At 50.1% G+C, this 138175-nt stretch overlaps 7 protein-coding genes across 16 annotated transcripts in view; 2 read left to right on the plus strand and 5 right to left on the minus strand.

The window, feature by feature from the left end:
- Window positions 1-3137: 3137 nt before the first annotated feature.
- Window positions 3138-5409, minus strand: LOC104366589 (P2Y purinoceptor 1). The gene has a single exon (XM_009973539.3). It carries the CDS (start codon window positions 5055-5057, stop codon window positions 4020-4022), a length of 1038 nt encoding a protein of 345 aa, XP_009971841.2. The 5' UTR covers window positions 5058-5409; the 3' UTR covers window positions 3138-4019.
- A 3665-nt stretch (window positions 5410-9074) lies between these two features.
- CCN5 (cellular communication network factor 5) lies at window positions 9075-14880 on the minus strand. 2 transcript variants are annotated; one of them, XM_033003615.2, is made up of 5 exons: window positions 14767-14880; window positions 12153-12369; window positions 11277-11528; window positions 10880-11073; window positions 9075-10361 (listed from the first exon to the last, which is right to left on the minus strand). In XM_033003615.2, exons 1-5 carry the CDS (start codon window positions 14824-14826, stop codon window positions 10338-10340), a joined length of 747 nt encoding a protein of 248 aa, XP_032859506.1. In that variant the 5' UTR covers window positions 14827-14880; the 3' UTR covers window positions 9075-10337. The 2 variants fall into 2 exon arrangements, with proteins under 2 accessions (XP_032859506.1, XP_042657005.1); XM_042801071.1 differs by lacking the exon at window positions 9075-10361 and having other exon boundaries at window positions 10518-11073.
- Window positions 14881-36227: 21347 nt separating this feature from the next.
- ADA (adenosine deaminase) lies at window positions 36228-59935 on the plus strand. 2 transcript variants are annotated; one of them, XM_033003672.2, is made up of 11 exons: window positions 36228-36247; window positions 45565-45626; window positions 48847-48969; window positions 49119-49262; window positions 50091-50206; window positions 52592-52716; window positions 55078-55149; window positions 55403-55504; window positions 56249-56316; window positions 56779-56908; window positions 58151-59935. In XM_033003672.2, the coding sequence occupies exons 3-11, from the start codon at window positions 48956-48958 to the stop codon at window positions 58250-58252; spliced, it is 873 nt and encodes a 290-aa protein (XP_032859563.1). In that variant the 5' UTR covers window positions 36228-36247; window positions 45565-45626; window positions 48847-48955; the 3' UTR covers window positions 58253-59935. The 2 variants fall into 2 exon arrangements, with proteins under 2 accessions (XP_032859563.1, XP_042657210.1); XM_042801276.1 differs by lacking the exon at window positions 36228-36247 and adding an exon at window positions 37650-37723.
- A 1740-nt stretch (window positions 59936-61675) lies between these two features.
- On the minus strand, window positions 61676-79507 carry PKIG (cAMP-dependent protein kinase inhibitor gamma). 3 transcript variants are annotated; one of them, XM_033003662.2, is made up of 5 exons: window positions 79378-79507; window positions 73670-73737; window positions 71779-71901; window positions 63806-63981; window positions 61676-62610 (listed from the first exon to the last, which is right to left on the minus strand). In XM_033003662.2, exons 3-5 carry the CDS (start codon window positions 71784-71786, stop codon window positions 62531-62533), a joined length of 264 nt encoding a protein of 87 aa, XP_032859553.1. In that variant the 5' UTR covers window positions 71787-71901; window positions 73670-73737; window positions 79378-79507; the 3' UTR covers window positions 61676-62530. The 3 variants fall into 3 exon arrangements, with proteins under 3 accessions (XP_032859553.1, XP_032859555.1, XP_032859554.1); XM_033003664.2 differs by lacking the exon at window positions 71779-71901 and having other exon boundaries at window positions 79378-79504; XM_033003663.2 differs by lacking the exons at window positions 71779-71901; window positions 79378-79507 and adding an exon at window positions 79080-79348.
- Window positions 79508-84235: 4728 nt separating this feature from the next.
- SERINC3 (serine incorporator 3) lies at window positions 84236-103602 on the plus strand. 2 transcript variants are annotated; one of them, XM_033003557.2, is made up of 11 exons: window positions 84236-84331; window positions 91691-91804; window positions 95517-95678; window positions 96145-96338; window positions 97875-97954; window positions 98658-98795; window positions 99633-99799; window positions 100573-100663; window positions 101073-101250; window positions 101679-101906; window positions 102662-103602. In XM_033003557.2, the coding sequence occupies exons 2-11, from the start codon at window positions 91796-91798 to the stop codon at window positions 102798-102800; spliced, it is 1386 nt and encodes a 461-aa protein (XP_032859448.1). In that variant the 5' UTR covers window positions 84236-84331; window positions 91691-91795; the 3' UTR covers window positions 102801-103602. The 2 variants fall into 2 exon arrangements, with proteins under 2 accessions (XP_032859448.1, XP_032859449.2); XM_033003558.2 differs by lacking the exons at window positions 84236-84331; window positions 91691-91804 and adding an exon at window positions 94935-95051.
- On the minus strand, window positions 103403-113998 carry TTPAL (alpha tocopherol transfer protein like). 4 transcript variants are annotated; one of them, XM_042800841.1, is made up of 6 exons: window positions 113282-113998; window positions 111459-111911; window positions 110514-110707; window positions 108519-108629; window positions 107577-107774; window positions 103403-103834 (listed from the first exon to the last, which is right to left on the minus strand). In XM_042800841.1, the coding sequence occupies exons 1-6, from the start codon at window positions 113349-113351 to the stop codon at window positions 103691-103693; spliced, it is 1170 nt and encodes a 389-aa protein (XP_042656775.1). In that variant the 5' UTR covers window positions 113352-113998; the 3' UTR covers window positions 103403-103690. The 4 variants fall into 4 exon arrangements, 3 of the variants coding, with proteins under 3 accessions (XP_042656775.1, XP_042656777.1, XP_042656776.1); XR_006166066.1 differs by lacking the exon at window positions 103403-103834 and adding an exon at window positions 103989-104449 and having other exon boundaries at window positions 105363-107774; XM_042800843.1 differs by lacking the exon at window positions 103403-103834 and adding an exon at window positions 103989-105531.
- A 7328-nt stretch (window positions 113999-121326) lies between these two features.
- Window positions 121327-138175, minus strand: part of HNF4A (hepatocyte nuclear factor 4 alpha) — a 19530-nt gene continuing 2681 nt past the window's right edge. The window contains exons 2-10 of one of the 2 annotated variants that reach the window (XM_033003673.2): window positions 136841-137018; window positions 134872-134966; window positions 132266-132372; window positions 129585-129740; window positions 126190-126277; window positions 125540-125695; window positions 125020-125256; window positions 124220-124342; window positions 121327-123533 (exon numbers count right to left, since the gene is read on the minus strand). In XM_033003673.2, the coding sequence (XP_032859564.1) occupies window positions 123391-123533; window positions 124220-124342; window positions 125020-125256; window positions 125540-125695; window positions 126190-126277; window positions 129585-129740; window positions 132266-132372; window positions 134872-134966; window positions 136841-137018 (1283 nt within the window). In that variant the 3' untranslated portion in view covers window positions 121327-123390. The remainder of the gene's footprint in view (window positions 123534-124219; window positions 124343-125019; window positions 125257-125539; window positions 125696-126189; window positions 126278-129584; window positions 129741-132265; window positions 132373-134871; window positions 134967-136840; window positions 137019-138175) is intronic. The other variant, XM_042801017.1, reaches the window with a different exon arrangement.

Genomic DNA, 138175 nt, shown 5'->3' on the forward strand with positions numbered 1-138175 from the left:
ATGCCCTGTTTGCACGGCGGGGCCCCGTGCACCATCTCAGTCCCGCAGCGATGTCCCTGACACCCCCAGCCCTTGTCCGAGCAGCAGCTCCCGCTCCCCCGGGCTGTGGAAATCTCTGACACGCATGTGTAAGCCCGTGCTTTCAGCACAGGGCGGCCAACCCATGCTTGTTTAGCAAACAGGGTTTTACTGTCCATACCAACCCCCCTGAAGTGAGGTGGGCAGCTCAGGCAGAGCCAGATTTTGGCCAGGCACCGCGTATCACACACCGTGAACTCTGTATTCACCGGTGGGGGCAAAGCCGGTGGGCTAAAGCCTTGTACCTCTGCAGCCAGCAGCTGTTAAACAAGCCTGGCAATCATTTTGCTGAATTCAAGGAGTCTCTGCGGCTCTTGTGGCACTCGCTGCTCACTCCTGCTCCCCACTGCTTGCCCACGGGAGCCTCTCACCCCCTCACTTCGCTGGGAGCCTTCGGAAACACAAAGACCCTGGAAACGTGACTTTTTTTTAGAAACCTGTGCAAGGTGAAATAAACAGATTGAGTCCTATGCATTTAGCTGCTGCTGATAGCAATATTTTCTTCTTGTAGGGTGTTTTGCATGCCAAGAAAAACAGTTTTGCATTTTAGAGAAAGAAAATGTTGTACATCTGTGCATCTGTATGTGTGCCTGTTAATTCTGACTGAATGGCTTCCCTGGGCTGTCAGCTCAGAAGTTCTCTTTAACGTAACAAATCTGAATGTGTTTGCAACAAATCCTCAACCAAGAGGGGTTCATTTGATGAAGCAAGAAATGCTGTCAAATTTCCAGGCTTGATCCCAATCCCATTAATGTCAGCAGGAGAGTTCCCACCATGTTGGGTTTGTTGGTTGGGTGTAATCTCTGTAAGGGAGTTAAAAATCTGCATTTGGGTTGGATTTGCAAAGTTCATTGCTCCCCACTGCGCTGTGCCAGAGAGTCTGTGGGAAAAGCAGATGGTACAAGTGGGATCCCTCTCCTTTGATTTTAGGCAAGTCCAGCAACAGCTAGCCAAGGGAGGGAAAGAGGAACATTCAGAACATCGTAAACCAGGAGCCTAAAAGAAGTGAAATTAATTTATTTCTTCCTGCAGAACCACCTCACCCTGTGGTGTGAGGTGAGGAACCTGCTGGAAGGTCTCTGCAGCAGCGGGGAAAGGACCTCGCTCAGATCCAGCCCCGGAGCAGGTGGGTGCCGACCCAGGCACCGCCACAGCCCACTCAGGTCCTCTCCCTGCGCTCGTGGCAGCCAGGAGCCGAGGCTGATGCCTGGTTCAGGATGCAACCACGGCACAGCAACTCCGGTGGGCACCAATCCCCTCCTGTCAGCAGCAAATGCTTGTGCATGGCCCTGACAAGGGCTGGCAGAGCTGCTGGGGGAAGGGGAAGGAGGGATATGGCAGCTCCCCACATTCCCTGTCCCCTCACCCATCCCAAACATGCACTATGCCCTCCCCTCCCTGGGCCACAAGTGGGCACCAGCAAGAGCTGCCCATGCTGGCAGCTCCAGGGACAATCCCAATCCCAGATAAAGAGCCCTGGAGAGGTTTTGAGGGCTCCGCAGTGCCCACACATTTTGGGCAGGTCCCCAGCGATGAGCATGCACCTGCAGTGCCCCGCAGAGAGCAGCGGCTGCTCTTTGGGAGAGAAGGAGCCTCCCTGGACAGCAAGGGCTGGGGGGAGGAGGCTGCTTTGCCGCTCCATCACCAGCTGCAAAAGCCAGCCATGCAGGCACATGTGCCAGCAGTTGGCCCTTAATTACACATACAGCTAACAAAGGGAAGGAGCCCATCCATTCAATTTACAGGATGAAGCAGCATTGTCTGAGAATCAAGGGGGCTGCAAGCTAAGAGATAAACACACCCCCCACCCCAGTATCTCAGGGGCATCAGCCCAACGCACAGATCCTTAATGGCTTTTTCTGATTTGATGGATGCAGGGCACAGAAAAATGAGCAGATTTATGGCTGCAACTGTCCCTGGGACTCAGAGAAGCTTCTCAGGATATGGATCTTTAAATCATCATTAACAATGACATGAGGTGGTGCTGGAGAAGACAGAGTTGGACACAGCGATGCAGGGGGTGAGCGCAGAGCTTGCTTCCTATGCAGCGCTCCTTCCCCAGGGGTGCAGTGATGCTTTATTTCAAACCATCACACACAAAGCGGGGGCAGTGATGGGGTGCTGCAGCTCCTATGGGCTGTGGGGAGCTGTAGAATCTTGGATGGGATCCATGTGTGGAGACACCTGGACAGCTTTTGGAGGCATGGGTATTTTTTCAGGAAAGAAGAGTTCAGAGCACTGGAGAAGCCCAGATCTGGGGAGTGCGTGCAGAGACCAGACCTGCTTCTAATATCCCAAAGATCTTCCCTACTGCTGAGACAGAACATCACAATGGGGAAATTAAACTTGGTCTCTGGGTTTCCTTTGGATGAGGTGGGAACTGAAAGTTTCAGGGCTTTGCCAGGAACTGAGCAGACTCTGGGGACCCCCCTTAGTGCACGGCCAGCCCCCCGCACTGTCTCTGCGCAGGCAGGCAGCGCTCTGGGCAGCTCCCCCTCCGCAGAGCCCTGAGAAACTCATCACCGCTCCCTGCAGCAGGCAGGCCCCTGCTCCAGCCCACAGGCCACCTGGCTCCTGTGCTCCTATAAAGCTTTAAAAGAAGCCAGACGACTAATGAGTGAAAGCATTAGGTGTTTATTTGCACTTTAGATATATTAACTACATCTGAAAGCCAGCCGCAGCTCCCTCCCTGCAGCTGCAAAGCTGGGTCCGTGCGAGGAGCAGGTGACTGTGATAAATATCGGGCTTTGGTCCAAAGAGCGCAGCGTTCGTGGGTCAGCACTTTCCCAGAACGGGCTGATTTTAACTCACAAACCACTTCCTTCAGCCAAGCTGCATGCTCTGCCGTTGCAAATCACATTGTTCCTCTCACAGGACTAAAACGTTCAAGCTGTTCATGGTGGGGAACAGCAAGAGCAAAAACCAAAATGCTGCTTGGCAGCCTCTGCTCCCTCTGAAGCAGAGATCCCCAAGACCTCCTTGGCAACAACAGGACTGCCCTTGCCATTGAACATTGCCTTCACAAGCCTTTAAAACAGCATTGCTTCTATTTTTTTTTGCATGTCTAATCTTTAATAGACATATCTAATCCTCTCACAAGGTTGAATGAAAGAGTTAGATGAAGACACCCACCTGAAGATTTCAGAACTCTCCTGGGATTTGCCTGCTGAAAGCAGCGGTTCAGGCTACTGCAGTCATTCGCCTTGCAAAAAAAAACTTCCAATCAACAGCCTCCAGAAACTTTAAAATGCCAATTTGTTGTCTGCTATACGCTCTTCCAGAAGTGAGTAATGCTAAAATTCTTTTTTCTTCTGAGAAGGAGGTGGGCAGTAGAGGATAACACAGAGCCTGAAGCAGCTCAGTCACCCAAGAACAACTAACTCAGGAACTGGCACAGCTTAGTCATATATTTAAAAGCTGATATTTTTATGAATATTTCCATTCCCAAAGCACTTCCCCCCCCTGCAAAAATTTACCCTCTCAGCTGTCCTGAGATGTAGGTAGTTAATTACCAGAGCCCTCTCCCTAGGCGAGGAAGGATTCCTGTCTCAACCCCATGTCCTGTGGGGAAGAAGAGATGCAGTGGGGGGGGACAAGGCATCGTTCACCCCTATCCCTCATTCATTGAGGAGCTTGATGAGCAGCCGGGGAACCAGGGGAATGTTAACCCGCTTGGACCGCTGCACTGGAGGACTGAGAAATACTTCAGGACTGGAGTAAACACAATATTAAATTCTTTCCATCTCCAGGCATACAGTAGGCAAAATGGTTGGGTTGAGTAGCTTTTCTCTAAAACATGGTCCGAGTTTGCTCACAGATGTGGCCAGTGATGCTGCAGTCACCGCCTCTACAAAACGGGCATCAAGGTAGAGGGGCTGCTCCCAAGAAGGGGCTAAGTGCAAACTGAAGTGGTGCATCCTTTGGAGGGGGTGTTGGGTAGCTCAGAGCTCATCAGAAGCCTCCTCCTCACAAAGAATGATGCCCATCTTCTTATCCACCTGGGAAGAGGTGGACCCCAGGGACTGCCTGACTCTTTGGTGGATGGTCCTCATACGTGACAAGCAGTCTTCACTGGTCATCACATAAAGCAGGGGATTGAGGGCACTGTTGAAGCAGGCAAGACCCCGGGTCACCTGGTAGGAAACGTAGATGTTCTTTAAAGCCTGTGTGCAGGACCCTTGCAGCTGCCAGCGTCGAGATAACAAGTTGAGGTTTCTGAAGATGTGGTAGGGGAGGAAGCAAATGGAGAAGAGGACCATCACGAGAATCACCAGACTGATGCTTCTTCTCCGGAGGCTGAGGTCCACAGTGCTGTTCCTGCAGAGCACCACCACCACGTGGCAGTAGCATCCGATGATGATGAGGAATGGGATGACAAACCCAGTCACAGTGATGGCCGTGGTGTACAGCAAGTAAACGCCCAGGTTCTCGTGCCCCGTCGTGTCGTGGCACCGCATCCCCGTGCTGTCCATCTTACTGAAGGCGAAATCGGGAACCACCTGCGCGACGACCCACACCCAGACCACGGCGCTGAGCCACACGGAAGAGGTTGCCCCCTGGTACCTGCCCCGTGCCTTCAGCGGGTGCACGATGCCCAGGTAGCGGTGGACGCTGATGCAGGTGAGGAAGCCGATGCTGGCGTAGAGGTTGAGGTGGAAGAGGCCCCTGGTGATCCGGCACCAGCCGTGCCCGAAGAGCCACACTCTGCCCCGCAGGTAGTAGCTGACGAGGAAGGGCAGCGTGCTGACGTACAGCAGGTCGGCCAGGCCCAGGTTGCCCACCAGCAGGCCAAGGGGATGGCGGGTGCCTCGCCGGGGTCTGGTGCAGAGGTGCCACAGCCCCAGCCCGTTGCCCGCCAGCCCCAGGGGGATCACCACCAGGTAGACGGCAGGCAAGAAGCGCTGGGTGAAGGCGGTGTCCACGGGGCACGGGGCCCCGCTGCCGTTGCCGGGCCACGGGGTGAGAGCCTCCGCGGCCATCGGTGCTGCCGCAGCCCTGCTCGGGGGTGCCGGTGCCTGGCGAAGCGGCGGCCGGTGCCCGCGGCAGGGGTGGGGCGGCACCGGCAGCGCCGTGCCCAGCGCCAGCGGCTGCCACGTCCCCCCGGCACGGGCTGCGGCTGCCCTCGCCAACCCGCTCTGGCCGGGCCCCGGTCGGAGGGTTTGGGGTGCGGGGCTCTCCCCTCCCCGAGCGGGAGGAGGATGTGGTGGTGAGGGCGGCCTCAGCAGAGAGTCTCAGTGTGCGGCGGCTTCCGCCGCTCCCTCGGCGCCTGCCGCCAGCCCGCTTGAGATATTTTGAGCAGGGAGCCAGGGACGCGCAGGCCCCCAGCTATTTCGGACGCTGTGCGCCTGGAGGGAGCGGGAGGAAGGGAGCACGGAGGCGGGAGAGGGGCTCTGCCTCAGAGCGGGTGGGAGATGTCTTCTGCCAGGGACCAAAGCTTTCAGCCTGCTGTTCTGTCCCACTCGGGGCGAGGAGAAACCCCCCATCCCTCCAGAGCAGGGGCTGGCAGCCCCCCGAGCTGCCCCTCGCTTCCACTCCTGACAGCCTTTCTCCTGGCCCCGCCGCTCAGACTGTCCTGTCCACCCAGAAGCGCGGGGAGTGGGCAGAAGGCAGAGAGAAAAAGTGGGGGCAGCAAGCCCCGCTCCCCGCCGAACCCTACAGCACACAGCAACAGCCCGCTCTTGCTGCCTGTGTCCCTCCCCAAACACAAAAATCCTCCTTTCTCCCCCCTCCTTTTGAGTGGTTTTCACCCGTGCGGGGGGGAAATGTGAGACAGGCTGTGACCCCCCTCTCCTGCCTTCTCTGTCCCAGGGGATGTCGTGCAAAAGACACCCAGATACTGTGAGGTTGGGGCAAGAGCTAAAACCAGCAACCCCACAGAGGACCCCCAAGGAAAGTGAGCTCTCGTTTGCATTGCTGGGCACCTGCTGCTGCATCAATGAGGCCAGAAATAACTTTATCTCCAGGTGCAGGAGTAAACAGGCCAGCAATCAGAAGGGAGAAGGTTTACCCTGGCAAGCCATAGGGAAATGGCCTTGGCAAAACAACTTCAGGTAAAAGGGTGGGCCCAGGAATGGCCACGGCCAACTGCTTTCCTGGAATTTGATCTAGGGCGAGGAGTGGGAAGAGGCTGGTACCTCCTCTGCCAGTGGGGAAGGAGGGGTTGAGTCCTGCTGAGCCACCCTGATTGCCCTTCCCTCCTTGGGAGCAACCAGACTTCTCTGCTGGACTATGCTCGGACACGGCAGGTTGGGCACACAGGATGGTGGTAGCTGCTTGTTGTGGGTATCAGTGTGTTGACTCCAAAAAGCGCTTGCTGGAGCAGTTAAATGACGAGAAAGTCTGTGTTATTTCCTGCCTACACCAGAAAATCTAGCTGCTATGGGTGTGTCCCGAGAAGTGAAGCTTAAAAGCCGTTTCTGTGGGGTGAGGATGTGGCTTTTCTGAGGTTTGCAGAGAGAGGCATTGGTGGGTCTGTCCTTCTGGAGGAGCAACAACAGCAGCAGAGGAGGGGGTCCATGGGGGTCCACCCCTCAAGAAAGCCATCCTCCATCCTGCCTTGCTCTTTGCCCCCTTCACCTCCATGTGTTTCAGCTGCTCCTGCAGCCTGGGGTCGGAGTGGCACTTCCAAAGCAACTTTCTGGAGGGGCGAGTGTGCAGCGAGATGAGCGGAACAAACTGGGAGCAGTTCCCTTTGTCCCAAAGCATCATCCATTGGGGAAACTGAGGCAGAGCCTGGCTGGGAGGACTACTGTAATCGTGGGAAGGGTCACAAGCTGCTCTCAGCAGCGTGGGCGAAACTTTCTCTGTCCCCAGAATGAAGGCTTGTGGCTGGGTGCCTCCTGCCATGGGAAGAGAGGAGCAGGGCAGGGCGCGGGCAGCACAGCCTGTGCCTGCCTGCAGCCCCGAGCCCTCCGTACCTCCGGCTCCCTGGGCCTGCTGGAGGCACACAGGCAGCACCATGGCTCCTCTCCCGTGCCTGCCTCGTGTGTGGTTGAGGTGTCCACTCGACCCATGATTTCACCCACAGCAGAGGTGCTACCGCCCAGCTCTGCCCGAGCACCCCGTCTCGGGATGCTCCCTCCGGCGCCCGGCTCCCGCAGCGATGCTGCTGCCAGGGAGCTTTCAGGGAACCAAGTCAAAGCTCTTCACCAACAGCAAAAAAAGGGCCTTGATCTATGTTTTTATGGAGCACCGTGCTTCTGTGCTTGGAGAGGCATCTGAAAACGTGTAGCTTTAATGAGGGGCTCATCCAGCCCTTTCCCAGCCAACTCCATGCGTTTAAAAGTCATCAGCCATGAGAATGGCTTGGAAAAAAATTATAATATATGTTGTTTACTCATGGAGTAGTGCACACTTTCAGCTTCTGTGTGTGGTTGTGCTGAAGCGGGCTGTGATCTGTTGCTCACCACTGGTTCAGGAATATGGTTGTCAAATCACATGCCATTTATGTGTGCAGATGTGGCAGTATGCCTTGAGAACAGGGGTGAGATGTTTTCTGGTTTGTTGTTTTGTTTGTTTGTTTGTTTGTTTTGGTTTTTTTACCTTTACAGGTGACCATGCTCATCTGTGGGTGGCACACACACTACTGCCCCACAAGAGGAGGCAAAGCCCAGGACCTGCTTCATCAGAGGCTGCAATAAATGTGATCCTCAAATAACTACATGTTTCCAGGGTAGCAGGGCTCTAGAGAGAACAGCAAATAGCGTGAGACTGGCAATCAAATTGCGAGAGTTGCTTTCCCTGTATTCTTAGGGAAAAATAACTCTGATTTATTTAGATTCATTAATTCATTATTTAGATGTTTTCTGCTTAGTGAATCAGGGAGAAATGACATTTTGCAGAAAAAAAATAAATAGCAGAGGTGCGTTGAGTCATTTCTGTGTGAGATGAGAATTGCAGGTTGCTGCTTAAAAGGTGACCTTTTGATTTTTACCATCACCCAGAGGTGGCTGGGCAGGATCTGGGAGGGGATGAGAGTCCTGGCAGCACTCCCTGCCAGCAGCTCACCCAGCCTTGGTGGCCATGTCCCAGCATGCTCAAACAAGAATTGGCTTAAAAAGCAGGATTTTCAATACACAGAATATGTCTTATCCATGTCAATCGAGGAATATGGTGGTTTTAAAGCCTACATGAGCCTCGTGTCACCGCTTGTTTGGCACGGCTATTGCAGCAGTGAAAAAAGTCAACAAAAGTTGCAGCCCGGGCCATGTTCGTTCTGCAATTTGCTGTCTGCCAGAGGTTCACCACAGCCCCCATATCAAACTGAATTAATGATTTGTATTTGGTCAGAGCACCAGATGACCACAGTAAATAATTCTCTTTGTAAGTAATGTTTTACTGCATGAACAGTGAGATTTGTTGGTTTACTTTTTCCCTCCCCAAGAGATGACTGAAAAGCATCCTTGACTTTCTTTTTATTGTCAGGACTTGCAGGGGCTGGGGGAGCAGGCGAGTGGCTGCCTTGGCCCTCCTGCCTTTTCTGCTGCTTGTGGGGAGGCTTTTCCCCAGGCAGGAGAGGGGAGCTCCCTCTGCCATTCAGCATTTTACCCCTGCACCCCCGAATCTGCCCCGGTATCACGGTGGCCTGGGTCGGGAGGACAGTCAGCTGGTGACGATGGTGGCATGATGCCGGGGGCAATCCTGCTCCAGGGTGAGCGGAGGAGGTGTGGGGCTGGCAGGGGGAGGGATGGGTTACAGGGGGAGAGTTCGGGCTTTGGTTTTGGGGAGGCTGAGGAGCGGCGTGGGCTGGTCTGTGCCTGGGGCTGCGGACCAGCAGTAACGCAGCCAGCGCCACGCTGTGCTCTCCCGCACATCCCAGCAGCGAGTGGAGACCCAGGCACCACCGCTCCCATCAGCAGAGCTGATGGAGCTTCCTGCTGGCTGAAAGCAAAGGCGCAGAATTTAATCCAGGATACAGTATCCTGTAATAATATTTTCAGTGCTTTGATTCACATTTTTTTTTTTCTTTTTTATTTTCTTATTCTAAGCAGCCTGAATTGAGGTGCCTCCAAGCTGTCCCGTCCTGGGTCAGGCCTTTCCTGCAGCCTGTGAGCAGCAGGGCTCCCGAGGGCTCGCCGGAGCCGGGCTCACCCCGCACTGACAGGCCCAGACAAGCTCCACACCTAGATGAGCACATCTTTATTTTCAGTTCCACGAATACACATCTACGCTGTCCGTACCTTGCCTGCACACGTCACCTAAACTGCTGCTCCTTTCCAGTTGCCCTTCTCACCCCGCTGTGGGACTTACGTTCCCTCTGCACACTTGTGCGAGGCCGTTAGAGGGCATTTGGGTTTCATTTTTCAATCACCCAGCAGGATTATCACTGTGAGAAAGTAAAGGCAGAGCTGCCGAGCAGCTCTCCTGCACCGACTCTTGCACAGCTGGAGCAGCTCCAGCCCGTCGGGAGAGGGCCCCGACTCATCTTTGCGATTTGTTTTCTCTTTTTCCTGCTTTTCTTTTGGCCGTGGCTCGTGGGGTATGTGCTTGGATGGCAGGCGGTATGTCTGGTGCTGCAGAGCGGTGTCTCCTGCGACTGAGCTCCTCGCTCGCCGAAGCCCTGCCAAACCACCAGCGCTTTGGAGAGGAGGAGGCCAGGCGGAGCAGGAAGGTTCGTGTTTATTCTGGAGAGATGCAGGGAAGGTGAATTAGAGCTGCCATCAGGAGGACGTCTCTGCCCCTGCCCAGGAAGGCGGCTGCTGGGTTGCGGGGTGGGTATCGTGGGATGGCTGAGCTCGTGCACGGTGGAGCTGCTCAGCCTGGCACGGCGGTCAGTTGTGGTGTGCAGCCCGATGTACCTGCTCCTTCCCCGGGGGACCAGGGCATGAGGGTTCCCCCCGGGGAGCTGGGCTTCCAGGTGCTGGAGATGGCCTCTCTCGCAGCCCCTGCGGAGCAGAGCTGTGTGCATGATGTGGTGGAGGAGCAGCATCACCTCTCCAAAAGCCCCACTGATCCAGGAAAGGACCAATTCCTGGTTTCTTGTGTGGGTTCACGCTTGGGACAGGGTTTTCCCGTTTCCCATTTCATTCAGCCTAAGGAACATGGGGATACTGCCCAGTAACCCTGGGGCAAGTGCTGGGTGACACGGGCATCTTGTTCTCTATTTCCACCTTCCTTTGCAGCCAAAGTCCATCAATTCTTCCCCAGTTTCCCAGGGGACACATCCTCCATCTCCACTGAAACCACGGTGCTGTGGGCTTGTGCCAGACTCTTTGCCGGGACGAGGCGTTGGCTCTGGGATGCGACCGGGGTGGGCACAGCTACAAATGACCTCCTTGTCCCCTCTAGAAAGACAGAGCAGAGAGTGATGGGGAGATGGAGCAGGGTGGTGGCGTGTCCCTCACATCTAGGGAACAAGGGCATGTGGCAGTGCAGGTGCCTGGCCCCAGAAAGCGCTGGCTGCATGCAAGCAAGGCAGTTTTGCACTGTGTCTGCACTGGGGCTGTGCCAGGCTAATGAAAGGAGTGGCAGAGCCAGACAGGAGCTGCAAATGCATCTCTGGCCATAGGGGCACGTTGAGCTCACCTGTGTGGCTCAGGGTTATGTGGGATCCACAGTGCTCTTGGATTCAGACAGCCAGAGACCCCAAAATTCAGGTCTGCACCTGCCATCAGCTGTTTTCCAAGTGAAGTTTCAGGAGATGGTTTACCTGTCCCTGAGAGACGGTCAGCTCATGGCTGAGGAGGGGTGAGAAGGTGCTGAGAGGTAATCGGGGGTCCCATGGCTCATGTTGGCTGGCATTTCCCTTTCTTGGTCAAACGTGTTGCCCCAAAGCACCAGCTTTACCGAGGCCCTCACTTACCGCCGGGGCTGCTGCGGGCAGAGCCGGGCAGGGTCTGGCCATGCAGAGCCGCCTCTGAGTCTCCAGCCGGCAGTAGCGGTTCTGGTTGGAGACGCGGATGGAAAAGCCCACGCCGCAGGTGGCCGAGCAGGCGCTCCACTCCGTGCCCCACTCCTGGCAGGGGTACGGCAGCGCTGGGGACGCTGCCCTGGGCGCTGGGTGAAAAGAGATGAGGGGGAAAAAAGGTGGTTGGAGGCAGGCGCTGTACAGCGTGCCCTGCGGGTGCTGCGGGCATCGCCCTGCACGGCTGAGCAATGTGCAGTGAGGTGTCTCCTGTTGATGTTCCCGGTTTGGGGTGAAGGGGACATCCCCAGAGACCCGTGCGGGCATCCCCTCGCTGGCACATCCTGCATCTTACCTGCCCGAGCATCCTGGAGGAGGTGCTGGTCCCGGGCTTCGCAGATCCACTCAGGGCAGCACTTCCCCGGGATCTCCACGCGCCGTGGGTAGGGACAGTCTGGGGTGGGCAACCGCACATCCTCCTGGCAGAGTGGGACGCAGGTGAAGCCCCCATCCAGGCAGCGGCACTGAAGTTTGCAACTGGGCTGGAAAACCTCCCCATCACGATAGACCCGTCCATTCACCTCACAGCCCTCCTCGCTGTCTTCAACTGCAAGTGATGGGGAGCCCGTTAGGGACAAAGTGACAGAAAGCTGGGGATGGCAGAAGGTGACTGCTGGGGGGAACTGTGGGGTTGGCACGAAGGGACTGAACAGGGGGCAGCAGAAGTTCCTGAGAGGTGTGTGGGGCACACATAGGTTTGTAGCAGCGCACGCATCACCCAACCTCCTGCCCTTCCCTGCCTCATCTCATCTCTGTTTTTTCAAAGCAACAGCTCACCAGTTGGTGAGGAACCCACTGCCCTTCAGTTCTGACCACGCCTTTCGGGGTTTTCAGGCTAGAAAAAGTTCCTCTGAGATTTCTCTACAGGACCCCCAGGCTGCAGCCCCAGCAAGGTGACTGCAGCATCCCCAGGGCCCCCCTGTCCATCCCGACTCAAACCACCCTGAATCCCCGGTTGGTAAATGGCATGGGAGCTGCCTGGAGCTGCAGCACAGCCCTGCGGCCAAGCTGTGTGCATCAGCCTGAATAAAGCTGCTTTCAGAGCCTTAACTGCTTTCCTGAAATGCGGGATGTCTGGTGCTGGCCGGGGGCCCTGGCCGGAGCTGGGGTGTGTGCTGGGTGCTGGGCTGCGGGGCATCCCCAGGGGGGGAGCGGGCACCCCTGTGCTCACAGTTGCAGGTGGCTCCTGTCCCCGTGGGTGCCATGCTGTAGTCGCAGACGAGGCCCTGGCTCTGGTCGCAGACGTGGAGGAAGTCACAGGGCTCTCCCAGGCGCCGGGCACAGACCTTACAGCAGCCGCAGCCGTCCAGGACAAGGGGGGACCCGCGGGGGCAGCGGGGTGGCACCCAGGGGCAGTAGCATGGTCTCCGGCACAGCTGGGCACACACCTGTGGAGGCAAAGCCATCACTGATTCCATCCACGTTGTTTCTTGGCTAATGGCCGCTATTGCACTGGGACAGCTGCATAACCTCCTCTCAATCGTGGGGACAGATTTTTGGTGGAGGGAGTCTCTGCGAATCCATGGGAATACGGTGAAGCAGCCTGGAAAGCTGCTGTCCCCTTAGGACACAGTGTGGTGGGCACCTATGGAAAATCAGGGAGAATCAGGGGTGCTCAGCACTCTGCAGGATGGGGACTGAAATGCACCACTGCTGTGACCGCACAGGAGGAGGAGGATGGAGCTACGAGGCGAACAGCCCAGGCAGTGGTGGTGATTTGATGGGGCTGGCAGCCCCGGAGGGAGCCGCACGCTGCCCCAAGCAGCCCAGCGGGAAGGAGGGAGGGCAAGCAGCCCGGCCCCGTGCTCGCCACCCAGCAGCGGGTTGTGCCCAGCTGGAGATGTGGCTTTGCAGGGGCTGAATGCACACGGTGGGGGCACAGCACCTCACCCCAAACCGTCTTAACAGCTCTCACGCGCGCCAAGAAACAAGGTGTCACATCGGCAGCGGGGGAACTGAAGCCAAGCAAGGGTCACTGCCTTCCTTCCTGGTCCAGCTGCCTCCTCTGCCTGTCCCTGGCTGCAGCATCCTGGGCCTGGCCTGGCCCACTGGGCAGGGAGCCCTGAGATAGGCACGTTTTTGAGGACTGGGAGCTACATTTCCCCTCCTAGCTAGACTGAGTAATCGCTTTGGCAGGGCCGTGCACCACAATTGTGTGCCTGCTCGGCCGACTGTTTGCCAGGGATGTGCCTGCAGTTCACCCAGGCAGGTAGGTGTTGATATCCACGGCTCATTCTGCTTGCACAGTTACCCTGGCACAAACAGCTACTGCAGGCAGCACTTGTGCCCCCGTCGTGTCGTACCTGACAGGGCTGTTGCCTATAGAGTCTGAAGCCAAGTGAGCTGGCTCTGCAGTTTGGAAGTGAATCCTTTGCCGGTGCTGGCCTGACAGCACGCGTGAGCCCCGCGCAGCACAGCCCTGCTGCTCAGCACCCCGCGTGCTCTACTCGCTGCACGGCCAACACGAGCAGCGCGGGCAGCAGTTCAGCAAACATGCAACCAAAAAAATTCATCCCTGTGCTGGTCCTGATACTGGTCTCTGCTGAGACTGCCAAGAGATCAATGGGTTCAGCTGGACCACGTGGATTTTAGATACCATTTTTCTTTCTATTTTAGTTTCTCCCAGTAGCATCAGGTCTGACATGACCAGTTAGAGAAGGTGGGTACTGGCATGCTCTCAGTTTCGCATTTGCAGCAGTTCAGATGTTTTTTATGGGCCTGTAGAAATGTCAGTGCCAGGAGATAAAATGTATCCGAAGTGGGCTGGGCAGTCTGGGTCTTGTTCTAGTTTTCTCAATGAGCAGCATTATTAGTGTGGCAGAAACCAGAGAGACACAGGTGGCAGGGACTGGAGGGCGGGCTGCGGTGGCCCACTTTGGGCTGGGCACAGGAAGGCTCCTGGTGATTCTCCAAGCACTCATGAGAGCCTGGGGCAGGAGTTATTTCTCTGTCACTGCTTATCCAAGCAGCCAAGGGTATTTTTCACGTTTCAGGAGGTTGGTATTACAAATCAATGTTTTAGAAAGATTAGCCAAGCCAACTCCATTAATCCATTTGCCCCTGCTCCTTGTAATTAACTTGTCTTTAGATGACAATGTGTCTCCTATCAGAGATCTTAACTGCCTGGGAAGGGAGTCAAATAGGCACCAGGCTGCCCTGATGTCCCAGCTTGCAGAAGGTCTGCCTCGGGATTCAAGCAGCAAGTAGAAGAACTTGGAGCTGAGACACCCCAAACTTTTAAACTTTCCTGTTCTTTGCACTGGCAACTATTTTCACACAAGAGTCCAAGAGGAAAAAAAAAAAAAAAAAAAAAAAATCCCTACAACAACCCAAATCCTGTCAGAGCTATTGGCTTTGCATGAGCATCCCGGGGAGGGGGGAGAGCTGAGTAATGCTGGGGCTGGTGCTTGCTGCTTGGCCCTCTGCCTCGGGAGCCTGGGCAGGGACCAAGGAGTCTGCAGGAGCCGCTACCGCCAGGCTGCCGGCCGCTCGCTCGCAGGGACACAAACCACAGCCCCGGGAGCGCTGCGGGGACGGGGCAAGCAAACGGCACACATTGCTGCTGCTCCTCTGCGCTCCCTGGCCTTGCACAACAGACGTCTTTGGCCCATGAACGTTAAGACCCTGCTGCTTAATTGCAGATGTCTCTCCCAAGCATAGCTCTGCCCCCAACGTTAGCCACCGGGCTCGCTGTAGCACCCCAGTCCTCCCTGTATCTCACTTTGCAAGAACCGGGCTCTTCCCCGAGTAAGACTAAAGCTGCCCCAGGGCCCCGTCTCCCTTACCTTGGAGAGGATGCAGAGGAGGGAGAGGAAGAGGAGCTGCTTCTCCAGCTGGAGCCTCATGCTGCTCTCCCCTCCGCCACTTCAGCACATCACCCCCCAGGCAGTTTGGAGGCAGCGACGTATTCGCAGGTTTTAAAGCCCCGAGTAGGTCCTGCTGGTGTTTATACTCTCCCTGCTCTGATGTCACTCACAGGCTCCAATATAAACATGAGTAGGTTTGGACAAGCCTCAAGATTTTCTTTTTTTTTTTTTTTTTCTTTCTTTTTTTTTTTTTTTTTTTTTTTTTCCAGCCCACATTCCAGCTGCCATTTCCACTCCCCTCAAGGTGAGAATGTGCTGTCCACCGAGACAGCAGGAGAAAGGGAAGGGATGGGAGAGGGGCTGGGGAGCCAGGCTGGTGGGGTGAACTGGCTCCTTGCTGCTAGCCATGGCCAGGAGGGATGATCCATGCCTCTTCCTACTGATGAAGGTCAGCGCAGACAGAGCCAGGGTCTTCCTCCTGGGTTTTGAAGGGTTTGGCAGGGTTGTCCCTGATACCATCTGCCCTGGGCCATTGCCATGACTGAGCAGGAGCGGGGGACCCACCCCTATATTTTAAGCTGAGCGCAGTGCCTGGCAGTGCTGTGGGAGAGGGGTGAGTTGCCCACGCTGTACAGAGCCCTGAAGTCAAGGGCAGGATCTGGTCCCTCTATCGCCCGGACAGTGTGTGACTTGCTTTTGATTGCCTGCAATCGAGGTTGCAGCAGTTTGCCAGGCGAGCTCTCCAAGCAATAGAGGGGCACTTCCCTCTCTGTTTCTCTTGGCACAACAAGAGCAGGAAAGGCATTTGCTGTGGTGGTGCTGCTGCCACAGCATCCCCTGACCTGCGTGGAGCTGTGGCTGCCCAGGGAGGCTGCTGGGGCAGGGGGGTTGGATGCACATCGTTGTCCCGGGCAGGTGATGCAGAGAGGGCTGCAGTCTGGCCCTTGCAGCAGCACTGCTGATTTCAAGTCTTGTAAACCCCAGTTCAGCTCCTGAAAAATTATGACCTTCTTAAGCAATCATGAGAATTTAAAATCCAATTTCAGGAAAGAGGAGCGGACGCTCAGGATTTGCCTCCCAATGCTTTACTGCTTTTCAGTCTGCCCTTGCCAGCTTTCCTTGCAGCCACTGTGTCTGGGCAGTCAAGCCTGGCTCTTTGGAAAGAAAAAAATAAACATCGCAAGACCTTCAGGAAACTGAGCCCCTTCTCCACATTCCCATCCCCCAGATCTTATCATAAGATGTAAGAGGAATTTGTGAGTCTAGAGCTCAAAGGAAAGGCCTGAGCTCACATAAGGATGCAGGATGCCCTGCAGCTCTCCCCGGCCCCTCTCGGCACCCCCCTTGCCTGCAGGACATGGGCTGGGAGCACTGCTCCTGCCCTGGCCCAAGGGATGGATCCTGGTGGATGCACAGACTCTTCGTACCTTGCAGGCGTGATGAGAACTGTTGCTATATATCATATATTATGATATATGTTGGCAAACATGCAGCAGGGACTGGATGCCGCATAAGCAGAGGACTGAAATCATGCAACTCAGAGTGATGCCCCAACCCTCCCTCTGCCCTTTTTTCCCTTTTGCTTTTGCAAAACAGGTCCTCAGTCACTTGAGCAGCAATCCCGACCTCAGCTCCACGTTTGCCATAGCCTGAAAGCCAGAGCACGGAGCAGGGAGGGCAGAGCCTGGCAGGGAGGAGCATGCAGTCAGAGCTCTCCCGTTACCACCCCAATTCTCTGCTTTGGTTTTGCTTCATTAGCTGCAATCGGTCTGTTAACGAGGTCACGGCAGCTTGTGGAAATACCAGGCCACCTTCCAAAGGCTGCTGTCACTTATCCCAGCGCTGGAGTCTCCGCTCCTCGTGGAGGAGCCCCAGCTCCCCGCATCACCCAAGCCCTGCCGTCCCAGGGGAGGGATGAGGACCACCCATTGCTCCGTCCCCACCAGCCGCGGGGTTCAAGCCCTCCTGACGGGTGCTCACAAGCCAGGAGGTTTGACACCGGCGGCTGGAGCCACATCTCGTGCTGCCGCTTTCTCCTCCGCTCCCCGCAGCCGGTGCCCTCCCGCCCGCCGCCACGTTTCGGATGCCGCAGCTCAGCTAGACGTCCTGGAGGCGGCCGCGGTGACTCTATCAGCAACAGCTCGAGAGCAGCCAAAGCTCCGAGCCAGCCTTGCCGCAGGGGGACAGCGAGATCAATTAATTATTCCCAGCTTGTGTTTGTTAGGGACCCCTGATTAATGGGCATGACTTCATTTCCCAGTTAGAAGTCAGCTGACAGTGCTGGTAAGGGAAATAAAAACCTCTAGTTGCCCTCTGGGAGCAGCCTATAGCTCTGTGCGTGGGGCCTTGGGGGGCAGTGGGGCACCCCCCGGGGAGGGGCTGGGGTTCAGGGCTGCCCACTGGCGACTAATCCCCACCTCTGCTCTCTTGGGTACAGATTTGGCTCTTTGGGATGGAGATCCCTTCTTTACCCTCTCCCTCAGCTTGGGAAAAGAGGGGACATTGCTCCTCCCTCCTTCCACCTGATGTCATGGTGATGTCACTGCGGTAAGGTGATATCACTGTGATGGTATGACATCACCGGGAAGCCAGCAGAGCTCAGGCAGTGATAGAGAGCCGCAGCACCGAGTCAAGCAGCTGGACAGGGGCCAAACCCACCATCCTGTGCCTGGCTGGCTGCCCGTACTTCAGATGGTGTTGGCAGTCCCCAGTGGTACCTCGCTGGGTTTTGGGGGTGCCCAGAGGAGCTGGCTGGAGGGCTACCCACAAAGTCCATCATGACTCTGCTTTCCCGAGGAGGCTTTTCCGTGGCTGACCTGGGCTTGAGCTTCCTTCTCCCGGCTCTCTGGGTCCCATGTGCCTGCCCAAGTTGCCGTGCCGTGGGCCAGGGGCTGCAGGCAGAGCCCAGCAAAGTGATACAGCCCTTGTGCAGGTTTTGATTTGCAGAGCCCCACAAGAGCAGCATATTAGCAGTTCCTTTTATAAAAACTCAGTTATAACCCTTCCCCTCTGGAGCATGTACCCCATATGTGTTCTGTACCATACGTGTGATTTCATAGCTAGTAATTAAGTCCATATGTTGTGCTCCGCAGTTTCCATGGTATTATTGTCAGGATTTTTTGGGGTTGTAATTTTTTTTTTTTGTGGTCTGTTGTGCAAGAAAATAGTTGATACAAGGATCTGAATATGTCTCCTTTGAGTTAGCCGCTGGCAAGCTCTGCTGTTTCTATAGAAATGAAGGAATTGACCCAGTGAATTTACATTTTAGATAGCTGTTTTTTCATATCTGTGCCATTTAATGTGCCATCATGAATAACACTGCAAAGCTCTCGTTTACACACCCTGCTCAGCTGAAATTGCATCCATCTGTGATAGATACAGACCATACATCTCCCTCCATCCCTTTTTTCTTTCCTTTGCTCAAGACTCTCCTCTTCTTTACTCTGTGCCATGTGTTGAACACCCTTCCTAGAGCTGGCTGAAGTCAGACCAGGTCTGGACAGGCATCTCTGCCAGGGAGCACCTAGAGTGTCCTGAGTCCTTCCTAGGTCTGTTCCTCTTCATATCAACAGTCAAATCATGGGTCTAGGGTGAGCCCAGCTCCGTACCTTGATGGGAGGGTGTTCCCTTTTGCTTTTGGGCACTCCTGGCTCAAATCCCCACTGCAGAGGAGCAGGGCTGTCCATGGAAGGTGGACAGCACTGGTGGGAAAGCTGGACAGCCAGCCAGCTCCAAAAAAACAAGAGCCCTGAGCTGAAAAGGAGACGTCTCAGGTCTTCCTCAGCTGTTGGACACTTGGGGTGGCTGCTGGCTGTTTTTCATGAGACTTCTGGAAACACCCCGGCTTTGGGAAACTTAGAAATACCTTTGTTTTTGGCAGGGTGGGAAAGTTGTTTCCTACCCAGAATGAATCCAGCTCCAGTTTCAAACAGCAAGAGCAGAGAGAGGTGGTGATGGCCATTTCCATCAATGTCTGGCCATTTTTATTCCCTCTGGTTCTCACACCTTAAGTGGAGAGTGGAGCCAGGCTGGGAGGACTAGCCACCCCGAGGGACGAGGGATGGGCCAGGCAATCTTTTACCTTGAGGTCACTGCTTCCACTCCAGATCCAGGCTAGGAGAGACTGAAAGTATTTACCATCTGGTGCCTGTCCAAGTGACTTGCAAGAAAAGAATTCAGGGCTGTCGTCCAGTTTCTGATGGTCAGGCAACTACATCAGAAAACCTCGGCTTCATCTGGGACCAGCTGACCCCTCCAAGCTTCCAGCCACCGCGGCGAGGCCAGCGAGGGAGCGAGCAGCAGCCAGGCATCGCCCTCTCCAAAGGAGAAAGGGTCTTTCAGATGGGGAGTGATGTGTGGTGGTAGGGACACTTGATCCTTCACCATTTTCCACGGATATTTAAGTAGGCTTCATTAGAAAGAATCACTGATAAATGGGACTCGGTGCTGGTTCTAGTCTGAAAGTTTGACATTGCCAAGAGGAAGGAGCTGAGCAATTACATAGGGAGCAAATGGACTACCACAGCCGAGAAAGTGCTTGCTTAGCCAAAACTATAGCAAGATCTCATCATTCAGACTGAGGGGCGTCTCATTAGTACAGCCCAGCTTCATATCAGCTGTTGCGACAGGTCAACGATTTTTCTTAATAGACGTATCAAATCCTGGGCAGTAATTCTATGTGATTTTTTTTTCCCCTGCAGTCCAGACAAGAGCAATTCATAATTGTCCCCCTAAGTTAAACATTCAGATAACCAAAAGAATAAGACTTTTGTAAAACAAAGCCTGGAAACTTCAGCCAGATGAGTCTTTCCATCATTATTTGGAAAACAGTGTCAGAAATCATCACGTATCAAACATTATGATCCTCTGAGAGTTTATTTCTGGTATTAAACACCAACAAACACAAACTTCTTTTAAAAAATCTCACTAGAAGTTTTGTCTTTCAGACAAGATACAAACCCCAGATCCTGACCTTGTGTGGTTACCGACGGGCCCTTGGTATTTTCCATGGAGCTGCATGGCTAACTCATGTTTCCTGATCAAATTGCTCATTCTTTTTGACTATCTTTGTTTTTCTTGTGGTTTCAGGCTAAAACAGACAATGTTTTTCCTTCAGTTCTTGTCTTGCTCAAGTATGCTATGTGTTCTCAAGCAGCTGCCATGTCCCTTGCAGCATCAAATAGGCTGCAAACTGAGGCATGCACTAAGGTACAGCCAGTGATGCTTTCAGGTCTCGCCCAACTCACCCTGGATTTGCAGCTGGCAGGGAGCACTTAGGTGACGTCTGTGCTTCCTTCCAGCCCTATTTTCTGTGACTCCAGGAAGACCTTTGAGGATGCAAGTGCTGCACCTGCACAGCAGCTAGCGCTGTGCCTGGGGAGCGGGTGGTGCTGGAAGAGGTTTGGGTGACACGGGTTGTGTCTGTTCCCAAATGTCACAGCCCTTCACGTCCCTAGGGCTGGCCTTGGCTCACCATCAGCAGGAGCACTGCGAGACGGAGTGGCTCAGGGCGCTGGTGGATCCAGGATGCTGGGACTGTGTGCAGGGAAGGGAGGGTGATGGTGCTGGGACAGGACCACGCTGGGGAGGGGACAGTGTCCTGGGGCAAAGATACCCCTCCCCAGCTGGCATATCTCCAGCAGATGCTCTGCACAGCTTCCTTGTAAACTCCTGGTTGTTTCTGGGATGTTCCCAAAGCCCTTGTGCAGCAGGCACTTCTTAGCATCCTTGTTGGTTGGAGAGAAGGGGCTTTCATCTTAGACACTGGGAAATTAGCAGGGCTTAGCATGGTCAGCTGGTCTGGGGACGACTGTAGAGCTGCCAGTTCACCTGTCTTGCACTAGCCCTTCGTTCACACCCAGCACTTCAAAACGCCAAATGACTGGTCACCACCCAAAACCAGTTGGCAAGGAAACCTGCTGCTACTCCACAGGGCTTGTGCTGAAGACTTTGGGGGTGAATCCCACTTCCTACCTCCACCCCAGGGAGAAAAGCAAGGGCTGGGCTTGTTCTCCATCTCCTGAGCAAGACTAGAAAGACTGAGGCCAGTGATGCCTCCCTGTGCAGAGGGGTCTCAGGCCCCCAGCCCTCCCCTATGCCCCCTCTCGATGCCAGAGACACCTGGAGACATCTCCCAAATATGCACTTCACGTAAACCACCTCCCCTTGTCCACATCCCCAGCCAAGTCAATAAAGACATGACTGAAACCTTTAGTGTGTGTGTGGGATCCAGTTGAGGAAAACAAACCTCTTGGTCTCACTATGGTTATGAAAGCAACGATGTCGCCTGGAAAGTATGTACCAGCAAGCAAAGAGAGCTGCCTGTGTCAAGGGGCGAGTGGAGGAGGTGGGCACCAGCTCAAATATGACTCAAAATCAGGGGAAATTATTTCTGATGAACGTAATTACTTCGGCTCCAGCCCTGATCAATATGAGCAGCTAAAATGCTCATAAACCGGCCGAGAATGCAAACTATGCAGAATGATTTGTAAAAGGTGTTTGGCTGGGCGCGCTCTCGCCCAGCTGTCAGGCTGCCCACGGGGCAGGGTGACCTGCTGGCGTGGGAGGTGGGAGAGTGGCGACTTGCTAATTGCAAACCGGTGGCCCCTAATGAGAATCCCCCACGAAGGAACAGAGAGGCAGCTGCCTCATGCAGGCCCGAGTCTAATTAAAAGCAACCAGCCTGCTTGGCTGGGCTTTTGTGCTCTGACCACAAAGCAAGAGCTAAGACTGGCCCTTTGCAGTCAGGCTGGCTGATGCTGGTTGTGGGGGGACGTTTTGGTGGGCTGGCACCCAGTGCAACCCTGGGCTGGGGCTTTGTGGGGGGCACTGGGCAGGCCTGGAGACCTGCAGGACCAGGGGGACAGAGCTAGAGGGGACGGTGTCCTCACACCCCATGCTGGCTGAGCCCAAGCTGTGCCAAGCATGGTGCCAGTCTGCACAGGAGAGGGGCTTCCTCCTCAAGGGCATGGCTGTGTCTTGGGGAACTGCACCCACAAAAGCAGATCAGGAGGAGGAGGAGGAAGCGTAGCCTGGGAGATCTCCTGCAGCAAATCCCCATGTAGCTGGTGCCTGCAGCCAGCTGGAAGAGTCAGGAATTTCCTCCTGAGAAAGCAAGCAGAGGCTGGGTGGCAGTGTCCTGGGGCATGGGGGTCTCCCGTGAACTACTGGTTTCCCCAGTACGGTAAGGAAAGAGAAGAAGAGCTGTGACTGTCTTGTTTTTGTCCTGCTGTTCACCAGGGAGACTGGAAAACCTCACCATGAAAGTCTCCCACCACCCAGGCTTCTCAGGAGAGCATCCCCAGAAACCACACTGGCGGAGAGGCAGAAACAGGAAAATAAGATGAACGGAACCCCTGAAGTGGGAGCTGCCTGTGCCCGGGCACCGTGGGGCAGGAGGAGATGGAGTGGTGAGGGCTTCACCTTCCCGCTTGAGCTGCTCTGCAGGCTCAGAGCTGCCGCTGCCATCAAACAAGATGATGTCTCCATCTTCTGTGGTGACAGCTCCATCATTACCCAGCAGAGTGAGGCTGCAAGTCACAGCCCCCACCTGATGCTGCTGCGCTGCAGCCACCGCACCTCGCTTGATTAGCAGTTGCAGGAAACTCTCCAATTCTTTTTTAATGGGACTCTGTTGGCTTTCAGCTGTGCAAGCCCTACCTGTGTGGGGTCCCTGAACTCACAGCCCTCTTGGCCATGGGAAGAGAGACTATTCTAGAAGTTTTTCCTTTTCTGATTAAAGTTTATTGAGGATTTTCTTAAAAAAGGGGGGAAAAAAAGAAAAAAAAAAAGCCTGTCCATGACTCACTGGGATGTGTCAGGTTCTGGATTAGCATCTGCTCGTTCTGGGCTGGTCCCCTGCACTGCGAGTTGCCTTTTCTGCTTGCATAACTGGTCCAGTTCTGTTTCTGGCATGGAGACTGGCACCTCCCTGGCTCTGACTGCACCACTGGGAATGGCTCCTCCAAGGAGCCTGCTGGTGAGCTCCTTCTGAGAGCTCCGACAATCTGGGGCAAGAGGAGCCCACAGAGCATCACTGCCCCGCTGAGCTGGCCACAGACCTCTAGGACCACTTGCATAGACATCTCAGTGAGGTGGGCAGGGCAGTGTTGTGAAAACCATAGTATGCCTTGACAGCAGCCCAGATCCCTGCAGCCCCAGGTGAAAAAGAGCAGGAGCTCCTGCTGGGGGTCACCAGAGCAAGGCTCCTGCCCGTGGCCATCGCCTCCACCCTGGAAAAAAAGCCCAGCAGCTCGTGGTGGAGCTGCAGCAGGACTGCCTTCTGCCCTCAGCCGTGCTGGGAGCTGGGTTGAGTTGTCCTGTACTGGGAATTTCAGGGCATCCTTCAATGTGATCCTCAAATCAAGGCCCTTTGGGGTTGGGTTTCCACCTGCTGCAGGGCTTTGGGGAGGGAAATACAGAAAGGGTGTTTGACTGGTGAGACTGTCTGCACTGGGTTGCCCAGGGCTGGTGACAGCAGCCTGACTGCAGCTTGGCTTGTCCCAGGAGCTGCTCCCAGCCAGACGTCCCTCTCTGGTTTAGAGTCAGCCAGAGCCCCAGAGGAGCATCTCACAAGGCAGCTCCTCTCACACACCAAATTCCAGAAAGAGGAATTCAGCCCAGGAGCCCTCGTGCTGTGGGCTAGGACAGATATGTGCTCTCCCTGCTCTGGCTGAGCCCAGTAAAGGACAACATCTCTTACAGGTGCTGCCAAGGCAGCGACTTTGAGCCTGGAGAGCAGTGTGTGTGGAGAGCAGCCAAGCTGCTCTTCAGCCCTTGCTAATGGTGCAGGCTGGAGGGGATGTTTTGAGGTGCTTTTGGCTGCCGTGCATGCTATCTGTGCCGCATTTCCGATGTTCCTGGGGCAGGGAGCTCCCTGGGCCACATGGAGAAATCCTGGTCTCCCCATGCTGTGATTTTTCTGGAAACCACATCTAGCACAGCGTGGTTGGGGTTAGGAGAGCCATTTCCCCGGCGGTTGACTGCACTCTCCACCGCCAGAAGCTGACCGCATTCAAACCCCGGTTCTCTTTACATCCTCCGGTCCTGCTGAGATGTGGTCTGCTGCCTGCACAGGCAAAGCCACTCCGCTGGCCTGCCATGCAGAAAACATGCTCTGGATTGCCTGTATGAGAATTAAACACAAACACTTTGCAAACCGCAAGCCCTTGAGTGCGAGGCAATGAGCCGAGAGCTGTCAAAGCAAAGGGGAAGATCCTCTGAGCTGTGCAAAGCCGAGCAGAGAGGTGACAAGTGCAGAGGCTCTGGCTCCAGGGGACATCAGCCACCCTCTACGTGCAACCCTGGCTTTGAGACCTCACTTTGCTGCTGCTGCTGTTCACCAGTCCTGCGTGTGATCCTCATCACAGAGGTGGTGCTGGGTGTGAGAGGAGACTGGTGGTGCAGCCTCTGCTGCAGACCAGCATCCCTGCCCAGCAGCTCGGCCCAGGGCTGCTCTCCCCAGCCCAGGGTCCCTGCAGCAGGGCAGAGCTGTGGCTCCAGCAGCGGCTGCCGCAGCCTCTCTCCCTAAACCTGTGCCCTAACAGTGCTGCTGTGCCTTCCCCCCGCGTAGCACGCACCCTTGTGCCACCTTTGATGTCACCAGAAGTGCTACAACTCACAGGGAGGCAGCTTGAAGGTTCTGTGGTAGCACACAACTTCTGCTTGGACCTGCCCACATCCTCCACAGCCTGGTGGTCCTCCCTGTCCCCACACAAAGCCACAGTCACCTGCTTCAAGCTGGCTTTCTTCTCCCAGGAACTTCCCCTCCCTGGGCTGGTCTGTGGGGTGAGAGTCCAGCTTCTCTCCTCCTGCTTCTGAGCCCAGGCCCCTGGAAACATCTGCAAGGAAATAGCTGAAGGTATTGAAAGGGGAGGCAGGAAACGCTTTGGATTATTTTTTTTCTAAATATAATGACACTAATGTTGTTTGCAGTGTTAAAAATAGAAATCAAGGGAACCTGCCTTTTTCCTGTTTGCTTTCAGCTCTCACTTTCCCTCCTGTCTCTGCGTTCTGGGGATCTGTGTGAAAATAAACCCAAGGAAAAAGATCTCAGCAGCGTGCAAAGCAAAGCCAGATGGGTTTGGCTTTGACTCCAGCTTCCCCAAGCAAGGCCATGCTCCCCTGTGCAGCACGGGGAGCTTGAGGCTGTAAGCTCCCCATCCCAGGCAGCCATCCCCGCAGGCTCCGGGCTGTGGTGGGACCAAGCGCTGACACAGCTGCTGGGGACCTGGCCACTCTTGCTGGGTGTCTCTGGAAGCGTGGCTGCCCTCCCGCACCCCACATCCTGGTTCCATCACTTTCCTGCCTTTCCCAAGCGTCTCAGTGCAGTGAGGCGGCTCTGAGCAGCGCTGCTGCTTGTTGCAGAACTCTTCTCTCCGGATGCTGACAGAGCTGTGCTCATGCCCAGGGCTGGATCTGCTGGCATGCTACCGCAGGAGCCCCCAGCAAAATCCCCCCCACGCCCACCTCTCCCACTGGAGATGTTTCTCCAGGTGTCTGTGGCTGGGCAGGAGCACAACCCTCCACCATGTGCCTGTTCCCAAGGCTGTCTGCAGCCTCCATCAGTGCACTGGGAGGATTTTGCTGCTGGTCTCTCACCAGCTTGTCAGAGAGCAATGGCAATGCTCAGCACCGGCATCACTGAACTCAGAGGCTGATGGAATCAAGCTCACTTGGACAGCACCAAGCTAGACCAAAGCACCCAGACCTTGAGGAATCCCTACCCTACACGGGGAAAAGAAAAATGCTGGAGTGCAGCAAACCGGCCAGGGAGACAGTGTCTGAACAGCAACGTGCCTTTCATTCAGGAGGCGATGCCGCACCCTGGGTCAGCGCAGCTGCCTGCCTACTGCAGGTGTTCAGATTAAAAGCTAGGCACTCATTTTTCATCAGAGCAAACCGGGGTGTGCGTGTCTTGGATGGAGGCTGCTGCCTGATTTATTACAGACTCAGCTCTAGGTGCCTCGGGAGAGTCAGTCCTGGCAGAGGATGAGAGGCAGGCGTGTGTACGGATGGATTGCAGTGCACAAAATGCTGCATTGTAGTAAGACTGCCCGGAATGCGCCGAAGCCCGGCGTGGGGAGGATGAATGAGTCCTCCGGCCTGGTTTGCATTCCTCTGCCCTCCCCGTTCCTTTCGAACGGGGCGGGCGGGCAGCCCTGGGCTCTCGGTCTGTCTTGGAAAGCCACGAGGCAGACACGAGGGAGAGGTGCTGGCGCTGGCCTGGCAGAGCCCACGGAGCGCGCTGGCAGCGCCGGGGGACCCGCTCGGCTGTGCAGCATCCCCCCAGAAGGCTGATTTTTGCAAAGAGTGGTTTTCCACAGGCTGACAACTTACCAGGCTGACCTCAGGTGGTTCTTTCAAAAGTCTTCAGTTAGCTGGAAATTAGGTGTTTAAAATGTCACTGGACTATCATGAATCCGGGACACTTTTGTCTCACAGAGACAGTTCTCCTGCGTGTCACTGGAAAGTCCATGCTTGAACATGGCACGATGGGATTTTAAAAACACCTTCACAGGAAGCTTCCCTGAGTTTCCTTCCCCCTCTAGCTGCTCTCCTGGCCCTGGCATAGCCCAGGTCCCTGGTAGCCAGCAAACCTCTTCTGCAGCTTTCCAACTGCCCCTTCCCTGCCGGGCATGTTTGGTCCCATTAGCTCCTGGTCTCTTTGCTGTCAGCAAATGTTCAGGTTTTTCAGCAGCGGTGTGTCAGCAGTGTCCAGAGGGGCCGCTCTGTAAGGCACAGTGGGGTGACTGCCCCTGATTTACTGGTGGGAGCTGAACCACAGGGACTTCCCAGGCTTTCCCCTCAGCCCAGTTCTGCTGCTGACCTGCAAGAGATGTCATCCACAACTGATGCCTCCAGTGTGAGCCGGGAATGGGACACAGCCTTGGCGTGTGGGCTCACACCGGAGGACAAAATAGCTCTTTGAAAGGACTTTAGCCACAACTTGTGTATTCCAATGCTCACCCTCTTTCCCCAGCCAGGCGTAGCAGATGAACTGAAAGTCCTGGGGGCAGCGATCTCGCTCGGGGACCACCAGAGGTGGCTGGCCTTCCTGCCGTGCATGTGCTCCTCTGCTGCATTGGAGCCCATCACCCCACATTGCCCCAGCTCCGGGGGGCTGGAGCAGCGGTCTGGGGTGGGGTGGGGGGGCAGTGGCAGTGCCCCTGGCCCCGCAGCCCCTGGCCCTGCAGCCCGGGGCTCTGTAGCGCCTGGTCCCGCAGCCCCAGCTCTGCAACCCTGGCCCCACAGCCACCCCCAGCCCCACAACCCGCAGTTCCAACTCTGCAGCCCCCAACCCCGCAGCCCCTAGCCCTGCAGCCCCGGAACCCACAGTCCCAACCCCGCAGCCCCCAGCCCCAACCCCGCACCCCAGCCCCACAGCTTCCCCCAAACCCGCAGCCCCCGACTCCGCAGCCCCCAGCCCCACAACCCTGGAACCTGCAGTCCCAACCCCACAGGCCCCCGGCCCCACAGCCGTCCCCAGCCCCGCAACCCCGGAACCCGCAGCCCCGGCCCCACAGCCGCCCGCCGTCCCGGCCCCGCAGCCCCGGCCCCACGCGGGCTCTGCCTCCCTCTCGTGGCCGCTCTGCTCGGGCTCCGTCGGGCTCAGGCGGGGGGGGCTCCACGCCTGGCCCCGCACCCCGCCCCCAGCACCCCTGCCCCGGCCGCCCCCGGCCCCCCCTCGCTCCCCGGATTGCCCCCCGTGCCTCTTCGCTGGGTGCCCACACGCGTTTATTGCAGTACTGTGCCCGTGGGTGTGGGAGGTGTGAGCAAGCCCAGCAGGCAGATCCTGTTCTCTCTTCGCTCAGCGCCGTTCCTGGATACTCACCTTTTGCTTTTAAGCAAAGCTTTTCTGCTGCCACTGGGGAAAAACTTTTTATAGCCAGACTTGCATCACGCCTGGGGAATGATTGGAAATTAAGCCAACTTCACTAGAGACAGCTGTCTAAAAATTGAAGCTGTTTTCTTCCCAATAATGTGTTTTCAATTTCTTTTGGAGCCCCTGAAGCCAAGAACTGAACAAAACAAGAGCTCCAGGAGATCCTATAGAATATTAATTGGGTCAGAGCCCTGGATTAGATACATTAAAGCGTCTCCAGAAATTTCCAGCTCCACAGAGTGAGGATTGGTTTCTCTTCAAACATTTTTTGCTCAAGCAGGATGCCTTGCCCAGTCTACCCTGGGGCTTGCAGCTGCCGGACTGCCCCCCTGCACACCCCAGCAGCACTGGGAGCCAGCACTGGGGAGATGGGTGGGAGCACCTGGCTGTTCCCCTTCTCCCTCTGCTTCTTCTCCCCTTCACCTGCCTTTTTCTCTCTTCCTGCTATTTCTCTTTTTAATTGGATATCACTAAATTACTAAAGTTAGATATTTTAATCACTGGCAGAGGGTGCCCAGAGCAGCTGTGGCTGCCCCCTCCCTGGAAGGGTTCAAGGCCAGGTTGGACGGGGCTGGGAGTCCCCTGGGCTGGGGGAAGGGGGCCCTGCCCGGGGCAGGGGGGTTGGAACTAGACAAGCTTTGAAGTACCTTCCAACCCAAACCATTCTGTGATTCTGTAATTAATAGCACCCGATGCAACAGCCCCTAGCTTTGATATTTCTGCTGGTGGTCTACAAGCCCGGTTTGAGGAGTGAACATCTCCTGGGACCCGGACCCTATGTGTGAATGCTGTGACCCTCAGTTTGGGATCAGCCAGACCCTAGGTGGCACTGCAAGATGACCAATCTGGGCGATCTGGGATGGCAACCTTGAGCTGGCACCATGGAGGACAATTTAAAGTACTGCTCTGCTCCCCAGATCCTAAACCTGGGCATGAAAATAGCTCCTGTATCACTCAAAACCCACCTCCAGGCAGGGTGGAGCAGTCACAGGGATGGACCAGTGCCTGGACCAAACCCTGCTGCCTGCCAGGCTTAATGGCTCCCCAGGATCTAGCTGTGACCTGGGTCAGGGTGACAGAGGAGTGGAAGCAATCCCCCAGCTTTGCTTTGTGGGATGAGACAATGCAAGTGTCAGAGCCTTGAGAACACTAATAGACCTTAATGACCCTGACCAGCCTCACCTGGCCCCACACCCAAGGGCCCAGGAGCTCTATTTAAACTCAGCCCAACACACCAGGTTTTTCTGGAGCTGTGTTGGAGGGCTGTTGGGTTCCCGTACAGCCACAGTGATGCCTGGTCATGAGGCCCTTGGTCCTGACCTCTTGCTGGCTTGGTGTCAGCCCTGCCCCATCACTATTGACCTTTCTGGTGCTCCTGGACCTGATCCTAGCCCTGATGGGCAGACTGGCTTCCTGGGTTGACCTAGGACCTGCCTCATCACTGTGGTATCTCCTTATGATCTGTGCTCTTGATTGGACCTGACCCACCTCTGGGTCTGTGCTGCTCCCCTTGCTGGCCCAACACCCGGCTTTGGGCACAGATCCAGCTGTCTGGCCTGGACTGGGGTGGAGATGAAGGTATGGGATAATGATAGACTCTTTAGTCCTGGTCTACCAGTGCTGCTGGGAAAACCAGGGACCCTCTTCAGCACTGGCATGGCTGTGCTACAGCCTGAGCAGGGTGACTTGGTCAGAGCCTGTACAAATGGAATAACCCAGCATTAAATCCCTCATGTGGTGGGGTTTTGGATGGATGGGCTGCCCTCTCCCTCCTGGTGCCGAGGGACCCCACAGGCAGCACTTCCCCCCCACACAACCTGCCCCATGCAGTGGCTCCTGTACCCCTTCAGCAGCTGACCAGCCCTGTTCCCATCCCTTTTCCCCCACTCCCACCCAAAATGACTCTGTGATGAAGGGCTGAGAGCACAGTTAAAACCCCTGAACTTCTGTAGATCCCTTGCGGGGTGGAAATGCCAACAAACCAGGCTCCAGAAGGTATTGCCTGGGCACCCTGTGGAGAGATGAGATGTGGCAATGGGCTCAGCAAGAGCTGGAAGCTCCCAAATCCCTCTGGGCTCTGCCTGCCCTGGGTGGGGGGAGCTGTGCTGTGGACTGGAGAGGTTGGGGTTTTCCCCCTGTGACAGCATTCTGCTTGTGAGCTGAGGTTGTGATATTAGAAACAGTCTGAGGGGGGCAATATTATGCTGCTGCTTTCTGCTGCTCAGTCCCAAGCAAAGTACCTCTAAGAAGGTCGAGTTTGGCAAAAGCATTCTCCCTTTCTCTTTCTTTTTCTCACTGCAGTGAAGATGGGGTGCATGGTGCTGACCTGCAGCATCACAACCCTTCTGAGAAATGCTGTTCTCTGCTTCTCTCTGTCCTTTAGTGGCCTGGGTGGCAGTGTCTGGCCGAGCACTTGTAATCTAATTACCTGCTTACGCTGGGGGCTGGAGGGCAGCTCAGCCCCCCCGACCAGTGCAACACGTGCAGCTAAAGCCCGGGCACGCAGAGTCTCCTCTGGGGCTGGAGACGCTTGTTCCTGCTGGGCACAGCTGCCGGGTGTGAGTACAACACCCTGACCAGAGGTTTCATTTGGGATCCTTGTTACTCTGCCCCAATGCAGTGACTCTACAACTTTTAGACAGTACTTGGTCACAGAGCAGGATGCGAAGCTAGAGTGGCCTGTGAGGATGGAAATCGCTCCCAACACAGCCCCGGATAATGGGAGGAAGAGGTGGGGAAGTACTGTGGGTTTGGGGCTGCCTAGCTTTGCGCATGTGTAAAACTGCACAAGCCTTGGCTCCCTGGGCCCTGCCCTGCAGAGATAAAATCAGAGGTGTTAGCCCATGTGTCTCCTGGTCTTTATTCAAAAAGTGGATTTGAAGAGAGACGTGTTAACGGACCACAGCTTGCTTACACTTAGCCTTGGGAGCTGTATCTGCATTGCTCTGCTCAGTGACCCCTTTGCTAGAGCAGGGCAGCCTGTTCTGGGTGGAATTTCCTTGAGAGAAGTGCTGTGGGAAGGGGGGTGGGGGGCAGTAGTTCTGGATGGGGCTTGGCGTGCTTCCCTCCACTCCTCCCCAGCATGTCTCAGTGCAACGGGACTGCACTGTGGGCTCAGGGTGCTCTGAGCCAGGCCCAGAAGGGCTAGTCCAGCTCTGTAGGAGAGGTCAGATAGGGCTGAATGGGGCATCAGGATCATGTTCCAGCCCCAGCCTGGCCACCATGCTGCTGCTCCTACAGATGTTTTGAGCTGTAGCTGAGCTATGCCTAAAAACCCTCAGGAGAAGCATTTTGTGCCAGGCTGGGCTGAATCTGGATACAAATCTTGGTGCATGGTGTCTACAAGGAGGACAGTGATCTCAGCAGACCAAGAAGGGCCTAATCCCCTCTGTCCTCACAGGATGGTTCTTCCTGCTGCAAAATGGTGAGGATGGCTTTGCCATTCCTTTTCCCTTGGCTCCTCTGAGAGCTCCTGGGAGGCTTTGCTCAGGGCAGGAGAGCTGCGTTGCTGAGCTATACCCAGTGCCCTAAACAGGGGATATGTTTAGGAACAATTTACCAGAGGAGTGTGTCCACACCTCCTTATTGCTGGAAATTGGACTGAGCTGTGCTGGGACCTGCTGGAGCATGGCCAGCTCACATCCTGCTCTTGTCTCTGGGTTTCCCTTTGTGAAAAAAATGGGGGTCAGGGCAGGGAGGGACTGGTGTGTGCCTGGGCTGGGCTTCCCTGGGGCACAGGCACTGGTAGGATCTCCTGTCCCACATGGTGGAGGTCTCTGGGCACTGACCCAGGCAGCTGGGCAGGGGGGGCACCTCATCATCCCAACCATCTACTTGTGGGAAGGTGGCTCCAGTCTTGCAAGTAGCATCAGGTTCAGTAATTCCCTGGCAAAAGCAATGCCTTCCTCCAGTGTCTGAGGCATCATCTGTTGAGGTGAAGGTGGGTTTCTTCTAGCAGACTTGGCCAGGGAAGCTTTGTAACCACCCACCCCCTTATCTCCTGGCCTCCTCCTCAGGGTGATCTTGGCTGATAATGATGTTGGCCTTAACCTGGGAAGAGGTCACATCCCAGTGAGGTTTCCGTCTTAGCTGCTGAAGCTGGTTCAGGTTTCTCTTCTCTCCTCTTGGCAGCGCTGGCACAAGTGGGACAGGGCCACATCTTTCCACAGGATGGAGTCATCTTCTCTTTACCCACAGGAGAAATCAAAGGGCAACCAGAGCCCAAGGGCCCTGGGGGAGATGAGCTGTCTGCACTTCACCTCCATGGCATGGCAAGGTGAACCCTGCTTCCATCTCTGGTGATACTATCCTTGGTCTTGAACTTGCATACCTGATTTTAATACTGTGAAACAGGCTGACAAAGGGGGTAGGGTGGTGCTCCCGCCAAGGTGAAGCTGCCCCACGCTGCAGGGGCTGTGTGTTCCCATCGCCCACGGGTGCTGGGTCCATCAGCACCCTGTCATCTGAAGAGCTGGGTGAGAGCGGGGCTGCCTTTATCCTTAGATAACGCACAGCTTCCAGAGTGAGCCTTGGAGGCATTTCCAGGTCTGAAACACTGCCAGACCCAGACCACTGACCTTTTCCACAGCCCAAAGCACTGTGTTTCTCTGCCTTTTCTCTGCTGTATCACTTTTAAAGCTGTGCTATACCAATATCCTGTGGGCTCTGGAACACCCCAATTACCCCATAGCTCCATTCAAGCAAACTTTCTGGTCCAGGAGATGTTCAGGATAGGCTGAAATATAATAGTGGGCCTGATGCTCGATGCAAATGGGCTCTCTGTGTTACAGTCTTAGGGGATCAGCGCAGCAGGCTTGAAGCTGCACACATGGCTTGGCCAGCAGCTGCATCCCGGGGTGTGCCTGGGCCTCTGTGCTGGGCATGTTGACATTAGCTGGGTGTGCAGTTCTGTATTGCTCAAAAATGCCCTGAAATGGGAAACCCCAGGGAGATCTGCCCAGTGGCAGCTCTTGAGTGCACCCAGGTAGCTATCAGTCCTCTGAGGAGTTGCTCGGTGGCACCCTGTGGTTGCCCTAAAGTTCCTGGGGCTGCAGTTGCATGAATATCCATAGGAAAAGCCTGTCATCCACGCCCTGCTGATGGAGAGCTGGGGGGAAAGCCTGCCTGGGACCATCATGTGATGCAGGACCTGCTTCTGCTTTTGGAGGCCAGTGTCAGGCCTGCTTCCAGCTTCTTTGAGAGCAGAGAGGAACTGAAACCCCTTTGGGGAGCAGGTTGCTCCTCATCTCGGTTTTCACCTTTCCTATTGACCGCAGGGTCCCATGATCCCCAGCAGGAACCAAGCGGGTCACAGCTGACTTCCCACCAGTGACTCCAGCACGGGAACTGGTGATGGCTCGCCCTGGGGCAAAGGTTTTCCCTGCCCTGCGGGGAAGCCACAGAAGTTAAATGGGAAATGCTGAGATAAGTTAGGGCTTTGTCTCAAAAACAAAAATTTTGCAGAAGCAATGGATGTTTGGGCTGAGAGTGTCTACTCTTGCAAAACCAACCAGTATAGCTGTATGTCATGTTTATACATGACAGCAGCATTTATAATATCTTGCTGGTAGAATTAATTTATCTAAATATTTTTTCCTCCCTCAGCCACTCAGAATGAGCTGTAGGGTGACACTCTTTGGTATTTGGTGAAAAAACAATCAAAAAAACCCTGAACCAAAACAGAAAAGTGGGTTTTGTTGTAGTTGCAGGTTTTTAAAAATCTACGTCCAGCATAAGCACACCTGTTTTTTTGGAAAGCTGTTTGCAGGTGTCAGCAACCCTGACACACAGCTAGTATTAACATGTGGGGGCAAGAGAAAGGAGCAGGTTTAAATATAGATCCTGGGAAATAAGCATTGGAATAGCTTCCAAGATCAGTTTTACCCTTACTTTGCTGCCTGGGATTTTCCTAAAGATATGAAAGATAAACAATCAACAGCAGAGACCAGAGCCATGGGCAAGCTGTGCAGATGAGCAGTCACTTCCCCCAGGGATGGCCCCAGAGCATCCTCATGTGGTGCCTTGTACTTGGCCAGACCAACCCAAGCATGAGATGTGTCCCTGTCCTCCTTACTGTCCATCCCTGACAGCCTGTAGTGGCTTCCACACATGGTAACGCAGCCTGGGGTGTCTCTTGCATCCCCCAGCCCTGCTGGTGTGTGCACTGATCCCTCACCCTCCCTCCAGCAGCCCTGGGGAAGCAGCAGAGTCGGTGCTCCTGCAGCTGCCCAGATGTGCAGCCTCCTGCCTGCATGCCTGGGATTGTGTCTCCTCCTGCTCGCAAGGCTCAGGAGGGGCTCCCAACTCAGGGCAGCGATGCAAACCGAGTGAGCAAAATCACACTGGGGCCCTTCAAAACTGTGTTTTCCTCCAGAGTTGTTGTTTGCTTCTTATTCCTAATAGCGAGGTTCTGGGGCGCATCTGTCATGCTGAAGGAGCAGAGGGGTTTGGTCTCCACTTCAGAAGCACCATTCCTCAAAGCTGAAGTCAGCACAGGGCTGTCTGTCCCAAGTGACCCAAAGGTATGACCGAAATGGAAGGGAAAACAAATGAGATCTGAAGCATTGGACTGACACAAATATCCAAGCAAGGGTTTAGGTGGAACAGGGGTCCCTGCCTGCATCCCTCTGGCTTCCCAGGTAGGAAGTCACCATCAGCCATTCAGTAACAGACTTGTTCTTCTTGAGCCTTCTACAGGGAAATGTGGTGTTCTCTGAAGGAAAACATCCATTTAATATCAACAGCACAGCAGCTATCACAACCACCCGATTAAGTCAGTGGTAAAGATGGATAAAGTGGATCAGGGTCAGGTCACTTAAAATCAGCCCAAGCCTTATTTCTAAGGCTCTGCAACACAGTTGCGTGCAATGAATGTGCTATGCTATCCTGGTGTTGACACTCCTGGAAAGAGCGGAGTCTGCAGCATGTATGTATTTGCTAAGCAGAAAAAAAAACATCAAAAACCCCTTACTGCACCATTCCCAGTCAATGGGGCCAGTTCAGCTCCATTTGCTTCTTTCTGACCTTTGCTAACAACACTTCTCCTGGAAGAAAATTACCCACATGCTATTTTTTACCTTGTAATTTCCTTTATTCTCAAATAAAGGATCTAAGTGACTTCTGCCCTCCCAGTGTAGATGACACATCATGCAAGGCTGTGCCTACAAAAAAACATTAGAAAGCACCATGCATTCACACTGGGACCATTTATGTTACAGACGCTTTGAACCCGAAGTCAGACCTCAAATATGTGATGCTATGGGACATTTCCAGACAAAATAGATATTTTTCAAGTGGCTGCTAAAAAAGCCTGTGATGTGGAGGTAAAATGGTACATGTGAGTTAGAGCTCACCTTTCTCAGGGACAGTTTCACACCCAGTTGCTAATTTGCACACTCAAGCATTTTATTTCTGCTCAGACCCTCTGTGCACACCCAGGGGAGTCTTACCCAAATTCAGCACTTGCAAAGCTTTGGGAGCTTGGAACGATGTCACCTTTTGGTGACTTCAGAAATCACAAGTTTTTCTGCAGAAAATACCAGCTGCTTATTCGCGCTGGTTTCCCATAAGCCTGGTGTAGTGCTGCTCCATCCCACAGGCTCCTGAAAGCGCTGAGAAGGAGCTGGCACTGTGCTTGGCAGCTAACGAGTTACTTTCCCCTGCCAGTCACTATTTTGTACAGAATATTTTTGCCAATTAACTGTGGCTAATGTGCTTTCATCTCTACAGTAAGGATGCAGTCAGGGCATCTCTGAAAGGTAGTACTTAATAAAAGAGAACATGTTGATGAACTTTTCTCCCCAGCCAAGCCCTGCGTTTTTCCCACGAGCTCTGCTGCAGTGCACATACCCAAATGACCTTGGGATCTGAGCTGAAAAACTGCTGTTTTCTCAATGCCCACTTGGCTTTGGGGCAGAAATTCCATCACTGCTCTCATGGCAAAGCTGGGAAGGAGTGACAAGGGACACTGGTGACATTTCCCTGTGGAGGGATAAATCTGTAGCGTGTCCTGCATTCACTAAGCAGTGCCCAGCACCACTTTGCAGACCCTACTTTCAGGGCTGCTCGCTCCCCTGGGCTGTTTCGTGTCACCTTGCTGGGGTGGCAGCGTGGTTGGGACAGCGCAGGGCTGGAGGAGCGCCCAGTCCTCCCTGTCCCCGCAGGCAGGGTTCCGGCAGAACTAATCCCCTGCTGCCAGCTTCCACAAACAGCGTCCCTCTGGTGTAAACACAGCTGGGGAGGGAGAAGAGGAAACTGTTTTCCAACCATTTGTAGTAGCGTTCACACCTACAGCTGTTTTGCCAATTGACGGGGTTAACACAAAGGGCACAGACACCAAGCTAAAGAAATAGGCTTATTTTACTTTAGTTTAAAGCAGCAGAAAGAATAAGCAAGGTAAAGCACCCAGTCATTACTACATAAAGCTGGCTATAGTGATTAAGAAAGATCCGTCACCAGTTGCCCTCCTACTTTACCATCCCCCCGACCCGTGCACCAGCTGGGGAGCCCCGTCCCAGCGAAGGGTCGCAGAGCCTTTCCCGGCAGCTGGGAAGTCCCACGCAGGGCGTCCGCTCGTGGGTGAGGTCTGTGTCTGTGCTGTGAGAGGGCCCGGCTTTTATACAGTTTAACAAACAAGTCTATACAAAACGCAGGGGAGGTATCTGGTAGATTGACATGCCTCACTCAGGCGTGTCCGGATCTGGCCAGGACCCGGGCACGTCTGAGGAGTTTCTGTTTTTCTTTACATTTGGGGTTTATAGTTACTTCCTGTTGTTTACTTATAGTTTCCAGGGGTTGTTCTCAGGGCTGCATTTCACACTGGTAAGATGCTGGTTGCTTCATGCTGCTGATAAGATGCTGGTTGCTTCATGCTGCTGATAAGATGCTGGTTGCTGGTCGGGGAATTCACTCAGAAGTCAACCTTGGTTTGAGGACTATTGTTTGGACCCCTTTTTTTTTTTTTTTTTTTTTTTTGTTTCAACAGCCCCGAGTACTTTCTCTGCTTACACACCAGCACAAGCAATGACAGTATGTTATGTTGATACAGTGATTTTCATCTCCAAGGCTCTCTGCAGAAAGGGCCCGCAGTCTGGGGACAGCCTCACGTGGGCAGGTGAACTCCAGACATGAAGAATGAAGCTGTGGCCCCCATCTCTGTAGTGATTTTGGAAACATCACCTGCTTGCTCACAGCCCTCCAGGTAGCTCAGATCTCATCTTGCCCAGGGCTGTGCCAGGACCCAAGGGATGCTCCTCGAAGCTCACTAAGGGGAGTGGTTTCACCTTGCAGATTTGCCTTCAGCAAAATGGGTGCGACTTTGTGGGTGCTTCAAGATTGGAGTGGCTGAAAGCTCTGCTTTCTCCAGTATCAGAGAAGCCATGCTTGGTGGGGAGGAGCAGGACTTTCTGCCCCACCATCCCTCAATGACATGGACTGCCATGTGCATTGCTTATGGGAGAGGAAGGCAGGAGGCAGAGGAGCAGCATAGAACGTGGCCAGGTCACTAAAAATAAGAAATGAAACGCTGAGCATGGGTTTGCAGGGCTGAAAGCAGGTGTGTGACGGACCAGACAAGTCCAAAAAGCCATCGGAGAAAAAAAGTGAGTCACCAAGCAGCAGCTTTGCGAGCAGGAAAGGGGGTGAGGGATGATCATTCCTAAGCCGAACAATTACGTCCTTTTTAGGTTAAAAAAAATAAATTGTTGCATTGGCTTAAGATTGCAGTCCAAGGCGGAGGTCACGTTCCCGTTGTACGAGCTGAGCCGTTGTTTTATCGGGTTGTATTTATTTCCCTTGGGTGTTCTCGGAGGAGGCGCGACACCGCCCCGGGGGGAAAGGGAAGGGGGGGGGGGCTCATTACCGGGCGGGATTCCGGGACCCCGGGGCAGCTCCGCCGCCGGGATGCCGCGGGGACCGGCGGGGCGGGCGGTGGGTGGGGCCCAACAGGGGGCGGGGCCTGCAGGGGGCGGGCCCTGCAGGGGGCGGGGCCGGGCGGCGGGCGCGGAGCGGAGCGGAGGCATGGAGCGGGGGCTGTGCGTCTTTGGGGACCCCAAGGTGAGGCGCCGGGTCGGGGAGCGGGGGGCACGGCGGGGCTGGGGCGCTGTGCCCCGGCGGGGGGAGTGGGGGGGACCCGGGCCGTGCCCCGGGGCCGGGGCGGGTGCAGCGGGGAGCGGGGGGAAGCCGGGGTACGGACACCCCAGCACCCAGGCAGGGTCACCCTGCGCCTCCGGGCTGGAGATGCGCTGGCAGCCCGGCCGGGGCACGGCGGGGAAAGAGGCACAAGCCCTGAAGGGTCCGGCACTCCAGCCGTTGCCTTGGTCTACTAAGCTGAACGTTTTCTCTTGTTTTTTTCGTTTGGTTTTGTTGTTTTGTGCGTGTATTTTTGGTTTGGGGTGGGTTTTTTGTTGCGGGTTTGTTGTGGTTTTGTTTTTTGTTTTTTTTTTTTCTCTTAAACATTTAGTTCAGTTACTCCTCATATACCCAAGACTTGGTGACTGCTCTCAGAGGGTGCTCCAGTCTTTTGCTCTTACCATGTGCTGTATAAATACATCTCAACTAGGATCATACAGTAACATGTTTATTATTCAGATTATTAAAAGGTTGAGCAGGAAGATGATGACACGTGGTTATCTATAACCCTTTATCTGATGGCAGAGTGCTTTCTGTGCTGCAGGACTCAGCTCTAAGGCTGTGGTCTGGGTAAGCTGGCATATGGGGAGCAGGTTTTCTCTGCCTGGCTGCCTTCGGGCCCTGGCACCGACTGCCAAGGAGAGGTTGGGCTCTTGGTGGGCAGCAAGGGGCCGGGGCGGAGGAGACCAAAAAAAGTGATGCGAAGGTCATGGTGGTCCCTCTCCGGGAGACCCTGAGTGGTAGCAACTGCATACAGCTTTCCTGGGGAAGAAAGTTGCCTTTGAAAACCCAAAAGGTGGGGGTTTTTTGGCCGCTGTTTGTGTTTCCTATCACTCCCAAACCATTTATCTCTCAATTTGAGCTCACACCAGGAAAGTCTAGTGTACTTAGAAAAGTGTGTGTGCACGGGTCTGATCTGCTTTCTTCCATCACTGCATGAGGTTTCCCTCTTGGGGAAGGTGACCCATGCAATATCAGGCAAATATTGATACCAAAATCCAAGGAGCGTTGACATCTGCTAAGGGTTAAAGCCTTTCTAAGGCTACTTCAGTTTTGGGAGATGTTGGTGTTTCATCAGCTCCACTAAGAACAAAAGCTGTTGGTTCACCCCAGTGATTTTAAACTTTTGGCTGAGAGAAGCAAGTTAAGTTCTTCTTTCACTTGTGCTTCTTCCTACTTTTCCAGTGCATGGGAGAGTGGGATGCCAGAGACACCTAGGAAAAACCATGCAGGGTTTAACCACTAAGATCAGGCTTCTGTTGTCTGGTTGCTGGCAATTACGAGACTGGTTTTCCTGAGTCAGGCAGTCCCTTTCAGTCCTGTGAACCTGCTAAGTCAGGCTTGGGAAAAAAAAATGGGTCTGAAGTCAGTTAATGAGCCCTATTCATTGCCCTGGACCCCCTGCCATTGGGAACGATCAGTTTTGTGTTTTAGAGATGTTTCTGGTAACTGGAGCAGATTCGAGCCCCAGCTGAACGTGGGGCCAGGGCTGCCTCCGCGTTTTTTGGGATCTCGCTGACTCCCAGCGACTGCAGCAGATGAACAGGGAGCTGCTGGAGGGTGACTTTGAACCCTGCTTATCATAGGCCATAAAAGACCAGAGAAGTCTGCCATTCCTTGGACACCGACCATCAGCCTCTTCCCGCTCTGCTCCACAACCAGAGCAGAGACCGTGTCCTCGCTCACTGCTGGGTCCTCTCCTGGCCGGCCCCAGCTCGGGGGCTTTGGGACACGTGGCTCTCTTCTCCTGCGGTTCCCGTGTGCCTTGAGCCACGTTGTGGGGAGCAGGGTGGGAACGGGGGCTTCTGGGGTCGGGCCTGCACCCTCCCAGCAGCCGGTGTAGCTGCCGCTGGATGTGTTTCCAAAATAAGCACCAGGTCACGTTGGGCAGGTGTTCCCGCACGTCCTCCTGGGACACGCTGTGTTTGTCACCACATTTCGGGGCCTGTCCCTACCCAAAGGGAGGCAGTTATCGCTGGCGTGCCCTTCATACCTGGGAATGGGGAGAGATGGGCCAGGACTGGCTGTAGCTGCGTGTGCCCCGTCAGTGGCGAGGAGAGCGCCTGGTGCCCAAACCCGGCTGGCAGCGACAGCGCCCGCTCTGCTGCGGGGCGCTGGCCGTACCCCGGGGCGTCTGGGTGGGCGCCCTGTCCTGCTCCCTGTAGCACCACAGCCTCCCCCAGCTCGAGACAGACCTGCCCATCAGCGCCGAGCCAATAGTGCAGGTATTTGCCTTGGGTGCCAAACTGAAAAACAAACAAACAAACCATTTAAAGAATAGGTGATCCTTATTGTGGGTGTGCAAGATCATAAGGGCGTGCCGAGGATGATATTTTCTTTGGCTCATCCACTTCTTGTGCACAACCCGACCCTTGACCAGCTTGGCATGGGTCAAATCCTGGTGCTGCCGAGGCTGCATCGGCCTCAGCCGTACCTTGCGCAGCGATGTGCACACTCCTTCCCCCAATAACGCTCTGCGGGCACGTTCTCGGACAACCTTCCCGGATCCACTTCTCAAAAGCAGTAAGGGACTGGCTTGGTGCTGCACGAAGTGCGAGGACTCTGTTTATTGCTCCGAAGCGTTGCCCTGCCCTTGTCTGTGACGGCTCGGGGGGGACGTGGCCCTGCCACCCCGTGGGAGCCGTCCCCGTGGGAGGGTGGCACACAGCCACCAGCAACTTAACGGCACCGGGACCTCGTACCGAGGCTGGTGGAGGTTGAGTAGTTGGTGCCGGGAGCAATGGTACTAAAAGGTGCTCAGCACAGGAGCATCCTCCTCCCCCTCAGTCGCCAAACCCATGTATTGTGTGAATGCTTCTCTAGAAAGCACAAATATTTCTTGCAGTGGAGCAGTGTGTCATGTGGGTCTTGGAGTCTCCCACGTTTCTCTTTTAAAGGCTCAAGCCTGAAAGCTTACGGCAGGTTTGTCTCCAAAACGCATTTTTGGGTGTTGTCAGGTTTGAGGATAATACTGTGCCTCTTGCGCTTCACATCCCTCTTGATCCACTCTCACCTCTCGCTTCTAAGTGAGTGTTTGTTGTGAGTTTATGATGAGGATGACTTTGCCCCTGACGATCCGCTTTCATAAAACTCATATTTGGGGAACACAGTTCATTCTCTTTGCAGTGATCGGGATTCCTCATATCTCTTGTTGAATTTTGCTCTCTATTAATGTTTTCCTGCTATGGGTATCTAAGAATTGACAAATGACAGTTGTAATTATTCTGTTTTTCAGTTATTGAGATCAATAGAATAAACTTTAAATTATCACCTTTTAATGTGCTAATAAATAATCCTGGGCAAAGTCAGTGCTAAGGGTTTTAAAATGATGCAACTTTAGTGACTGCCTGGATTATCTATTAACATCTGCTGGAAGCCATCAAAATAAAAGGTGAGGTTGGTGTTACTTTTACCATGGTGTTAGGTCTGACTTTGTTCATTGTATATATTTTTAAAAAGACACTAAAACCACCTAATACAGAAATTCTCTCAAATGCCCTAGCTTGTATGGTACTTTTTATGCCACGTAATTGGTGAACTGAGCGGTTAACTGCTCTGCCATGGTCTGCTGAGCAAACTGGGGAGTAACAGAGAAATTCTGTTGGGTTGACTGTAACTCAGAATACTCGGAATGTTTGGTTAACTTTTTCCTCTTAATTTCACTAAATTGAGAATAATCAGACTTGATCTTTGAATGGAACATACATGTTTGCAGTACCTCATTTTATGTTTGAATTTATTTTTGAGGCTTATTAAGCTTCACAGGAAACATTGCTATATTTTCAGAAAAGTCAAACCAGAGCCCTTAAGACTACTTCTTTTTTTAAATCTGAACCAACTTGCTGATATCTGCACTAACAAGTCACGTGCCATGGTTGAGCTAAAACTTATTTTGCATAAAAATGGAAAACGCTCGGTTTGCTCTGACAGCCTTGCTGGGTATTGCTTGCTGGGTGTTGTATGTGCTGAGGACGCACAGTTTATGGCCAGTTACGTCTTTTGAACTCATCCGTCTGGCTTTTGACAGCTCTTCAGTCAAACTCGGGGATTTTATTGAATTGCACTGTGAGTTTTTGGTGCACTGGCCGGCGGCGGGTGAACTCGCTCTCAGCTGCTCTCAGGGCTGTGGAGGGGCAGAGGAAGGGCTGAGGGGTGGATGCACAAGGGGGGTCCTGAGGGTCCTCACTGCATCGGAGGGAAGAGCAGAGCTCCTGCCCCGAGAAAGCATTTGAGAGCTCTGCTGCTTTCTCGTTCTTCATCAGAACCGTCGTTACCACACCCCGGTTTGCAGCGGGAAGGGAAGGCACTGCTGGTCCTGGCATGGCTGAAGTCTCCTCTCCGGTGCTGGTGCAGCTTGTGGTGCCGTTGGGGTCCTGGATCAAATATCAAGATCCCTATTTAATCTGTGCGCACGGGCTTCCTCGCCAAATAAACTGGGAGACCACACGTGTGCGAGCCTCTGTGTGCCGAGGAGCAGGGCCCTGGAAGCGGCGCTGGGCTCCCGCGTTCACCTTGTTTCTGCTTGCTCGGGCATTGTCTCCTGGAACCGCAGAGCGGAGAAAACTCTTTCATCTTTATCTGGGTACTTTCCTTGACTTAAAGCAAGGTCGTGTCACCCACTTGTATCTAGAAAAGTCTTGTACTTTGCCCAAAACAAACACTCAGGAAGAGAGCTGCAGTGTAATCTGCAGTGAGCAGCCTCCCACGGGTTTGGAAACGTGCAGGGTTTGCAAGGAAGGTTCCTGGAGGAGCTGAGCTTCTCGGTTGTGCCTCTGCTGATTACAGCCTTATTTAGGGCTGGCTTTTGGTGGAGACCCTTGTAGATATACCCTTACTTCTTTACCTGAATGTCCCTTGGTAATCTAAATAGCCAGGATTAGTTCCCAGCTGCAGAAAACAACCTCCCAAACACTGACCTTGAGGAAGCCCACAAAGTTTTGGGTTGAGTAGCATTGCACAAGAGTTTCTTAATGCTTAGTGAAGGTCCCTCCAGACCCAAAGAAATGCATGGCAGTGGAGAAAGAGTCTATTACTGGTGTTGGAGAGGAGTCTTGATGCTTTACAGGCATCTCACCTGCAGCTGCAGCAGGAGGTGGCTTGCATGGGTAAAGGACACCACTGAATTTGCTTTCTCATTGATGGAAGTGTCACGTTGAGATGTTCTTTCAGGAAATGCTTGAGAAATGCTTGCAGTGAGAAGACTCCATTAGGTTTGGTTTGCTTGGTTTTTATATCCAGCATGAGTGAGTTTCAAGCCTGTAACTCCATCAGAAGGTCACAAGGGCTGTTGAAAACCTCAAGGAATGAAGCTTGCATGGTTTTGGAATAGGAATCAGAGCTCAAGAGTGGAAAATGTGCCAGGAGTCCACATCTGGCGATGCAGATCGTGTCCAAAGTCTGTTATTTTATCTGCTGCTTCTCAGGACATTTAGTCCTCCTAAGTCGGATTGTGTAACTCGAGGTGGGAGGAAAGATCAGATTTTGCCCTTTTAAAATCTTCATCCCTGTAGATTCAGATCGTGTCTTGAGGGTAGGAGAAGTCACGGGGATATCTTTTTACAACCTGCTAGCAGGGGTGTCAGTGGGGATATTCATGACCCCTGGGCCAGCTGATTGCAACGCTGCAGGATCAGTAGCTCGAGCTGCCCTGAGCCTGGCACCTGTGCTTTGCACCCCACCAGTGCACATTTCAGCAGTGGTTCCATGTTCACCCTGCACAGGGGGCCTGAACCCGAGCACTGTCCCATCCCAGCAGTGATGGCCTTTCGCAGCAGAAGTGGTCAGTGAAAGCCCTGGCCGTGAGTTGGGTGATGGGTGTCTCTGCACGGTGGGCTGCGGGAGGAAGCGGGCATGGGGGCGAGTGTGGGGGCACCAGTGCTCATCCCAGAGATGAGATGGGCACCAGTGCTCATCCCAGAGATGAGATGGGCACCAGAGCTCATCCCAGAGATGAGATGGGCACCAAAGCTCGTCCCAGAGATGAGATGGGCACCAGTGCTCGTCCCAGAGATGAGATGGGCACCAGTGCTTGTCCCAGAGATGAGATGGGCACCAGTGCTCTTCCCAGAGATGAGATGGGCACCAGTGCTCGTCCCAGAGATGAGATGGGCACCAGAGCTCATCCCAGAGATGAGATGGGCACCAGAGCTCATCCCAGAGATGAGATGGGCACCAGAGCTCGTCCCAGAGATGAGATGGGCACCAGTGCTCGTCCCAGAGATGAGATGGGCACCAGAGCTCGTCCCAGAGATGAGATGGGCACCAGAGCTCATCCCAGAGATGAGATGGGCACCAAAGCTCGTCCCAGAGATGAGATGGGCACCAGTGCTCGTCCCAGAGATGAGATGGGCACCAGAGCTCGTCCCAGAGATGAGATGGGCACCAGAGCTCGTCCCAGAGATGAGATGGGCACCAGTGCTCGTCCCAGAGATGAGATGGGCACCAGAGCTCGTCCCAGAGATGAGATGGGCACCAGTGCTCGTCCCAGAGATGGGCACTGCCAGCGCCGTGCTGGCAGCCAGGCCAGCAGCATTGAGCTCACACCAGCTGCTCCCGGATGCTTCGGAGGAGAGAGAAAGTATTTTGAGGTGGACAATTATGCATTGCCCTGCTTGTAGAGACTGCTGGCTCATTTTTCTTCCAGCTCCTTGTAGTTATTGTTTGATACATACCCTGACGCCAGAGGGTTTGTGGGTTTTAATTAGTAACCCTGGGTGGTTTAGTTATCCATGCAAATATCCAGTCCTCTTCTGAGTCCTACTCAGTTCTTACTCTCAGCATCCTGCAGCAATCATCTACACAGGAAAATTTGAACAATGCTATAACTAACAAGCACTTTGTGTATTAAGTTGCTGCTCTACAGTTTAATTAAAAAAATAAAATAAATATGTATTTTGTAGGCTATTTCGTTGCTTAAAAGAAAACAGTTCTGGAAATACAAAGATCTAGCTGAAAAATTTTACAGCTAATATTTTCGTTCCCTGTTCAACTTTCAAATTACATTTGTCATGTTTTTCCAAAAGCCCCAACTGTCTAATATAAAAAAGCTTGCTTTTGCTTTTCTGAGGCTCTTTCTCCAAAATCCATTGTTTCATCAATAATTGGGAAACAGGGTTTCAGAGTGAAGAGATCTGAGTTACTGTCCCATTTTTAATGAGTCAAAATTTAAGTGTTTTCTTCTGAAACCAGCTTGTCAGCTCTATGGGGCAGCTCTTGTTCTTTTTGCTTTTTATAGCACCTTGTGCTGTGGGACTGGATCCATGAGTAGGATTAGAAAGCCTCTAAGCTCTGATAATACCAGGTAGTTGCCAATATATCAGGGGCTGATTCTTGTAAGTGAAGTCAAAGTTTTTCTATAATGACTCTCAGCAAATTAACTGATGGTTGGGTGTCTGTGAATTCAAGAAGCCGCAAGCTAGAAAGTGAAGGTGTTTGGGGTTTGCTTTCTTCACTCTTCCCAAGCTCTAAACCATGCAAGCTAAATAAGGATAGGGGAGTTCCTGAGAATTACTAGAAACAGAGTATGTTTCTAAAGATCCATTAAATGTGTGAGCTGTAGCAGCAATAAGAAAATATTTAGACAATAGTTAGATATTGAAAAATAAACTTTATAATGATGGTATTTTAAAAATGTTTTTGTTCTTTATTGTAATGATTTTGTCCCCATACTGGCTGCATTTATACCTGTGTTAGCACCAGCTGCTCATCTCCAAACTTTTGCTGCAGCTCTAAGAATACCTCACCAGTTTCTCTCTATCCTGTTGCAGGTCGAGCTTCACGTCCACCTGGATGGAGCCATTAGACCCGAAACAATCTTGCATTTTGGCAGGTGAGTTGCCGGGGGGAAGAAAGCTCTGGGAGCTGCAGTTTAAAAGCATCATCTCTTCTGCTTGGCCAGTTCTCCGACAGAAGAGCTTGTGCCGGCAGGCTGGGAAGGCTCTCTCCTTTGCTGTGCAGGCAGCAAACCTGGCCGGTGCTGGTCTCACCTCTGCACAGACGGGTCCCCTGGCTGCACGCCCCAGCGCGCAGTGCTGCAGCGGGGCCGCGCCGGTAGCAGGAGGGGAGCGAGGTTGTCCTCGGTCCTGTAAGCCCGGCAAGCGAAGAGGAGCCACCGTGAGAAAAGTACAGGAGATCTCATAAACACAGCCGTCTGCCTTTGAAGTGTACCTGGGAAGTGGCAGAGTCAGTGTATTCTCATGTCTTTTTCCATACTCCTACTCGCAAAAGCAAGTAAAATGAAAGCAGGCTGGGAGTGTCATCTTGGTGGTGGGGCCATACCACAGTCTCGAGAAGAAAAACCAGCTTGGGTGCTCCTCCCTGCCCTGCTGCTGTGTGCCTTTGAACCCTGAGCTGGCTGCCTGATGCCAGCAGTCCAGGAGTTGTACTCGTGTGAGGGTGACCCCGGAAAGCACTTGGCAGTGACTTAGGGAGGTTGTTTCCTTGACAGAGCCCATGTGCATCTTCTTGCTTCAGTGTAGCTTGTGTGGGAAGCACCAGGGTGAATGATTAACTGCTGTGAGGACCCAGACCCATGGTTGTAAGCAAAATAAACTTAAGACTTCTTCCAGCTGTCACTATTCAAAAAGCTAGTGGAGACTAGCAGATACACTCAGCTGGAGAAAGTGGCAAGCTTAAAGATTTCAGGAAACAGCTCCTAGGTACAGTTCTGGTACTTTGGGGAGGAAATCAGTTCGGAGGAGGTTGGGAAGTGGTTCTGACATCCTGTGAGCCCAGCAGACTCCAAGTCAGTGCAATCCGAAGGGGAAATTCCCTAAAGCAGCTTTTTATGCAGCGAGCAGCCACACGTTTTGCAGTGCAGTCAGAGGAAGGAAGGTGGATCTGTTGTGCGTCTCGTTCGTTGCAGGATGCTGGCACGGTGAGCTGAGTCAGGGTTCCTGCTGGCTCTGCCCATGCTGCTGATGGGCTGCAGGGCTGGAACAAGTCCACACGGACAGAAGAGTCGGTGCTGACTCACTGGGACTCTGCCAGCAAGGACAAATCCCGGCGTAGTCACCCAGGAGGGTTGTAGGAGCCCTGAGGCCCAGGAGGCACCAGCCATCTGAGGAACATGTCCCTCTCTCTTGCTTAGGATAGAGACCTTCCTTGCAAAAGTGTGTGCCCGGTTCCTTCTTATTTTTAAACAGCCCTGGCATCCCCTGGGGCTGGCAGCCCTCGGGTGCCGCGCTTGGCTGGGGTGGAGCAAGGCTGTGCTATTCATGGGCTCTAAAACTAGCACTCACACAAATGTAGAAGCAATGGGAGACCGTAGGGGACTGCCTTAATAACCTCACCCTGGACACAGAAAGCTGCTTGTGGTCTATTTTTAAAGGTAAAGAGCTGGAAATAAATTTGCTAACCACACACAAATAACCTGAAGCTGTTGGAATGCACAAGCCCCCTTGGGTAGTGGCTGAACTTGGCCATTTTTAGAAACTTTGGCTCCAGTTCTGTCAGGTCTGGGTCAGGCTTTGCATCCCCCCTGCCAGACCAAAGGATTTAGAGCCGTGACAGACCCCTCGTGGGACTGGGTGTCCCCAGGGGAGGTGCCGTCTCCACGGTGGGACGGTGTGCGTGGCGCTGCCCGTGGCTGGAGGTAGCTGTGGGCACAAGCACATTCCTGTGGGGCAGCTTTGCTGCGGGAAGGCTCCCAGCTACCAGCCAGGTGGGATGGGGCAACAGCAGCTCCCAAAGCCGCAGACTTTGGGACCCCCTCAGCCACAGACCCAGCTCCGGTGTCTCTGCTCTGCGGATCATCCCAAAGCACTGTCGCTGCTGGCTGCGTGGAGGCAATCCTTTGGAAAGCACATGAAAGAGGTCAGGGAAATGGCTTTGCTGTAGGAAACTTTCCCTGGGCAGGTGGAGGAAGATGCAGGACAGTTCCTGGAGCAGAGACCGACGTGTCAGTGCCATGGAAAGGGCAAGGCTGTGGGGAAAACTGATGCCTTGACAGTGATGAACATTCCCTGCTGAATGCCAGCAGCTTAATCTGTGCAGACTGCGTGTGAAGGCTGAGCATGGGGCTGGTTTCCTTCCTGCCCGAGCAGGGAATGAGCAACGTTTGCTGAGCCCAGGAGCGGGGTCTTTGGGCTGCTTCCCTGTGGACTGTTCATCGGGATAGTTGCTGGCATCAGGACACTAAAGCTGTCTGTGGTGTTTTGTCTCTATTGGCAGAGAGATCCATCAGTTGGCTGTAATTCATCATGGCAGGAAAGAGGATTATAAACAAATGTCTAGTTATTATTCCTAATTTAGGTTGGCGTGTGCAGGGTAACAGGGGGTGGGGTGGGGGTGGCAAAGCCTGCCTGGGAACCGCGCAGCATCCTTGGCTGGAAATCCCCTCGAGCCTGTCTGTCACCCCACTGGGGACACTTCCAACCACCCAGGATTCCAGGTGCTCCAGGGAAAAATGGTCTCTTCCCTTTTGGAAGCATTAACGTGCTCTTTACCATCTCCATTCCTTTGGTGAGAGCAGTTGTTGGGACTGCCATTTGCTCCCGACTGGGAAGTCTCCCCATCAGAGAAGATGCCGCCACAACGTTGGGCTTGGGGACTGGCTCGCTCGCAGTTGCTGCTGGCATTTAAACCCATGAGCCACAACACTTCTGTGTTTCTGATCCTGGGCCTGGGAGCATCTCCATGGATTTTTAAGCCTTTGAGCCTGCATAAGTGGAAATTAACTTTTCTAAAGAATTTTGACAGTTCTGCTGCTGGGATTAGGAGATATTCAGAGCCACTTTAGGGGAACTCCTTCTTAAACCGTGCTCTGGCTCTGTTCCTGTCACGTCAGTCTTCTGATTTGTTTATGCTTGGCTTTGTTGTGCTTGTATTTTGTTTTGTTTGTACTTTGCTTGTATTTTGGACTGCCTTGCTCCGAGCTGAGATTCAGGGATGAATCTGTGAGGAGATTTTGGAAGGACATTGTGTGCTGTATCATTCTTTGAAGAAATGGAGGTTAATGGCTGCCAGTTTGTAATGTGATTACTTTATGAAATGGAGTGATTAATAATGCAATAGCCTTTGCCATCAGTAACACATGGCTTCCTTTCCAGGAAAAGAGGAGTTCCTCTCCCTGGCAGCACTGTTGATGATCTCCTGAAGCATGTCAGCTACAAATCACCACTGACACTTACCCAGTTTCTAGAGAAGTTTAACCACTACATGCCTGCCATTGCGTGAGTGCCACACTTTTTGCTTCTTCCCCCTCAGCGTTTGGCAGGACCCCTTGGCTAATGTTGCTCAGCCTTGGAGGTCACCTTACCCATCTCCAGTGTACCCTGGGAGTGACGAGTCCCAGTGATGGGTCCCACTGCCGTCCCTGCAGGGGTGACCGTGAGGCGGTGAGGAGGATTGCCTACGAGCTCGTGGAAACAAAAGCAAAAGAAGGCGTCATCTACGTGGAGGTCCGGTACAGCCCTCACCTCCTGGCCAACTGCCGCGTGGATCCCATCCCCTGGGGCCAAACCGAGTGAGTGATCCTGCCGTGCTGGGGAGCTGGTGGGTGGCTGCTTGGGCATGGAGAAGGCACCGACGTCTGGTGTAACCAAACCTTCTCTCTCTTCCAACTCAGCAAGCGCTGGCATGCTTCCACTTCTCTTCCCCATCAATAGGATTTCTTATCTTATAATATCTCTGTGTGCTGCCGTGTTTTAACATTCCTCGCTTTGGGCACCTAAGTCTGCATGTGCAGAGCAGCTGTGCTCAAACTTCTGGCTGAAGGTGTTCTCCGCACACAGGAAAGCAGCATTCAGATGTGGATTCCCTGCCCGCAAAATGTGAATTTGAGCTGGCGGGTGGTCAGCAGTGTTGGAGGGGGCTGGTGATCTGATACCTTCTTTACATGTCAGCCCCTCTGTGATGTGTGCCTGTGATTAAATCAGTGCTGGGCTCTGTGGCCCTTTGCGAAATGTGCTATGGTGGGCATTGAGCCCCCGTGCTTGTCCCTGCTCGGCTGCAGGCAGTTGTGTGCTCTAATGAGATGCTCTGGCAAAGAGCGGGTTCCTCTGCTCGGGCACGATTGGCATCCAGTTCCCCGAGGCTTTTCTAAATCTTACTGTCATCTTTGCATGCTTTTGTGCCTGACACCTGGTAAATCTGAGCATGGTATGGGTGTAAAAGGTGCTCTTCAGCTCTGGGCGATCTCGTTGGACTCCTCTGGATGTTAAGGCGAGCAGGACCCCAGGCAGCCTGGGTTTTATATGGGGTGTCCTGTGGGGATGCTGGGCTGGACCTGCAGCTCCTGCCTGCCTCCCTGGTGGGTGTCCGGCCTCTTGCTGATGGCTTTTCTTCCCTGCAGGGGAGACCTCACTCCAGATGAAGTCGTTAACCTCGTAAATCAGGGACTACAGGATGGAGAAAGGGATTTCCGCATCAAAGCCAGGTCTATTCTATGCTGCATGCGCCATATGCCAAGTAATGTATTGCAGCTCCCCTGCTGCTCTGCTCCCCTTCCCTGACGCGTGGCGGGGGGTGACGTCCTCTGGGTTCAGGTCCCTGCAGAAATTCGGGGAAAGCCCTGGTCCCATGGCCCTAGGTAGGATGTGGGACCAGACAGTGCTGAGAAGGAGTAGGGTTTTTTTCTTGATGGGAGTCCTCTCTTCCCTTCACTATGGGGAAAGGGTCTGCTGGATGCGAGATGGGGGGTCTGTGGGTACATCCAGTGTCTGAAAGGTCTTGCTAAAGAGACAAAGCGAGCTCTTCTGTCCTCCCTGAGGGAGGTGTGATTTCTGCTCATGCCTCATCTTCTGTCCTCCCTGAGTCAGGTGTGATTTCTGCTCATGCCTCACTCCCTGCCCAAAGGCCAGAGCTCTCCTTGGGCCAGTTGAAGCTGTTGCATTTGCTACGACCGTCTGGTGGGTCCCAGTGTGAATGGTCATGGGAGGAGGACCAGCCATGAAATCTCGCACTTTCCCCGCTCATGGTCATGCTGCTACAGCAGCGTACTCCTTCGTTAGCCTGGAGCATGGGTCAGCCACAGAACCCACTGGCTGCAGTCTCTGCTGGTTTAAGGTGGAAACACAAGTAAAATATACTTAGGTCACACATTTAAAATGTTTTTTATAAAATCATCAGCTCTGAACTTTACTGGTAACTGGTGCTGTGACCCAGAATAGGAATAAAACCCAATTCCCAGTGTTTTATTGGACTGCTGAGTTCTGTGAGCATCTTCCTCTAGGGAAAGATGCAGTCAGAGTGAGGTTCTGACTCGTATGATTCAAATGACAGTAGTTGTTCTATGTGAAGACTTTGTTATGAATATCTTCATATTTCTCCACAATTTTATGTAAGCTTCGTAGGGTAGATGGTGGAAAGATTTTTGCTAATCAGTCACAATTAATTTGTGTCTAGAAATGTGAAAAATTATATTCTTGGAAACTGTGAGATTTGAGAGTGTTTGTTTTTTTTTTTTTCCCTGCCTGCACAGTCAATCCCAAATAATACTTGGAAAACATGACCCTTAAATTTCTGGTTTCTAGGAATAAAACTTTTTCTTTGTAGAAACTGGAAAGCTGTAAGGCAGTGTCACACTTGTCTCCAATTACAGTCCCTGCCAACACACAAGTGGTAAAGGCAGGTGGTGACAGGAGCATCTGAGGGCATGTGCAACATGGGCTTGCACAGCAGGAGGGATTGCTCCTGCAAACAACCGCGTTGGCATTCTCATGCCTGTGTCCCAGGGCACCAGCTCTTACCCAGAGCCTGTGATGTGTCTAGCACTGTATTTGGGATGTGCTGCACAGTGAGAAGCCACCCTGTAATTTATGAACCGTTGAGAGAAAGGCAGAGGTGTCAGCCAGAACTAGCTCATATTAAACTTGTTAGTAAAATAATGGTTCTAACCCAGTGATTTGTAAACTGATAAAAAAAGATGAAATTGCGCATGTTTTCTTATGTATTTATATGATTTTGTGATTGTATGTACACAGCAGGTGCCTGTTAATTATTAACACTACCATTTATCTCTGTTTCTTGGCCTTTTTGCTAAGGGTAAGTGCTACATGAGCTGGTAGATGCCTGGCCTTTCTCAGAAGTTATCCTCTATCTTGATCAGAGATAGCTCAAGTAGTTGTTAGCCATTTGCTACTCTCTTTCTCACTGATGCCGCAAAGATAAAACTTTGTGAGTGTTGAAGTTCAGCCTTCCAGGAGGCTGAGCAGCTCCTTCCCACCAGGAGTAGCATCTGTCATCATGTCTGGGGGAGCTGAGGATGCTCTGCAGCAGGGCAGTGCTGACTGTTGTACAGGGGCCCCCCAGAGACCCCTCCAGCCCAAACCCCTCCATGACACAACACATCCAACGGGCTGGTGCTTCCCTTTCCCCCTTGCCCAGCCTGGGACAGGGTGGAAGCTCAGGAGTGGGTTGGGGGATTTCTCCCCCTCACCATGTTACAGCACCTGTGCTGTCCAGTTCAGCTTACCTCGGGCCAACTGCAGCAGTCACCACCGTGTTTGGTTTGTTTGTTTGGGTTTTTCTCCTGTTTTTTTGTTTTTTGTTTTTTTTTTTTTCCCCTGCTAAAAGTGAGCAGAAAAACATGATGAGAGCAGCTTTATAGCTTGCAGATGGATTTGGTTTCCATTTGATTGATGATGGACTAATCAGTTGGCAGCTTTTATTTGTGTGAAGATGGCAGACCTTTCTAGGAGTTTGTTAGCTTTCTTTTTGAGCGTCAAATTTTATGAAAGACTGAAGAAAATAGTTCTAGCCTTCTAGTTACATGACCAGGATTTGTTTAGAAAAATGCTGAAGGTGCAACTCTTGCCAGTGCTTTCTCCTGAACCCTAGTGCTGTCTCTTCCAGGCTGGTCTCCAGAGGTGGTAGAGCTCTGCAAGAAGTATCAAAACAACTCTGTGGTGGCCATCGACCTGGCTGGGGATGAGTCCCTGAAAGTGGAGAATTCCTCTGAGCATAAGAAGGCTTACGAGGTTTGTTTAATAAGCTTCTTAAAAGAAATTATGAGAAAAACCTGTATTGAGGGGACATGCAGTATGTTACTCAGGCTGCAAACAGCTGGAAGAGTTTAAAAATTCATTGCAGCTATCAAAAACATTGTTAAATAGCAAAAGTATTTGTTTATTTTTCCTACATTAGTAATGGCAGTCATCATTGCTTAAACACAGCCTTAGAGCTGGAGTTCAGCGCACTACCCATAGCACTGAGTGCAACACAAGTGATGTGGAGCCCGGGTCCCCCCCAGCAGCACTCCACTGCTGTCGGCTGGGGTCTGCTCCTGGGGCTCCACGAAACCACAGCCAGGGGTGGAAGAGACTGGCCTTTCCAGTCTGGCAGAAATCACTGGAGGAGCAGAGAAGCAGCTGCACACCTGAAGTGCTTTTATCTGATCATCTCAAATGCAAATGCTGGAATGGCTTTGGGAGCTTGGTCCGAGACTTGTGCTAGATATCAGAACCTTGTGGTGGCTCAGAAGGAAGACTTCACGCCTCACTCCTCTCTGCTGGTGGGAGTTTGAGTTTGTTGGTCCCCAGCATCAGTGTAAAAGGAGGCTGTGCACCACCACTGCTGGAGAGGATGGTGCTTTGCAGGCAGCACTCAGGGATGGAACATTACAGGGCTTTCTCAGGGTCTTTGCCCCCATCAGTGGGAGCCAACGCAAGGTCTGCCTGTGCTGGGTGAATTGAGTGGTTAGAGACAGATGCAGGCACAGGGTTTTATTAACCAACAGGCAGGCGTCTCTCATCCTGCCCTGGTGTGCCAGCAGTGCCCAGGTCCAGACTCCCCCGTCCGAAGGATGCATCTTGTCTCTGTTCCAGGGACTCGCTCAGGCTCTGAGATGCTGAAGCAAACCCCGCTCCTGGCCATTGGCCTCTCTTGGCCTGCATGTCAGGGAAGTGTGTTCCCATAAATACTGCTGCTGTGCTCTGTGGGGTATGTAATGCATCCAGGGAAATCGGAGAGACTTGTGGTGTTGCTCAGGCAGGCACATTCTGCCCAACAGCTCTCAGGGAAGGAGCAGATAATGGCAAAAGCTCGACTGTGGCTGCTGGCTGCAGAGGAGCACCAGGGAAGAAATGCACAGCCAAGGATCCCAGGACCATCGTGTCCAAGGAGGCAGCAATTCTTGGAGGAGTAGCCAAGGGAAGCATCACGTGTCCTTGGACAAGTGGGTTGAAAAAAAGAGATTAAGCCACTCCAGGGAAGATATGCCCGTGGCTGGATGTTAGACACAAACTCTCTCCTGGCTGCAGTGGATGGGGGGTCAGGCTTCAGTGGCCAGGAGGGTTAGTGTGGAAGTCCTGGTGCATGTGGTGTTCCTGACCCCTCTGCTTGTATCCCAGTTCCTGTTGGGTTAGTTAGGGATGCCTGTCTTGGGAGTGGGGGAACAAGAGTTTCTGGTTTGTTTTCATCCCTTGTAGAAACAAGTGGAAAATCTCAGTGCTGGTGTGAGTCTGTCTTTCTTCTTGGTCTGGGACTTTGGCCAGAGGGATTTTGTTATATAAAAAAAGTGTTAAAAAGTTAGCTGTTTGGGAAAAAACAACACTCACTTAAATGTAGGGAGCACAGAGTGCCTTTCAGGTTGATGCACACAGGGCAGTTCCACAGATGTTCCAGGCAGGGCCTGGGTGTGCAGCACATGAGGAGGTGAAAATTAAGTAACTGAAAAAAAATCATGAGTGAAAATCCCTGAAGGAGTGCCTGGTAAGAGTGTCTGCTGCGAGATGGGGCTTGCAGCCTGCCTGCTGCCACCAGCTGTGTGGCTCTTCTCCAGCAAGGCAGAGAATCTCAAAATGCTCCCAAAGCCAAACCTGCAGGGTCCTCCCAGCTGGGCTGCCTCCAACCCAGCCCCTTACAGGAGGGAGGCACTCGGTGTCTGAGCATCACTTCATCTCTGCCCTGAAGACTTTTAAATTCTCCCACTTGGCTGCAGCCAGCCATAAAGGTAGAAGTTTCAAAGACAGGAGCTGCTGCAAGGTTCATGCATAAGGGCAAGTAGGTGGAGAAAGGAGAGCTTCGAGCTTGCTGCTGTCTAGAGAGGAGACAGCGGTGAGCTCACCCAGTATTAAAAAACCCTGAGGAGTCTGGCTGGGCTCCAAGGGAAGGTAACCAGGCTTTCTAAGCTCCTCTACATCTGGTATTACTGAGCTCTTCTCTTGCAACCTGTGCTACAGCAGAGAGCATGCGCCTCTCGGGGTGCAGGGCTCATGATCTGGAGGCTCTTTGCGTGGACCCCTGTTTGCTGCTGTGCCCCCGACAGCAGTGCCAGCCCAGGGGTTTGCTGACCTTGCTGTGGGTGATGGGACAGGAGCGTGTCCTCCCTTGCCTTGCAGGAAGCTGAAAGATGTGGGATTCATCGTACTGTCCATGCTGGGGAGGCTGGCCCGCCTGCCATGATCAAGGAGGTATGAGGAGCTCCCGGCTTGGGGCAGAGAGAGGGGCAGGGGTGGGAAGTGCCCCTGCACTGGGGAGAGAGGAGCCCGAGTCCTCTCTGTATTCATAGCAGAGCAGACATCGGGGACCCAGGCAGAGGTCTGGCCCCGACAGCTCGGAGAAGGACCTCCCCGGAGCTGCACCCACGGTGGGGCAGGGATCTCTGGGCAGGCAGGAGCTGAGCTGGTGCTCAGAGGCTGTACGTAGTTTTCCTGTGCTCTGTAGGCAGTTTATATCCTGAAGGCCGAGCGCATTGGCCATGGCTACCATGTCCTGGAGGACCCTGAGCTCTACAAGGAGCTGTTGAGAGCAAAGATGCATTTTGAGGTAAGGATGTATGATGGGAGGGTGACTGCCAGGTAGCTGCTGCCCAAGTGGAAAATCAGCCTTCACTTGGGCTGTGCTACAGCCAGGGACACGACCTGACACCTGAGTGCTGACCACATGTTTGGGAATGTTGCCACTGAACTTGGATGCCCAGATCTTCATAGCAAAATTGGTGGGGAGACTTGGCTGTTTGCTGGGATCTTTGCTGTGAGGTGCACTGAGGTGCACAACAGCTTGCAGGAGGTGTGTAGCAGAGAGAAATGGATTCTGGTCTGGCTGAGGATAAATTTTGGACGGCTTATTCACTAATTTATATACCTCAAGCCTGCAGGTGTCTCCTCCCACAAAGTGGGCTGCGGTACTGGAGCCTGTCTGGGTGGAAGTGCCTGATAGTTATTATGCATGGGCAAATTTCCTTGGCTTTTCCCCAGAATGGGTGTATCCAACTAATATGGAATATGTATGTATATACTTAATGCCAGTGGTTTCTTAGCTGTAGTTGACACATGGTGGGTGGCTGACTGGCCATGGGAAATATCCCGCTGGCTCCTGCTGCTGCCACGCAGGCTGCGAGCTCTTCACGTCCACGTGCACCGGTCTGTCGGAGTAGTGCTGAGGGGTAGCTGTGAACAGAGCTCTAGACCTGTATCTGGCTTTGCCAGCGTGCTTAGCTATCTGCATACACAGCTGGGGTTCAGAGCAGCATGGCTGATTCCGTTTTTCATGTTTAACTCCCCCAAACAGGTCTGCCCTTGGTCCAGTTATCTCACTGGAGCATGTCTTCCAGACTTCAGGAAACACCCAGTAGCACAGTAAGACTTCTCAATTACGTGCAATCTTAAATAACCAAGATTTGGGTTGAATATAGCTGCTTCATTGCTTTATAGCATATCTCACTGCTTGAGAAAATGTGGTACATCCTTGCCCTTTGGCTCCGAGGGGCCTGGTGCGGTTGGGGGGGATGTGGGGGTCCCTCGGAGAGGCTGTCCTGTCCTGTCCCTCCTGCCCCAGCTCTGAGCTGTGGGGTGTGAGGTGCTGCACACTGGTTTGTGGCTGGGAGCTGAGGTTGCTGAGCCTCTAAGAGATGCCCTGCTCCTCCCTCCGCCGGAGAAGCAGATCAGTGGTGAGAGGAACCGAGCCCTGTGCATGTCCAGCAACGCAAGCTGCGGGGACAGCTGTGAGGTCTTTGCTTTTGCTGCATTCTACCCTGAGAAGAGCATGACCCGTGCTGCATCCAATGTTTTACCCACTGGTTCAACCCACTTTCCTTACAGATTTAGGAAGGATCGAGCTAACTATTCTATTAACACGGATGACCCCCTCATCTTTAACTCCAATATTGACAAGGATTACAGCATAGTGAAGGACTACATGGGCTTCACTGAAGAGGAGTTCAAGAGAGTGGTAAGTCGGCCTTGGCTGGGTGTTCTGCTGATGTCCTGGGTGCAGCCCAGAACAACCTGCTGGTTTTTTTTATAGGCTGAAGATTTTTCAATAGCAATCAGAAAATTCTGGCCTTGTAAGCACGAGGCTGAAGGTGGCTGCTGAGCTGGCTGGAGGGGGATGTGGGGAGCAGGGGGGTGAGAGCGCAGGGTGAGCTCGGCAGGGGCTGCTTCGCTTGGGCTGACTGCCTGGGCTTTATGGGGAACAGGTCAGAGTGGCAATTGTCCGCTGATGTCCCCACAGCAGGTCTTAGCAGGAAGGAAGGAAGGAAGGTGCCTTTTGCTTTTTTTTTTCTGGATTTGGAATTGCAGGTAGGTTATTTCAAGGCCTGGCCCAGAAATTAGCAACATTCAGCAGGTACAGAAGTGCTTGCAGTTTTTGCATGTATAACACGAGTATGCAACAACTGAGCTGAAAGCAAAGTGACTGCTGGCTTTGGTTTGGGTACACACAGTCATTTATGTGTCTTGATTACATCCTTGATTTTCTAATTATTCACTCAGGATAGACAGGATAACTCCTGGGAGTTTGATTTACCTGGTTACCAAGTGAACCTTTCCTGGTTTGCATTTAGAGTCACGCTCAGCACTTTCACCTACGTGTCCCCCAGGATACTGGCTTGAATTGGGAAGTGTGGGATGCACTTTACAAGAGAGTGTCAGTCCTGCTCTCAGCTCTGGCTGGAGGAACAAGTCCCTCTCTCCTACAGACATCACTCTCTGGGTCTGGAAGGGGCAACAAGGACAGCTCTGAGCTCTGGGATCCTGGATCCACAGCTGTCCTCTCCTGTTCTTGCGAAAGCCAGGTTATTTCTGTGTAATAAAAGAAAGGTCTCTGCACAAGACAGCCAGGCTGTGTCCCATCAGCGGCGCATCAGGCTGCCACCGCCACTGTGCCAGGAGAGACCCTTGTCCAAAGGGGAGCCGGGAGCATAGGGACAGGACTAAAGTACATATCCTAAAAAGTCCAAAGTGTTTAAAGACTTCTGCTTTGTGCCTGCCTCATTCCTCTTGAGACTGTTGCTAGTGGTGGCCAGAGCAGTTGCCCTGTAAAATGAGGTAGTGGAAATGGATCTCGCAGTGGAAACTTTGCGCTCTCCCTCGCCTGTTGTTGCTCAGAGCCAGATGCTGGGATGTGCACAACCACATGTTCATGTCTGATATGTCTTAATGTCTCCCTTATGTTCCCCCTCTGTCTCCCCAGAACATCAATGCAGCTCAGTCCAGCTTCTTACCTGAGAAGGAAAAGCAGGAGCTGCTCAACACGCTGTATGAAGCCTATGGGATGGTCCCCAACGCATCGTGATCCATCCCTGTGAGCAGCGTGGAGCGGTGGCCCTTCTTCATGCGTGCTTGGCTCTGTGCTAGTGGGAGCACTGGGAGAAGGTGCCCGGAGTCGGTCTCTATTACTGGCAGCCCTGTGTTAACCCTCACAGTGCTAAGCAGAATCAGGCTATCACATACACCTACCCATCACCCCCACAAGCTCTCTCCCAAATGGATATCCAGCTTCCTATCGTGCTATTGTGCAAACAGACTGAAGCTGCCTCCCAGCCTGACTTCCGTTTCCATCTACCAGTCTTTCTGTACTGCAAATGCGAACAGAAGAACCTCTCCTGCGTTTTTTTTGGTTTTTGCCCCTTTTCCTCTGCTTAGGTGTCCTGCCTCCCTGACCTGCCTAGCCCTTGGCTGCAGTGCAGAAGCAACCACCTTTAACTGTGACTGTGGCTTCGGTTAATCTTCACCTTTCTAGGAAGAAGGTATGTTAGTGCTGACAGGGACTGAGCAAGACTTCCGAAACAGGCTTTATTCCCATCCATGTGGGTAGGAGGGTTTAGCCACAGCTATATTTACCCGGGGTTAGTCTTGGACTAACAAGACCAGAACAAGAACAAGCTGGAAGCTGGTGCTCTTGCCCATGAAGGGCATTTAAAAACAACAACAACAACAAAAAAATTTTTTTGGCATCCTTTCTTGGACAAGGACTCCCATGTATCAGACTCCCAATGTCACTGCCACAGAAGCGCAGACCTTGGGCACAGGCTCCAGCTGTGCTCACAGCTGGCCACGACCATGCTCACACATGCATAGGAAGTTGGAACATATTTTTACCATTTTGGGCCAAAATTTGCCGTCTGGGACTTTTCCTAGTTTTGTATTCATCTTGGAGAATTCCTGTGAACTGCAGTTTGCTCTTCCTTTATCTTTGTTTAGGATTTGGAAAAACCATGATTGATTGCCTGTTTTAACCATTCTGCCCTCTTCCTGACTTGATGTAATCTTTAGGCACCATTAAAACTAAGGAAATTAATAAGCTAGGGCCCAAGGTCACATGTTGACTCAGGTCCCACGTGAATTGCTTCTCTCACTCAACCACAACGCTGGCTAGAAGTCAGATCTTCAGTTTGGTGGAGAATTTATACAGAAGTATTCACCAAAATTCCTAAGCAATTTTGGTGTGTTATAGTATTTTTACTTAATATGCAATAGAGCTGTGCATCCAGAGAAGAGACCATCATTTTCTTATGTGACTGTGTGGTGTGCTTTAGCATCCCGGGTATCTGCCAAGATGCTTACTCCAAAGATACTGTACCAAAAAGTTGCCTTTGACAAGGGGCTGTGGTTACCATTACCACGGACAGTGTGTGAGACTGGTCCAGTCTCAGGCAGCAGCAACCATGTGCTGGGAGTATTTCCATCCTTTCTGGGCTTCCATATTTGTCTTCCGAGTAAAATACTCACCTCTGAAGTATATGGTGCATATATATACACATATATATGTGTGTATAGCTAGATACATGGATATGAGAGAGTTAATTTCTTACTTTTATAAAGCAAATGATAAAGCATCACTTTTAAGAACACGATTGCAGTAAGAACCAGGCATTTTGGGGTAATTTTTCAGCAAAAATTGTTTTTGAAGAAGAGTTGCTTGTTTGGATTCTGGACAGTTAATCCTGTTTAATAAAATAACAAATTTATATTAAAAGATAAATCCTCTTGCCTTTCTGTTCAAGGGTGACTGTTAGGAACTATGATCCACAATGAGAGCCATGGTACCCCTGCTAGAGCATGAAGGTTAATTGGTAAGTGTGATGGGGGCTTTGGCAGCCTGATTCCTGCCTTCTCTTGCCAGGTCGGAGCACTCTGACAGCCAGAGGGGAGGTAGCCCTGCTCCCTTGCTAAACGGGGCAAGTTGGATTTATGGATGCAGGTTGTTCCAACCTCATGTGTTCTTTTCCTTGCGGTAATCAAAGGGACACGTATCACTGCTAGAAGCAGCAGTGCCATCACTGTACTCTCACTTTTTCTGCTGTGTATGAAAAATAATTTACAATTATTTTTTGCCCCGTCTCCTGAGTTTTGCACGGTTGGTTGATGCTGGGAGCCAGAAGTGCTGCAGCCTGGGCTGCCTGGCTGTTGCACAGCACTGTCAGCTGGGGCAGGGGAGTGTTTGCTGAAAGACTTTCCAACCATTTAGTGCTCGATTAGAGTTTTTGGAGGTCTGACATGCCCCTGTCTTCAACTAAAATGAAGGACTTGGAGCATCCACATGCTCAGACACTCTGCAAGTCAGGATGTGGCTGGATTAAGCCAATGCCCTTGGTCTTTCAGCACAATCGGTGACGGCAGCTGAGCTGGCTCCTTCTCTTGCAGGGGGAACATGATGCCTCTTGCCTGTCTTCTGAGGGTAGCTGGCCAACAGGTCCCTAATCATCTGCCTAAATATAATTCTGGAACAGATATTTTCTGACCAAAGAGACCTAAGATTAGCCTGCATTTGACTGCCGGAGGTCTTGCATGATGCACAGTCCCTCTGTACTGCCTTTCGGCTTTCTCTGTGTGTGTCAGCGTGAGCCAAAAATACTGCTCAGTGGCAGTGAGGAGAGCTGGAAATGGGGCTTAAAGACCCAACTGTGCAGTCAGCCAAGCCCAGGAGCTACCTGCTGTTTTGCCCTGGAGCAGGGGGAAACGGGAGCAGGCTCTTGGCCGCCGTCCGGGCAGCTGCAGGAGCCGAGCTGGCCGGCAGCTGCCAAAGCAGCAGATGCAGCAGCTACCTGGCTGCCAAACCCTCGTTTCCTGTGGGGGCTGGAGCCACGGACATCTCTGTGCTGGCCCCGTGGCCATCACTTCTTAGAGGCCCACAGACAATTCTCCCTCTGTCTGGCAGCCTCTTCTCTGCTTATTTATTGCCTTGTTTTCTTTGATAAATCTCAAACTTGTAACATTCAGTTCTTCCCTAGGCTGTCAGGGTGGTGCTTGTCCTTGTCTCACCAGTGGAGAGTATTTCTCGGGCCGGCTCTGCCTGGGCTGGGTGAAACGCCAGCGATGCCCTCGTAGCTCTGTGCTGCAGGGGGAAGACGTCTCTTCCCACCGGCACCTCTTCTGCTGATGTCTCGGCCGCTCCGCCAACACCCGAGCCACTCTCGTGCTTGACTTCTGGGGTAGTAACGTGGAGGGGAGTGGTGCTCCCACAGACGGATGAAACACCCGTGGGAAAAGTGCTGCCTGGCAGCGAACCTGGGAAAGTGGGGGCAGACTTCTAGCATTTTCTGTGCCCATCTACATCTGCTTCCAGCTGGGCACTGCAAACCCGTGGGGTTTCACAGACCCAAACAGAAGGGACTCCCCTATCAGGGGAAGCTGTTGTAACCACCCTGCAGAAAAACCAGCTACAAGGCAAAACCAAGGAAGAAGAAAAATCGAGGCAAGAAAAAAACACCTTCAGTACTTGAAGGCTGTGTTATTTATTCCAACAATTTATATAGTTTTATCAAACCATCTTTAACACAAAACATATCTCCTAAAAGAGAGAATGGTGTGAGATCCTACCAGAGATCATCTCAGCTAACAGCTTGCAAAGTTAAGCCTGAATTTCAACAGTCAAACCAGCAAAATGTTTCTCCCTCCCCTTAACAATACCTTAAAATGCTAAAATCCAAAATAAAAGATGCCTGTGGCTGGTACTGCTGGGTCTGTAGGTGGAGCTCATCCACACAGAGCTGTGCTTTGGTCCTTTCCTGATGCTAAGTGGCAGCAGCACAGGTGAGTGGTGCTTGACATAAAGGCAGCGGGACTGGCAGGGTCCCCTCCCCACTGCCCACCCCAACGAGGGGCCGCGTGGACAGTCCAGAGGCCACGTCAGGTCTACGATGCAGATGAGGGTGAGGCTTAGAAAAAACAATAATCTAAATTTCTAATCTATGGAAACAGAATAAATAATAGTCTAAATTTGCAGAGGAGGAAGGTACCGTGGACAGGAAAGTCAGATGTGTCTATTATTACTGAAATAGTTTGTTCCCCTAGGGGAAAATTGCAGCTAAGGCATCTTGAGAATGGCTCATATCACTACAACCACGGCAGTGTTGCTCTAAATCATTAGGGATGGGATCAGAAGTCTTTTGGAGGTGCCAGTCCTTGCACACCATCTTGTGGCTCTCTAAACAAAAATGGTTGCAGCAGAGGCATTTGACAGACAACTTGCTGTTCCAGGTTGTTTTTTGTCTGCAGATTCAATAGCAAATTCTTGTTTAATGTTCAGAGCAAGGCCCACCTCCTGCCCCATCCCGCCCCCTGTGTACTGTCATGGGGAGGGGCTGTTTTCTTGCCCCTTTGGTCTTGCTCCAGGCTCGTTCTCAGAAGAAGTGGCATCTCTTTGGCTTTCTGTGGAAGGGAGAATCGGGAAGAAAGCATGGTTACACTCTGCTGAGGACACAAGCAATCAGTAATTGCTATAGCTAATTTTATTCAGATTGCCACCTGAGGACCTATCGCTACCCTCCCAAGGCCAGATATTTAGCTTAAAAGTACTGGGTTCTCCCTTCACATTCCTGGAGCACAAACGCTTCTCAACACATCTGGTGATGCGGGGAGGGAGCCTCCGGGCAGGGATGTGCTCGCCTTGTCTAACCTGTAACGGCAACTTCCAAGTGCTCCAAGAATGTCTGCTCGACAGCCTGGCAGCTACCTGAGTTGCTCTCTGTCAGAAGAGCTCTAACTTGGGCTTGTTATGGATGGGTGGATGGACACATGCTAGTATGGACATGTTGAAAAAGGTACAGCTGGGGTAACGTGTTTTAAAGTGTTTTTATAGTTACAGATTGTGGGCTGGAGGAGTAAAAGAGCAAGGGCAAAAACTGAGTTTGCCCTCGGCAGTAGGGCTGTACGTTCTGTTGCTTAGTAGTGAAATCAGAGTGGCTGGTTTGCTTGTGCTCTGAACATGGGATTCAAGCTTTTTCAAGTCAGCTGGCCAGCATATATTAAGCAGGGTGATACTGCTGCCATGTTTGGGCTACAGGGAAAGATTTGGAGATGACTGGTGGTGCTTAAAACTATTTCTGTTGATATTTAAAATACTTTGGTACTATTTGAAGGCTGATTTAAACAAAACAAAACAAAACAAAACAAAACCAAAACAAAACAACAAAACAAAACCAACCAACAAAAAAAAAGCAAACCACAACTTGCCCCACACTTGATTTTTATAAAGCCTAAGGTATACCAGATGTGTAATTTGCCCTGGGAAGTCTCTTTGCCAGTCCATGTCTTGTGTAAGCACCAGTGCCTCTACCAACCAGGTGAGCAAAGGGCTGGGGTGTGCAATGCTCATGTGCCAGGAGCCCCGGGACCATCCCGCTCCCTGCAAGAGCCCCTCGGCCTGAGGAGCCTCCCACCAGCTGAGGGCACTGACTGCAGTGAGGGATGAGATGTTCCTCCCGATGATGTGAAAGCAATGCTTGGAGATGTGTGAATGTGATGCTCCCAGAGACAGCACCGGTCAGCTGAGCTGCCATTTCATGCCTTGCCCTTCCAGCCTGGGTGCCAGGAGCTGGGCTGACTGGTGCCTGCAGCAGCTCACCTGCTCCTTCAACAGTGAGGTCACCCAGGTCCTCAGTCAGCTTGCGCATGCTGATGGTGGTTGCATCTCGTTGGATGTCGTGGACAGCGTTCCTCCGACCAGCCCGATCGCAGGAAATAAAATCGGTGTACGTGCTGGACTCTACCTCCATTGCATCTCTATATGCCTGCAAGACACTGCAGAGAAAAGACAGTTGTGAGGTCAAGGATGCTCAGCAAACCTCAAGTCATGGCTCCCTCCAGGTTAGGTTACTCCGGGGAGTTAAATTACAGCGTGAAAAAATAGTCCCTGTAACTCTGCTCCAGTTCCTCCAACAGCGGCCACTGAAATCTCAGATATCAACCCCATCACGTGGGGAGGCGTGCGGGGTGACCCACCGTGTTGGGTGACCCACCGTGTCAGGTGGCTCACCGAGCTGGTGACCCAGCGTTGGGTGAAGGCAGGAGGGCAGGAAGGATCCGTCCCAGCTGCCTCAGTGGCCCTTGTTCTGCCTTCCCCGTGCACAGCAAGGCAGACAAGGCATTTGCCTCTCCTTTCGAGATTCTGGCCTTCTCCTTTAGGAGCTGCAAGGTCACTTGCAACAGCTTTTTCCTACAGAAAAAAGCACTACAGAAAAGCCCTCCTTCCTCCTCAAAATGCCACGGGAGCTTTGAACAGGGGCTAAATTAGGCTCACTGCATAGGGGGATGGGGTGCTGATCCAACCTGAATTTGTAATGGGAAAGGATCAGGGCCCGGATGGATGACCACTGGAAAGCTTGGGGAGCAGGGGAGTGTTTGATAGGTACTGGGCTTCGGATCAGTACTGGCCTCCACTGGTTGACAGATGTCACTGAAAAAGCACTGGGCTGGGCTGCTTTGAGATAAGCACTTTAACATGTGAAAATCAGCCCTTCTGTGAGATGTTTGGATCCCTTCACTCCAGGCTTCTGTCTGTGCCAAGCACAGAGCACGAAGAAAGGCTCGGAGCAGCCACTCATCACCCGCAAGCACTGCTGTGAGCCAGCTCTTCATTCAGCCTGTTGAGTCCTTAAGTTGTTGGGTTTTCATTTCAGCTGAGGGTTTAACTTGCCAACGTTTGCACAGCACTCAGAGTCCAGGGGCCTCAGCAGCTCGGGGAATTTATCACAGGCGTCTTGGCTCCCGGGCACAGAGCTAGCGAGCGCATGCTGCCTCCACACTGGAAACCTGGTGCTCTTGGTTCCTGATCCTGTTTAGTCAGTTTGGCACTTTGTTTTTCTGCATGGAAGTTAGAGATTAATCATCGTTTTATCTGTAATTCTGCTCACTGTAAAAAAATGCCTTTAACCCTGCTGATGTTGTTAATACTTGAAGGAGGTTGCAATTAGAAATGCTTGCGTGTAATGAAAAAAAAAATTCAACTTCTTGTCATTCACTTGCTTTTGTGTCTTGGGGTTAATGACCCACTGAGAAATTCGCTTAGCCTTCTGTACAAATCCTGCTTAATGTTGATCTTCCTACCGGGAAAATCTGCTGGCAGACCACCAGCCTGGGCAGAAATCGTCCTCCTCACTCTCTAATCCCCGATGTCATGGCTGTAGAAAGAAGATGCTGGCGAAGATGCAATATCCAGGATAAAAGAGGTTAAATTCTTCCCATTTCTGAGACTGAGCAGGGCGCAGTAATCTCAAAGCTGCACAAACCCAGTACACTTCGGTAGCCCCAGGGACTCCTCTCTTGGTGCTGATACCAGCTCTGGGAGTGCTGGCACCCAGTCACTGGTGGGACGTGGGGCTTGGCCCACCCAGACCTCCCAGCAGAACCTGCTTCTCCAAACCCAGCAAATCCTTGCAAACACCCACCTCCTCCTAGGCTTGGCATCCATCAAGCCCCTGTTAAGTGTGGCCCGGGAAAACCTGCATCCTTTGCCCAAGGAAGAGATCCCAGCTGTTTCTTTTACTCATCTTCCTCCTTCCTTTCCAGGTGTATCTTTCCTGAGATGAGGCGCCCACTCTGGATGCAGCAGGCTGCCTAATCTCAGTGAGCAAAGTGCCTTCTCCCTGGGACAGGACAGGCATCCACCATTCCCAAACAAGTCCTCCTCACAGCTCATCGGAGCCCAGAGGCTCCTGACCATCTGTAGCTGCCGGAGAGATGTCACACGGACTCAGGAGGTTTCCCTAAGAGCAGTTGAAAGAAGTCTGGGTCCATCTCCACACCAGCGAGGCCGATCCGGAGCTGATATGCTCAGGAGTCCTCCTGGCCTTGAATCAGGAGCTGGACCACCTGGTTCTCAGGATCGACTCCACAAACCGGGGAGCAGGAGCTGGCCAGCCCCCAGGATGGGAGATTTTCCTGGTGTCCCTTGATGTATCTGCCCAAGGTAGGTGTGCTCAGCTGCAGCAGCGCAGTGCCAAGTGACTAAATGCCCCATCACATGGGAAAAGGATGGGATCTTGATTTAAAATAGTGGAAGGACCAAAGTGTGCAGAAGCAGGTCCTGCTCAGGGCACGTTTAGGTCCCGGCTCAGTGGCCAGGAGATGGCGCGTGTGATTTATTTATTTTCCGTGGCTGGGAAGGTTCCTGCCTTTGGCTCTTCATGCAAAGAGCTGGAGCGGAGCGGATTAATGAGCAAAGCTTTCAAAATCGTGCAGTTCCTTCAGGGTTTTCACAGTGGGCAGCTTTCAAAAGCCTTGCGGACAGATCCTTCCCAGCTGGCAGAGATGCTCTCTGCCCCCAGGAAGCTGCTGGACCGAGGTGATGGGAGCGGTCGTCTCAATTTTTGATAGAAAAAAATGATTTTTCAAAGAGTGCTTCCATATTTCCAGGCAGGTGCAAAACAGTTCAGTGGGTTTTTAGTCAGTGGAAACATCTTTTAACGTCTGCCAGGGACAAGAAATGAGCCACCTTCCCTCTTGCCTACATAGTTCAACCTGAAACTGTGTCACTGCAGACAGTCATTTAGCTGTGTCAGGGGGTGTAAAGGGGGGTTGCATCACCCACCAGCTTCCCCACCTTCACTTTTTCATACTCCCGTGGGCCTGAGAGAGGGAATGATGTGCCAGCTCTTGCCAGGCATTGAAGAAATAAACCCGCAGCATACAAATGCACTACGCAAGGGTTTCCAGGACGCTTCAAAGAGATGATTCAACTTGTCCCCAGAGGGTCATTTCCTGCCTCCCTTCCCTCCTTGCTGTTGACAGTAACAGAAACAGTCCCTGTGCCCTCGGTGCAGTGTGCCAGCCCGCAGGGATGGGGCAGGGGATGCATGGCATGGTGACAAAGGCCACTGTCAGGGGGCTGGGACCTGCTGCCTGTTGCACATTCCTCAAAAGCTTTTCTGTGCTGCTTGGAGGGAGGCTGTGTCCCCTCCACCATGGGGACACCGTCCTGCCTGCCCCAGGGCAGCTGACCACAAGTGAGAAAGCCACTCACAAGCTGCCACAGACACGAGACACATCCCCAGAGCCACCTCTGCTCCTGCGCTCCCCTGAAATAACCTGGCTCTGCCAAACCTGTCATTTGGCCTGGGCTTATTTTTCTGTAGTGTCTTGTGAGGACTAAAAAAATCTGGAGCTGTAATAATCTTGGCTTTGCTGGCGTGAACTCAGCTTCTGGAGCGATTTTGCTGTCAGATTGCAGCTGGGCTCGACGACATTTTCCAGGGAAGTCACCCAGCAGCTGACGGAGCAGCTGGCTCAGCTCTGGGGGTTCCAGCTAAACGAACCCTACTCATACCAGGGCTGAATTATACCCATTTAGAAGGCGGGTGCTAAAAAATTAAAGGGTCAAATGTTTATTCTGCCTTTTGGTAGAATAAATTCTTTTTGGTCAGCTCAATGCCCCTCTCGGTTCCACTGACAGGCCAGCATTTAATTCTCATTTCCCCCCTTGCCTGCTTCTTCACAGCACAGATCCCAGGAACTACGAGCAAGCAGTTACTGCAAATAATATAAAAGTGGCAGACAAATGACCTGGAAATGCCAGAGGCAGGTTAAACTCGACACAGGGCCGAGTAAACACACGTCCTGCGACCTGAGCCAGCAGCTGGGGTCTAACTCTGAGGGATCGGATGGATGTTACAGTCACACCCAGCCCTGGACTCCAGTTTCAAGGAAACCCTTTGCACGATATTGCATCTGTCCCTTGTCTAGGTTAAACTGTAAGCTTTTTATGGCTAGGAAGAGCTATTTTTGGACTCTGCACTGATGCTAGCTATCAGCAGGCTGTGGCAAATTCAGCCAGCTTCCCCTCCACTGCCTGCTTTGCTCCTCTTTTCTGCCCTGCCTCTCTTACCTCTTGCCTTCCTCAGTATTTTCCTCTCCGCCTAATCTGCCTTCACAGTGAGCGCAAAGGGTCTCTAGGTCAGACAAAGTTCTGTTCATCTCTGCATGGCATCTGTGACACTTTTGGGCATAAAGCAGCTTAGTCCCCTGCTTGGACATCCTTGCCCCTTAGGGTAGCCAGCACAGCACACCTGGGCTGCTGTAAGGAAGGAGGTTCAAAGGTTAAACACAGCAATGGATTTCCCTGCTTAACTAAGCCTGCTCCCACCCTGCTTTCTTTTAGAGACCTCCCTATTCTTTGGGGGGCACCAGGGGCAGCTGCCCTGCCTGCTGTGCTGTCCCCTGAGACACCCGAGGAGGGGTCCGTGGCACCTCGGCCACCTCTGCGGCCGCAGCAGGCAGCCCCGAGGGCAGGGACTGGGATGCTGCGGTCCCGGGGACAGGAGCCCCAGCAGACTCACATCCCAGGGTGCTGCTGCCTGGCTGTGGCCCCACGCCAGCCCGTTGCCAGTGGCAGCTGGGACCACCAGCTGCGGGTTCTGGTTGGAGATGGCTCCCTCATCCCACAGCCTGGCCGGGCACATGCTCTCCCACCTGCTTGGTGTCACACCAGGGGATCCAACACTCGCTTTTGGCCCCTAAACTTCTGAAGTCATAAAGCCACGACGCCAAGCTAAACCTTGCTGTGTTTCTGGGGTGAAATTTGAAAGTCCTGCCAGGGTACAGGGATGTGACCCCTTCTTCTGCTCATGTATCCCCTCCCATTTCTCTCCCCTTCATTGCCAACCTGCAGGGACCAAGCCATGAAGTTGTATGGTTGCCTTCGAGCTCTCAGCATTGTGCAGTGACCCTTGCCCTTTCATTCCAGGGTACAGTGGTTATTATTAGACCTCTCCTGCTGGGACTGGATCCATAACAACAGCAAAACATACTCAAGAGTGCTGCTGGGCTTTTAAAATATTTACAGTATAAGATAGTTTACTGCGGAGGGGGGCCTGGTAGAGCACAGACACGGGAGCACTGGTATTTCTGTGCTCCCTGTGGGTCCGCTGTGAGGTTTCCTGCTGGGAGAGTCACATCCAGCGAGGAGAAAAAAAAAATCCCGTAGGGATGAAGCCAGCACTTGAGGTCAGGGGGTTTCCACCAACTGTCTGACAACTTCCAGCTGGAATTTTCAGCAAATTTTCCACTGGCTCTTGTCTGGGAACGTGCATGAGGGGTTGCACATCAAAGAAGGAGGGCTCTGTAACGGTGTTATCAGGGTTAGAGAGTATTTTTAGACCTGTGCTCGTGCCTTAAAGGCCTTGCTACGGCTCATGACTCCCATGCACTAGAGCTTAGATCCGTGGCCAGCAGCCAAGCTGAAGATGCAGATGTTCTGTTGGGAGCCCAGCCTGGGAGCAGCTACACATGCAACAAGCGTTGGTAAGGCTGGTGTGATAGGGTCTGCACCAGGCACAGAGCTCCCCTGCTTTCCTGCTGGGTCTATGTTCTCCAAAATGTGGTGGTGGTGGGTCTTATTGGCCAGAATTGATGTGCTCCAAACTGCTGAGCCCTGAGTTTCCCAGCTGGGTGAGAAAACAGGCAGGACCAGGGCAGCATCCTGCTCTCCTGGCCCCTGCAGAGAACCTCCTTCCTTAAAGTAATGGAGATGGGCACGTGTGTCCATCTCATGTGTCTAGAAGCTTCTTTCCAGGTGCCAATAGCGTGGAAAAGCCTCACCACACTTCAGTGGTGAAGAGATGTCATGGTTGGGCATGGCACACTGGTATTTTTGGAAGGGTTTTGCTGTGGGATTCCTTGTAGCGACTCTGCACCCGCTAGCTAAATACAATGAATTCAGGCAGTGCAGACATCACAGCTTCTCCAGGCACTGCAGTGGTTTTGCAGGAACAGAGCTTCTAGGGTTCTCTAGGACTTAGTGGAAAATTGTAATTCATATAGGAGGAGAGCAGATACATGAGGGGAACTAAGGCCCAGTGTCCATAAACAGATCCCTTCTTTTGGTTTGGTCTGGTTTTGCAGTATATAGATCACTTAATGCCTGTAGAACTGGTAACTAATTGCTTAGGTCCAGGTTTAAGAGTAGGCTTGGACCGGCCCCTCTACAGTTTCACAAACCTTGCATTTAGCTCTACCAAGCCCCCCAAACTGCCTCCCTTCCCTCCCTGGCCTTCAGCACATCCCCAGAGACCCCCACTGCAGTGTCTCCACTGTCCCGAGGCGCTTTCTGCTGCCCCACATCCTCCTGGCCACTGCCTGGCTCCCAGCTGACGTAAGAGATGCTCCAGCCAGATTTCAAAATCATGGCTGACCCTTGGCACCAGGGTAGGGTGAGTCCTTATGTGCGCTGCTGTGGGTCCCAGGGGAAGGCCCGGGGAGGAGTGGGGAGGAGGGAGGGGATTGCTCAGCCCCACCAGCGTCTTGCTAGCGTCAGGACGTGTGGGCGATGGCAGGAGGGAGCCACCCATCCACCCGTCTGTCCATCTGTCAGGAAAGCAGCCCAGTACCAGCCTGCACCCCTCTGCCAGCCCCGGTGGGGCATGGGTGCTGAGTGTCTGCTCCAAAAATCCTCCACCACGGGAGGAACCATGGTTTGCCTTGGCAACCGGGGTCTCATGGAGCTCTGCTCCTCCCTCCCCTCAGCACCAAACCTCGGCTGCAGCTTAAGCCTCTTCTGCAGCTTCTCACTAAGTTGATTAATGGAAATAATTGGTCTCTTCGTGCATCTGGAGACAGTTGCCGTGACAGCAGTTGTATTTTTGTTTTGTTCCCGGGTCAAGCTTGTTTTTCACATCCCACAGCTTCAAGGTGCTAATAAATCAGGGCACTCCAGTTCCCCCCCTTGCCTCCAAAAGGTGCACATCCCTCTGAGGGATGGGGTGGCAGAGATGGATGAGGCATACTTGACCCCACCAGCCCTAGGACATGGCAGGCTGGCACCTTCCTCCCCCTTATTTTTCACCCCCTCAAGCCAGGCTCGCAGTGGGGGGACATGGCTCTGTGACTTCTGCACAGCAGAAAGCAGTGAGCCACAGCCCACGTGTACACCCAGCGCAGCCATAAGAACCCATCATCTTGTGAGCCAGCACCCACACGTTTCTCTGTCCCCTGCAGAGACCCTTTCAAAGCTATAAGGAGTACGAGGGTACAAGTCCCTCCTCCATTATTTCTGTTTTCTCCCAACATCTTATTTAGCTGCGTTTGTATATCAACAGATTTTTACACAAAACCAGTGACCGTGTGGAAAATCTGCTAATGTCTGAACTTGCAAAGCAGATGAACCACAGACCAGTCACTTTAAAACCTTTAGTTGCAAAAGCCCCACAGCTGCTGTTGCAGGCATGTTTCAGAAGACTCATGTATTGTCCCTGCTTGTGATGTGCAGACACTCCATCACACCTGGGCCACGGTGTGGATTCTTTTGCAATGGGGATCCCTCTCAGACTTGGGTTCCCTGCCTTCCCTCAAATCATTCAAGGAGAAAAGTCCCTGCTGGATTTCATCTCAGGCTGGAAATTCCCCAGCGGTCCCACAGCTCTTCTGATCACTGCAAGTTACTGATCTCTGAGTTAACACCATCTACTCAAAACCTGCTTGAATTCCTGGCCAGGGATGCTCACCCACAGCACAACCTCCCCAACACCTTACAAACTTCCCTGGTCAAGGAGGAGTCAAATAAGGCAGAGGAGATGCAGCTGGGGCTATTTTCTAGCACAGCTGTACCTTGTCATAGATATAAGGAAGGTGAAGCCAAAGCGGGTCTTGATAGGATAGCTCTGTTCCTGTGTGGAGGAAGACCTTTCTACGAAGACAGAGGTAGGCAAGGATGCGTCTTTATTTTCATGCCTAGCAGGAAAAAGAGAAATCTTGTCCAGCTTTTGTTTGTGATCAGAGGAAATGAGCTCTGCTGCCGTGTGAAAACAGCGCTTACATGGCTAGGAAGGAGAGCTTAGCTTGGAAGAGGTGCTGTGCAGGCTGTAACTGTGCAGTTTTGGCTTCTGCTAATTGAGGAGGCACTGCTTAGCAGAGGGTGCGTGAATCTGAGAGCCACCTGCCTCGGCTTTTCCTCATTCAGGCTTGCACAATCCCATAGGAACTCGTATCCAGCATCCAAAGAGTCCTTCTGACCTGGTGTGCTGTAAGGGGCCGAGTGAGAAGCTGAGAAACCTCCTGAGGTGCAAGAGCCCTGGCAGCTCCCAGCAGTGCCTAAAAATAACCAGGGCAACTCTTAAAAGTGTCAGTGTGGAATGAGGTTGATTAGCAAAGCCAGGCTTAGCTGTACTCCCTGGAGCTGGCTGCCTTGTCTGCCCACCCCACTGCACAGAAGAAAGACACCAACAGGGCTCCCATCTCGGGGTTGGGGGATGTGAAAGATGGGGGCAGATCTGTCTTTGGGAGCTGTGAGAAGGACTGGGGGCTTGGGATGGTGCTACTGGTGCTTTGCATACAATGGAAAAGGAAAGTGTGGGGAGTCAAAAACAGGCTGGCAGTGAGGGGTGGCTCCATGGCTTCTGTTACCCACTGAAATCAGTAGTCCCTTTGGTTGCGCTACCCTGCTGGGACCCCTACGTGGGCAGAGAAAACTCTGCTGGCCTGCACACCCCTTTCTCTGAGTATTTCTGGGATAGATGGCGAATTTTTCTACATCTGTGTCGGGTGATAGCAGCTTCTGATCCTTTCTGCAGGCAGGGTAAATCTATCTGCATAAGTCACCAGGGATATGACATCTAGACGCGAGTTGGAGTGGTGCTCGAGACATGCCTGTAACATTACACCAGGGATGCTCAGTGTTCATTGCAAGTTATAGTCTCAGGAAAGGGAAAGCTTTTAATTAAATGAATTGCCAACTATTTTATGGTCCACTTAAGTGCAGCCTAGGTGTAGAAGGACACGGGGTGTATCTAACAAACACGGGAAAGATGCTGGATACAAGAGATGAGCTGCTCTGAGAGACCTGTGGAAGGAATGGCTACATGCACCAAAGAGTCCTGAGATCCTGTATTGCCAAACCTGCAAACAATACGGCCGTGGCAGCTCTGCGTAAGGGAAAACAGCAAGATGATCTAAGGACTGAGGAGATGCTCTGAGGGCAGAAGCCACAGGAGTGAAACCACGGAAAGGACTGTCTGAGCTGGCAGATCTGCCGTTTACGCAAGCACCACAGAAGGTTAAGCTTTGGGTGTTCCCTGGATCTTCTGGGCTGACTCTACGTGCAGAGCCAAGCTCATTTACGTGGTTATGTACGGGCAAAAAATACTCCTGTGCAGAGTGTGCAGGCAGCCTGTGAGCGGATTTGCACACAACATCCCTGTCGCGGGCAGGGGAGAGGCTGTGCAGCACGGCTTGCACCAGGGGCTGCCCTTAGAGCCAGCATTGGAACATGGCTTGGTACAAGTGCATGGCTGTCAAGTATGGAAAATAGAGCAGGAAAGTTTCTATTATGGCAGAAATGTTGATATTTTCTTCCTCTTAGCAGCTTTCTAGCATCTAGTAATTCAGAATACAGAGGAAGGTCAAATGATTCTATGAAACAGCAAGGAAAAAACCCATTCCTGTTTACGTAATATCTCCCTGTGCATAAAAAGTTGTATCTGTCCATAGTGTGAATCCCTACCTGATTCAGTTGACTTTCCTTTTGGACATGACTTCAAACAAGCTTCATATGCAGCAAGGCAGCAGCTTCTGGGGAAGGAAAAGAAAATAAACGTAAGAAAATACTATGCGTGCTTCTGTTGGGAAGCGTAGAGCTCAGCTGCTTTTTCCATCCGCTGTGACTAGGACAGCAAAGGGGACACTGGGGCTGGCAGGGCTCTGCCCAGCAGCCTCAGCCCAAGCCCAGCCTGGTGAGCACGGAGACTCCACGCGAAGGGCTGTGGGGTGGTGTGTTTGTATGGCCCCTTCTCAGGAGGGTTTGTGCCAACAGAGGTTTGGCCTGTGGTGTCTAGGAGCAAGGGGAGTCCAGCCATGGGCCTGGCTTCACTGAGAAGTTCCCTTTGGTTTTGCTTCTCTTTTTGTTAACTTCATGTGGGTGTGCTGGGGAGAACTGCAGCAACTCCGTCTCCTGACCTGCACCCCAGGGGACCTGGTGGCTGCCTCAAGAGTGCAAATGAATACTGGTTTGCAGCTCCACTGCCCTTTGAAGAAGTGGAACTCCCATGTCAGCGTCTCTGAAGCAAAAGGGGAAGTTTGATCTGGTACTTTTAGTCGCCTTGCTTGGTCTGTTTTCTGCTCCTCGGGCTTTGCTGTTTGTGCACAGATGTGCCTTCTCCCTCTGTCCCCAAGCCCCACTCAAAGACATTTCCTCTGTGGCCTTAACATCTGTGGGTGCATTGCAATCTCCTGACCTGCAGAGCCCAGCCAACAAGACACTTGCTTATTTTAGCAGCTGTTTCAGCTTTCAGACATTTTGGAACATCATGGACTTTTTTTCACTTTGACCCAGGGACAAATATTAGACCAGAAAGAAAGAGATGAACCATTTAACCATATAAGCAGTAGTTCATCCAGCAATTCATCTGTTTGGCCCATCTGAGTTGAGTACCACTCCAACAGGAACTATTCCCCATCATTTTCCAGGCTGGGAGAGATCTACAGCCTTTCTCTTTATTTTTTTGACCCACTTTTAAAACTCTTTAGTTGTTGGAGCCAACTACTTGCTGGCTCTGGTCCTGCTTCAAGGACAGGGCACTTGCTGCCTCTGTGTGTCAGTTTGCCCATCTGTCAAATGGAGCTATTAATACTTGCTCCCCTTGCTAGATGCTTCAAATAATTGTAAAGCACTTTCAGATCTGCAGATGACAGGCTTACAGTGGAAAATACTAATTATGATCATGACAGGAGCCAAACAAAGACACAGGGATTTAACAATACACTTTTGTTGGTGTTTATCCCATTTACAGTGAAGTGCTTACTGGAAACACTGGGCCGGAAAAGAAATGGTATTTCCACAACTCTGGGAATATGCATTGCCCTTTTGGGGCACCAAGCAGGCAAACAAAAGCAGGAAGGAAGAACGCCAGCTTTGGAATTCCTCCTTTGCCTTCCTGCCTTGCTCTGGCTCGTGTGTTCTGCAGCCCAAACAGTTAAACCTCCAGCACTTCATATGTGTTGCAAAATATCTCAAAATACGTGGCCCTCTGCCAAGAGAGGCTTAAAGCAAATTGGAGCAATGATGATCTAAAGTAGAAGTTATCACTGAGCAGCCCTGTTCCTGATGGGTTGTAAGGGGGAAACCTCCATTTTCTCTCAAATACTGATTTTGGAGACACAAACTAGCAACCAGTATTGGCTTTTCAACCCTGTTGCCCTGGCTCTGGCTAGATGTTTCTCCCCACAGCCCTCGCTTGGGGATCTGGAGTCTGCAAATCTGAAGCTGGGTGCCTTGCTCCATCCCCAAAGGCTCATCTTCTTCTGGCTCATCCAGTCCTGCTGTTCCCAGGGCGATGGGCAGAGCTCAGAAGGCTCCGGTGTGCAAAGGCCAGGCAATATCCCACACAGGGAGTCTGGACATTTGGGGGTGGTGAGACGGATTAGTCCATGCAGTGTGACTAGGGATGGGCTAAAGTAACTTGCTGAAGAAGAGTTTACAGTTCCTAATCTAGTCCTATAACCCATCAAGGCATCACATATTATTTTAGGACCTCTGTGGAAATGTTCGTTGGAGAGCTAAACAGCCATACCCCATCAAGAATGAATTACAAAGACATCAGCATGATGCACGTGTTTGGGGTTCAGATTCCCTCCATGTTTATCAGCTGTTACCCAAAAAGAACAAACGCACAAAACAAACTCAGTGTTCTCAGCATTGCTTCAAAATTAATATATGTTCCAGACAAACCCAGAATGATTTTTGGCAGAATTCAACTTTATTCTACACAACAGCTGTTATGGTGCTGCTTTTGATCCAGAGAGGAAATCCTTTCTGGTTTCAAGAAAGGTGGTGGCAGCAGAGAGAAGATTGTTTTCATGTCTCTTGACTCCTGGGTAAACAACAGGCTGTAGGCATCGCTGATCAGAACAGGAGCTCACTCCTCCTGGCGCAGACTGAGACTGCTTCATTTAGTGCCCTGTCCCTAGTAGCAGCTGGCATCCTTGGCCTCAGAGGTGCAAGGAAACTTGTAATTGTAGTGGAATGTTTTTTGTAAGTCATTAATTACTCTGAACCAGGAGGTTTTATAATCCTTAAAATGCAATATCCTCTTAATTGTACCTAGGATTGTTTTGTGACTGAGATAACTACCCGATATCCATTAAAATGCTGTCTGAGGTCTTTGTTCCAGTCATATCTTGTGGCACTGAGCACCACAGATTAATTACACTTTGTGGAAACAGCAATTCCAGTAAAGTTGGTGATGTTCCAGCGGGGATATGTTTAACTTATTACATCACTGCAAATATCAACAAAAGTTGGCATTTCAGTGTTCGCCGGGGAGTTCCCGAGCCAGTGGCTTGTGACCAGCAACGTGCCTGCATGAAAGTTGGTGTGGAGGAGCCGTGCAAAGAGCACAGAGCCTCTCCGGGGCTATACAGGGAAGGAAATGTTTTGGAACTCGCCATGCAAACCAGAAATGAGTGGTGTAAAGTACATAATCCTCGTAGGCTCGAAGGGAGTCAGAGTTTTGAAATGAGGGAATAGGTGGTTCATAGTTCAACTGCTGCTCGTGCTACAGGTGCCAGCTGAGTCCAGGAGTGATGTCTCGACCTCTCTAACTGCTGTCGTGAGGAGCTGGGGACAAAGTCCACCCAACAGCTGAACCTTCCCTTCTCGCTGGCTGGTGCTGACAAGACTTGGGAGCCGCTCCCTGTAAGATCTGGCTTTTTCTGGTTATGGGCTAGACACAACTAGAAGCAGAGGGCTTTTTCCCCTCTCATCCTCTCTAAAATGGGTACTGTGATGGAAAATTTCTTTTCTGGATCAGTCCGTATATACAGCTTTAGTGATGCTAAGGAAACCCTTAAATGTGTGGAGAAACAATTGGAATGTGAAAATGGGAGACACCAGAACAGGGTGGCATAGAAAGGCAAATAAAAAGCTGGGTTGAGGCTTCTGCTGTTCCTTGTGGATTTGTAGATTCATCCTGGATTCTGCCACAGATCTGTATAAGCTCAGAAAAATCATCTGATTTGTGTATAGCCCAGGTAAAATAGGAGCAACACTGGTGTTTGGTTACCCATACAGGCTGGAGGGATTAATGCACAGCAGTATACTGCAGGAACTGGCTCTGAAATTTGGGAAATCAAGAAATGTTGGCAACTTGGAAAACATTTTTCATAGTTATTTTGGGGAGGAGGGTTGTATGCCTGTGGGTATTCCTCTGAGTGAGAAGTACCTTTCCTTGGAATAAGAGGATAAGGGAAAAAAGCAAAACTCCCCATTCTAGTTCACTGTGTGCCTGTACACCACTTCAGATTCAGCCACTGAGTACAAAGTTCTGGCTGGTTGGAAGACGCATTGCTAAGAACATTCTTGGGTTTTCTTCTCTCCATGATAAAGCTGCCTACACGGGGAGCCTATGTACTATATTTAATGGTCTCCAGCTCCTTGAGGCATCTGACCCCACACTCTGGAACGCGTTCCTGAAAATGACGGTGGGGGGATTTGTATGTCTGTGTGGAGCTCAGGCTGAAGGACTCAATGCCCTGTTCTGTGTTGGAGGTGTATTAAGCAGTAAATAGTGATTTAACCTACACCTGCACTATGAATGAATCCAGGCATTGAGGATCTCTTCATGCAACCTTCTTTCCCAGACACCATCCCTCATGAGAGCAGAAACATGACAACTTCTCAGTTGGGTGGCCACGCGTTAGCACGGTGGCCCTCTCCAGCCAAGGTGTGTGCAACAGCTACTCAAGCCAGGCATGCCGACCTCACTACGAGCAAACAGCCCAGAGCCCGAGGGGCTGCAACCATCTCAGGGTCTCTGCCACGCAGTCAAGCCATGCCCACACCCCATCTCCCCTCACCCCTGCACTGCTGCAGCATCCCCGCTGCGGCTGCCTCTTGCTCATTTGACCCCAGCACGCCCTCCTTTGTGCTGCCAGCCCACCCACCCAGGCATTGCTTCTGGGTTCATGGCTAAACTTGGCTCTTGTTCTGTGGACCCATTTACCCCTTCCAAGCAACGGGAAACATTTGCCAAACACCCTTTGGGGCCAAGGCATTACATGCATGTGAAAGCTCACCACTGTGGCTCGTTACCAGCTGCTTAGGGGAATCCAGAGAGAGGAGAGAAAGACACACAGCTCCGAGGTGGAGGAATTTGCAAAGCCTCCTGAGAATACCACCACACAGCAGTTCTTTTTTTATCCCAAGTCTTTGCCTTTTAAAACATTTGCTTGGAAAGCTGGATGCCAGCAAGTCTCTGAACCCGCTTCCGCCTGCGAAGCCCTCGCTCGCAGCTCAAAGGGGAGCCTCGGGCAGCCCTGCAGCTCCCGACAGCCCGAAGGACAGATTCACACCACGGCCCCACTCAGATGGCACACCGGGCATCTGTCCCGCAGGCTGGCATCCATTCCTGTGCGAGCTCAGAGACACCCCGATGCCGTAAGGGATTCCCTCTGGCGAGCCGCTCAGGATAAATGGACACATGTAGAAATGAGGCCAGAAATCCCCTCGGGGATCACTGATCCATGGTCCTTTGTGATTTCTAACCACTGAGTCTGTTCTCCCTGCTACCCCTCCGCAGCAAGTACTGAACTGCATTATTTTCTAAGTGAAACAGCAGCCACATCCCTGCCATCAGCCTACAAACGGTTTCTCCCAACAGCAGAAAACCCAGGATGCAGCTTAGTTTTTCAACCCACAGTCTGTGGGCAGCAAAAATCTCGCTGTTTGCGGTCGGTTAGGTAAAAGTTAACCATATCTCTAAACAAATCACCCCTCCGTAGCGTGGCTCTGGCTCTCGTGCCGGGGGCAGCAGGAGAGCAGCCCCTCGCCGTGCTGCCAGCCAGCTCTCCTGGCCACCGACCACCCCAGCCCATCGCCAGCCCCGCGCGCCCGCAGCAGCCTGCACAGCCCTACTTACGGCCACCGCGGCTCCCGCTGCTTCTCGAATCCCAAGTTCCGTGGTCCTGCCCCCGAGGAAGAAATTGAGGCTGGATTATACCCTCCTGGCGTCTCTGCCCGGTGTGGCGAGCGGCCAAGCCAGCCGGGGGAGTCGCAGCCAGTTTCAGACTTGCGGTTTCCTTGTACTGGGAGCTGCTAAATGAAGTTGCACTTCTGGGGCCGAGGGGCGTGTTCTCCTCCCCTCCCGAGTCAGTCCCTGCCTGCTGTAATCCAATGCTCATCCCGATGATGTCAAGCAGCTACCGCTCGGCTCCTACCTTACAGTCGGCAGGAGGGATCCGTTTCCTTTTCACAGCGATCTTTGTTCAGCTTTGCCTTGTAACCCCAGCTCCCGGCAGCTGCATGTGCCCGAACATCCTTCCTTCGACGCTCGGCGCTGTGTTTTTGCTGCCGGGCGCTTCCTCCCGCCGCTCCCCCAGGTTTCTCCGGCGCATCGCTCGGGTGCACGTCCCAGCTGCATCCCGCCGTTCGTCCTCTCCGTCAGGGCCTGGCCAAAGGCACCGTTGCACCCCATGCAGCCTGAGCTGTTTTACCCGCTGTAGCGCCAGGGAAGTGCCTCCCAAGCAAAAATACAGCTTTGTGTCTTTTAAGAGTGCTTTTTGCTCCACTGACTCCCACGGGGTAAAATCCAAACGTACTTCAGCTCATCTGCCCCTGGGTGCCAGCCTTATTTGGGGGTGCAACACACAGCTGGTGTCAGCACCCTGATTTAAGGGGGGCAAGGTGCTCAGGGCAAGGCGATACTGCCTATCCAGCACATACCTTTGTATCCACCCTGCTGTGAAGCACAGCCTGGGAGCGCTTGGAGAGCTTGGGGTGACTCCAGGAAAAGAGGAAGTTTTGGCTGTTCTCGGCCCCACAGGGGGCCAGGATTGTCCCTCTGGGTGGTATCACCTCCCTGCGTGAGGTCTGCCTTGGAGACCCCACCGGGAGGCTGAAGCCCAACAGACAAGCTGGTTTCAGTGCCGGGGCTCCAGTTGTCCTCCTGGCCCACGCTCCTGCCCAGCCCTACCGGCATGGTGGGAAGGTGTGTGAGCACCTGCTCCTGCCTGAACACCCATACTGGAACAGGGATCATCAGTGCTAATTGCTTTGCTGAGAGACTGAAAGACTCACTCCATCCCTGCTGTAAGGACACTCCAGTCCTCAGCCTCGTAAGGGGGAAGAGAAGTGACACAGCTCAACTGGAGATCACAAGGGGTGTTTGCCAAGGGCCAGACCCGGTCCCCACTTGAGCTAGACGAGCTCTTATTTCAAGTTGCATGCAAAGTGAGTAGTATGAGCCAGGAGGACTTGGCTCTCCCAACCCGCCATCTCGCTGAGCGCCAAGCAGACACAGAAGCGGCATCTCTGCCACCCTGCAGCTCTCCCATGACAGATGTGCCCCGGAGCCATTCGGTGCCGGCGGGGAGCACCAGCCTCTCCTCTCGCCCCAGCACCGGCTGTGCAGCCAGACCTGCTCCATCCCTGCTGGCCTCTCCGCCTCCAGCCAGAATCTGTTTGTGCGTGCCCGAATACATGCCATTTGCTGTGATAGATACCCACACCCCTGCCATCGCATGCAGGAAGAGATAAAAACACCAACAAAATCAGCAGGCAGTGCAGGAAACACCCTGATGACAATACTGAGGCACGGAGGAACTTCAGACTTCAACAGAGCAAAACATACCCATGCTCAGTGCATCCCCAAACCGACCTCGTGTAGCTCTGCCCCCTGATTCAATTTGGTTTTATTTCAAAACCAGCCCTGGGAAGCCAGTTTGATCTCCTGAGATACATCACTTGGCAGAAACTCATCTCTCTCCAGTGCTTTACCACTTACCCGAAAGTAACGGTAAGAGATTCACCACAACGCCCTGTTTATCTTCATCAGATGTAACGGAGGGAGGAGGGTTCTGCCCCGCTGTAACGACGGACCAGCACAGCCTCGGGAGGTTGCTACACTCGCCCGGACAAGGCTGTAGTTTTCTCTTTACTCCAGCTCGTATTTGAAAGCTTTCCAGAAGGCTACAGCCTTACACCAACGCTTGGACTGCGAGGTTTGAAGGCCAAATCTGGTAAGGATGCAAATGCTATGCCAGCAACCCAGGCATTTTCTTGGCAGCCTGTGGCCAGCACCGTTACAATGCAAGCACTATATAGCAAAGGCAACAACAAAGCACTTTGGAAATCCAGGAGCACAGTATATGTGCTTTTAAAATAAGATGTGTCTTGTCTTACTTAAACTTCCCAATCCTGTGTGTCTGGTCCTGGGAACAAGCCCCCCCAGAGCATCCACCAAAGAGTCCGTCCTTTTCTGCACACACTGACGTGTCCTTGCAGTGACCTCATCCAATACTATCCCCTACAAGGACTGGTCAAATATTTTCCATCAAAACTCTTTTAAAGTAGAAAAAAGCAGTTTGGGATTTTCTACAGAACATATCTTTTTTTTTTTTTTTTTTTTTTTTCCCCACAAGGGAAAAAAAAAAATCCTAAGATGCCAAAAATTTTGCCTGAAATCTTAACACATTAGGATAAAAATGCATGGCTTTCAATGTATTCAGTCTTCCTATTTTTAAATGAAAGTTGACATTTGTCTCTGGAAATCCACCTGAACTTCTAACTCAGGTTCACCATCTCTTGTTCTATTGCTTCATATACCGTAAGATGTTCACCTGGAGGTGTGGGCTATGAATAAATGCAGCTTCTATCTTGCCATAATGAGACAACATTATAGCTGCCTGGCATGGCACGCTCTGTGTGACGGATGGTATTACAGCCTTGAGCCGACTGACTCAGCTGCAGCCACAGTCAGCCTCCACTGGCTTCTACTTTACTAATACGCTTGTCCTTGGCGAGGTTTTTGCTGCCTGTTGCATCCATCTGCTTTATGCCGTGCTATCCTGCATGGTCTAGGACTGGTGGTAATGACACTGCTGCTCTGGACTGTCGGCTCCTGCTCCTGTTGACCATGCAGTTGGTCTGCAGAGAATTGCAGCAATTTTTTTCAGCTCTGCATCACAGAGTGGGATGCAGAGAGCAACACCCCAGGGAAGGGATGGTCCTGCAGTGCCCTGCAGCCTGGGCTGCGGGTGCCATCTTCACTGCTCTGGCGCAGCACAGGATGGGAGAGCACGGCTCAGGAAAGAGCAAGAAGCTGTCCCACGGGTTGACTGTCAACCTTTAGCTGGAGGAAGGACAAAACCAGAGCAATCTCGTAGGGCAAGTGTCAAAATGAGGTGAGAGTATCCCTGAGGGTGCTAACGTAAAGAAACCCACCCCTGGAGCAGAGCTGCAGTGCTGGATTGCACACTGCCTGCTCCAGCAAGAAAAACCACCGGCACAATGACCATCCGGGAAGCTCCAAAGCCCAAGGAGACCAGCTGTCACTTCAGAAGGATCTGACCTGCCTCTGACCTGAATGTTTTCGCAGCCTGAGCCTCGCTTCCCCCAGAAGCTTATGCTGCCAGGGTTAGAGCAGTGCTGCGATAGCCCGCTGATGTAGCATGAAGCCTCCTCACGTAAGAGCAGCTTCCCACCGCATTTCCCAGGCATTGAGCTCTCCGTGTCGCTTGATGTCATCAAGATTGCAAGGAAATGTGGAATGGCACAAGAGACGCATGGAAAAAATGTGACAACCTGATTTTTTTCCAGACTTTCTGCCCTAAAATAAATACTTTAAATAAACTTTTGATCGAAAAAACCACAGAACATATTTCAACAGTCTGCTGGACTCCCTAAGGAAAGTGTGAATGTCTTAAGCCATTAAATAACAGCTTGCACTTGGAGATTCGTGAGAAGAGAAACCAACAGGTAGAAGCAGCTTTAGTGACAAGCTACTCTTTCTGTTGTCCAAGACACATTTTGCTGTTGATTAGGGAAGAGAGTGTGGGTGTCGGCATGTCTGAATGAATTACTCGGCGTTTGGACCCATTTTGTTTTTATAGGAGCTGTTCATCCAGAAAGGTTCATCAACAGGCGAAACACAAAAAACAAAAAGCTTGTAATGAGGCTAAACTCATTAGCGAACCCCCTCCGGGGTCAGCTCGATTGGCAGGCAGGGTCAAAGAGCAGCGTGTGGCGGTGGGGAGCCCCTCGGCGCTGGGACCGCGGGGACGCGCACCGTGGCTGCTGGCACGGCGGCTCGGTGCGGGGCTGACGTGCCAGCAGGGCAGAGCACGCTCAAAAAACTGTTTACTTTGAGCTGGAGATATTTTTAGCTGCAGTAATCTGTGCAAAGATGATAAAGCTTTTCACTGCAAAGTGAGTGGCTGTGCTTTGCTTCTGGGCAATTTCACTCCACGAGCTCATCCCTTCCCCCTTCCCGGCCACTACTCCCCGGTGACCTTATCTCCTCTGCCTGCTGAGCCAAACACCTCTGAAAGGTTTGTCCTGGCTAGATAGGTTGGAGTCTCAGACCAAACTTGCTTTTTTTTTTCCCCCCTTTTTCCCTAGGGAAAGTATTCAGTTTGGAAAAGAAACAATTTTTTTTTTTGATAGTCCCCAAAGTCCAGTTCAAAGCCTTTGCTGAAAGTCCATCGTGGACATGCACCCTCTAATCCTTCGTTTCTGCAAAATTCCTTCTATCCAGAGGCTCTTGAAAAAGAAGTCACTTGATGGTTACCTCTTTGCACATGCCACAGATCCAAGCAGGTCTCCAACTCAAATGTTGTGGCAAGCCAGAGCTGCCAGTCAGTGACAGCACTGCCCTGTGCCACGTTTTACCCAAAGGGTCCCAAAGCCCATAACAAACTCCCTTACACACTCTGTATAAGAAGCACTTTACCTGCTGCTGATAGGAGAAAGCGTGGCAGCTGGCTAGCGGCACAAAGACTACAAAACAAGCATAAATCCTGCTCAGTAAGGGATTTGTTTGTCTAAAGGAATCCAGAAGCTTCTTCAGTGTAAACCCACAAAGGTCATGCATCCAAGCACATGCTTCACCAGAAAATCATCTCGCTGGTGAAAGCTTTCTTGTTTGGGACACAGGGTGAACAGCAACATCTCCGTCAGCTCAGGGACGTATTTGGGGTGGGGGTGGGGAACGTGCAAGTATTAATTGAATAGGTTCATTCTGCTTGCTAAGAAGGGGTGGATATACAGAAAGAGCTAAAAATGATTGTCAGGATGAGAAGGTGCAACCGGAGAGGTATTGCTTAAGTTGATCGCAGCTGACAGCGCAGGTCTTGCTGGCAGGGAAGCAGGAGATCTTCGGAGGCCCACACACAGGTACTCCTTCCCTTTGTCCCTCTGTTTTGCTAGCGGGGCTAGGTGGAAGAATAGTAGCAGGCTGGGTTGGCAGTAGTGCTTCTTCCTTTTGGAGAGCAAAGGGGTATGCAGATAAGTGAGAAGAAAATAGTCATCTCTGTCAGCTTTATAATATATGCCAGAGCCACCCAGCCAACGGTGGTGATTTTTCCCCAGTGTTTGGCAACCAGACAAGGATTTCTGTTGCAGATGTGCAGAAGCCATCTAAATATTTTGATCCTGACTTATGCTTCCAGCTAAATAGGCTTTCACATGATTTTATTCTACAGACTCTGAACAGGGTACTCCTTCTTTGGAATGGTGAGGGATCAAACTTTGGTTATTAATCCTCTGTTGTGAGTCAAAGGACTGCGATCTTCAGGTTTTGCCATATACACTCACTTTCTACCTAACGTGGGAAAAATTTCAGCTTAACCTCCCGGCATGATTCCCTGCTTTCCATGTCATTTCATTAAGGGAGTACGTGTAAATAGATGCCTTCCCGTGAAGCAGCTGGCCACTGCAACAGCCAGGATAAGCTCAACAAGGCTGTTCCCGTGTCCTGTGCCATCCCACGCCCTTAGACACGGTGCCATTTATCTATTCTAGCTGTTCCCAAGGACATAAAGACTGAGACCGGGGAGGTGCAACATCCCTGCGATTTGGTCTGAGAACAGCGGGAGTTCAGGGCGCTCCATGGGAAGAGCTCCATGTTCTGGTCAGGGAACAAAATATTCTGTTTGTGCTGAGACTGTACATGAAATAAAAACAGGGTTCGCCTAGTGACCTGGGAGCATTTCGCTCAGGCATTGCATACAGCCCTCTGCTCCCAGCGCCGTACTGGGAGCCTGCCCTGGGTTCCAGGTGTTGCCCAGGCATGCAGTGGCTGACACAGGGAGGTGTAAGCAAAGGTGACAGGGCCACCGTCCACATTGGGTGGCCCAGAGGAGGGCTCTGCCCCCCCGGGGTGGACGCAGGGGCTGACAAAACCCTGGTGTTCCTTACCGACTGCACGGGCAGAGTACGGTGGGGGCTCCTGGCAGGAATGCGGGCTGCTGCGGGGCAGGGGGAATTTGCCAGGAGGCAGAGCCATCGAGTCTCGAGTAATCCTGGTGGTGCTGCACCAGTGTCCCCAACTGAGACCACACGCTCCATCCCTACTGTAGCAGTAAATATTAAGGCGCAGTGCCAGCCTTAAAGCCGAATCCTTTAAATAGCCAATACAGACAAAAATAAAAGAGGTATTACCATCTCCTTTTGGCAGTTGGCTGGTGGAAGGACAGAAGGCTAAACGACCACTACGGAGACAGATTATCACCCAGCCCAGAACATTAACCTTGTCCACACTGTTACTGGCAGCTCTTCCATGTCTGTCACAGATGGACAGCCTGATGCTCTTGTAGGTCCATGCCAGCAGACCTTCCTCACCTAGTAATGGTCAATCTCACTCCCCACTGCTCTTGAGATGTATTTTATTTACTGCTTTTTGTGTCATGACTATTCTCTTACGGTTATTCTAGCATTTCCAGTTTTTGAAGGGTTCCACCTACTCCCTTAATTCACTCACTCTGTTTCAGATTCTTGCCTTCTCCCAAAGCTGGGCTTGGGTTTTTTGGACAGGTGTAAAATTTTCACTTTTTTGGAGGATTACAGCTTTTTGGACCCAGTGTTTAATGTTCTCATACAGATCCCAGTTGCCACTCACATTTGTGGATTAAATAATTTCCTTTTATAACATCTGTCAAGTAATTGTTTTCTGCTTTGTAAAATCTGGCCTGATAAAGCACCAAGTATTTTTATTCAGATTATCCACTGCAAGAATAATTTAACAGTGACATTTAACTAGACAGCAGCTTCCTTGAGCTATACGTTAAAACCTTAGCTCCATACAGTCCTGAGCTAGATGTCTTATAAGGTCTTGCAGAAGACCCTTTAATAAAAGCCCACCATCCAGGCTGCCCTGGGTCTGAAAGTTTCAGTCATATTTGATTTTAAAGGCTGGTTTTGGGTCTGGGTTCCTTGCCCTCTAATGCTGAGTGAGGTGTAAATGCCGCTCACCATCCAAAATATCCTTTGCCCAAATTGCCGTGCCGCCTAATAGCTCCTCCCTGCATGCAAGGGTGGCTGCTGCAATATTGGTGACCTGCTGTGTATGCTGCAAGCCGTCGGTGCAACAGTTATGCCGTTATTTCTATATGGACAGATATATTTCTGTATTTCAACCTATTTCTATATGCTGCCCATCCTGCAAAGGCACGTTCAAGGGAGCAACCTCTGCAACAAGCCAAATACCAGTAACGCAGCCCGCCCTACAGACGGGCACTTCGCAAGCTGCCCTTCCCAAGCTGGCCGTAGCTGCTGGGACCTGGGCGGCCGAGCGAGCTGCACAGCAAGGGGATGCTGCACCGAGCGGGCGCCCGCGCTGCAGCACTGACACCCCAAACGGCCCCCGCGCTCCCCGTCGCTATGGCAACCGGCAGGCATCTCACTGTTGGGACAAGAGGTGTGTGCTCCGCGGCAGCACTGCCGGCGCTCCTGCAGAAATGAGCGCTCAAGCTGAGCAACCAGGAGGGAAAATCCTCTTTATTTTGATGAAAAGGCCTTTTTAGTTATTATTTATCCAATTCTCCAGGTACTGTAACATATCATTAATAATACAATTACATCTCAGCAGTCTTCAAGGGTGAGCTGAACAAGAATGGGCATCTAGAAGCATTACTTTCTGCCTCTTCATTGCTATGGGAAGTTCATCCTTGTCTCTCCAACAGCTCCACCAAACACACCACTTCTGTGCTGAAGGCAGAAGGCCACCGGCCTTTCAGTATCTAAACCAGTTTGGGAAGTAAGTCTGCCAGCTGTTGCACTGTTGGTTAACAAGAAACTGTGTGAAACTGAGAGCTAGAAATAATGGAATAACAGACCCCCCTTTTCCCATATTTATTTGCACTAAGGGAAAAAAAAAAAAAAAAAAAAAAAAAAAGGACTCATCGAATCTACTGGTTTATTAGATAAATTTAAGATGCAAAATTAGAGAAACTTCAGCTTTGATATTGAAATACTGGATGTTGGAAGGAGGAGTGTGTGATCCCATCTGCAAAATAATTACTAATTTGGAGTAAACCACTACATGATAGGGTTCTTTACCCCAAGAATTAATAAGGAGGGGATTGTGTGCTATGAACTTCATCCTGAACGGCTGCGTGCTGACTTCCTCATGTAAACAGATCATTTTGGCAAGGCTTATGGTATATTTACCACAATTTGTTCAACAGTTCTTCAAACTGCGACACCACCACAGTTGAAACAATTGAGCTGTGCCTGCTGGCGATGGATCCAGCCCAGTGAGAGCCAGGAGCTGACACTGGCACCACCAGTGATGGGATCCAAACAAGCTAAGTTTGGGAAGCTATAAGGAGTCATCTTTCATCATTCAGCATTTTTGGCTGGGTTCATTTAGTTCCAAGCTGGGTAATTACAGCCTCATTATTTTTCCTTTTACAATGAAGACAAGACTGCAAGCCGGGCAGAATAATTTCTCCTGCTACCGTTGCCAAGATATGATAGCACATCTACACCATAAGGAATGTGTCATGGTATCAGTTTTATTAACGGTAAACAATGGCTCTTTAGTTAAGCAACATCTTAACACCAGCTGGTACCTAACCATAAAATGCTAACTAAATTTCAGCCCCTACAGACAGATAATTGAGTTGAGATTACCACTGCCTGGCACGTTGCTCGTTGACCAGCATGCATCAGGTTTTGAATGTTTTGTTTTTGTTTTGTTTTTTTTTCCAATGAAATTAGTATCCGGCTACAATCAGACTTTCATTCTAAACCCACAAAAACTCATCCAAAAATAAGACATCAAAGTTCCTGTGACAGTAAGTAGAGGCCAGGACTAAGGGAGCGGTGGTAGATCTGATGTCAGAGAACAATTCATCCCATCTGTCCATCTTCACTGGGCAGAGGGAGAGCTCACTAACTGCCATGGATTAGATACTTACCTTGCAGGCAGCTTCAAGGCAGTGAGATGAAACCCATGCAAGCAGGAAAGGAGAAGAGACACCTCGTTTACACTGCTGTATCTCCCCAAAGTCTCTGTGTTCTTGCAGGGGCTGCTCAGTCCAGAAACCACTGCTAGCGCGGTGAAATTTTCTGACGTACACATGGGCACCAGCATGTCCGTTTCTGCTTCGTTTTGAATGGCTCTTGCCATTCTTGCATTAAATTGTTTGAGGACTGTAATGATACTAAATACATGTTTGGAAAAAACAGCTTTGAAAGGAAAATATCCACAAGAACCGCACTGCAGGCCTGTCAAGGCATCGGGTTCTGCATAAGCCCCTAAAAGCACAGTAACAAATACAGTTATACTAACAGTCACTTTAGTTAAAAATTGTAAGCCATCCTTTAGAATCTGAAAAAAAACCCTTCTGCCATTATCTCATAAAGATGGCAAATTCAGAACTGAATTAGTCCTTATAATAGGGAGAAGTCACTCTGCTTCTGCCACTGAAATGCCTGTGGAGGTCAAGCTTAGCAAGGTGCCCTGCTTTTGTTTCCTATGGGCGCTCAATAACATGACACCCTCAGCATACGTTTTAAAAAGCCATGTGTGTGAATTTGTAGTAGAGGCTCAGTGTCCTCAAGTGTGTTCTGCGGCGGGAAGCTGGGTTGTAAGATCCCCCAGATAAACTTGCACTCAGCCCTCAGTTGCCCCCCTTCCTTCCCTCCCCGAATTAAGCCTGTAGCTGTTTCTGCCCCCAGCGCACGCGGACACAGGGACTACCGAGCCTCTTGCCTTACACTCAGTCAGCTCTTGCCTTACACTGCCTGCAGCAAACTGCTTGATTCAGACTCTCTCGGGCAACAACCCTATTGAACTCAATGATGTGACAGGAGATGGTATTGTATTATTAGTCTCCCCTAGGGTACTTCTTTTTCTAAATCATCTAGGATGGGAAAAACATTTATACAAAGAAGAATGCCATGACTTACTCTCCAACACCATGGAGGTTCAGAGCAACCAGAAAAGAGTTAACAGCACAGCCCCCCCTCAGTAGTATTTCAGAGTTTCTAAATACAGAGTTCCTTTCTGATCTGGATGCCCATTTTTGTTATCTTAAAAGTATTTCTGGAACTCTTGGCCAAATTTAAACAAACAAACAGGGAGAAATATTTGTGAAGATAACTCAGCCAAGAGTGTTTGGGTAATGAGTCTTTCTACGTTGACAGATTTCATTTTTAGACTTAATTTCTTTAAAGCTTGTGAACAGAAGAAAAAAATTGCTCCAGAGATGTTAAATCACACAACCATCCCAGCTATTGGCTTTGGAATAACAATCATTCAACTTAGAAAATATCAAACGTGGGAAGGGATTTATCTGACGCATCTATATGATCATGTGAACTCCTTCTTCAAGAAGAAACAGTCTCTCTGCTGGAGACACAAGAGGAAGGAACTGTTTTCCCTTCTTTAAAAAAATACAACAACATAAGCAACTGTAACATGTTAAATGCTTTCTGGCACAAGTGCAAAAATGCAGCATCTAAAACGTCAGCTGGTACACTGGGAGGATTTACATGATTTAAAAGATTTATGAGAAAACCTATTTCACTAGCTTCAGAGCATCTTGGAAAGCAGCAGCACCAGTGTGGGTGACAATGGAAAAAGAGACAATGACAATGGCCAGTATGATCCTGTATTACACTTTTTAGCATGAGAAAAAAATGGGTCAGGCACTCGTCTGATTTTAAGCTGTATGGAAAGATGAACTAATGGAGCCTGCTACGACTCAGGGATATGCTCATTTTCTCACATTACATATTGACTCACACAGTCCTGTGGCTCACCTAAAGCCACACAACTCGTCACTGCTCGAGGCAGGAATAAATACAGAAATTCCTGACTTTTCCTCCCACTGTTGTTTCAATAGAAGCTGTTCTGCTGCAGTGATCGCTGATACGAGGGGGCTGGCCAGCTGGATTTCAGTGCAGGCTCTCATGGGAGAGATGGGGTCACAGAGACAGGGGAAATAAAGCCTGGCTTAATAAAAAAAAATATGTCAGGCAAGCGAAACCACAAAAACATTTTAAACAAACTCAGCAAAATTTATAAGTGTGCTTGGACAATGCTCAAGTAGAAGATTGGCTTGCTTTGTGGCTACCCACTCTTGAAGTGGCTACTTAAAACCAGGAACCTTGTTGACCTGTACAGACTGAGGTGCTGTGGCATCAACACCAAGCCTGGATCAGCACTGCCAGGCAGAGCAGGGGTGATGCTCTGTACTAATGCTGTCTCGCCTACAGGACCGGGGGAAGGTGCCAAGCTCCAGCAACGCCCCTGGCTCCTCCTGGGACAGTTACCGCCGGCTGCTGTCGCAGGGCTAAGGCTGCTCTGACAACTCAGCCCCTCCGGGGTCAGATCCTGCTGCCGAGAGGGCCCTGTCTGCACAGCCCACGCTGTTTGCAGGGATACCACGTTCACCTACCACCTGAGGCCACCTTTCACTCCCTCCTCCTTTTTACTAGCCATCTGTTGCTAGTCCTCTCCGTGGTTCATTCACAGATGTCACTGCAGAGCTTTTGTGCAAAATATTCCCTCCAGTATATCTGTTTGTGTTTTGTTTTGTTTTAAATAAGCTTTTATTTAATGTAATTTAAATAATTTTTAATACGTTTAAGTTTCACTAGTGCTTCCATAAACAATGAGATGAAACAGCTTAGTAATATCATTCCAGGGTACTGGATAAAAGTCAACATTTCTCCATCTGTTTTACCAATAACCTAAACTAACACAGTTTCCAGGCCAGAGCACATGATCTACAGTGTACTGAAGTCAGTGAAAAGGTCTCTGGTAACATATAAGGACTTAGAGGAGATTGAACAAAGGTGTCCTGTAAAATAAATTTCTGGCCAAACAAAACTGGATAAGCACAAAGGCTGCAATTCCTCTATCATAACAGCAGTGACTCATCCAGTTGCATAGTCACTTGGGGTGAAAAAGAAAACAGTTACTCAATCTCTCAGGGATTTAGACACAGAAGAATATATTATGCAAGTTTTAGCAGCGTTACTAATGGCCTTGAAGCGCACAACTCTACTATGACTCTCACTCAGCTCGGCAGATCACAAATAAGATGACTCACGTATCCATGACATGATAGGAAAATAGTCTAAGAAGTGCAGAGGCAGGTGCTAATGCAGTCACAGAGCACGCAGACAAGGGAAGATGAGAATTACAAAAGCGTGAGCAAAGGGCTGCGAAGAAGAGAAGCTTGCATATTTGAAGACTCGAGAGTGTGGACTAGGTTGATTTTTCTTGATCTCAAATTGCAGGCACTTGCAAGTGTAAAGCCAGCCTGCGCGAGGAGAAGAGCCGTGCTGCTGGCACCGGTCACCTGCGATTTCCTGGGGAATCAGGCAGCACACGTTGGCCTTTGCATGTTAGTGGTGAGTGAGTCCCTGCATCTACAGCACACGATTAGATTAGGCCCCAGTGAAAGTTATCTGGCAGCTCCACAAACTCAACAATATTTATACTTGAGAGGACTTTCTGCTCTGCTGGAACATCATGATTTTGTAGTAGCTATTAACTCTGACCATTTAAAGACTAATTAAACCCAGTGGTGGTTTCAGATGTAGCAGTATTTTGCCCATTTGCAGTGACTAACTTCCTCACGGATGGAGGACTTTGATGGCTATTCTCAAAGCACGGTTTAAAAGCTGGATGGTGGAATAGAGCTCAACCCAAAGCCTGAACCAAACAGCTGGAAAAGCAACTTTCCCTACAGACAACTCTGTAGTTCTTTATGCTTTGAAGATTCAATCAAAGCACAGTTATAAATAGTGTTTAAAGCCAAACACTTCACAGAAGTCCAATAATCAGGAGGGTTCTATTAGAAAGCTGATGCCAGTACCTCAAAATTTGGAAGTTTATGCAGGCAAGAGCACAGTAAGATGTTTAGACCTGTAGATGGGCCAAGGCAGCACTGCTGTAGAAACACACACTACATAAGATTTTTTCATTTTTTAGTTGGTTTGACTGAGCCATTCCAATTCGCAGTTCCCTTCACCTAACTGAGAGATTCTGGATGGTCAAAGGATTATTCCATTGTAGCCTGTCTGTGGGATCCGTTACCTGCAAAAATACTGCCCATGCGGAGCAGGGACCCTCAAATACTCTGGGGAACATCAGGAAAAGTTCTGCGGTTTTGTTACCATGAAGGGAGACCCTTGAGGTTAACAAGAACAGCACTAATGCACAAGTTTGAGTGATTTTTTTATGAGCTCGGTTGCACAAAGAACTGCAGAGAACTACTTTGAAATGACTATATCTGACACATTTCCTTTAAATTTCAAGGGCTTTATTCTAGGCATTTCAACTAACACACAGATATGTATGGGATGCAACATATATACATAAGAGATGCACCATTTCATTCTGCTGTCAGGACTGATTAACATACCAGAGCAGGGTATTTTTGTACAAACTTAGGATAACCTCCTGCCATATCCTGTCTTGTTCCCATAGCTGGCAGTCACTAGGCTGACTTCATCCTTATCTCCCGTTAAACACGTGTGGTTTGAGGTGATGTTATGCAGAATCAGAGGGGTTTATGTTGGGAAGTAAAATGAGCACTTGGAAATCTCCTGTTACGTTGACAGTGGAAGGAAAAAAAGCTTTTTATCTGTATCCTTTGTGTTTCTCTAGCATAATCCAGTGGAGGATCCCACAGTACTTAACAAAACTATTAGCCTCATAAATTTCCTGTGAAGAAAACATTCTCAGGCTCAGGATTCAGCTGAGCTTCATCATTGTTATTAGTAATACACCTACGAAATTATTTACCCAGGATTACTGGGAAAAGAACAGAGAGTTTTGGATTCTGCCTTTATTCTGCATACTTTCATGTGAACAAAGAGTGAAGTAGCAGGGATGTGGTAAAAGCCTTCTTATAGATCCAGCTGCTGCATCCAACAGGGCAATAAAAATATGTTAATAATAAAGGCTCATATATTATCTGAAGGAAGCACAGTTTCAATGATTTATGAAAGAACCCTGTATATCTTCATGAATGAGGCTGATTACAAGAGAGATGATTCTGTTAACATAATGTTCACATACTCTGAGTGTTAACGCTGCTGTGGAAAATAAGTGACTGGTTTACTGGATGCTTTTTGTCATTTCCTGGCAATTTTAGGTGGCAATAAAGCTGTCATTCTGATTATTTGTCCTTTTCTGTGATGGAAGGTTTTTTGGAAAGGGACTGTGTGAAGTAAAGAAGGGTCTGACACAGTAGGAAGTGATGTGCAATAGCTGGAATTGCTATAGCCAGGATATAGCCTCAAACCAGTCAGTTCTGACCCTGCCCTCTCATATTTTGCAAGATTAATGACAATGAAACAGCTCTAAATTGCTTTCCTTATGTGTAAACTTCTGCCACCATCTTGCTGTTGTTGTATCCTCATGGCTACCTCTCATCCATTTCATTTGCTTCCAGACTTTAGTGATGAGGAGTGTAGTCACTCAGCTGTTTAACTCCTCCAGACTGCAAGTTGTGCAGTATGCTGGTAACCCAAAACCAGAGAGGCCCCCGCGCTCTGGGCAGCAGCAGAACAATGTCTCTTTTCACGTGGTTCTTTTCACTTTTTCCATTTTAAAGGAGTACCTCCCTAGCTTTTACAGTCACACACCTTCAAAATATGAACTGAGCCTAGTGTGATCTGATGCAGAAGTGTTTCCTTGAAAACCCCACCTCAGAAAGGCTCGTGAGCTTTCCCGCTTCCACCCAGAGCCCCCTTACAGCACTACACAGGCCGAAGCTCACGGGTACCATTCACTGCTCAGCAAAGCAACCAGAAAAATAGGGGCAGCTACGTGACACAAGTTCTGAAGCACAAGGGCCGGTGTCCCTGCCATGACGGGAGGCGAGTGGGAATGCGTTACAGATTCCCCCCTCATGCACACAGCTCCGAGGGGCTGAGCAGGCCTCAGGCAGTGCGGGCGGCAGCCGTGTACCCCCCAGGGCTGTGCGCGGGGCGGCGGGAGGCCTCAGCCATCCCGGTTGTCGCGGTCCTTGTCCCCTCCTGGAACTCGAGGGGGGGCCCGGGGCGCGCCGGGGAGCAGGGAAACGCAGTGTGCTCGGCCCCAAACCCCGCGTGTGGCGGGGGCGGCGCGGCAATAGGCCCGGCGACAGCCCTTGCCACGGGCCCGCCATGCCGGCTGCCCGCGCTGCTGCCATGGCAACCGCCGAGGGCCGCGGTACCGCCCAGCGGCCTCAGAGAGCGAATGGCCGGCGGGCCTGCCGATCAGCCTCAATGATTGGCTGTCCTGCTGGAGGAACCTCCCGCTCGCTGGCCCTTCCGACCAATCAGCGCCACTCCTCCTCAGGGCCACCTCCCGTCGGGGAAGGCGGAGGAAGCGTTCATAAACAACTATTTCCCCACCTGCGCCCTTTGTCGTCCTTGCCCCGCCTCCTGCTGGCGCGCGGCTCCATCCCGCCTTCCCATTGGCCCCGAGCACGCCGGTGTGGCGGGGGCAGCCAATGAGCGGCGGTGGCAGCCAATGAGCGGCGCTGGCAGCCAATGAGCGGCGGTGGCGGCGGACGCAGGAGCAGGAAGTGGCCGCGGGGGGTTTGGCAGCGGTGGCGGCGGCGCCATGGGGGCGGCTTTGGGGGTCTGCTCGCTGGCCAGCTGGGTGAGCGCAGCGGGGCTGCCGAACTGCCCCCCTTCCTTTTCCTTCTTTCCCAGGGAGCGGGCCCGCTCCGCAGCGGTGCTTCTGCCGGGGGCCCGGCGACCCTGCCGGCTCCCGCCCCGCGGCCTGCGGGCAGAAGCCTGGTCCCGGGAGCGGGGGCGGCCCCGCGGAGCGGAGCGGGCGCCGGGCTGTAACTACCCCGCTCCTCCCGCGGGGCGCGGGGCTCGCCAAGGGCCGGGGCCCGCCCGTGTGAGGCGGTGTCGGTAGCTGCGGGGCGGCGGCGCGGCCCCCGGGGACTGCCCCGGCCGGGCAGGCAGGTGATCCACGGGTGATTTCAAACACGGTGTCAATCCGAAATGTCGACCGAACGGTTTATCGGTGTGGGGTGTCTCTGCATGGAGTTCGGACTTTGCTCTCGGTGTCGGCTGCAGGGGGGATGCCCTCACTCTTGCTGTCCCTGTCCTTCAGATTCCCTGCCTGTGCAGCGGTGCCTCGTGTCTGCTGTGCCGATGTTGTCCCAACAGCAAGAATTCAACGGTGACGCGTCTTATCTATGCCTTCCTCCTCCTCCTCAGCACTGTTCTTGCCTGCATTATGCTGGCACCAGGGATGGAAGAGCAGCTGAAAAAGGTACGAAGGGGGAAACGTCTTTTTAACTGTTTGCAAAACCATTACTTGTGCCAGTGACTATTGATGGCCTTTGCTCGGAATGGATTACACGAGGGGCGTGAACACGCAAATGTGCCTTGTCCTTGAGTTAAGAGACTGTGTGTACTGGGCAGCTTCTAGCTGAAATAGTAAATTCAGTGAGTGTACATTTTTAAGTACATGCCTGGTCTCTGAAGCCTGACCAGACATGGAGATTGGCAGTCGTTAACAGAAGCCTACTGCTTTGGTATCTGAGCCTTCCTGGATGCTTTTAGTGATGACACGGGGAAAGACATCATAAGATCTGTGCAGGCCAGCTGAGCACAGGGTCGTTTCTTACCAGATCTCCCAGAAGACAGCTGACTAACAGCTTTAGCTGTTAGAGTGTTTAAAGAATATAACTGCAAATGCAGATGTAAATTCACAACTGAATTGTGTCTTTACTCAGATACCTGGATTTTGTGATGAGGGGCTTCATACTCGGATACCTCATGTGGATGGCTTTGTCAGCTGCGATGTGTTTGTTGGATACAGAGCTGTCTATCGAATCAGCTTTGCCATGGCAGTGTTCTTCTTTCTCCTCTCTCTGCTCATGATAGAAGTGAAAACAAGCAATGATCCAAGAGCCTCGGTACACAATGGGTATGTGTGTGAGCCAGCTGCCTGGTCTTGCAACTTGTTTCCTCTCTTAAGTTTCTTTACTGAACACAGTGGCAAATTGTTTATTTGTACACTGACAGCCTTGAGTTTCTTTTGAACTTAACACAGAGTAACACTTTAGGCTCCAAAAACCTTCCTATTTATGCAGCATGTCCAGTGCACTGGTAAAGCTCAGAGGTTAGGTAACCAAACAGGTTGTGCTCTGGGCACCCCTCTTTCCACAGGGATGCCAGATTTCAGCTAGCTTACATTGCCATCCTTGTGCTGAGTCTAGCACTCACTGGGTCATTCACTAGGCTGATCTGACTCAGTAAGCCAGCAGAAACTGGTTTCTGATTTACTGATTTAACTGAGTTAGTTCTGGGATAGATGCCTGAATTATCAGAGCCATTTAATTTGAAGAGGAACTTTGGAGACGTCATGGTTTAAGTCTAGCCAGCAACTAAGCACCATGTGGCTGCTCGCTAACTCTTCCCCCTGCCCCCTGACGGGATGGGGAGAAGAATTGGAAGCAAAAGGTAAAAGCTTACGGGTTGAGATAAGGCCAGTTTGATTGGACAACACAAGGAGAGAAGAAATAATAATACTACTAATAAAAAAATACTCAATAAGAGAGATGCACAATGCAATTACTCGACACCTGGAACCTGATGCCCCGCCCGTTCCCGAGCCGTGATCCCTCTCCCCTGCCGGCCAGCTCCCCCAGTTTATATACTGAGCATGACACAATATGATGTTGAATACCCCCATGGCTAGTTGGGGTCAGCTATCCTGGCTGTGTCCCCTTCCACCTTCTTGTGAAAATTAACTTTATCCCAGCCAAACCAAGGAGAGATCTTATGATCCAACCCCCTGTTTAGAGCAGGACCAACATGGGACAGGTTATTCGGGGTCTTATCTAGTTGAGTTTTGAATGTCTCAAAGGATGGGGATGCTTTGACCTCTCTGGGAAACCTGTGCAATTTTTAGCAATATCTAATTTTAGTTTCTCTTTTTGTATCTTGCGTATGTTGCCTCTTGTCCTTCCACTGTGCACCTGCAAGAGGAGTCTGGTTTTGTCATCTTTACACCTTTATTTTAGGTAGCTGAAAACAGCAATTAGATCTCCCTTTTCCAAGCTGAACAGCACAGAGTTAGCCTTCCTCCCTGCAAGGATGAGCTGCTGACTCACATCCCGTTTGCTGGAGCAGGAGCTCCTCTTTCAGCAAAGCTTTCTAGCCAGCCGACCCCCAGTCTGCCCCGTTGCACGGGGGTTTTCTGTCCCAGGTGCAACGCTCTGTATTTGCCTTTGTTGAACTTCAAGGTTTCTGTCAGTCCATATCTGCAGTGTTTCGACCATTGCTTCACCCTCTCCCCCTGATTTGGTGAATATCTGTAAACCCACTGAACACAATTTTTCTTCTTTACACTTCTGTTAGACACTCATCTGTGTATAGCAAGCTGCTTGCAGATCATGTAAAGCATGACTACTGTGTGCAGAGAAAGACCAATATTTTCAACTTGCATCTTCTTTTAAAGGTTCTGGTTCTTCAAAATAGCTGCCATTGTGGCTATCATGGTTGGAGCGTTTTACATTCCTGAAGGGCCTTTTACGACAGGTACAGTTAATATGTTGTCATGGAATTTTGTTTAATAAATTCAAACCTTTTCACAGACTTAACAGCCTATTGTTGCGATAGTGAAAGTTACCTTGTAGAAGACACAGGTTCTGTCCTCCTTCATTAGAGTATCATCTTGGTTCTTCGTATTGTGGTGATCAACTGAATGGCAACGAGCAATCTCTTTTCAATGGCAGAAATGTTGTGTATTAATAATTTGGTACTCTGTGACATGATCGCTACTGGGCTGAGTCTTCTGACGCTTTAGATTAGCGGCAGCTTGGAACACTGACGAGTGCTAAATACTTGCCTAGTCTCTGAAAAATCTGTGCAAGAAACTTCCTGGCTGGCCACATCACAGGAACTTGAAAGTGTTGTTGATCCTCAGAGAAATGTGGCATGATAGTACTTATGTACACAAAGATGTCTTGTGTTAATTCTTGCATTCATTCTGAAAACGTTGGGCTAAACATTCCCATGTTCAACTTGACTAGCATAAGCTGCACCCTTAAATAGCTGGGACTCCTTGCATGCTTCTGCAGGATGGAGGCCAAACTGATTAACATCATCTGCATTTCTAAATGTAGTTTCAGATTTTTTCATTATTTATCTGCAATATAATTAGGAGCTTTTATTTATTTATTAACTGGTGTAGCATGCAAATGATGAAAACTAACCCTCTTTTTCTTGCTCCCTTTTCTAGCTTGGTTTGTTATTGGTATTTGTGGAGCCTTCTGCTTCATTCTTATCCAGCTGGTGCTTCTCGTGGACTTTGCTCACTCCTGGAATGAGAACTGGGTTGATAGAATGGAGGAGGGAAATTCTAAATGTTGGTATGCAGGTAGGAATCTTAACCTGTAAAGGATTTGCTTCTGCTGGTGAGTACTCTGCAGAATATTAATTACTAGTTTGCAAACATACCTAGAATTATACTCCACAAGTCTCCTTGAGTCACTACTGTGAACGTTTGGAATTAATGACTGCAGTGTTGCCTTTTTCTCATTAAATAAAATGCAGAATATTCTAGGCTTGTGACTAGCAGATCTGAAAGTCATCACCTGGATCTCTTCAACTCTACCTTTGCTTTGCTACCTCCCCTACTGAGGTCCTCAGGAAGTCAGTTATGTGGATGACAGTGGCTGCAGTACAACACAAAGCAGCCTCAGCACATGCCCCCGAGGTGACCACTAAATTACAGAGTGCTAATTGTTGTGGTTCTTTGCTCATAGCTAGGAATGCTGCAACAGCATTTTGTAGCTTCTTCTAAGGAACATAGCAGAATGGAAATGAAAATAGGTGGCCTCTAGCATAGAAGGGGGAATTGCTTGTAAATAGCCCATTAAAAGTGTGCAAAAAGCACTCTCCTTTTGACACTGTGGCTTGACATCAGTTAAACCAATTAAACTGCCACTGAAAGGCAGCTCTTACTCCTCTTATTGGCAGCATTGGGTTTCCTCCGAGTTATATTACTTAGTGAGCCAAAACAGAAATTTAGCCATTCCTATAATAAAAATGCATTCTACTAGTCCAGTTTTCTGAACTAGACTTCCAAGTGAAAAAGAGGGGCTGTCTCTTTACAGTGGTAGCTGGTCATTAAATCACCTCAGATGTACTGCTAAACTACATGCATTATGTAACAGTTAATTGATTTTTTTTTTTTTTTTCCCCCCCCCTCCAGCTCTGTTCTGTACAACCACATTCTATGCCTTGTCGCTGGTTTTTGTTGTTCTCTTCTGTGTTTTCTACACAAAGCCTGATGACTGCACTGAGAACAAGTTCTTCATAAGCATGAATGTGATCCTGTGCATTGCTGTTTCCATTGTTTCTATCCTTCCTAAAGTTCAGGTATTATTTTTCTCTGCTATTTTCTTCTGGCATACTAAGCAGGGAAGTAAGAAGGATGTAGTACCAATTCAGTCAGACATAAGAACTTTAAAATTTGGCTATCGTATGTATGTTACCTAGGAACATTTGAGAGGAAAAAAAAAAAAAAAAAAAAAACAAAACACAAACAAAAACCCTCTTGCTCTGAAACCAATCCATTGTGTTGTGTAGTGACGCATTTCCTGAAGATAGGTTTTTTTTTTTTTGCTAACACTGTTTTGGACTTTATTTCCATGTGGGGGACTGCTAGTGTGGTTTTAGTGCTGAAGGCTCTGGCAGAACAGAAAAACTGTTAGGGAAAGCAATATAAGATGGGAGGTTTTTTGGCTTAATACTGTGGCTTTGAAATTATGGATAAGCACGTGTAATATGAGAGGAAGCTTGCTTGATTCTGAACTAGTATTGCTCAAATAAATCATGTGCTAGATTAATATCTACAGAACTATTAAGAAAATTGGGATTAACTCCATAAGAACCTGTAGCTGAGTCCAGGGCACAGAAAAACTGGATTTGGTTTGCTCATTCCTTCCATGTTTGAGTTGCTCACTGCATAAATTGTATTACTCTAAGGAGTTTCTTCTGGTCTTTTAAACATCAAACAAAGCCCAATGCATTCCTAAAAAATAAAGTTTTTCATTATAATAGTTGTTGCATCTGTATCAGCAGAGTAAGACTATCCCAACTGTAGGTAAAACTTGCCCTTTTGACCTTGGCTTGCTCTTGTCTTTGAACAGGAGTATCAGTCTCGCTCTGGCCTCCTCCAGTCCTCTGTTATCACGCTCTACACCATGTATCTCACTTGGTCAGCCATGTCCAATGAGCCTGGTAAGGCACAAGCTGTCTTGAGTAACACAGTCTGGTGTGAAAGCACAAGGTGTTGATGTGGCTTGTAGTTATTACAGATCACTGTGTGGGGATTGCTGTTCTGTCTAGATAAAGTGAGGCAGTAAAGCTGACTTTTCTGAAAGCATCAGATTGCCTCTTTCCAGAACCAAACTGGGGTATCTGCAAGGGCCAAAAAAACAGGTCCAGGGCCTTCTGATTTTTATTTATTTATTTATTACATCCTTGCCTAGCTCACAGGAAGGAAAAATGTTCCATGCCATTGCTGTCCCTGGGGAACTGAAGAGATCAGCAGTTAAAAGGAATAAAAAATTGCAAGCTTACCTGTCATTTTTTTCTTAGCTCTATTCTGGTAAAGCTCATCTCTCCTTAATTTGCCTTAATCTTTCAGAACGAAACTGTAACCCAAGTTTGCTGAACATCATCACCCAGATAGCTACACCCACAGTTGTTCCAGCAAATACCACTGTTGTGCCTACTACTCCAGCTCCACCCAAGTCCCTGCAGTGGTGGGATGCCCAGAGTGTTGTTGGATTGGTTATCTTTGTCCTTTGCCTCTTGTATTCCAGGTAGGATCTGCACTGCTGTCAAATGATAAAAAATTAGGATTTTTCTGCCTTTTTTCTTTGAATCTGGATGTAGTGAAAAATGTACCTGCATTTATTCATATCCAGCTGCTGTCTCAGGCCCAAGCCCAAATACGGCTAATAAAACTGTGTTCTATTTTGTGGGTGAGGATAGGCTTTATTAGCTCAAATCAGGTAAGAGAACAAAATGTGTTACAAGACCTGTATTAGGAATGCTGTTTAATTAGGTTAATAAAAGCTCGGATAAAACCAGATCTCTCTGAGGAACTTCCTTGTGTTTCCAGATGGATTTAAAAAATGGTATTTGCTAGTCCCAGACATTCACTGTGTTCTGTTGCTTGCTTTATCAGCAAACGTAGCTAACTGAAAAAGGAGGTTTTAACCCCATTTATCTTTGGGTTACACTGCAGCATTCGCTCTTCAAGTAACAGCCAAGTGAACAAGCTGATACTGTCTGGGAGTGACAGTGCCATGCTGGAGGATACTGTGGGAATTGGCAGTGGGGCTGCAGAGGAAGGAGAAGTGCGCCGTGTCATGGATAATGAGAAGGATGGTGTTCAGTACAGCTACACCTTCTTTCACTTCATGCTCTTCCTTGCTTCTCTTTACATCATGATGACACTCACGAACTGGTACAGGTAAGAGTGAAAAAGTGATGGGTTATGGGTGCCAGCCAGTGTTTCTAGGTGGATAGAGACTCCTGCCCAGCTGGTTAGGGTGCTGTCCCTATGCCAGTCACCTTGTGCAGTCTCAGTTTTGTGTTGCTGAATTAAGATGTAAAAAGGCAGAATCAGCAGCTGTAGTCCTAGTGGACTGCTTCACAGCTGCAAGGGCAGGAAGTATGGTTACCATCCTTCAGATAGGCAAGTAGCAGGAAGGATGCAGATGAAATTGGTTTAAGGTGGCCTCCTGAGAAGTTTGCCAGAAGCCAGTCTAATGTTACTGGCTCTTCACCCTGGGAAGGTTGTGCAGGGACAGCCATACATGCTGCATAAACAGAGTTATGATGTCCTAGATCTGTTGAAGCACTTGGACATAGCCTCTGCTGGACATAACCTCAACTGCTTTCCCCAGGACTGGCATATTCTATTTAATTAGCAAATACACTTACAGAGCAGCAGCCAGGGAGTCTATTGCATAGCTTACTCAGATATTTCATTTAGGAGTAGTACATCAACATATGTAAACAGGTTGAGTTTGAAAACCGGCTACCAAGAACAACAAGCCTATGAAGGAGCCATGGGAAACTGCTGGTTGTCTCACTGTGCTCCTGCCAAGGCTCTTGCATTGGACTGCCCCCAATGATTGTCTTAACTTTAGATTCATATGAGAGGTAGCAAGGAATAGTGGAAAGCACCTTCTGTATTTATTAATTGACTTCTTTACTTTTCAGCCCTGATGCTGATTTTAAAACAATGACAAGTAAGTGGCCAGCCGTGTGGGTGAAGATAACATCCAGCTGGGTCTGTCTCCTTCTCTATTTTTGGACCCTAGTGGCTCCTCTTGTCCTTACTAATAGGGACTTCAGTTAAATTGCTGCACCTGTCTGAGCTTACAAAAGTGGGGAACTTTTTTCTGAAAGCCAAAATGTTCATGTATTGCTTTAGTTACACTGTCCATGTTACTGTTTCTTACGTTGATATTAACATGCAGGTGAATAGAAAGTTATGTATTGCATATGCTTGATGCAGGAGCAAAATTCTTCATTATCTTCCTATTTTAACCTTCAGTCATGATTATCTTATTACTGCATTTTTAAAATTCACTACAGCTGTGCTGTCAAAGCACAAAATGTCTGTTCTGTCCTATAGCCACAACCTTTCTATTGAATGGAAGTAACATCTAACTAAATATGAAGTAATATATTTTAAAGAACAATTATATTCAGCATAATGCACTAGTATGCTAATGCTTCAGTTCCTGGAAGTGTAAGCCATGCTGCTTGATTTCTATATTTCACTGCAAAAATTTTAAAGCAAAAGTTTAAGTTATACTTACCTTCCTGTGTTGTGGCAAAAACCTGCTTCATTCCTTACCAAAAGAACAGAACTTTGAGGTTGAAAAACTGGTTAATGCTACTTCCTCTAAAGAACAAATTTGCCCTTTCTAAAAGGCAACTGTTATGGTAACTTTGTTTTTAGTCTATTTGCCAAATATTGAGTGGTAAGTGTATGACTAGCTTAAACAACTTTGATTATGGTGGCAAAATACAGCTTCTAATTAATTTCACTTATCTAATATGCTTATAAAAATAATGTACATTAAATGATTCTTATTGACATTAAGGCATTTGCACTGTAAACTTATTTGAATAAAGTGGACTAACTACTGAAACTGTCCCAGCTCTGTTGAGAAGTGTTAAAGCAGCAGTTATTCCACAATGCACAATACTACATACAGCAGCAGCTGCTTACCATGGTGATCAGTGTGTCCCTTTGGATGTGACTGGATCTTTTCTCCATGCAGCAAAGAGTAAGTCATAATATATTTCTTTGAAACACATCTTCCCTGTGCTTTTCTGAACGTCAAATCCTATTCCTTGAAGTTGTTCAAGTAAAATTTGGTTCTGTAGTAGAAAGTAACACCTTTTTCAACTGTAATGCTGTGGCAATTATACTTAGTTCCACACTAAACACAGTTGCCATTATGGATATGTTGCTATTGGCTTTTACAATAAAATATCCAATGTGACACAAGTCAAACATACTTAAAATATCAAATTAGCAGCTGTTACAATGTGTTTAATCACCTGGTCATGCATCATAAAATTACACATTTTGACCACTCCATTTTATAAAATGCAATATAAAAATAAATTTTGTCAAAATAAGATGTACCCTTAACTACCCAACACCTCTAGGCCCACATACAACAGAAAGCAAATTAGTTTGAATAACACTATGAATAACTCATGCCAAAATGAGAGTTAACAAAAACAATAATAACTCACCCAGTTCCTGAAAATGCCTCAGGGTCTGTAACACCCAGTTGCAAGAGAATAAATTCAAGTACTTTTGTGCACAGCATGCAGCTACCCTTTGTCCCTCTTAATGCCCAAAGTCATGGCTGCCCAATGCAGTTCAAGTATCTTTCCTTATTATGCGCTGGATTTGGTAGGGATGGCTTACGTACTGGCCAAGGCATAACCTCTGGAAGTTATTTCAAGTGGAAAAAAACAGTGCTGGAAAAAAAAAACCAACACAACTTCTCATATCTATTCTCTTTTAACTTGCAGATAAGGGGACTCAAAACAAGTGTTTATTTTCCAAATGTTGACATGAGAAATTTTGGAAACAAACTAATTTCTTTGCTAGTAAGTGCTAAAGCTCAAATAGCATCTCAGGAGCCAGGTGCATGTAAGACAGGGCTGTGCTTTCTGTAAGACAAGTCAAGTACTGGTTATGAACCTAAAATGGTTGGGATACAGCTCAATAAAGTTGCAGCTTGGGTCTGTCTGAGTTCTAAAGCCAAGAAAGAGCAAATTAGAAGTAACAGTTGGATGCTTGATAAAGATAAGCCTGGCTGACTTCAAGCATCATGACATCAACTGCCCACCAGCTAGCTTTAAGAAAAAGCTCTGGAGGCATAACACAGGCTATTTTCAGCATTGATAATAGATAAGGCTACATTATGTTTAAATCACATGCTTTAGTCTTAGTTTCTCTGTAAGCAAAGGAGAAAAGGGAAGGGAGAGATGGATCTAGTTTGCCTCCAATTTAAGGCATGCACGAGAATATAAAAGCCTGGAAACAGGCTTGGTTGCTACAGAGGTTCCTCAGCCTTCTGCTGAACACCACTAGATTTTTTTCTTTTTGAAGGACACTAAATTGAATCTTGAATATTCAATCTCCCTCGAGTAGTCACATAAGGGGATCGAAGTAGCTGTTCTTACAGGTTAACTGTCAAAATACCACCACTTCAAACCCTTCAGCACAATTAAGGAAAGAGTATCAAATACCAGTTATGCCTTCACCTCTAGGAAAAATGATCCATCTTATTTTTTTAATTCCACCTTGTGGCTAGAATTAAGAGGCACTAAAACAATATAATCACCACTGTGTTCTAGCAGGTAAACAGCATGGGCAGCCACTCACTTTTCTAAGTCCTGGTGCTGTGTGCTACTGTCTTGCTAGATGGCACAAAGAACTGAATTAATCTCTGCAAAACATGCAGCAGGCTCTGGTCAGAAGCAAGGAAGTGGCTAGCTTATTGTAAGTAGCTGAAAATGGTAGGGTTTTGTCTTCCCCACACTAAAGGTAACAGCTGTCAAAAAAAGAATAAGAATTAACTTAAAGGTAGGAAAAATCAGATTCTTTCAGTGAGGAAGATTAATCTCTTCCCACCTTTAGTCTAAAACAGTTCAAGTGATGAGTTCCCTACTCCCACAAATTCTGAACTGTCACCCAGAAAAAAAAATTAATCGTTTACCCCTTTTTAAAACCCAGTCTCCTTTTATAATGCTTGGATGACAGGTATGGCATTTGTTACCCCCTAGTTCCAGGATGAGGTCTGCTGCCAGATCAGGAAAGTCATTACAGTAGTAGAGGAATCTCTTTTTGGCAGTGCAAATCATGCTGTAGGGGGACTGAGAGGAAGAAAGACATTCAACACAGAGTTTGGCACTTTGAAAAATGAATGTCTGACATCCTCAGAATGCTTTAGTTTTATATTTACAGCAACATAACTGGTACCTATAATGACACTTGGCACTAAATAAAGATTTCACCCAGAAGAAGTGCTCTAGAGATGCCTCCAATTAGAAGGGATGGTCTTTTTCACCAAATAGTGAAATATTTCACCTTGAAGTAACAGGGTGTGCTTTCCTGGTCCTAGTGAGGTTTTTCTCATTCCCACGCTCTTACAGTGCCAAAAAAACCATGTGCAAAGAGTGTGCTGAGAGTAAAGTTCCAATTCAAGACCATTAAACAGACTGAACTTGGGGAGTGGGAACAGCTTATTTAGACATAGGTATCTTACCCTGATTTGATATTGCAGTCTTAGTTCTGTCCCTAGACAAAGACCTAGAAGCACAGGCATACAAGCTACAAGTAAATATTACAGAGATGATTAAAGGCTCACTTCATACAGGAACATGACAACCAAAGACAAAAGAGGTCAAAGTTGAAAACAAAGTTGTAACATTTCACAAAAGAGCCGACAAGCACAGTGAACAAAATGCTACAATACCAGGAAATTTAAGAATGTGCTTTCAAATAGCCTGTCTGCATTTGGTTTCACAGACTTTTAACTCAAATTCTGTCCAAAGTAACAAGCTAAAGAAGCACCTTGCTATTTTACCTCAAGTATTGCCTTCTATACATCATATGCCAACTGCTACAAAGCCTCCTTACAAATTCTATGTAAGAGTTACTTACCCAATTCCTCGTCACAGCCAGATGAAGAAAAGAACAACTGACAATGTGGGAAGGTGGCTGACAGCTTTTTCTTATTTGGTCCCAAACCTCATTATTTAAAGCTGTTATCTAATCAAAAGCCTTAGTGCTTGATCTGAAAAACTTGCTGTTTTCTGAAAATGAAGATTGCATCTGTTTATAATAAGCCTTGGCATAGATGTTATAGTAGTTAATCCACCAGTTAGTTCTTTCTACTGTGAGAAAGTTTCAGAGATGATCTCAAGACTGATATTCATGGGTAAGACAGCTTTGCTCTGTATTAACTCAAGACAAATTTTCATTGAGGTATTTCAGAAATGCCAACTCACAATCTGAACCAAGTGACAGAGGACAGGCCAAGTTAGACTTCTATGTTTTTAAGCAATCTTCACTGTCAGAACTACATTTTGCAAGGTTCAAAAGCAAGTTTCTTGTCTTGGATAACCAGTGTTTGCAGAAGGGGTAGGGAACAGATGGTCACAAAGCTAGTAAATCGTTGTTACTTTTCACCTGTGTTGGGAGGGGATAAGAAACTATCAAGCTTACCATTCTGCAGTATTTCTTTTCTTTATCATTGGAAAAAATAGGACAATTTGCATCAGTCACACAGAGGTTGACGAGCCTCAAGTATTCTATATAACTTGTGCTCTTTGCCTTTATCCTCCCTGAACTCTGCCCTGCCCCTATTGTGCCCTCTTCAGCTTCCTTTGGTTCTACAGTGTAAAGTGCCTCAGCAGTCTGTTCCTAAACAGCAGGTTTAGGAGTAAGGCAGAGTTCACAACATCACCTATCAGAACAGATCTTAACTGTGCTGGAATACTTCCCTTCTCTGGTTTGTTAATAACAGTAATAGAGCTGAGGTTTCATGCCTCGCAGAGAATCATCACATTGTTTTTCATCAGCATCCCCACTCACTAGCATGTCATGGGGAGAGCTGTCACATGGGAGAACCAGCTGTGAGAAATCATGCAGAAAGTCTTCTTCAGAGGCTAGCAGCAGCTCATTCCATGCAGAGATGTCCAGTTTCCCTGAAGTACCACCATACTCTTCAGGAAGGATCACTGGAGGAATGTTTTGATGAAGGGAATTCAGATCACAGCCATGAAGAAAAAACTGGAGAAGAAAGCAATAGCTTTAATAGTGCATATCAAACACTTTACAGCAAATTACTGGAACAGTCAAAAAACAGGCTTATTTTGAGTTAACAAGCAAATTTTAGATGTGATGTCTTTATGGGCAAGTGGCAGCATCCAATGTTGGGCAGGTGCAGTTAGACGCAGAAGTGAGAGAAGCCTTGAGACAGTGCAAGTCTAGTGCAGCTTAAATCCCAGCAAGAGAGACATGACATCTGCTAGGCTGCGCAGAGGGATTCCAAATTCAACTCGTCCCCAAGTTGGTTCATGGGATTGGAGGTGCTTATCCTTGTGGAAAAAAGCATAATCCTTTGCGACTAAATCCAGTCCTGTGGCAAGAATACTTGTGCCACGCAGGACACTCGTATAAGGGAAAAGAGCAAGGAAGGGACAACACAGATTTCCTGTGACACCACCTCATAAACTAAGTGTTAATTGACAAAATAATCCAACCCCAGGGATGGAATTAGCATCCTGAATACATAATGTGTATTAAAGATCCATATTAATGGTATGCCAATATTCAATTCCTCAAAGCTTCTCTCATGCAGAATTTTCCCAACAGACATATCATTAAAAATTAAAGCAGAACAGACCAGTTAGATCAAGTAAATGACACCAACATTTTCCTAGCTGTGGAGTTTTTCAACAGTTTTTACTTGCAGTGGCCAAACAAGGAACTTAAAAACATTAACATTAATGTTAAAATGACACAAATCCTTACCCGGTTTGCGATCTTTTCCTTCAGAAAAGGCTTGATGATTGCAAAAATGCCTTTAAATATACGAGGCTCATTTATTATGTTAACAGCTTTTATTCGAATGGGGAATCCATCCTGAATGGGTAAAGAAGATTTTTATAATGCAGTTTAAAAAACATTTGCCACCTTCCTATTTTTAAAGTCTCCTGAGATTGACTGCCAGCAGAACCCACTGACTCCCAAATTTCCATCTGAGGTACCAACATAAAGCAGTACAGCAAAAGAAATGCACCTTGTAATAAGGAAGGGTCTTAGGATGAGATCCACGGGCATAAAAATAAACTCAAGAGACAAGTAAACCCTGCATCAAGAAATATATTGCTGTCAGTAAATCTTCATTTCTTAAGTTGTTTGTCAACTCCCTGACAAAGACACTTAGGTAATCACTGTCCTTCAGGTATTCCCAACACTGAGAAGGATGCAGTTAAAGTGATGTCCCTTGCTTCTGAGGAGCGTGCCACGCTCAGAACCAGAGCAGGCTGGTTCTATTGCGTGTTTCCAACTACAAAATTTGGTGCCCAAGATACTCTAAAATGTGTTTTGATACAAGGAAGAAATCTAGTATCACTGGTTTTCTGCCATTCCAACTATTCTGTCATGCTGACTGCGAAAGACAAACAAGCTCTGCTGCCAACAGAGAACACACAGTGTCTCCTATACAAGACAGTTTAAAACAACAGTTAGGTATGAGATTTCTACTGGAGAAATTTATTTGCAGAAACATTTTTCTGAAAGAGCTCATGATCAGCAATGAAGGTCTCATGTGCCACAGTGAAGTTTATTTCCCTCGTAACCGGCTCTACATATACAAAGCAAACAGTCAATGCTTGGAGTGAAAAGCAGACAATATGCATTGCAGGAGTATTTCTCTCCTTATAAGGGCCAGTAAATTAGCTCACCTTTGCAAGAAATGCAGCTCAGGAAGCTTGATGCAACACATTTATACCCACCCATACTTTTATGTCCTTCACCGAGTCCAGCTTTTGTTTTGTGAATGGTTTCCACTAATAGAAGCAGAACACCCATCACTTTATTTGTGCAAATTAAATATGGGCTTGACAGTTAAATGACACATATTTAGATCATAATTTAAAGGAGGAAGTTCTTATACAGGCATTCATAAATTCACTAGAGTCTCATTTCCATAAGCTCCTCTGATTCACTCTATAATTCCTTCTCCCCTTGCAGATACAACAAAGAACATAACCAGCTCAGGCTGGAATAAAAGTAATGAGGGAATGAACTCTTTCAAGATTTTTCCTCATCTCACTCCTCCAGATAGCATTGTAGAACGTCAACTAAAATCATCAGACCTTCCTGCCACTTTGGCCAGGTTACTCCTCACTCCTTTCACATTCCTATTTTGTACAACTCCACTTGTGCTTATACACTCACTCTAACTTGCTCTCCATCATTTTCCTTCCAAACACCTAGTCGGAGATCTTTTTTATTACTGTGTCTTTTGCGGTCCCCTATGCTGAAGAAGCCTCTCTTCATTCAGGGAACGGGTATCACACCCACTCAAAAGTCCTCTGCAAAATTTATGCAGCAGTACTTGAACTTGTGCTTGCCCAGTGGCCAGCTCCACCTCGGCCAACAAGAACAATTTAAGTAATGAGCCATTCCTCAGCAGTCGGGCAAAATGGTGTCTTTTCTCTCTTAACTGTAATTCACAGCTCGCTCTCTTCCTTGTCACTAGCTAGCAGGACTATTTTTTTTTCTGTTCCAACTCAAAGTTTGCATTTCTAATGCAAACTTAGTTTTAGGAATGCAAAAGTCAAAAAGGGCAAGTGAGGTAAGTTGGCAAGGGTGTGAGAAACTGGTTGGGCAGAAACATGTTTTAACACTGCTAGTAAAAGCCAAGATGCTTAAGTTTCTGGTGACATAGTCAAGAACTCTAGACACAGAAGCAGTCATTTACAATGCACAAGCTTATTTTCCCACCAGTTCAGGTCTTACCTGAAGAATTCCAATCACTTTTTTGGCTACAAAAGGACCAAAATGAGACGCCTTAGATAAGCTGACTCCTTTGTAGTCTGCCAGGATTACAATTCCATTCACCTGGGTCTCTTCGGACTGAATGAGTTTTTCTAACGTTAAGTATATGGCACGAATGTTCTCAGTAATCGGATAATTACTGGGTGTCCATCTGTCTGAGGTTACAAGACATAGATGGTAAGTCGGAGAGTAAATATAAACTAACAATACACATTCCAAAAACTGATTTTCTATTTTCCTGGACTCTTAAAAATTAGTCTTTAACAGCCACAGTCCTAGTTCAGAGCAGCCCTTCTTAAGCAAGAGATAAATGGCATCTCATGTTTACTTCAGGGAGCAAAGACAATGGTTTTAAGAACCCCGTTCTCCACCCAGCACAGCTTATTAGAAGCAGTTTCAGCTCAGAAAGAAAGCAGGTAAATGGAAAAGAGGAGAATGAATGAAGACAAATTTACAGAAAGCCTGGCAGCACCAAAAGCACATGGAATGCTCCGATTGTTTACACGGGAGTCAGTGCCACAGTCTCCCCTCTCCACTTACTTCAAAGCAAATTACAAGCTTCTAACTGTAGGCCAGTGGCCCTGTTTCAATTTGAGTTACTACACATTAATTTTTCTTGAATCATCTAATATTTCATCAACGCACCTCACTGCATTTTCATTTTGACATAATTGCAGTTATTGCTGACACAGGAAAAGGAACTGCCATAACGTTGACTAATGAAGAGGAATTGGTATAATGCTGGCTAACGACAAACGTGTCCCTTCAGAAGTTAGCTTTTCAAATTTCAAAAAGAAGTCATATACTCTGTGTAAGTAACCACTGTTCACAGGAGAGCAGGAAACAGATACTTGGCCCAGACACACCTCAAAGACAGAGAACAAAGACATTCATGCATTTCAGTACCTGGACGGATGCAGACGACATGGCGTCCCTCTGGGTCCAGACGAGGCAGCACAGTGACAAAACCCGACTCTAGGACAGGCTTTATTGCAGATGGCTTCAAGTTATTGAAGACCTCAGGCCAGCTCCTCCTACAGGTGTAGTAGTTCACCAGAAGCTGAAGCGCTCGATCATAATCAAACTTCCTGGCTCTGAGGAATCTTAGCAAAAAAGCATCGTCCAGGCTGGTGCCCAGGGAGGGATAGTCTTTGCACACCATATCTCGGAGTGCCTGCACATCACGGAGCCTCCATTCAGGTTTCTCTTGGAGCTCTTCCCGGGCTTTGGTAATGAGATCAGGAGACAGCGAACAAACATACTTTGGCCGATCTGGCAAGAACTCATTGTCTGATGGAGACCCTGCTGATGGACTTGTCCTGGTGCAGTCACTGTCTCCTGACATAATGTAGCAGGAATCTGTCAAAAAACAAGCGCTACACATGACAAAACATCCCATGAACTAACAAGCGTATTTATTATGCCCTGTATCCCTCTGTTTCCTGGCCAAGGAGACTGCCCTTCCAAGAACGGCCATTACAGCCAGAAGCACAGTTCAGACATTTTAATTAGCTTCCTAAGATTAGAAAATGCAGGTTTCTTTAATCTCTTTATCCTGCATAGCAGGTAGAAAAGTACCTTGGATGAAACGTAACCAAATTAAAAAAAAAAAAAAACAAATTAAAATACACTCCTATGTCCAATTGGAAACTAAAGCAAAGTAAACACAACCCAGTTTGGCAGGATTCTCACATTTGGTCAAATCATACCCTTTTCTGAGAAACTTCCTAAACTGAGCCCAGACAGGATTTTTCATTAACTTCTCTGGCAAGTATGCACATCGATCAGCATGTCTGCTCACATGAATGTTTTGAGCAATTCAGGAGGAGCGGCAGTCAGGAGTACAAGAAATGGCTGTATTTCACAGACTGGATTAGCAGGTGAGAAAATTACAGACTCTTATGCCAGCACTGTGTGGGTATTAAGGTAGGCTTAATCTAGTTTTCAGTGTGCTGCCAATATTTCTGAACCGGGAGCTGAATTTCCAAATCCAGTAGCAAGTAGGTAGAGATGAGTGAAAAATTATAAAATTACGAGCCTGGTATACTTCCTGTAGCTTGACCTGGGAGTGAAAAATACGCCTTTTTGTCCTGCGCTACTCCTATTCAGAGTCACAGCACACTATACCACTCTCAGGTGTCACACAGGAATTGCATGGCAAAACACTACCTGTCCCACATAACCAGCTTCCGCCTGCAGCAACAGACATCTAAATTGCTTACTTCTACCACACCTTCCCATGGCTTCTTGGGGAAGGTCCCGGGGCGCCGAGATCACTTACAGGGACACCTTTCACTTTGTTACAGCCTGGGCTATGCAGGACCGAAATCCTCGGTCCCTGCCCTGACGGCCCAAGTCCTGGCACTGAGGTGAGCAAAGGGGTGAGGAGATCAGCACAGCCCCTCAGCTCCAGCATCACCCCCCGCGCACCCCACAGCTCCAGCATCACGCCCCACGCACCCCACAGCTCCAGCATCACGCCCACACTCCCCCCACTGCTCCAGGATTCCCCCCAACCACACCCCCCACAGCTCCAGCATCACTCCCCCCCTCCCCAAAACTCGCAGCTCCAGCATCACCCCCCCCCTCCCCCCCACACACACGCATCCCACAGCTCCAGCTTCACACCCCACAGCTCCAGCATTACCTCCCCCCGCCACGCACCCCACAGCTCCAGCACCTCCACGCAAGCCCCGTCCCCGCACCCCGGCCGAGCCCCGCCGCCGTACCGGAGCGCTCCCGCGCAGCAGCGCCGTCTCCAGGCAGCGGCGCCCCGGAAATGGCGCACCCGCCGCGCATGCGCGATGGCGGCCGGGCAGGGCCGGGCCGCGGGTGCCTCCGGCGGTTCCCCTCACCCGCAAGCGCTTCCCCCGCGCTGGGCAGCGCTGGTGTGGTTCGGCCTGGGGCCCAAAATGTGGGTGTCCCCCCCACTCGGCTGATTGCGCAGTGGGCGAGCCGGGACCGCTTCGTGGGGCGCGCTTTTGCCCTTTAATTCCACCTCATCCTCTTTCATAACGGCATTTCATTGCCTGCAGCTGTGATCCACAAAGGCACAGTTATATATATTTACATATCTAAAGCGTCCCTGGAGCTGACCTTCGGGAGCAGAAGTGCTCGGGTGGTGTCCTGGCACGTCCCCGGGGCTCTCCCTGCCAGAGCTGGGCCTTCCTTCCATGTCCGTGGCCAAGCCAACCTCCGGGACACAGAGCAGCGGAGAAAGGCGGCGGAAAACGGGGCCACAGAACCATCTGCGGGCCCCGGGGCCTACCCCTGCCAGCCAGAGCTCCCCGGGGAGCCGAAAGCCAGAGCGGTGGCTGAATTACCCGGTCAGAGCAATGGGAGCCTCAAAGCAGTGTCCAGACGTGCGCAGCTGGATGGGAGCAGGGCCCAAAAGATGTGCTGGCTGAAACCTGAATTTAAATGCCAGCAGATGAACTAAATGGTAATAAAGGGAGAATTTGGGGGGGGGGGGGGGGGGGGTTGGTTTGGTTTTTGAGAGGACAGAAAGACATATCCCACAGCAATTCAGATTGTAATGCCTGACCTCCCTGCATAGGATTTGTAATAATAAAAAAAAAAAAAAGAAGATGGTCATTCCCAGGCTTGCTGCATTAAAAATGGTTCAACAGGGGCTGCTGAGGAGGGGGGAGGGAAATGACATGTTTAACCCCACTGATCAATGGACACAGAGTTAGATTGCAAAATGGGCTCAGCATCCTGCTGGGGGCTGTCCCCAGGCTGGAGGGTCCCTGTGAGCTTGGTGGACTCTGCTCTTTTCTCTCGGCTGTAACCGGTGTTTCCAGCCAGGAGAGGGAGTCAAAGATAGTTGGACAGAGTGGGAATCCCAGGAGCCGGCAGTGGGAAACAAGGCCCCTCCGCAGCATACGAGGTTCAGCCCTGATTTATTTCTTTTCCAAGGTTTCATCCTTCCAAAGCGGAAAATGTTTCAGTGACACCGTGCCTGGCAAGAGATATGCCAGTATGAAAACAGTGGAACGTGCCACAGGTGTTTACCTGCGGAGAGACATTTCAGATGAGGGGACTGTGTTATTGGTTCAACCCCATGCTGATGTTCCAGTCCAGCCTTGCTTTGGGCCCAGCCAGCTCAGAGCTGGTGCAACCTGGCAAGCTGGTGCCCTAAACTGTGACCAGTTTGGATCTGTGTGAATTACAATTGTTTGTGATATTGCTCCATGCCCTTTCCAGTAGATCGTGGGATAAATGAGGTTGGGAGGGACCTCAGAAGGACTTTACATTGCTCTCATGTCCGTTCCTACAGCTCGCAGGCGCAGGGACCTGCAGCACAAGCATAAGAGAAGCCGTGAGACGGAGCTTGGAATCCCAGAGCAGAAATAAGAGCCTGAAGCTGGCAGCTGCAGACACAGGTTGGAGGGAAGGAGAAGGTATGTGTAGGGTAGATGAGTTTGTGGCCTCACAGCTGAAGGGACAAAGGAGGTTCCCAGGTGTACCTGGTCCAGCTAACTGCTGAAATTAGCAGGGAGGCAGAGCTGATCTGAGAAGAGGCTTCAAAACACTGAGCAGCTGGAAAATACTGGAGCTGAAAACAGGAATTTATGCTACAGGTTGCAAAATCTGGTTGGAATTTGCACCCCTCAAATGAGGGAGGAAAATGTAGCAGGGAGGTGGCAGTTCCAGACCTGACTGGTTAGTAGCTGCTGCAACAGGGTGTTAGGAGTAAGCAAGGATGTTTGAAAGGAGTCATGTGGGAAGGAAGTTTTGCTTTGGGGGATAAAAAGGGCAGGAAACAAGTGAGAATCACTAGCAATCACACAGAGATATGAAAAAGATTATTTAAGTAAGAGCAAGAGTGAGAGAGTAAGGCAGGTGAGAGAGAATAAAGAAGGAAAGTAGAAGTGAGAGTACTGCATAGTGAGGAAGGACTGGAGGTGAAATATAATTTGGGATGGTCTCCTAAAGAAGTAACTACCTTACCTTGGTTTTCCTTATGTGAGGAATGTTGAACTCAAGGAGAGCAGTGGGTGGTGAACAGAAGTGAGGGGTAAAGCACCAAGCAAAGTTGTAGGGGGAGTTTTAGAATATCGGCACACGAAATCAAAGGAACAGTAGCAAGTGTTTCTGTAATTTACTCCATCTGGTTTTAGCATCCTGTGACTAGGAACTAGAGAAGGCAGAACTTGTCTATAAGGAAGTAAAAAGCTAGAAACTGAACACAGACATCCAGGCACTGACAGTCCTTCCCCTAGCTGGAGAGTTTTGTCCTTACCCACAGCTGCATGAGGGAGAAGGACATGTTGTTGTGCCATGTGCACGCAGCCCTCCCCAGCTGAGAGATGAACCACACCAACCCTGCCACTTCATCAGCTCTGAATCTACAGTATTTGCAGGAGCTTCAGTCAGATGTTGGGTTGCCTGACCTTGGGAGCCACACTTGGAGCCCCATGGGGAATCCAGCCCTTGTCATGTTCATCTCTCCTATCACATGTGATTCATACCTTTCTCAGCTCTGTTCCTGGGTGCTCCCATGCCCTGCCGTTGTGTTATAAATGAATGGCTGTTGGTGTTGGTTGATATTTAATGAAGTCCGTGTAATACTCTTCACTCATTTACTTATCTGAACAGTCTTAATAATGAGCCTGGGAAAGTTATCTTGGCTTCTTTAAGCCTTTCCACCATTAGCAATAAACATTTTACAGTCTTGGCAAGCTGAGGCTAAAAGGAAAGCATGACTTCAAACAGCATTGCTCACAGAGAAGGCTTTAAACTGATATTAAATCACTAAACTGTGCAAACATAACAGTCCTGTAATAAAGATAATCTGTGTGCAGTTCAGGCCAAGAGGGGCTGTGGTCCTTGGGGTGCGGGCAGAAACTCTGGGCCCCTCAAATCACACAACCCTTTTGGGCAGCTCAGCATCAGAGCAGAGAGCCACTAGTCCCATAGTGCTGGGTGAAGTCTGCCCGTGCGTGGGGCTGCGTTGTATCTCAAGCCCAAGCTGCTGCTCTTGCAGCAGTCCAGCAGCATGGAAAGGGCTGTAGGGGAATGGCAACCCCTACTAATCCCCCCAGGCTGGGTAAACCTGCTCCAGATACGGCACCTGGCCCACAGGGCACTTGGCTGTGATACAATCCAAGAGCTATTCCTCTGCGCTCAAAAGGTGAAGTCACTAAGAAAATATGCCCTAAATTACTATAAATGTTCATGGTCTCAAAGCGTACATCCTCCAGGACAGACTTCCATGCCTGCTATCACCCTGCATGTCGTGGCGTGAGGAGAGGATCTCACAGATGACAACTGCAGTTGTGAGAAGCAGACGCCGTGCTGCAGAGGACTGCCCCTGCTCTGCACATGCTCTCTCCACACCTGTATGGCAGGCCAGACCCACATGCAAAGCTACAGAAACAGGCACCAATATGCAAATGCACACAAATCTGTGGCATCTGCTGCCAAAGCAGCTGTATGCAGGCAGGCACCCCCCACCCAGGCATGTAAAGTTGTGCTAACATGCAGTTAGACCACGAGGAAGCCGAGTGTGTGGTGCGACACAGACACGCAGCCATACCCAGCTCAGGCTTTGAGAGACTTGCCCTCTCCTTGGCTTTACTAGCTTCTAGACCAGCAATGGTTTTGCGAAAGCTCAGAGAGGAATGTGCTTGGCAGGACTTCTGAATGTTTTAAATATTATGGGATTTCTCCAGTTTGATTTCATAGAATCATACAATAGTTTGGGTTGGAAGGGACTTTTAAAGGTCATCTAGTCCAACCCCCAATTTACTCTGAACTGAGACAGTCTTTTTCTAGTCTTTCATTGTGTGTCGTGATGCCCTTGCACACTGGAAGGAAAGCAGCTGTCTGTGGTAGGATGGGTCCCTGGCAGGATTAGCCCTGCTGAGGTGCTGCTCAGGGACCTGTGCTCCTTGCCAGCCCCGTCATGGCACTGGCTGCAGTGCTGCTGAGTGTGTTAGAGCAGTAAAAGCACTCAGGCTTGCTGCTGCAGGAACCTGGTTGGTAAATGGTGTAGGATACTTACCAGGGGCAGAATGAGGGAAGTACTGCTGCTCCCTGGGTTGGACTGGGTGTTTTCACTCTTGAGGCTTTCAACCTGGTGTCCATCATGAGCCATTTTATCAGTGGGAAGGAAGGAAGCAGGGTTGGGTGTTGGAGTAACCCCTAAGCAATATCTCAAGCACTTGCACAAGGTTGAGGTGAAGGAATGCAGCTGAATGGTGGGCTGTGGGGAGAGGAGAGGGGTTGCATGCAGGAAATAGTAAGATTTGAATGGCAATGTAAGAGCCTACAATGCTGGAGCTGTCTCCACTGCCCCCTCCATGGGCATGCAGCACAGCAGGTCTCCAGTGAGCTCTTCCAGGTGAGAAGATGCCACTCTAATCCCACAGTTTAAGGTAATTTTTGGAGAGGCGTAAATGGTTTGTTTTTTACCTGTGCCAGAAGTGCTGTAGTCCAGAGTCAGGGATTCTGGGTCTGGCACTAAGGTTTCTCATTGCTGCTTCGGCTTCCAGCTTTTTTCTCAGTTGCTTGCTGTCTTAGCTGGTACATGAGCTGGGGACCTCTGTGTCTCTTTAGGTGGTCCTTTAAGGCTTTGTATCCTCTGCAGATCAGCTTTCAGTGAACCATAGGATATGCATGAACCAGTGTGCTCCATGTAAGTGGTTAATGGTAATACTAACCCATTAGCAGGATTAATTAATGGGTGTTTTTAAGACATAGTGAGGTTTTGGAGGGTTCTGGAGAGGAACAGAGAAGTGTATTCTTGAGTTACTTTATTGTAATGATTTTCCCCATCAGAGGGGGAACACGTCATGTTCCAGCCAGTGCTAACACCTGGGTTGGCAGCTGCAGTGAGGAATTCCTGACTCACGATGCTTTCTGCTGTGGGTGTCTATCCAGGCATGACCCTCAGGCAGCTCTTCCAGTGTTTATTGTACCCATAGCAGTTTCTAGGAGGAGGTAGGGACTCACAACAGCTCTCCCAGACCAGAGTCATCTGGTGTGGGGTTCCCCTGGTCTTTGGGGGTCCATGGGGTTACAAGGGACTGCACATCCCAGCCAGGCAGAGCTGCCACATGTGAGGGACTGAAATGGAGCATGGTCTGCAAAGCCCAGGGGTTTGTGTAACTCATATCTTCTTCTGTGATTGACCTCCTGAGTTAGGGGTGGCCTCAGGCCTCTGAAAGCTGATGAAGCAACCATGATCAGGCAAGACTGGCATCATTCCAGGTCCAAAGCCGGAGTAAGCCTCGGAAATACAGTTCCCAAACCACTTTCCTTCCCAAGACTCAGGTTAGACTCAAAGCTCTTCTCCCCCTGGGCCTAAACTGAGATTTCTCTGTTGACCCCAGCAGCCTCTTCTCTCTTGCACAGGACACTGTGGAAGGACATGGGAACTGAAGGACGTGACTGCAGTCTTGTTTCTGCCAAACTCTCCCGCTCACTCCACACCTAACAAAGCTGACAGCATATTGCCATTTTTATTGGTCAGGCTGGCAATTTTTCAGGTGCTAGGTGTGTTTATGATTATCAGGGTCACACCTCAATTAGGAATGGGGGGAGGGATTTTAAACATACCCACACCTTACCCTTTCTCCTCCAGCCTCTCTGAGTGGAAAGGGGTTGTGCAGTGTGGCCTGAATCCCCAAAGTGGTTGGTGATACTTGCACTCAGCCTTGAAAGAACTGGCCAGCCTGGCACACAGAATTGCCTGGCTCAGCAGTGCCACGTTGCTGAGCCACCCCTGCTGCCTCTTGTTGTTCATGACTATCTGTGCCTGTGTGTGCACTTGCAAGTTTAATAGCAGCAATAGTTGCTTTTGTCAGAGATGATATGTAGGCCATAAAACTCCTTTACCATTCTTTTTTTTTTTTCTACCACTGAGATATGAAGGCTGTGGAAAAGGCTCCAAAGCCTGTTGGCTATTTCAGATGAAGGTTATATAAGGAATATGAAAAGAATGCATTTTATAGTGGCCAGAGGACCTAAAAATACCACTTTCTCAGATCTTTGCTTGGACATTGTGAAAAGAGTTCGCAGCTGGAGATACTGCTCTGCAGGAAATCATCCTCAGTCTACGTTGCAAGCACAGAAGAGGACAGTCAAAAGCTTTCGTGTCTGAAAACAACATGAGGAAGTTGTGTCTTAAAGGTCAATACTAGCAATTGTCCATACGGTAGCCATCTCCTGTGACATGGGTCATTGCCTGTGGGCTCCAGAGAGCCCAGCATGATAAACCACAGCCCACGAGTGGCAAGATCAGTGTCTCAGGGTGATTCCAGGCTGGAGTGACAAACGAGGTCAGGGTTGAGATCAAGGACACCACTTAAGGACAAGGTTGTCTCTGGGGCAGTTTGTGGGTTTTTTTCCAAGGGAGCTGAATCCAGCAATAAGAAACATCCTGTAGGGACTGCACTGATTTAAGATTAACCAGGTAAAGGGCAACCTTGATAGAGCAGTTCATGGGAAGAAATCCAGGAGAATTTATTGCTTCGATGATGTGATATTACATATATCGAATTTTTAGGGCATATACCCAGGTAAAAGCAGTCGTAGGTTACAGGGTTACTGTGGCAGGCAGAGGAGTCCTGGGTTTTATTCCACATTAAAGAGAAGGGAACTAACTCATTTTCCTTCTTTTGACTGGACCAGCCACTCAGTGTGTATGCTGAGATAACGCGTGTCCTGTGACTGCCTTTGCTGACCTTGTTCAGGCACAGAGCGATGGCGTCGGGGCTCTGGATCATCACGGGTGCACAGGCACTGAGGGCATATTACTTGAGGTCTGTCCTATTCTCCTGGGTCCTTGGCCCCAGAGTGGAGGCAGGCTCTAAGTGCTGTCTCCACATGGTCCTCAAACACAGTCTGAATCTCATCCCTGCATCTCATACCTGCTAACAGTTTTCACCAGCGTGACTGTCACTGGGAGGCCACTGGATGTGCAAGTGGGATGGAAAATCACGCTGCTTCTCATCCCTTGTACCTGGGATGAGACTACCCACCTTGTTTCACCTTGAGGGCGGGAGATGAGGGAACATGAGGGGCATCTCCTGCAGATCAGAGCTGAAAATGCTGGATGTTGTTCCTCCTCAGATACCTAATCTTTACAGCAATCTAGACCTCTCTCCTCTCTTCCCATTATCTTCCTGGGCATGCTACAGCTGAGAGCAGGCTCCTGTGATCAGAAGAGGAGGTCATTAAGAGCCTTCTCTAATTGTCAGTGTATTTCTTCACCTTTACAGCCAGTAACAAATTGACTTTCACTTTATCATCTTATTGTGCCCCATAGGCTCTGTCTGCCTTTGGCTGAACCTGATGCCAGCAGTAGGTTGGCTGTGTGTGAACCAAACCAGAATCAGCACCACAAAGTGCTCAGAAATTACCTTTGAAATAGAAGAGGAACTTAAAAATTAACGTATTCGAAATGCTAATACCATATTTCAGCTTTCTTTGCTTGGCTTTCGGAGTGTGGTTACTTCAAGTCTTTCAGCTCCCTGGAATCATGAAAGCAAATATTTATTCTTCATGTTTGTTCTTCTTTTAATGAAAATTGGAATTGTCATTCAATCTTATGATTCCAGCACACACGGCTTCAGGACAGACACCAGCTAACATTAGGCTTGCCAGGAAATAGTGACAGCTGGTGACAGCATCAAACACTTCTTTGGGCTTTTTCCTCAATACACATATGCTTTGTGCTCAAACCAACAAGGAGGTGAGCCCCTTGGTTTAAAATAAATCCTCCCAGAAGAAAAAAATCCATCTGTCTGGGAAAAGTTAGAAAATATTTTTTGCATTTATTTTTTTTTTTTTTATGAATACAAACTCTAGTGAAGAAATATTCCTCTGTTTCCATTGGAAGGCAGTAACCAGCAAAAATTAATGTACAATATCGAGGAATGCTTGGTGCAAATGGACCAGAAAGGATTCCCCACAGAGTATGTCTACGTACAGGAAAAAAATGTTGCTGCACTTGGAAAAGACAGCCTGGTTATTATGGGTTTTTTGCATTTAATCTCCCAATTATAAATAATCAATGTGATTTACAAAATAATTTACAGAAAATGATTGGATTCATCATTGCAATAAATTAGTCGGTGCAATGCCACCAGCGTTGAGAGACGATACAATACTTCTGACACCATCAGCGCAAGGCAAGGTGTTTCATTTTTGCATGGGAAATCACGGGACAGATCTGCAGCTCCTCTGGCTGGGCTGGCTCAGGTTTGTCCCCACCAGGGACCTCTCTGCAGCCGTGGGTCCACCAGCTTCATCTTCCCCAGAGGCCAGCATACCCCCTAGTCGATGGTTAGTTAGAGCTGCTGTTGCCTTGTGCTGCCAAAAATGAATCAGGCCTGAAGTGATGCAGGGCTCTGCGAGCTCCAGCCCTGCCGGCACCCAGGGAGGCAAGGGCTGGGTGCGGGAGGGCTCCTTTCCCGGTTTCAGCTGTCAACCAAAGGTCAGATCTGCAGGGTTTTGGCACAGGCAGGCACAGAGAAACGGGGACTGTGGCAGGGAGGGAGCAGGGCAGGCGAGTGCAGACCCGTGGCTGGGGCAGACTCAGGGAGCTTAGGCAAGACAGGGTCCTTCCTCGACTGCTGTTGTTCTTCTCTGCAGGACTTGAAGCACTGTGTTTTCGAGGTTGCTGCCTTCAAACCCTCTGCAGTCTGAAGGAGGCATAATGAATTCTTATCATGTTATGAAGACCTATAAATCTGTTACCAGCCACTCACTCTAAGCTGAAGGAATGGTACTGGACTGGACAAGTAGATTATATGGCACATTTTAGTATTAAAGCTGAGTCTGAACTGGGATTCTGGGTCACAATGCTTCCAGCACTTGGGCAGCCCAAGACCTTGGTCCACTCTGTGAGGCTTGGGCTCTTCTCACCCTCACAGGTCTCTCCCCTTCATGCGTCCTTCCCCCTGCTTCCTTCCAAATAGGCATCCAGTGGTGGTCTTTTGACTACTGAGAAGCAGTAGTGGGGCCAGTGATACTTTGTGCAGTGCTGCCCACTGCCAGCCTGTATGAGGATGTCCCCATCCCATTAGCTGAAATCTCCTGAATCCCACGGTCCCCCAACTTCCCAGTTCAGGTACTGAGGAGGCAGTAAGTGGTCTAAGGGAAGGATTCTCTGGTCATGGCAGAGAAATAACAAAACCCCTCAAAAGGCAGAAGGATTCAGATAGTGAGGAATCCTGCTGGGTCAGACTTTGCCCCAGTATCAGCTGAAAAGATTTGATAGACCTGGCTGTGGGGGGTTAGTGTGTTGGAGGGTGACACCATGCAAAGACCTGGGACTAGCCAAGGCTAAGGAGCATTTCTGAAATGCTGCCTGAGCAAAACCTGCGTGCTTCACCTGCTGCAATGCTCCTGGGGGAGCTTCCATCTCCATCAAGTTTGGCTGGACTGGGGACTGTCTGGGGAGCTGGCATGGCTGCGGGAGGGAAGCCCTCCGTTCGCACAGCACAGAGAATTGCTTGTTCACAGGGTCTGATGAGTGATGAACCAACACTGAGAGGTGGCACTGGGGGAACATCCAGCTGCACTGTCCCCAGCCAGTCACTGCAACCTCCCTACAGAAGGAGGCAGAAATCTGGCCTTTCTTACAAGGACTGAGGGTTTCAGTAAGGCTTCAGCCTTAGTTCTGGGACTTGGGGCTGCCCGTGGCACATGCTGTCCATAGCTGTAGGAAGACAGCTTTTGGTGGTGGTGGACTAGTCCGATAAACAAGTCTGTGTGTTTGCACCCCAGGACCTCTGGATGACTTTTTTTTTTTCACAGTGACAAAGTCAGTTAGGGTTTTTCTCCCACACGGTCTTCTAATCGAAGCCAGCTGGTCTGCAGATAGCTAGATGACCTCCTGTTTCGTGATGGTGGGTTGCGGGATGGAGGTGGGCTGTTTCGCCACGGTTGCAATGGCTCCGGGCAGCAGCTTGTATTGCTCTGGTCCTGAGCCCGCAGGTGGAGATGGCTGTGGAGTTTCTGGAGTAGCTACAGAGAGAGAAACAAAATTAGAAGAGGGCCTCATGAGCCTGACAGCACTGGGACCTGTCCTCAGCTGTGCAAGGTCCAGGTGTAAGCAAGGCAGAGGCTCTGTAGCAAAACCATTGCTCCTAATGGCTTGTGTGTTTGCTGCAAGGCAGCCCGGATGCGCAGGCCCGGTTAGATGCCCTGGAAGAACCACAATAACAAACATCGAATGAGGGGAGCTGATGGCATTTTAACCCGTACTGGCCACTTTTTTTTGGTCAGCTGAGGTCATCTCAGCCCAAATTCCCAAGTGATGGCCCCCTATGGTGGCCCTGTGTGGTGGACTAGATTCTCCTGTGTTTTTGCAGAGGGCAAAGTGAGGTGTGTCTGAACCAATCAAGGGAAGGGGAGCCTTTCCACTGATTTCAGGAGGCACTGGCTGGGATCAAACACCCCTTAAGGGCTATGTAAAAGTTGCAGTCTGCCAGGGAACATCTTGTTGAATCAGTTAGTCTAGCCTAATCTAATCTAATCTAATCCACCTGTTTGTCTTTCCCTCCTTTCTGCATAGGAATTTCTCACACGCTCATTATCAGAGACTCTGTCTTGCATGGAAATTTCCTTGCAAGGAAGAAACTGCCTCCATAGGCATGTTGGAAAGCTCTTGGTTTCTCCTAGGAGCTCCTCAATTCTCCGGTGATACTCACACATCTGCCCGTTGTGCATCTGATGAGGCATTGTGTTGGCCACAATGACGTTTGTTCCCAGGTTCTCCTGGATCAGATGAGGGTGCAGGGGGTGGTGAGCATGCGGCGTTTCACTTGATGAGCCTACAAATGTGCATATGACATGAGTTGCCACAGTGGCAGGAGACAGTTCAGATGGGCAGGCCCACTGCACCAAAATGTCCAAGACTTTGTGCATGACCAGCTTGTGCATATGTGATTGGAGCACACCCTTCCCATTTTCCTCCATGGATGCCTTGGGCTCACTAACCTCTGCCTGCTGCCTGCATTTCCTCTTACACAGGATTATATTCCTCTCCTCCCAAGTCACACCTCCACGTAAAGAATAGCACGGTGGCAACTTTTTTTTTTTTTTTTTTGTCCCATTGGATGCTCATAAATAGAAAATCTGGGACAGTCTTTCAACCTGAGCTTTCAGACTCTTTTGTTTTGTTGACTCCCTTCTGACACAGAGGAGGCTTAGCGAAATGGCCAGCTGGTAGGAGTTTGGGGGTTGCACAGCAAAGCTCGTCTACATGCAGAGGGGTGGGGACACCTCTCTGTAAATAGATGCACAGCTAGTGCATCTCTTTAGGTGAGTAGAAATGGGACACCCTTTGTTACCACTGCTAGTGATAGGGGGAGATGATTTTGTGTGAGTCAAGGGCTGACCTTCATACAGGCAGTCTCCACCTTTCTCAGGGAGGAAACAATGGCTATGGAGGTTCTCAAGGGGGTCAGGGAACACTGAGAGACCTCTTGTAGGACCCTGAGGTACCCACCTCCCAGGAGCATCTCCTGCAGCAGGTTGTCAATCTTAGCCATGCCGAAGAGCTTAACAAACTGGATCTGCTCTATCATCTGCCAGGTGATGCTCTGCAGCACAGGCAGCAGCAGCAGCAGCTCCCCAAAGCGGCCCCGTGAGTCGTACTGCCGGTCATTGATGTAGTCCTCCAGGCTGACCTGCACCTGGTACCGCATCCGCTTGATTTTGGAGGGGTCGCTCAGTCCTTTGGCATCTGAAACAACCCATAGAGCAAACTATCCAGGCTGCTTCCCTACAAGCTGCCCTTCAGTAATAGCATGAGGTCTGGGTGCAGGTGATGTGAGCTGCCTCTGATTCTCTACTGTCTGCTGTAATGCATGTTTTTTCTCTTATTAAGCTGACTTCTCCCCTCCCTCTGAGAACAGTTTGACCCAGAGAGGAGACCAGGCAGCATTTCCACAACTCAGGACCAGTATTAGTCAGTGTAACTCAGACTAGTCCCCTCTAACGGTGTCCCTCACCAAGCTGGAGCATACCTGGGTCAAAGAAGATGATGGCTTTCAAGCAAGCGTATTCATTATCATCTATCTGCAGCTCCTGGAAGGGGAGCACCAGCTCATCCAGGATGCGGATGGCCACACGGTTCACCTCCACCAGTTCAGGACAGTTCCGTGGGATGATGTGGTCATTTCCTTTGGACAAACATCACAGAGACTTGTCAGGGTTGGCAAGGAGTTTAAAACCCAGGTAACCAATGCTGAGATAGTTTTGAGGGTGGAGGACTTAAGAAGTTTCCTCCTTCTGCCCTTTCCTTGGCTTAGCCCACCAGAAATGCTGTTCTGTGTTGCCAGAGCAGCCCCTCCTTACACGGGAGTCACTCAAGCGAGAAAAAGCTGACCAAGGAGCAAGAGCCTTTTTCTCAGTCACACCACAGCAGGCTTACACAAACCTGGGGGGACAATGTGAATGTTCATAGTCCCACAACTTTGCCACATGTCGTGATCTTGGTGTGAATGTCAGCCAGGCCTAGCTGCACCCAAAGGGGCTAGGCTCACTAAAATATAGAAGAGCTCAAGCCACCACCCTGCAAAAGGGATTCCTGCAAACGCTGAACCACCCTCTCCTTCATCCTGGAAGGGAAGCTTCGCAGAAGCAGATGGGCCAGGAGCAGGAGTGCACTCTTTACCTAGCAGCAAGACATCCTTGAACACCATGGACCTCTTGGCAGCTCCCAGTAACAGATGTTCCCCTGCATGTGCTCGCAGCAGTGCTACCTGCAAGGGCAGGGAAAAGTTATTTGGGTGATGCAGAGACACAGACGAGGCTGTGATTTCACCTAAGCAAGAGACAAGCCCAGAATTCCTGTACTGCACTTAAGGGTGGGGAGTGAGAGCCCCTCTCCAGTCAGAGAAAGAGGTCAAAAAATGGTTTACTCCTGTGCATAAACAGCTATAAATCCCGCAGAACCAGTAGATAATAGACAGCACCTGAAACATCCCTTATTCATGGCACATGCCATGAACAGGACTGTACTAGACTGTCCCAGGCCAGCAGTGGGACATGTTCACAATGGGCCATTTGTAGACAAGGCAATTCCTTCCAAGTGCAGAACTAGGGACCGTGCTCCAGCCTGGGAAGTGGGGAGAAGTACGATCCACTGCTGCCGACGGTTGCTGTCCCTCTGGGCCATGCCCACCTCTTGCTGAAATCGCGCTCATGGGGACCCACGTCCACACGGCTGTGGGGTCACCCTCAGGCCATTTGTTCCCTCCTCAGCAATGGGCATTTGGGCCAGGGAAGCCAAAGGGATGTTTTTCTGCCTTGACGTTAATGATTGAAGTGTTTCATTTTACACCCTTCAGTGGCTCCTGAGAATGTCCTGAATCTTTTGCCCTCCTTCAGTTAAAAATTTCAGAGATTTAGGCAGAAACAGGAGTTAACGATTGGACAGCCTGACACACAGGCTTCTTAATGTCCAGCCAGGAGCCTCTGCTGGAGAAAACAATCATTAAACATTAATGGAGAGATTCTGAAAAGTGTGTCCTGGTGGGAATGGTCCCTCTTTGCAGTGTGTTATCCCTCAGCATCTGACAAAGCTAAGAGAAGTCTTACTCTACCAGAAATGCCAGAAGAATGTGTCACCCGTAAAAGAGAGCTCTAATTAGAAAAGATGCTGATGTCTGAGAGAGGAATTTTTTTTTGCAGAGGATGAAAAAGAGTTATGCAAAATAAACAGAGTGGAGGTCCTTGCAAAAAGACTACGCACACATGATGCTGGGGAATCTTTATCTATATGCCAAAATCTAGCGTCTCTCTATCACTATCCAAACACGGGCGGATGTGTTAGCCAAGCTGCTTGTAATTACCAGAGCTGCAAAAACACTAAGCTTTCCTATCTGATGAAACTTTGAGGACGGAAAAACTGCAAGTCCCAAGGGGGAGCAAAGCTCTCACATAGAAATCTCCTGTCTAATGCAAATTCAAGAAAACTCAGTTTGGAACCACTGTTTTTGTTTCTATAAAATTTGCTTGTTTGAGCAAGGTCAAAGTAAATTACTTCAACAAGGCAAAACCATCTCATTTGATATTTGTTCTTGAAGTGATCAACCTGAGATACATCATTCCATTGTGAACTAGGATAAATACAGAAGTTGTAACATAACAAAGTAGAACTTTTAACTTCAAAATGAAATGGTTTTGCCCCACCAAACCCCGTACTTTGACATTTTTGGGGCTGAGGAATAATGAGGGGTTGGGTATGATCTTTCCTATAAAAATGTTGGCAGAGATGATTCATTCTCAGGCAACATTTTAATGGCAACATAACAGTGTTTCTCAACATTAAATGTTATCACTGGACATGTCTTGACTGGCTCTCATGCCCCTTGGGCAGCTGCCTTGCAAGTAGTTTTGTTCGTTCCTGCTCCCTGACATTTCTGTCCTTCCTCCTGCACTCTCCTGACTATCTGCTGCCTCCATTCTCACACCATCCTTCGAAAGCACGGATGGCATTAGTCGATTAGTTTTAATGCAGCACAGTCTTTCCTCTCAAGCCCTTTGGGACAGGTTGGGAACTGCTCACGATGGGGGATGGCTGTTCATAGCAGAAGACCTGTTTCAGTTGGATGAGCCTGTGGAGCATGTTGAGAGCAGCCTCTCCCCTGGGGGAAGACAGGGTTCAGACAATGTCATCTTTAGGCTTTGTGTTCTTCTTTGAGAAATTTTGCAGCCCCACAGTTGTAAAATGAGCTCATGTGGAAATTGCTGTAGTTTGCAGAGTTATTAAACAGGTTTACTGCCTCTGTTCCAAATGACACGAGAATGCAATGGGTTCTGCAGAGCTGCCCAGGCCTCCGCTGAGCTTCAGCCTGTTTGCTGTGTCTTTTGACATCAGAGACCATTTTGGTTTTCATAATTTTTGAGTCGTATTTGTCTTATGAGTTGAACAGATTTCTTAACATTTTAAACAATTTAGCACTTGCACACACTAGAAAAGAAGGAAATATGCTTCTGTGCTAACAGTGCTGAATTCCCTGTGTCTCTGTGCTGCTGGGTGATTACTGAGGATCTCTGGTTTAGATTTTAGGGGGTTTTGATCAGCTGGATGCTCTCAGTTTCTAGATATCCGTTTTCTTCATGATGTAAAAATTACCTCTAGATAACAGGGCAGGAGACTGATCCTAGCTAAAGAGGACCCATGCTGGTTTCGTGGCTGAACACTGGGCAGATTGGAAACCTTTCTACCTGTGACAGGACCTGTGCTGGCCACTGCCAGAAGCGCTACCCCCTGACAGAAGTGCTATCCCTTCCCTCTGGAGCCTCCCCACCATGCACACGTGCTGCTCAAGGCTGGGCACACATCATGTCCTGCAACATCTGCTGCAGATCTCTGAAATTTAGACTTATACAGGAGACATCTCCTTGTATCTCTTTGAGGCTGCCTGAGATCCTTCAGTATAGTTTTATGGAGGATTTCAAACCCACTGTGCTTATCTGGGTTACAGAATCAGAAAATGTCATTTTAGTAATTTGTGTTAAATGCAAATAAATTTCTGATTTTTAACTCTGAAAAGAGATTCTCTTATTGCCTTGGGAGCAAACTAGTATTTAGTTTCAATAATTCCACACCAGGAGAATGGATACAAACATATCCCTGGGCAAGAAGTAGAAAGAAAGATAGACAGGCAGATTGGTTTTAAGTCTTGCGCAAACATTAGGCTAGAAATCTGTCCTATTAAGTCTGATTACCCTAAGCATTTGTGTAGCACTTCAGGTTTTCAAAGCGCTGTACAAACTATAATTAATAAATAATTGACTGATTGACCCATGCAAAATGCGCAACTGATTATGCACCTAGTTTGAGCTCAGTGTTATCATGACTGTGCTCACTGACTGATTAGCTGCACATGCAAATGGCCCGTGCTGGCATTGTATGGATGCCATTCCCAATCAGCTGCAGCAGTCAGGATAACAGAGTGGACAATGCACATTTTCTTTGAAGGTCTCAGCTGCCTGGCTCTGCTTTGGCTCCCCGCTGCCTTCGTCAGGGCAGAGCGAGGTGGGGTGGATGGAGGGACTTGCCTGGTCATCCAGGGGCAGCTCACAGAAGGCAGGGATGTACTTGGCCCACTCAACCAGCACCAGCAGCTGCTGCTTCATGGACTCGCACACGTCGGAGATGTTGGCAATCTTCTTCCCTCGGATGTCTCCGTTGATCACAGGAACTGGGGATGATATCTGGAAGGAGAAAAGAGATCATTCAGCTTTCAGTGCCACAGAGGAAAAAACATAGACAGGAATATCCACAGCCCATGGGTTATGCTGATGCAGAATCCATCATCAATGATTACAAAAAATAATGTTGCACATCCATCCCCCAGAATCTGTGGCCCAGCACAACTCATTTAAATTGAGATCAACCTGGGGATCTGTGAACGTGAAATGCTTCAGAGCTGAGGCTGTGGATCATCTTGGTAAACTGTCATGCTTTGAATAGACTGGAAAGCACAGAAGAAATGTTTCTAAAGCCAAGCTCTTCCTCCCACTGAACAAATGTGCTCAGTCAAGATCCAGGAGGGAACAGAGGGCCTTGTGTAGCAGTCAGCCTCACCAGTAGCAAGGACATGTCCACCCACTGCTGCTGCACAAGCTACTTGGTCCCACCAAAGGGGAGAGCACTGCTCCCCCTTCCACCCTGCTCCAGAGCCAGGGCTCGGCCAGACCTGTCTTGTCTGCTTTTGACAGGAGACACGCAGGCTCTACTTCTCCTGTCTGAGTCAGCATGAGCACAAGAAGTCTCTGCTGAAGGTACCTTCCCAGTCTGACATTGCTTTCTGTGAGCACCAGGTCATTAATATTTGACATCACCCACTTTGATATGCTAAAGACAGACTTTAAAGACAACAACCTCCCACTTCCCTTCAGCTTTTAGGTCCTTTTGGCAAAACTGCACATGTGCGAACATGCCCACAACACAGGTCACATTTTTTGCATAGCAAATTTTTTGTGATTGCAGAGGCAAATTGGGCCATTTCATTTGCAAAGGACAAACCTGACAGTTCTGCAAGTGCCATCACACAGAGCTGGAAAGAACATCTCCCCCAAACCGGCCACCCAGCCTCCTACCCGATTCTCATGCATAGCTGCTCACTCAGCTCATCTAAAAATTTGCCCTTAGTCACTACTTTATCCTCATGCTTCTGTAAGCAATTAACTCAACCCCATCGCTGCCCTCCGCCTGCCCTCTGTGCTCTTGTACAACATCAGCTCTTCCTGTCCTGTTCCTGCCAGCGTTTTCAGCTTGGGTCCTGCCAGCCTCACCAAGGAAATGGAATTCGAATGCTACCTGCATTTTTTTTTTTTCAGGTTGCATTGCCTGGAAGCTTTCCAGCTCTCAAGCTATTATTGAATAAATAAGATTGTAAAAATCTCACCATGTATTACCCTAATCAGAGAGCCCGGAAAGCTTAGCAAATAAATAAAGACCTCTGAGTGAGTGACCCAAGATCTTGGAGAAAGCAGCTCCTCAGCAGTATCTTGTTCTAATTAGCTAGGCACATAAAAGTTACCAATTACCATGCTGGAGCCCGCCTTGTTTAATGAATCTCTCTGTGCTCTGTGGGAGAGCAGGAGCTCCCCTGCATTTGTCGATGGTTGTAGTTTTTATCAGCAGACCCTGCTCAAGACTTCCATGTGATGCCACTACAGGACTCAGTCCCGGAAATGTCCTTCCCTTGTAGATCAGGTGACTCGAGACCCCATTATCTCGCATCTTTGGGAGCAGTGCCAGTATTATTTTTATAGGGTATATAAATATATTAGGGCTGTGTAGGACAAGGTTAGTCATGGGATGAGATCGGATATGCTGCTTGTGTACAAGATTGGCCCTTGGCCCTCCTCGGGGAAGTGGACCTTACAGCTGGAGCGCTAGTGTGGAGCCCAGAGCACAGCACGTCCTGTCCTGGAGCATCTCCCGGGGCAGCCTTCAGGGTAATATGACCCTTGAAGCAAGGAAGAACATGGACTGCCAACTCAAACCCCTCTTGATTTTCACCAGGACAAGAAGCACTGCTCACCCCAGCTCCCATGCAGGATGGCAGCTCCTGCCTCCAGCACAGCCCCATCCTTATCCCTTGTTCTCGCAGACAAACCCTCCCTGCAGCCTGTGCACTCCCATCCTGTCCTGTGTCCTCCTGGAGAGTGCTGAGCTGATGTACGCATTTACAATATCCAGATTCTTAAATCAGAGTCATCTTTTCAGGTGAACGCTCTAGGAAATAAGTCTTGGCAGCATGCTTGTGGCAATAGGAAAATTCAAGCAAACACTGGAAAGAGTATCTGCATAAAACAAGCATGAAACTGATTCTTTGTGAAACTCTGCAGGAAGCCAGAATCCGAAGTTCCTAACTTCAGATGGGGAAGGGAGGCTGCTCGTGTGAAGCCAGCCCCTTGGCTGGCTTAAGTGGCTGCAGCTCCTTGGATTTCAGTGATTCTACCCTGTTTTCTTCCAGCAGGCTCTTCAGCCTTCACTTGTCCCATCAAAGCAGAACAGATTATTGAGTATTATTACGAGTTCCGGACCAAAGAACGTTAAAGGGATGGTTCCAGCTAACACGTGCCTTTGAAAAAACAGTGTTGAGTCGGCAAAGTTACTTAGAAAAGACGTAGTAATTTGAAGACTCAGTTATTAAATACTCAACTGGATCTACTGGCCAAATAGTGCCTGATGCTTTTGTATTTGCCAAAGAAGAAAGACAAGATACCTGTTGTGCCAGGACTTCTGCCTGCAGTAAGACATTGATGGAGGGCAAGCTGCTGTCTTCGTAACTTGATCTCCGGGTGCTGATTCGGTCCCGTTCATTTTGTACAGCTGCAAGAGAGTGTTTTGGCTGAGCTGCAGGTCGTTCATGGCAATGCACACCGAGAACTAGCACAGACTTTTGGCCTTCCCCTTCCTTAGCTTCAGTTTCCCAACCTGCCTGCCTGGCAGGGCAGAGGGGCACTGTGTCTGGTTTGTGATGGGAGAGCTGACTACGTCTGGTGGTTCTGTTTTCACATTCGCTTTATTGGGCTTTCCTGGGACAGGGTCATTTCAGCACCCAGACACCCGGCTCAAAGCCTGTAGAGTTCAATGGGAAAGTTTCCTTTCAAAGGATCAGGCCCTGAGTTTTTTGATTTCAAGCTACGGGGTCTGAAACAGTGGCCATGCTCACGCATGCAGTCCAAAGCTTATGTGTGAAGTGGAGGAGTCAAGTATCTGCATGGCTGTTTTGTCTGTCCACACGACTTCAGTGAGCTCCGGCTGGGAAGTTCTTGCACTGGGTAGATGCACTTGGAAAACTTCAATCTAATCTACAGTAAGGAAGGAAGTGCAGAACAGCTCCTACTCATCTATCCAGATCAACAGAGCTCTTTCATACCTTATCGTAAAGACAGTCCCAGGACAGGCTTGACCCCGATGTGCCTCCCTATGTGGTCTAGTCTTGAAGATGTGGGCTTTAAGTTTAGAGGCAGCAGCACCCACAGAAGCAGTAGTGCTGAGGGGGGAGGATTTGCCTCTGTCTGTCACAAGGCTGTGGGCTGGCTGTAACTCACCACGGCCACGCCAGTCAAAGCCATCTGCTCAAATAAGGTATTGATTGATGGCAGAGGAAACAGAACAGTCCCTGCCTTAGGCTGGTGGCTCTCTGGATTGATACGTTCTCAATGTATAAATCTACCTGATAAAAAGCAATAATGAGGCTGGGCCAGAAGAAAAGCCCTGCAGTCAGCGGCTGTAAATAGGAGCTCTCAAGGTTATGCTGCTTGTTATCAGTGGCAGGCCCCCGAGTTCAGTCACGCCATGATGTTTTCCAAATGTTTGCTCAGTATTAGCTGGTCATGCACCTAATGTAACTTCTATTGAATATTAACAGACAGCAGCGAAGTTCTGGGCACGGGATGAGCGGGCGCTGCAGGGAGAAGAGGATTCCTATGTTCTTCAGGAAAAGTCAAGCCAAGTTCCTTGCAATACCTCATCCTCTTTAACAGGGAAGAAATGTTCCCGCTCAGAGGTGTTCCTGCAGGCCGGTGTTCCTGGGCAAGCTGCCCAGGAATCTCTGGTACTTCCCTGTTGTCTTCAGGGAACGCTTTTCTCCTAAGTTTCCCCTCAAGGGGGTGTGAACTGGGGGGAGCACAGGGTTTAATTTCTCTACATGGAACAACAAGGCCAAATGCTTCCCGACTGTCCTTTTGCAGGCATCAGTGGGGTGAGCTCTGTGAGGTACCAGGTAGATCCTCTGGACTGCTCCTGGCAGTTTGTCCCTCCACCAACAGGGTCCCCAGTGGGGCCACCAGCAGGGCCACTGGCAAGGTCACCAGCAGGACCACAGCAGCCCCAGGTTTCCTTGCCACTATGAATACCCCTGAGAACCAAGCAGGGCTAAACAAGGGGTGAGTCCTGTCCCGTCATGTCTGAGTCATGGGGACCTGGAAGGGCTTCAGAGACAGAGAGGCAGGGAAGTTGGTGGGGTGAGCTGGGGCCATGCAGGAGGATTGACTGATATCTTTACTGATTTTGTATGGAGTTAAATAGCCAAAATTCTCCATCTTACTCTGGGTCCTTTCTGCTGTGGCTGATGCATCAGCTAAAACTAAGCTCTCTGCAGAGGGTCAGCAAGAACCTCTATGCACATTAGGGAAAAAAAAGGGGCAAAATGACATTTGGATCTTTGCTGGACTCACCCGTCCAACTGTGGATTTCATGATGACTCTGGGGCAACAACACTTGGAGAAGTTTTCCCAAAGTGTTTCCAAATTTCCAGGCCTTTGAAGTTTCTGCTTCTCACTGATGTTGAGAAGCATTCTCAAACTGCTTAAATACCCCAGATATGTGGGAATACAGGTGATGTGTGTGTCAGTGTGAGCGTGAGCTGAAGAGGCCTGGGTGTGATTTATATGTACAAGCACGGGCAGTTCTGAGACACAAGCATGGCCCTGCAGCACTTTTGTGGGCTTGTCTTTGCTGGCATTTTGGGAGTGGCCCTGAGAAGGGGTCCTGAAATTTAATTTGGGAGCATGCAGGGCCCCCATGCCTTGCCTACAGCTGATGGGACAATGGCTGGTTTAAAGGGCTTTGCATGGGTGGGAGTGGGCAGGTTGGGCACATGCAGGGCTCATGACTGGAGGCCAAAATTCTCCCTAAAGCCCCCTGAGATGGGAGTCTGGCTCTGGGCACACAAGAGCACTGTGAAGGGAAGACAGGGTTAAGATGGCTGGGCGAGTGTGTACACGGCAGGGACTGGCTGTGGGCTTTGAGGGCTTCCTCAAACATATGCAGCCAGCCTGACCGCTGCTGGGAGGAGCATGGGGAAGCCTTGCTGTCACCCACCTTCCTTCTTCATTCCTGCTCGGAAGCACTTCTTAAGTCTGCAGTATCGGCACTGGTTTCTTTTGTCTTTGTCTACCACACACTGCCTGTTAAACCTGGGAAGAAAGAGAGGTATGAGAAGCAGCGAGACTGAGCCTGAGGGCAGGACAAGACAGAGCCCCAAGCTCCGAGATACACGTAAAGCAGGTTCCTAGAGGCTCACACTGAGAAAGGAGCCCCAGTCTGTGCCATTTCTGCACTTGCTTTAACCTGAGGTTTTTTCTTTGCATTGAACATCTCAGCCCTGTGCTCTACCTCTGGAGGTTCAATAAGGACAGGCTAGAGCTGACAGTTGCGTGCAGGAGTTCAGGCTGCTGGTCTTACTCACTAACCACTAGGCATAGGATGCTCAGGGTGGATAAAAAGCCCCAGTGAAGTTAAAAATGTGAGCCATGAGGGTCAGAGCCAACTTGGTAGCCTCTGCTGTAAGTTATATCCTGGTTAGAAGGGAGGAAGAATGCATTTATTCTGAATTATAAAAAAGAGTAGAAGGTTGTTCTTGAGCTAGTAAGGTTAAGAAGTGAGTTTAAGTCCTTGCATCTCTCCAGGGCTGTATCTGGGATCCAGGCAGGTTGGTTCTGACCTCTGGATAGCATCACTGGTGTGCAAACAGCTCTGCAGCCATCTGCACTTCAGAGAGGACTTGGGAAGCAACCAGCTCCTGCCCTCCACACTTGTATCACCAAATCCATTGCACATGGCGGGGCAAACACTGATCTCCCATATGTGTGGCTCTTGCATGCAGCACAAGCCTGGTGGCCATCTGCAACATGAATTTCACTTGCAAATTCTCTCTAGTTTACTGCGGATTGATCCAGTTTACAAAATAAAGACAAAAGCATACAGAGCTGGGAAAGGGCTCCCAGCCATGCCAAGCTCTGTAGCTTTTGAAAAGGCTTGTTTCTACTGTGCTTTTTAAAGCTCCGAGCTAATATTCGCCAAAATGGATGCCTAAAAGCAGTTTTCAAGCATTTAAGTAGAACTTATATAATAGCCCTAGTCTCCGAAGAACTGGGCACCTTGACTTTTCCACTGAAGCTGTAGGGAGGGGGCTCCCTAGGCAGCCAGCTTAAGTAACCCTGGGGTGCAGATGTTAATATGCTTCACATGCAATTATAAACCTGGGGCTTTTTTCTATCACTCAGATTTTAGAGTTGCATTGCTCTTCGCACTCTCCAAGTGGCTGGCAGGCCATCAAGAGTAACTCAGTCAAAAAGTCCAAGTGATTTAGACACCCTGAGCTGAGGATTCCTCAGTTTCCTCAGCGACTCTCTATGTGTGGGTGCTCAGAGCAGGCAGCAGGCCAGTCACAGCTGCTGATGGCACGGGAGAGCCATGGGCTCCCACTAACGACACAAGGTGCAGTGCATGAGTTGCAGGAGCAACATGCGTGCCTTGTCCTCAGAGACATGAATGCTGCGCTGCCTGGCTTGTTGCTTCTTGGATGTTCTTTTATCATGTAACAGGCAGTGACAGCATTTTAGGTAGTTGGCAGACGCACTTCCATCTCATGATGGAGAAGAGATGGGAGGCCACTGAATTGTCCCCAGGGAATAAGTGGGGTTTGCGTTACACTCAGAGCACTGAGTAGGAAAGGTGCTCGGCCCCTGTAATAGGGCTTTCCACCTGGCATCATCTTGTTTGCTGGCCACATCCACGGTTGGCCATATCCATTTGCAAGAACACGTGCTTGGCCCCTAAAGAATGGGGCAAGACCTCCCAGGATCTTTCCCTGGTAATCACTAGAGGGCAATCCCCGAGTGAGAGCGGTCTCTGACCCTTCCCAGCTGGGGCATGGGGTCAGGGAAGGTGGTGGAGGACGCAGGGAGGATGAAGAGGATGAAGGACTACACTGTGGCGCTTTGAGGGCTTTGTTCAGCTCACAGGGACCATTTTATCTCAGCCGTGTGACTCTCCCCTCTGTCCTTACCTGCAAGAGTACATGTGGTTCTTCCGGACACTCCTCCTGAAAAAACCTTTGCAGCCATCGCAGCTGGAAGCCCCGTAATGCTTCCCCGTGGCACGGTCCCCACAGATGGCACACAGCGCGCTCACCCCGATGCTGTTGGAAGTGTTGAGGTTGGCTGCTTCTGATGGAGATGTGTCTGCTTGGGGAAGGACACAAGAAGGAGAAGGCAATGAGACAGACAGCCAACATTTCCTAACTCAGTTTCCAGTGAGAGGCTTGGTTTTTGGAGGAACCAGGCAGCTGCAGCCAGGCTGTGCAGCAGGGATCAGTCAGAGAGGTGTGTAAGGGGTGGTGGGTGCTCTGAATGTCTGAAGTTATTGCATTTTGAGTGTGCAAAAGCTCCCCATGTGCCAGGATGAGGCAGCTCTTCCCAAAGGCCTGACTCCAGTGACGCCTTCAGACAAAGCGGAAACCCATTTGCAGGAGTCACAGAGCAGAGCCAAAATTCCTTGGGGATTAGTGGACACTTTGGGCTGCAGGAGCGTGGCCAGAGAAAAAGCTGGTGCCCAGTTAAAGCTGAGGTATTACAGCTCAGGGTGAGCAGCTGATTTATTAGAGAGGTGTTTGTATTATAGCACTGAAAGAGCTCAAGACAGCCCTGAGCAGATGCTATTAGAAAAACAAAATGAGGTGACCAGGTCCCTTTGCTGGCATGCCTCTCTGCCAGACATGGGGCTCCAGCCTTCGTGGCACTTCTTCAGAAGAAAAAGATTTTAAGTGCATAACAAACTCAAATGACTTCAGCTGGAAAACTCACCTGGGCAAACACTACCCATGCAAGGAAGGACTGATCAAGCTAACCCAGAGAGAAAGGGTGATGCTATAGCATGGAGGGGGCTGTTTGCTGGGTATCTTCCAGAGTCTGGTAGCACCACAGCTGAGGTTGATGTGTCTCACAGCCCTTACAGACCAAGGGGGGCTGGCACTTGCACGGCTTGTTTAGGAAGATGGGGAATTGCAGCAGCCTCTGTAGGAAAGGACATCTGAAAGGCTCAAAACCATACCAGCCCTACACTAAAACCCATCCAGCAAGCCAACTCAAGGCTGAAGGGATCAGCCCTTAATTCAGTTGATCTAACTGTCTCCTCCCATGTACATTTTCCTGTATCAGCACAGGCACATTCCCCTGCCTCAGTGGAAATCCCAGTTGCAAATGATACCAGGACCTACAAAGCCACAGAAACCTGCTGGGATTTTAATACTTGAGGGTATTGGTCACTAGTCTGTGGGTTTGGCATGGACACAGTTAACTCTCACCCCGGGAGGGCCACAGCTGCCTGGGGGAGCACAAAGGGG

This window comes from Tyto alba, unplaced genomic scaffold (assembly GCF_018691265.1).
Source record: "Tyto alba isolate M040663 unplaced genomic scaffold, T.alba_DEE_v4.0 Super-Scaffold_33, whole genome shotgun sequence".
NCBI classification, from domain to species: Eukaryota; Metazoa; Chordata; class Aves; order Strigiformes; family Tytonidae; genus Tyto; species Tyto alba.

Bases quoted from the DNA above. Each gene is read 5' to 3' on its own strand.
- TTPAL (XM_042800841.1), bottom strand. From the start codon at position 113,351: ATGCGCGGCGGGTGCGCCATTTCCGGGGCGCCGCTGCCTGGAGACGGC. The intron at 110,708-111,458 runs GTACTGAAATGC...TTGTAACCTCAG, and splicing joins TGTCGTCTGCATCCGTCCAG to ACAGATGGACACCCAGTAAT. The intron at 107,775-108,518 runs GTAAGGATTTGT...TTTCTTCTCCAG, and splicing joins AGGAAAAGATCGCAAACCGG to TTTTTTCTTCATGGCTGTGA.
- LOC104366589 (XM_009973539.3), bottom strand. From the start codon at position 5,057: ATGGCCGCGGAGGCTCTCACCCCGTGGCCCGGCAACGGCAGCGGGGCC.
- ADA (XM_042801276.1), top strand. From the start codon at position 37,688: ATGGAGCGGGGGCTGTGCGTCTTTGGGGACCCCAAG. The intron at 37,724-45,564 runs GTGAGGCGCCGG...ATCCTGTTGCAG, and splicing joins GCGTCTTTGGGGACCCCAAG to GTCGAGCTTCACGTCCACCT. The intron at 50,207-52,591 runs GTAATGTATTGC...TGTCTCTTCCAG, and splicing joins CTGCATGCGCCATATGCCAA to GCTGGTCTCCAGAGGTGGTA.
- CCN5 (XM_042801071.1), bottom strand. From the start codon at position 14,826: ATGAGGCTCCAGCTGGAGAAGCAGCTCCTCTTCCTCTCCCTCCTCTGC. The intron at 12,370-14,766 runs GTAAGGGAGACG...TTGCCTCCACAG, and splicing joins TCCTCTGCATCCTCTCCAAG to GTGTGTGCCCAGCTGTGCCG. The intron at 11,074-11,276 runs GTAAGATGCAGG...CTTTTCACCCAG, and splicing joins CCTCCAGGATGCTCGGGCAG to CGCCCAGGGCAGCGTCCCCA.
- PKIG (XM_033003662.2), bottom strand. The intron at 62,611-63,805 runs GTGAGCTGCTGC...TCCCTTCCACAG, and splicing joins CCTCACTGTTGAAGGAGCAG to AAAGCCAAAGAGATGCCACT.
- SERINC3 (XM_033003558.2), top strand. From the start codon at position 95,013: ATGGGGGCGGCTTTGGGGGTCTGCTCGCTGGCCAGCTGG. The intron at 95,052-95,516 runs GTGAGCGCAGCG...CCTGTCCTTCAG, and splicing joins TCTGCTCGCTGGCCAGCTGG to ATTCCCTGCCTGTGCAGCGG. The intron at 101,251-101,678 runs GTAGGATCTGCA...GTTACACTGCAG, and splicing joins CTTTGCCTCTTGTATTCCAG to CATTCGCTCTTCAAGTAACA.